This window comes from Nerophis lumbriciformis, linkage group LG36 (genome assembly GCF_033978685.3).
Source record: "Nerophis lumbriciformis linkage group LG36, RoL_Nlum_v2.1, whole genome shotgun sequence".
Taxonomy (NCBI): domain Eukaryota; kingdom Metazoa; phylum Chordata; class Actinopteri; order Syngnathiformes; family Syngnathidae; genus Nerophis; species Nerophis lumbriciformis.
This window is the reverse complement of record NC_084583.2, coordinates 21,886,604-22,030,782: the sequence shown is the minus strand read 5'-3', so window position 1 is coordinate 22,030,782 and position 144,179 is coordinate 21,886,604. Positions and strand designations below refer to the sequence as shown.

General features: G+C 41.1%; 5 protein-coding genes across 7 annotated transcripts in view; 1 reads left to right on the top strand and 4 right to left on the bottom strand.

The window, feature by feature from the left end:
- tcirg1b (T cell immune regulator 1, ATPase H+ transporting V0 subunit a3b) overlaps positions 1 to 1,550 on the bottom strand; it is a 53,538-nt gene extending 51,988 nt beyond the window's left edge. Inside the window, exon 1 of the mRNA XM_061930668.1 lies at positions 1,455 to 1,550. The gene's annotated coding sequence lies outside the window, so the exon portion shown is untranslated. The remainder of the gene's footprint in view (positions 1 to 1,454) is intronic.
- Positions 1,551 to 9,007: 7,457 nt separating this feature from the next.
- On the bottom strand, positions 9,008 to 31,378 carry prpf19 (pre-mRNA processing factor 19). The gene is made up of 16 exons (XM_061930026.2): positions 31,177 to 31,378; positions 30,854 to 31,003; positions 22,714 to 22,790; positions 21,741 to 21,882; positions 21,584 to 21,657; positions 21,425 to 21,490; positions 21,302 to 21,343; positions 20,999 to 21,073; positions 20,840 to 20,915; positions 20,650 to 20,759; positions 20,419 to 20,574; positions 14,582 to 14,651; positions 14,321 to 14,494; positions 14,110 to 14,192; positions 9,761 to 9,866; positions 9,008 to 9,671 (listed from the first exon to the last, which is right to left on the bottom strand). Exons 1-16 carry the CDS (start codon positions 31,193 to 31,195, stop codon positions 9,574 to 9,576), a joined length of 1,518 nt encoding a protein of 505 aa, XP_061786010.1. The 5' UTR covers positions 31,196 to 31,378; the 3' UTR covers positions 9,008 to 9,573.
- A 7,686-nt stretch (positions 31,379 to 39,064) lies between these two features.
- LOC133576706 (uncharacterized) lies at positions 39,065 to 68,446 on the bottom strand. Of its 2 annotated transcripts, none has more exons than XM_061930023.2 (10): positions 68,327 to 68,446; positions 67,939 to 67,999; positions 58,921 to 59,051; positions 58,715 to 58,850; positions 54,228 to 54,512; positions 53,820 to 54,152; positions 53,563 to 53,750; positions 40,494 to 40,595; positions 40,332 to 40,418; positions 39,065 to 40,255 (listed from the first exon to the last, which is right to left on the bottom strand). In XM_061930023.2, the coding sequence occupies exons 2-10, from the start codon at positions 67,994 to 67,996 to the stop codon at positions 40,037 to 40,039; spliced, it is 1,539 nt and encodes a 512-aa protein (XP_061786007.1). In that variant the 5' UTR covers positions 67,997 to 67,999; positions 68,327 to 68,446; the 3' UTR covers positions 39,065 to 40,036. The 2 variants fall into 2 exon arrangements, with proteins under 2 accessions (XP_061786007.1, XP_061786008.1); XM_061930024.2 differs by having other exon boundaries at positions 40,332 to 40,409.
- Positions 68,447 to 75,123: 6,677 nt separating this feature from the next.
- LOC133576901 (uncharacterized) lies at positions 75,124 to 111,561 on the top strand. The gene is made up of 11 exons (XM_061930294.2): positions 75,124 to 75,284; positions 75,373 to 75,412; positions 84,413 to 84,558; positions 84,630 to 84,759; positions 95,473 to 95,745; positions 98,957 to 99,229; positions 100,704 to 100,870; positions 100,940 to 101,107; positions 104,684 to 104,728; positions 109,527 to 110,913; positions 110,944 to 111,561. Exons 2-10 carry the CDS (start codon positions 75,376 to 75,378, stop codon positions 109,698 to 109,700), a joined length of 1,413 nt encoding a protein of 470 aa, XP_061786278.1. The 5' UTR covers positions 75,124 to 75,284; positions 75,373 to 75,375; the 3' UTR covers positions 109,701 to 110,913; positions 110,944 to 111,561.
- A 15,736-nt stretch (positions 111,562 to 127,297) lies between these two features.
- LOC133576962 (voltage-gated monoatomic cation channel TMEM109) lies at positions 127,298 to 143,505 on the bottom strand. 2 transcript variants are annotated; one of them, XM_061930403.1, is made up of 4 exons: positions 142,769 to 143,505; positions 142,550 to 142,609; positions 127,873 to 127,975; positions 127,298 to 127,739 (listed from the first exon to the last, which is right to left on the bottom strand). In XM_061930403.1, exons 1-4 carry the CDS (start codon positions 142,985 to 142,987, stop codon positions 127,381 to 127,383), a joined length of 741 nt encoding a protein of 246 aa, XP_061786387.1. In that variant the 5' UTR covers positions 142,988 to 143,505; the 3' UTR covers positions 127,298 to 127,380. The 2 variants fall into 2 exon arrangements, with proteins under 2 accessions (XP_061786387.1, XP_061786388.1); XM_061930404.2 differs by lacking the exon at positions 142,550 to 142,609 and having other exon boundaries at positions 142,769 to 143,504.
- Positions 143,506 to 144,179: the final 674 nt, after the last annotated feature.

Sequence of the window (144,179 nt, the reverse complement as noted above, 5' to 3'; positions counted from 1 at the left end):
CTAAAGTAGAGTCCTGGGTTATGACAATACGACTAAAGTAGAGTCCTGGGTTATGACAATAAAACTAAAGTAGAGTCCTGGGTTATGACAATAAAACTAAAGTAGAGTCCTGGGTTATGACTCACAAAACTAAAGTAGAGTCCTGGGTTATGACAATAAGACTAAAGTAGAGTCCTGGGTTATGACAATAAGACTAAAGTAGAGTCCTGGGTTATGACAATAAGACTAAAGTAGAGTCCTGGGTTATGACAATAAAACTAAAGTAGAGTCCTGGGTTATGACAATAAAACTAAAGTAGAGTCCTGGGTTATGACACTAAAACTAAAGTAGAGTCCTGGGTTATGACACTAAAACTAAAGTAGAGTCCTGGGTTATGACTCACAAAACTAAAGTAGAGTCCTGGGTTATGACAATAAAACTAAAGTAGAGTCCTGGGTTATGACTCACAAAACTAAAGTAGAGTCCTGGGTTATGACAATAAAACTAAAGTAGAGTCCTGGGTTATGACAATAAGACTAAAGTAGAGTCCTGGGTTATGACAATAAAACTAAAGTAGGGTCCTGGGTTATGACAATAAGACTAAAGTAGAGTCCTGGGTTATGACAATAAGACTAAAGTAGAGTCCTGGGTTATGACAATAAGACTAAAGTAGAGTCCTGGGTTATGACAATAAGACTAAAGTAGAGTCCTGGGTTATGACTCACAAAACTAAAGTAGAGTCCTGGGTTATGACAATAAGACTAAAGTAGAGTCCTGGGTTATGACTCACAAAACTAAAGTAGAGTCCTGGGTTATGACAATAAGACTAAAGTAGAGTCCTGGGTTATGACAATAAGACTAAAGTAGAGTCCTGGGTTATGACAATAAGACTAAAGTAGAGTCCTGGGTTATGACAATAAGACTAAAGTAGAGTCCTGGGTTATGACAATAAGACTAAAGTAGAGTCCTGGGTTATGACAATAAGACTAAAGTAGAGTCCTGGGTTATGACTCACAAAACTAAAGTAGAGTCCTGGGTTATGACAATAAGACTAAAGTAGAGTCCTGGGTTATGACTCACAAAACTAAAGTAGAGTCCTGGGTTATGACAATAAGACTAAAGTAGAGTCCTGGGTTATGACAATAAGACTAAAGTAGAGTCCTGGGTTATGACAATAAGACTAAAGTAGAGTCCTGGGTTATGACAATAAGACTAAAGTAGAGTCCTGGGTTATGACAATAAGACTAAAGTAGAGTCCTGGGTTATGACTCAGAATTCAACTGTTTTCTTAGTCACGCCGCGCCAATTGAAAGGGAATCGTAAATAAAGCCACCAGAGAAGAAGTCTCGCAGTGGTTTAGTTCAACACAAACTTGTGTTGGTGTTGTCGTGCAGTGTGGAAGGTGAAGGTTTGATTCCGTTGCTAAAGTGATGGCGGTCAGGCAGACAAACACGACTACGTGAACAACTTCTTACCTGCTTGTTGGGATGATGTCCAGGCGGGTTGGTCCTGGGTGTCTCCGTGCCTGCAGCGTGACAATTAAGCGTGTCGTGTCGTGGACAGTCAGACAGTCAGACGTCGTGTCGATGACAACTTGAGTGGTTTGACTTCCACTTCCTGTTTGGGAAAGTCACGTGACTGCAGCCTCACGTGACAGGCAGCAGACCGCCACACGAGCCCGGAAGTCTGCGCCGGTTCAATGGCGCCAAAGAGAGATTTAGTTTCAAAATAGAACATTCCGAGTGGGTTTTTGTTGAACAATATTGATGTGTATAAGGTACCGGTACTTTAAAAAATAAAAAAAATAAACGATACTGATAATAAAAACACTGATACCGATAATTTCCGATAATACATTTTAACGCATTAATCAGACATCTCTAATATTAAGGGTGTGTCGTGACGGCTCTGGTTTAAATGTAACTTAGATATTGGCTTTCACTATGTAAAGGGATTTGAGTCACTAGAGAAAAGCGCTATATAAATATAATTCCCTTCACTTCACTGTCCTTAACGTCCTCTACAACCTCTCGACACTTTTTCCCCATACAACAGCGTGCCTGCCCAGTCACATGTTGTATGCGGCTTCTGCAAGACATACTTGATCAACAGCCATACAGGTCACACTGAGGGCGGCCGTATAAACAAGTTTAACACTGTTGCAAATATGCGCCACACTGTGAACCCACACCAAACAAGAATGACAAACACATTTCGGGAGAACATCCGCACCGTAACACAACAGAACAAATACCCAGAATGCCTTCCATCCCCTAACTCTTCCGGGCTGCAATATACACCCCCGCTACCACCAGTGTGTTGTATGTAGAACACATTGCTTAGCAGAGTTGAGTGATGCAAATGCATGTCAAGTTGATGAACACATTGTATTATTCTCCAGTGCAATAACAGTACTGACATGAAGGCTAAAAGGCCATTAATGGGAGCCTTAGAAGAAAAAAAAAGTAGTTACTTTTGACAGTAAAGCATTACTTTTTGGTGTAAGTAACTGAGTTAGTAACTGAATTACTTTTGAAATAAAGTAACTAGTACCTGTAACTAGTTTTCAATAACTAACCCAACACTGGTTGTGAGTTCAAACCCCGGCCGAGTCATACCAAAGACTATAAAAATGGGAGCCATTACCTCCCTGCTTGGCATTCAGCATCAAGGGTCGGAATTGGGGGTTAAATCACCAAAAGTAATTCCCGGGTGTGGCCCATGCTGCTGCTGCTCACTGCTCCCCTCACTTCCCAGGGGGTGAACAAGGGGATGGGTCAAATGCAGAGGACAAATTTCACCACACCTAGTGTGTGTGTGTGTGTGTGACAATCATTGCTACTTTAACTTTAACTTAACTTAGTAGGACTTTGGTAAGCTATGAAGCCACACCACTTGATGGATTGTACTGTGCTTCAACATAGGAGTATTATTATGCTGTTTCCTTTGGCAATATTATACAAAAGCAACTTTTCTTACCTTCTGGTACCTGCTGATGTGTATTTGGAATCTGCATAAGTCCTGAAAATTTGCGTGTGTCCGCCTTTGTAGTCCCTGCCAACACCATAGTCTGCGCCCCAAGCTGATGTAACAGTTGGTTGAAACATAACATAGTCGATAAGCTTCTTCTTTTCCTCTATCTTGTTATGGGACATTCATCCTCCACTGTTGCCATTTCTAATATAAAGTAGTGTAAAGTTCTTACTTATATCTGTCAGTAAACTCACCATGAAAGCACTAAAACATACCGGTGTAATGAGTTTACATTATTCACCCAAGGAACTTTAGTTATTAGAAAGTTTCGGTCGGACGTTTTTTCCACGGGACACATTTCGGGCGTTGTTGTTGCACCAGTGCAGTGTTTTTCAACCTTTTGTGAGCCAAGGCACATTTATTACATTGGAAAAATGCGGAGGCACACCACAAGCAGAAAACATTTTAAAAAATGAAACTCAGCAGCCGATATTGACAGTAAAAAGTCATTCTCGCAATTGTTGGGATATAAATTCAAACCATAACACGCCATGCATCACTATAGGTCTTGTCTCAAAGTAGGTGTACTGTCACATCGCGCCCTGACTTATTTGGAGTTTTTTTGCTGTTTTCCTGTGTGTAGTGTTTCCTATTTTGGTGTTGATTGTCATGCCATGTACGGATGTACTTTGTGGACGCCGTCTGCTGCTCCACACGCTGTAAGTCTTTGCTGTCGTCCAGCATTCTGTTTTTGTTTACTTTGCAGCCAGTTCAGTTTTAGTTTCGTTCTGCATAGCCTTCCCTAAGCTTCAATGCCTTTTCTTAGCGGCACTCATCTTTTGTTTATTTTTGGTTTAAGCATTACACACCTTTTTATCTGCACGCTGTCGTCTGCATATTGTGATCACAACAAACCATGTTCCCGACATCTACAAAGCAATTAGCTACCTGCTGCCACCTACTGATATGGAAGAGTATTACACAGTTACTCTGCCAGCTGGAGAAAGCACCGACACTCAACAACGGCACATTATTTGCAGATTATAATTACTGATTTGCAAAAAAATATTTTTTAACCCAATTAGGTGAAATGACATCACCTCCCACGGCACAACAAACAATATCTCACGGTACAATAGTGTGCCGCGGCACAGTGGTTGAAAAACACTGATGTACAGTATTAATATTTTGTCCACTTTAAACTAGACAATCTACAAGATTTAAATATATATTAAAAATGTAAATCATATATTTTAGCTCCCTTAAAATTGTCATGTCTGTGTAATCATGTTTTGTTTAGTTATAGGACTCTTTAGTTTCTGTCTTTTCACTCCCTTGTCTTGTTTCCATGATTACCCCATTAGTTTCACCTGTTCCACGTTTGGACTCATTGTGCACTCTTGTTTGTCACCATAGCAACCATTAGTTTTCACCTGTCACGTCACGCACCTGTTTCACGTTTTGAGTCAGGCACCTGTTTTCGTTAATCATGTCCATAGTATTTAAGTTCATTCTTTTCAGTTTGTCGTTCTGACGACCTCACCACATTTATGCTCTGTCCATGCCTGTTACTTCTTTCCATGTCAATTCCTCAAGCAACTATTTCTGTCCAAGCCAAGTAAGTTTTTGTTCCATGTTTATAGTCTTCTTGGTTTCATAGTTTGTTCTCCGCCATTGTGCGTGTTTTTTGTTTGTATTTTTTTGCTATAGTCTTTTGGTTTCATAGTTTATTCTCCGCCTCTGTGCGCGCTTTTTGTTTATTCCTTTTTTTTTGATAAATATAAATAAATCATGTACCTTCATTCCCGTCTCGCCCGTGCCAACTTTCCGTTGCATCCCGGAAAAGCAAACACCCAGGACCAAGTCATGACAAAATTGATATCTTAAATCATTTCAATAACCACAATTTTGTTTTAAAAATATATTCCTTCGTATATAAGTCAATGAGTACAATAGTTGCTTATAACTAAATTAGATTGGCAGCAACATTGATTTCATACACTATATGCTAGTTTTATGCACTGCGTCACGACTTAAAAGAAAACCTTAATCAGTCCACAAGACTGCTGTAAATGTATCACAGTAATAATTTCATTACTTTAACTTGAAACTTACATTTAAATGATGTTGTGATTTTGCAATGCTAGTATATTTACATAACACCTCTTTATTATCAAGACAAAACGAAGCTAGTCATTTCAGTTAACATTTTTCTTACATAGTGTCTACACACACTGGGGGTCTTCAACGTTGTCTAGGCCAGAGCCCCCTACTTATATAATATGTAAAAAATGGTGTTTTGTATTAAAGCGGTCATAAAGGTACGTTGCATTGTGCAAATAAATAGTAAGAGTAGTGCTAATATCTAGCTGGCAACTGGAGCACTAACTGCTGGCTGGAAACTGACAACTGGTGCAACAATAACTAGCCGGTGTGAGAATGAGATATTTTTAAGTGTTTTTTTTAATCCATAGTCATGTTTAAAGCAGCTAGTATTTTCCCATGTAGTGTGTCTTCTCGTGGCCTCCTTGCTTTTATCTTATGTCCGCTAGTAAACTCTTTCTTTTGTCTTGAGGGCTCCTGTTTGTCGACTCACAGAGCTGTTTTGGCCAGTTCCTTATTTATTTTAAAGAAGCAGCTGTACTCCTTTCTGGGCGAGAGGGGCTGTTTTTGCTCGCTGATGCTATAGTTGCGTTGTAAGGGCTGGTCTCCTAAAGCTTTAGTAAAACTTGGCCAAGCACTATTCTGTCTCGGTGGTCTTTTTTACTCAACACATGTCATCCAAAGAACTTGGCAGTGAACAGTGTTTTATTCCCTGTAAGGTAGACTGGTCGTGCAACACTGGCAACTAGTGTGCTAATCGCTAGCTGGCAATTAGAGCAATCACCGACAGCTGCCTACTAAAACGCTAATCAATAGGTGGCAACTAAACGGTGCCTTCACAGATGTGTAAGTTACCCATGTCTTGGGCACTAATACACCCCCATACCATCACACATGCTGGCTTTTTGAACTTTGCGCCTATAACAATCCGGATGGTTCTTTTCCTCTTTCGTCCACAGTTTCCAAAAACAATTTGAAATGCGGACTCGTCAGACCACAGAACACTTTTCCACTTTGCATCAGTCCATCTTAGATGAGCTCGGGCCCAGCGAAGTTGGCAGCGTTTCTGGGTGTTGTTGATAAATGGCTTTCGCTTTACGTAGTAGTTTTAACTTGCACTTACAAATATAGCAACCAACTGGAGTTACTGACAGTGGTATTCTGAAGTGTTCCTGAGTCCATGGGGTGATATCCTTTACACAGTGATGTCGCTTTTTGATGCAGTACAGCCTGAGGGATCCAAGGTTCATAATATCATGGCTTACGTGCAGTGATTTCTCCAGATTCTCTGAACCTTTTGATATTACACAGTGTAGATGGTGAAGTACCTAAATTCCTTGCAATAGCTGGTTGAGAAATGTTGTTCTTAAAGTGTTGGACAATTTGCTCACGCATTTGTTGACAAAGTGGTGACCCTCGCCTCGTCCTTGTTTGTGAATGATTGAGCATTTCATGGAAGCTGCTTTTATACCCAATCATGGCACCCACCTGTTCCCAATTTGCCTGTTCCAAATAAGTCTTTGATGAGCATTCATCAACTTTCTCACTCTTTTTTGCCACGTGTGCCAGCTTTTTTGAAACATGTTGCAGGCATCAAATTCCAAATGAGCTCATTTTTGCAAAAAATAACGTTTCCCAGTTCGAACATGAAAAATCTTGTCTTTGCAGTCTATTCAATTGAATATAGATTGAAAAAGATTTGCAAATCATTGTATTCTCTTTTCATTTATGATTTACACAATGTGCCAACTTCATTGGTTTTGGGGTTTGTATATGAACAATTCCAATCAAGGAAATATTTTACAACTCCCCTTGCAGTACCGTCGCAGACACCCTGGGGGTCATGGACCCACTGTTGAAGACCTCTGGGGTACACCATTTAAATGAAGACATACAGGTAAAAGCCAGTAAATTAGAATATTTTGAAAAACTTGATTTATTTCAGTAATTGCATTCAAAAGGTGTAACTTGTACATTATATTTATTCATTGCACACAGACTGATGCATTCAAATGTTTATTTCATTTAATTTTGATGATTTGAAGTGGCAACAAATGAAAATCCAAAATTCCGTGTGTCACAAAATTAGAATATTACTTAAGGCTAATACAAAAAAGGGATTTTTAGAAATGTTGGCCAACTGAAAAGTATGAAAATGAAAAATATGAGCATGTACAATACTCAATACTTGGTTGGAGCTCCTTTTGCCTCAATTACTGCGTTAATGCGGCGTGGCATGGAGTCGATGAGTTTCTGGCACTGCTCAGGTGTTATGAGAGCCCAGGTTGCTCTGATAGTGGCCTTCAACTCTTCTGCGTTTTTGGGTCTGGCATTCTGCATCTTCCTTTTCACAATACCCCACAGATTTTCTATGGGGCTAAGGTCAGGGGAGTTGGCGGGCCAATTTAGAACAGAAATACCATGGTCCGTAAACCAGGCACGGGTAGATTTTGCGCTGTGTGCAGGCGCCAAGTCCTGTTGGAACTTGAAATCTCCATCTCCATAGAGCAGGTCAGCAGCAGGAAGCATGAAGTGCTCTAAAACTTGCTGGTAGACGGCTGCGTTGACCCTGGATCTCAGGAAACAGAGTGGACCGACACCAGCAGATGACATGGCACCCCAAACCATCACTGATGGTGGAAACTTTATACTAGACTTCAGGCAACGTGGATCCTGTGCCTCTCCTGTCTTCCTCCAGACTCTGGGACCTCGATTTCCTCGATTGCCTGAAGTCTAGTGTAAAGTTTCCACCATCAGTGATGGTTTGGGGTGCCATGTCATCTGCTGGTGTCGGTCCACTCTGTTTCCTGAGATCCAGGGTCAACGCAGCCGTCTACCAGCAAGTTTTAGAGCACTTCATGCTTCCTGCTGCTGACCTGCTCTATGGAGATGGAGATTTCAAGTTCCAACAGGACTTGGCGCCTGCACACAGCGCAAAATCTACCCGTGCCTGGTTTACGGACCATGGTATTTCTGTTCTAAATTGGCCCGCCAACTCCCCTGACCTTAGCCCCATAAAAAATCTGTGGGGTATTGTGAAAAGGAAGATGCAGAATGCCAGACCCAAAAACGCAGAAGAGTTGAAGGCCACTATCAGAGCAACCTGGGCTCTCATAACACCTGAGCAGTGCCAGAAACTCATCGACTCCATGCCACGCCGCATTAACGCAGTAATTGAGGCAAAAGGAGCTCCAACCAAGTATTGAGTATTGTACATGCTCATATTTTTCATTTTCATACTTTTCAGTTGGCCAACATTTCTAAAAATCCCTTTTTTGTATTAGCCTTAAGTAATATTCTAATTTTGTGACACACGGAATTTTGGATTTTCATTTGTTGCCACTTCAAATCATCAAAATTAAATGAAATAAACATTTGAATGCATCAGTCTGTGTGCAATGAATAAATATAATGTACAAGTTACACCTTTTGAATGCAATTACTGAAATAAATCAAGTTTTTCAAAATATTCTAATTTACTGGCTTTTACCTGTATATGGTTTCAGGAGCAAGGAACCCTTGTAGTAAACCGTAAAAGGTGCAACGTAACCATCTTGATGAATTAGTAAAACATTGACAACCAGTGGCCCAAAATGGATTCTGAAGGATTGCAGTATTTTTTTTGTAATGTGTTTTGTTTGGGGGAAAAGAAAAAATACTTTCAGTGGTTCTCAATTGGACATTTTTGTCACAAGGAACAATGTGTTGACATGTGTCGCTTGGCCATTTTAAGTAAATTTTGAAGAACAGATTTAACAATTATAAAATGCTAACAAAATAAATATCACTTGCTAATCTCACCTAAAATCATTAAACGCAGAAAAATATGTTAAACACGGAAAATAGTTAATGGAACAAAATGTCTTCAGGGTTTACATTTTCCATGCCTGACAGATTTTGTTCCAATGGTGTTCTAAACCTCCTGTTTTAATGGATGCTGGGATCTGAAGAATGGCATACAAAAGATATTTTATTGTAAAAGAGTAAGGTTTCAACAGGTAAAATAGCACATTTTGAGAAACACATTAGATTTGACGCCAAAAAAAAACAATGATCAGAATTCTTTATGTACGGATGAAATGATAATCCTCTACACCTGCATGCCCTCTGGCTTCTGGACTGTGTTACTAAAGTTCAACCCATCTAACCATATAAAACTGCTCTACATTAAGAGCCAGGGATTTCACTTTAGAGTAGTAACTGTCACTCAAACACACACACACACTCACGCATGCACACACGGAAAATACCACTGCTTAAGTCAGGGATTCTAGGGAAATAAAAGACGATGATGCTGCTTTTGTTTGTTATTTCACATTATGACAGAAAACAACGAGTTAAGATGCTGGGATTTGAAATAGATAGTTTTTGGTGTTCATGCATGCACATGAGAACTAACTAAAGAAGCACAGTTAGCAGTGATTTTCCTTTAACTAAAAATTATATGACTTGGCCAAGTATGTATTCACAATCTCTGACTGGGCTACCTCTTTCCTCGTGTTACCAAACGATGCTTCTCTACAAACTGTAAAACTTCAAACTTCGGTCCATTCCGGCAGATGTCAGGAAGCGAGCGTTCTCTCCAAAGGACACGCCGGTCACCAAACCTGTGTGGTCTATGCATGCACCAAAATAAAGCAATGGATCAAAACAATGTGACCTTTGGTGTGGACATCAAGCAATACACTGGCAAGTGTGCTCTCACCTGTGAAATTGAGGACCTCAGACCACTGTTTGCAGATGTAGACGCGGATGTCGGATCCTCCTACAGCCAGGTAAGTTCCACTCTGGTCGAACACGAGGGACTTCACCTGAAAGAGCAAAGTGGGGATTGATGCTCCAATCAACTAAAAGTAATTGACCAAAACCAATGTGAGACAACAGTCATCAGATTGTGTGGTATGCAGAGGTGGGTAGTAACGCGCTACATTTACTCCGTTACATCTACTTGAGTAACTTTTGGGATAAATTGTACTTCTAAGAGTAGTTTTAATGCAACTTACTTTTACTTGAGTATATTTATAGAGAAGAAACGCTACTTTTACTCCGCTACTTTTATCTACATTCAGCTCGCTACTAATTTTTATCGATCTGTTAATGCACGCTTTGTTTGTTTTGGTCTGTCAGACAGACCTTCAAAGTGCCTGCCTTACTGGTGACGTTTGACTCCGTTCCACCAATCAAATGCAGTCACTGGTGACGTTGGACCAATCAAACAGAGCCAGGTGGTCACATGACCTGACTTAAACAAGTTGAAAAACTTATTGGGGTGTTACCATTTAGTGGTCAATTGTACGGAATATGTACTGTACTGTGCAATCTACTAATACAAGTTTCAATCAATCAATTAAAAGTGTGAAGGAAAAAAGACACTTTTTTATTTCAACCGTACATCCCGTCAAAAGCCTAAAGACTGACTGCACAGTTCCTGTCTTCACAATAAAAGTGCCGCTCCATCGCGCGTGCACTTACAAAATAAGAGTCTCCGAAAGCCAGCGCAAACAAGCTAGCAAGCTACGGAATTTGCCGCCAATGTATTTCTTGTAAAGTGTATAAAAACGAATATGGAAGCTGGACAAATAAAATGCCAAAAACCAACCACTTTCATGTGGTATTAGACAGAAAGGAGGAACTTTTCTTCTCCTCCATTTGAAAACGTGGACGTTATCAGCACTACTGTCTGATTACAATCAATGCAAGTCATCAGAATCAGGTAATACACCAACTTATATTCTTGTCTTCATGAAAGAAAGGAATCCGTATGTTAAACATGCATGTATATTCATTAAAACACCTTTAACATGTAAACAAAAACAGCAAACTAAATAAATATAAATGATATACTGTATATATCAATTTATGTGTATATATATATATATATATATATATATATATATATATATATATATATATATATATGATATGTGTGTGTATGTTACTCATCAGTTACTCAGTACTTGAGTAGTTTTTTCACAACATACTTTTTACTTTTACTTAAGTAAATATTTGGGTGACTACCGTATTTTCCGCACTATAAGGCGCACCTAAAAACCACAATTTTTCTCAAAAGCTGACAGTGCGCCTTATAACCCGGTGCGCTTTATTACGATTCATTTTCATAAAGTTTCGGTCTCGCAACTTCGGTAAACAGCCGCCATCTTTTTTCCCGGTAGAACAGGAAGCGCTTCTTCTTCTACGCAAGCAACCGCCAAGGAAAGCACCCGCCCCCATAGAACAGGAAGCGCTTCACCCGCCCCCGGAAGAAGAAGAAAAAACGCGCGGATATCACCGTACGTTTCATTTCCTGTTTACATCTGTAAAGACCACAAAATGGCTCCTACTACGCGACAAGGATCCGGTTCATAAAAAGACGCAATCTCTCCATCCGCACACGGATTACTACCGTATTTCACAGCAACTGATATTCCTGTGAACCGCACTGTGGAACGGGAGCACGTACGGTGAATATTCGCACCACAGGGAATGAGAAGTCATCCTTCACTGTGGTTCTAGCTTGCCATGCTAACTTCCACCCATGGTGATATTCAAAAGGAAGACCTTGCCAAAAGAGACCTTTCCAGCCGGCGTCATCATAAAAGCTAACTCGAAGGGATGGATGGATGAAGAAAAGATGAGCGAGTGGTTAAGGGAAGTTTACGCGAAGAGGCCGGGTGGCTTTTTTCACACAGCTCCGAAGGCGAACACACCTTCACTAAGACGGGCAGATAGCGCCGGTCGACATACGCCAACATCTGCCAGTGGATCGTAAATGCCTGGGCAGATAGTTTCGGTCACAACTGTGGTCCGAGCTTTCCGGAAGGCAGGATTCACAGAACTGCTGCACAACAACAGCGACACTGAATCCGATGACTTCGACGAGGCGGAGCCGGCCATTTTTGGATCCCACGCTTGCGCAACTTTTCAATTCGGACACCGAAGACGAAGAATTCGAAGGATTTACGAATGAAGAATAACTTCAGAAGGTGAGCGCTATGTTTATTTTGTGTGTTGTGACATTAACGTTCGAGCAACATTATGTTGCTATTTATTGCTCTACACCATTTTGAATTTTACTATGTTTGTGATTGCACATTTGCGTACATTTTGGGACAGAGTTGTTAGAACGCTGGTTTTCAATATATTATTAAAGTTTGACTGAACTATCTGACTGTTTTTTTGACATTCACTTTAGCGCAGCGTTTTTTTGACATTCACTTTAGCGCAGCGTAGGCGCGGCTTATAGTCCGGGGCGGCTTATTGGTGGACAAAATTATGAAATATGTAATTCATAGAAGGTGCGGCTAATAATCCGGTGCGCCTTATAGTGCGGAAAATACGGTACTCCTTACTTTTACTTGAGTAATAAATCTCTAAAGTAACAGTACCGTATTTTCCGCACTATAAGGCGCACCGGATTATTAGCCGCACCTTCTATGAATTACATATTTCATAATTTTGTCCACCAATAAGCCGCCCCGGACTAAAAGCCGCGCCTACGCTGCGCTAAAGTGAATGTCAAAAAAACGCTGCGCTAAAGTGAATGTCAAAAAAACAGTCAGATAGTTCAGTCAAACTTTAATAATATATTGAAAACCAGCGTTCTAACAACTCTGTCCCAAAATGTACAAATGTGCAATCACAAACATAGTAAAATTCAAAATGGTGTAGAGCAATAGCAACATACCGGTAATGTTGCTCGAACGTTAATGTCACAACACACAACACACAAAATAAACATAGCGCTCACTTTCTGAAGTTATTCTTCATTCGTACCGGTAAATCCTTCGAATTCTTCGTCTTCGGTGTCCGAATTGAAAAGTTGCGCTAGCGTGGCTTCCAAAATGGCGGGCTCCGTCTCTTCGAAATCATCGGATTCAGTGTCGCTGTTGTTGTGCAGCAGTTCTGTGAATCCTGCCTTCCGGAAAGCTCGGACCACAGTTGTGACAGAAATATCTGCCCAGGCATTTACAATCCACTGGCAGATGTTGGCGTATGTTGTCCGGCGTTGTCTGCCCGTCTTAGTGAAGGTGTGTTCGCCTTCGGTCATCCATTTTTCCCACGCAGTTCGCAGTCGTGATTTGAATGCCCTGTTGACACCAATATCCAGCGGTTGGAGTTCTTTGGTTAATCCACCCGGAATGACGGCGAGTGTTGTATTTGTGTGCTTCACTTGTTTTTTGACACCATCTGTGATGTGGGCGCGCATAGAGTCATATATCAACATGGACAGAGCAGCGTGAAAAAAGACACCCGGCCGCTTCGCGTAAACTTCCCTTAACCACTCGCTCATCTTTTCTTCATCCATCCATCCCTTCGAGTTAGCTTTTATGATGACGCCGGCTGGAAAGGTCTCTTTTGGCAAGGTCTTCCTTTTGAATATCACCATGAGTGGAAGTTAGCATGGCAAGCTAGAACCACAGTGAAGGATGACTTCTCATTCCCTGTGGAGCGAATATTCACCGTACGTGCTCCCGTTCCACAGTGCGGTTCAGTTGCTGTGAAATACGGTAGTAATCCGTGTGCGGATGGAGAGATTGCGTCTTTTTATGACCCGGATCGTTTAGTAGGAGCCATTTTGTGGTCTTTACAGATGTAAACAGGAAATGAAACGTACGGTGATATCCGCGCGTTTTTTCTTCTTCTTCCGGGGGCGGGTGAAGCGCTTCCTGTTCTATGGGGGCGGGTGAAGCGCTTCCTGTTCTATGGGGGCGGGTGCTTTCCTTGGCGGTTGCTTGCGTAGAAGAAGAAGCGCTTCCTGTTCTACCGGGAAAAAAGATGGCGGCTGTTTACCGAAGTTGCGAGACCGAAACTTTATGAAAATGAATCGTAATAAAGCGCACCGGGTTATTAGGCGCACTGTCAGCTTTTGAGAAAAATTGTGGTTTTTAGGTGCGCCTTATAGTGCGGAAAATACGGTACTCTTACTTGAGTACAATTTCTGGCTACTCTACCCACCTCTGGTGGTATGTCGCATTAGCACTCCTCCTTTATGATAACAAATAAGCAATCCCCCTAAATGTTACCTTTTCATAATGACATCATATTTTTTTGTACCTCATAGTTGTTGTCGAGTGTGATTGTCTTAAAGTTCTTCAGCTTCCTCAGATCCCAAAGTTTCAGAGAACTATCCTGTGCTCCTGAAACACAACAAACAAGAAGGTCAAGTAAGTTTCTATACGAAAAGCTATAAAGTGCTTCTTTAATGTTTAACTTCCTAACTGCTCCAACAAATATTACATATGGAGTAATTGTTAATAGTGTTTACCTGTAGCCAGATAGTATCCGTTCTCAGAGAAAGCGATGGAGGTGACGGGCCCAGAGTGGCCTGGGAAGTTGGCCACGTTGGTGCGTTCTTTCAGGTCCCAGATCTTGATTTGGGAGTCGGCGGTTCCAGTACCAAAGATGAGACCATCAGGGTGAAACTGCGCACAGGTGAGGGCTGTAATAGGAAAGAGCAAATAACAGCTTTACTACCTGGACAAGAACTCTTATTGCCAGACGACTTGACAAATACTGTGAGGCTTACCACAGCCTGCACTTTCATCCGTGACTTTAGTGAGAACTCTGCCAGTCTGGATGTCAGAGAAGGCCCAGTACTGCACACATTTTAAAATAGTCAATCAAGCAGCAATACTACAACAAACAACCGTATTTTCCGCACTATAAGGCGCACCTAAAAACCTCCAATTTTGTCAAAAGCTGACAGTGCGCCTTATAATGCCTTATATATGGACCAATATTGAGCCACAACAAACCTAAACTTCATTTTCAGAAAGTTTAGGTCTCGCAACTACGGTAAACAGCCGCCAACTTCTTTTTCCCCGTAGAAGAAAAAGCGCTTCTTCTTCTTCTACGGTAAGCAGCTGCCAACTTCATTTTCCCCCATAGAAGAAGAAGTTCTTCTTCTATGGTAAGCAGCCGCCCCCGTAGAAGAAGAAGAAGCGCACGGTGCATGCTGGGATGTATGATGTTTCATTTCTATTTGTATGTTTATGTAAAGAGCCCAAAATGTCTCCTATTAAGAGACACGCTTCAACGCAGAGTTTAAAGTCAAAGCGATCAGTCACGCAGTAGAAGACGGATGACAGAAGGCGAACACACGTGACGTTCACCAAGACAGGGAGACGGTGCCGGACGAGACATACGCATACCTGCCAACTTTTGAAATCAGAAAAACCTAGTAGCCAGGGTCCAGGGGCCGCAGGCCCCGGTAGGTCCAGGACAAAGTCCTGGTGGGGGGTTCAGCTTCGCCCCCCCGACGCAAAATGATTATTAGCATTCAGACAGGTTAAAATGTTGCTAAAACCATCACTTTTCTATCAGTCACAGTGACTTTTCAAAACAAAAATATTACAGCAAAAATCATATGGGTTGATTGACATGTTTATTCTGTAAGCTAACTTCAATAGTTTGAAATTATTTTGACAGTTAATGCCAGTTATCCTGTCAACCTTTCACAAGACTTCAATTTGTTAATTGAAAGTATAAACAGTATAAACACTTTTTACAGTAAACAAATGGTAAAACAGTACTAAACAATTCCATTAAAAAAAAAATTGGTGTCATTATTAACTTTCTGTCCAAGCTTGTATAATCTACTGCCTTGTTCAATTGTAAAAAATATTCTGTGCCTAAAATTCACATTTCTATCACAATGATCATACTGTAAACATGGTAAGCTAACTTCATTAAAATTAATAGTCCTGTCAATAGCATGGAATTACAATTCAAATGTAGTTTTTTTGTACCGGTAAGCCTTTCAAAAGAATTCAAAATATGAAAAATGAATGAAAATGAATTTAAGCCATCAGACACTTGAAAAGTGGCACATCACATCTCTAATGTAATCATTTTAACTTTTCAACAGAAATAGCACTGCAAAAATATTAAGGACATACTTCTGTATTTTGGTAGTTATGCTGTCAACATTTAACAAGATTTCTTCAACTTGGACTTGAAAGCATAAATAGTATAAACACTTTTAACAGTATAACAGTACTAAACAATTCCAATAGATAACATTGGTGTCATTACCTTTTTGTGGCTAAAATCCAAATAATAACTGTCCCATGTGATCAGCCAGTGCGATTGGAAGTCCATGCTCAATTATTGCCTCCGTAAATAAAACTTCGGCATTTATCACATCCAAAGAATCTGTTTGGGCGACGAAAAACGTTGAAAGTTTTCCACTTGTATCGCTAGCAACGGCATTAGACTTGTGTTTTTTTGTCCCAACGTGGTCTTTTACATCGCTAATTCCTCCGTGTCCGATCGAAAAATCTTGTCTGCACAAGGTGCAATTCGCGTAGTTTTCACCCTTTTTGGAACGGATAATTATTCCCGGATAGGCTTTTGAATATTCTTCACGGAGTGACTGCAGTTTTCTTTTCGGTTTAAGACTCGTTTGCGATTTTTCTCCGGCTGATTCCATGATCGTTCACTCGTTTGGAAACAATGGCTACTGGTGCCTCGTGCTTGGCAGCGGTGCTATAAATAGCCTCGCGCATGGCATTCGGAATGGCTCGATAGGAAGTTACGGGAAGCAGTGTCGATTGTCATTGTTGTTACGCGATTTCGTGAATAAAACTTAAAAAAAAATTTTTTTTTTAAATTAATGAAAAACCGTATTTTTTATCACTGCAACCGTAACCCGGAATAGGTTGATGAAAACCGTACTAATTACGGGAAAACCGGAGTAGTTGGCAGGTATGCATACGCCACTATCTGCCAGTGGATGGTAAATGCCTGGGCTGATATATCAGTCTCAACTGTGGTCTGAGCTTTCAGGAAGGCGGGATTTGTCAGTGAACTGCTGGACAACAGCAGCGACACTGACTCCATTAAGGACGACTTCCACGAGACGCAGCATGTTGTTTCATTGGGACACTGAAGAGGAAGAAGATTTGGAGGGATTCGTGGATGAGGAATAAGTTCATAAAGTGAGCTTTACATGTTTATTTTGTGTGACATTAACGTTGACTTATTGATATATTGTTATTGCTCTGCACTATTTGGAGTGTTACTATAATGTGATTGCACTAACCTTTGATTTAGCGTAACACCAGTAAATCAGCTGGTTATTCATTTTGGGAGTGAACAGAGTTGTCAGAACGCTGGTTTATAATCTATTAATAAAGTTTGACTGACCTATCTGACTGTTTGGTTGACATTCCCTTTAGCGCAGCTCCATCTAATGGATGCGTAGGTGCGCCTTATAATCCGGTGCGCCTTATATGTGAGCAAAGTTTTGAAATATGCCATTCATTGAAGGTGCACCTTATAATCCGGTGCGCCTTATAGTGCGGAAAATACGGTACAGTGGAACCTAGGGCTGCACAATTATGGCCAAAACAATAATCACAATTATTTTATCAATACTGAAATCAAGATTATTCATCAATATTATTTTCTATGTTATGAAAATATTTGTATTGTCCTTTCTATTTTAAACAAACAGTATGTGAACAGGGCTTTCATCTCAAAATGAAACAAGAAAAAATAATTGATCAGTTATAAACTAAAATGTACAAAAGACAAAAGGCTAACTAAAAAGAAATATGCCATTGCAGAGTGCGATTATGAAGTGCAAACACGTGAAAAAAATAAGATTATGCACCATAGGCACATACAATGAACACACTGTACTGCTCACAGTATATACTGTATGTATAGGACATGTCTTTGCTAAATAAAACATTAAATCTGTTACTTATGTGTGTCTTTGAGAGGTGGATGATAAGGGCTCCCTAGGTGCACAGTTGATGTTATGGTAGTCTGCACGGCGGGACTTTACAACTCTATTTGGATTATTAGCTTCACGTCAAAGGCAAACAATAGTGGTTGAGGAAAGGAGGGAAGTATTTTTAATGCTTAACCAGTCGCCGCAATTTGTTTATATGTGCACACCGACGCAGCTTTGCCGTGCATCTTGTGGCGTTTGTTGGTTTACACGCACAGGAGCATTTCTGGGTTTTCGCAGGGTGCCTAGAGAACGGTGAGGCGTGCTACGGGCGTAAAATCTGGTTCATTCTACAGGAGAGAAGGGTACCGATGTAATGACGGCGTGGCGCGGTTGAGAGAGTGGCCGTGCTAGCTACCTGAGGGTTCCTGGTTCGATCCCCAGCTTCTACCAACCTAGTCACATCCGTTGTGTCCTTGAGCAAGACACTTCACCCTTGCTCCTGACGGGTAGTGGTTAGTGCCTTGCATGGCAGCTCCCGCCATCAGTTTGTGAATGGGTGAATGTGGAAATACTGTCAAAGCGCTTTGAGTACCTTGAAGGTAGAAAAAGCGCTATACAAGTACAACCCATTTACCATTTATTTTTTCCTAATATACCGTATTTTCCGCACTATAAGGCGCACCTAAAAACCACAAATTTTCTCAAAAGCTGACAGTGCGCCTTATAACCCGGTGCGCTTTATATATGGATAAATATTAAGATTCATTTTCATAAAGTTTCGGTCTCGCAACTTCGGTAAACAGCCGCCATCTTTTTTCCCGGTAGAACAGGAAGCGCTTCTTCTTCTACGCAAGCAACCGCCAAGGTAAGCACCCGCCCCCATAGAACAGGAAGCGCTTCTTCTTCTACTGTAAGCAACCACCCGCCCGCGTAGAAGAAGAAAAAGTGCGCGGATATTACCGTTTCATTTCCTTTGTGTGTTTACATCTGTAAAGACCACAAAATGGCTCCTACTAAGCGACAGGTATCCGGTTCATGAAAAGACGCAATCTCTCCATCCGCACACGGATTACTATTTCACAGCAACTGATATTCCTGTGAACCGCACTGTGGATACAACGGGAGCACGTACGGTGAATATTCGCACCACAGGGAATGAGAAGTCATCCTTCACTGTGGTTCTAGCTTGCCATGCTAATGGCCAGAAACTTCCACCAATGGTGATATTCAAAAGGAAGACCTTGCCAAAAGAGACCTTTCCAGCCGGCGTCATCATAAAAGCTAACTCGAAGGGATGGATGAAGAAAAGATGAGCGAGTGGTTAAGGTAAGTTTAAGTTTACGCGAAGAGGCCGGGTGGCTTTTTTCACGCAGCTCTGTCCATGTTGATATACGACTCCGTGCGCGCCCACATCACGCTGGTTTTAATATATTATTAAAGTTTGACTGACCTATCTGACTGTTTTTTTGACATTCCTTTAGCGCAGTTAGATGCGGCTTACAACACGGGGCGGCTTATAGGTGGACAAAGTTTTGAAATATGCCGTTCATTGAAGGCGCGGCTTATAACCCAGGGCGCCTTATGGTGCGGAAAATACGGTATTCGGGGACCGACTGATCAACTGTCCAATCACCCTCTCACTCACTCTCACATGAGTCCACTGTCTTTCAGTTGCACCCTGGTGGTTGGATGAGTGTTGCTTGTGAAAGTGCTTGAATTGATATGCAGCGGAGCCTGCGTTTTAAATGGTAATATCGCCGACGATCACCCTCATTTAATTGTAGCGGCCAAAATCGTGATCACGATTAAGATTCGACTAATTGTGGAGCCCCAGTGGAACCTCAGGTTGAATACCCCAAATCATTGGTGTCAATGTCGTTTTCATTGAGGGCCACATTGCAGTTATGGCTGCCTCCACTTGTAACTGAATAATATTTTAATATAAATGTATAAATAATAGTCTTATTATAATATTACGTACACTGTATAAACAATCTGTAGCATTTGCAGTAAAAAACTGTCAAGATCTGTTGGGATTTTACCGTAATAAGCCCCGTTTTTCATCATTGTATTTTACGGTAAAATTCTGCTGAATGAGCCGCCAGTTTTTTACCGTACAATCTATTGTTATTGTTATAATGTACATTTTGATAGTTAATATAAGTGAAGTGAATTACATTTATATAGCGCTTTTTCTCAAGTGACTCAAAGCGCTTTACATTGTGAAACCCAATATCTAAGTTACATTTAAAGCAGTGTGGGTGGCACTGGGAGCAGGTGGGTAAAGTGTCTTGCCCAAGGACACAACGGCAGTGACTAGGTTGGCGGAAGCGGGGATCGAACCTGCAACCCTCAAGTTGCTGGCACGGCCGCTCTACCGTCTATAAGTAAGTTAAATATTTATTTAGTTTTTAACATTTTGTGGAATGTAAGATAATTTGCTGCATTAGATAACCAAGTTAAACAACTGCATGCAGTACATGTATTTCTTTTGTCAAAATGGAAAGAATGAATACATTTAGAAAAAGAAAATTACCGGTAAGTACTTTATTGAGGCGCTTTTTTTCCAGGTTTTCGCAGGGCAAAAATTGTGTGGCCCCCGGGTCTTGAGTTTGACACCCATGCCCTAAAGTACTGTAGTTGCCTTTTCTTATGTATTTTAATGCAAGCTGCACACATACCTGGTCCTCAGAGGAGCTGAGTAGGTAGTCTCCAGTGGCGTGTAGGGACAGTCCAGTGACGCCTCCCTCGTGGGCACGCACCACCTGGACACAGTTGCCCCCGGTTACGGACCACACACGGATGGTGGTGTCAGGCGAAGCAGAGAAAACCACAGACTGGAAGGAAAAGAAAAATAAATCAATATTGGAGAACCATGATAGGGTAGAAAACCAGGAAGAGAAGTGTGTTACCTGAGATGGATGGTAGATGACAGAAGTGACCTTCTTGGTGTGACCCTTCAGCGTTGCAACAATCTGCTCCTCATTCTTGTCGAACACAACCACGTTCTTATCAGCCCCACCTAGATAGCACCAGACTTTCATCAGACCCCAAAATGCCTGGAAGAATAGATGTGTGTCTGCAAGCATGACGTCAACCTACCAGTGAGCACTTTGTTGGTGTCTGAAGGACACAGATCAAGAGAAAGAATACCTGGCACACTGGCACTATGAAGACCCTGAAGGCAGACGAGAACATGTGCGTTTACAACCATAGTCTTGATTTCACCAATTCCGGGTTTCATCTACAACCAACACTTACAGCATGAGAGGCCACTTGACGGTATTTGCCAAGATCCTCAGCTCTAACCAGCTCCTCTGGGACAGTTTTTCCTCTCTGGACAAAGAAGGTTGACACACCAATATAGTAATAATAATCCAAATATTATATGTGTGTGTGTGTACACACACACACGCACACACACACACACACACACACACACACACACACACACACACACACACACACACGCGCACACACACACAGTATCATGCATGCATGCATACTTATATACACACATACATACATATCTAAATAAAAGAGTGCAAACCAAAAAGCATATACCTTCTTTCTCTCTGTGGTGAGAATTGTGGCTTTGTCTTGAAGCTACAATCAGAAAATAAAACAATTAGGCACAACAACAGCACAAAAAATAAACACATGTAGTAAAACAGAATATAATAATACCTTCTGGATGATCTCTGGAGTCATGCCCACTTGTTCACTGATCTCCATAGGTTCCCCAGCGGCGCCCTGAGAGATTGTGTAAAAGACGAATGGCGTTAATGCTACACCATGACACAATCAGTCATTTATGGATCAGTATTTACAATGTTAATTACTCACCATTGCAGACGGCTGAGAGGCAGGGGCTGCCTGGGGTGCAATTAACCCAGCCTGCGGTTTGAGTGTGGCGAGGGCTGCGGAAGAGGGAAATTTGACATTTGCATTACCACATCATTAATGAATGTACATCATGCTACATAAACTGTTGTCAACCCACCTTCTCTGGCTGCAGTGACCTCTTTGGTGAGTCGAGCGATGACTCTGCATGCGGCATCGTGTTGGTAGAGTGCGTGTGACAGTTCTTGGCGAGTAGTCTGGAGCTGCTGCCTCAGGGTGAAGCTGTGAAGCATAACGGCATCCTGGAAAGGGACACAAATTGTAATTAAATGAATCTTTTGTCTTAAGACAATTACTTTGACCTCAAACTGGTTCAATATGTTACAGTCAAACTATTTTTCAGAATACTATCAATAAAATAAGTGAATTACATGTTCCCATTGACAGAAAATAACTATCATGGGAGGATATAGAATTCTCCCCCCAAAACATTTTGCATATGTTCAGCAGTGGATTTAGTCTTTCCTACTATTTTCTTTACAAGTCCCTTTACATTAAAGTAATTCAAACCTAATATCACAAAAAGATAGTGAATTGCAGTGCATCTCAATTATTTTTTGCTACGCCCCCTAGGAAGAGGAAAACATTTCCCCTCCTCCACTCTCTGCCATATCATTTGTTCATAACATTGTTATAAGTACACCTCTGCATACCATTGTATCCTTCTTAATATCAAACTATAAAAAAATACATATAGATCAACTTACAACAATGAATAACTTTATTAATATTGTTTTTTAGTCTGCAACACAAAATATATAAAGTGCATCAATTTACTTGAAACTTAAGAAAATTACCACTATTTAAACTATGAATGTTTTCTGACTGACTTCAGGCATTTGATACTGAAATTAAAAATTAAATACCGTAATAATAAATTCAAATTGACCAGCAACATTAACTCTGGAGCGCAATATATAATACATTTTAACCTAAAATCCCCAAACATGTATGAAACAATTTGTGCAGATTTATTTTTATGTGGCCCACCCCACTATATGAGAAAGTGTATTGTAAAGCACAAGGTTATGTTGGCAGTACCAGTTATGGGTGAGGGAGGTACCAACACTTACCCACTCATCTTGCAGGGACTTAAGTATGGCAGGAATGCTTGTAGCTGATGGTGCCTTTGGCCTAATAGGGTGGGAGACTGATGGAAAAAGTGGTTCACAGCATATGTTTAAAGACTCATACATCAACAATTACAGTAAAGACACCAAGAAACACACTTTTTGTTAAAACAGTAGCGTGGACGTGTGGTGTTTGCCTGAGTTATGCACATTACAATTTCATAGCAATGCAAACAGGTAAACAGTGAATGTTGCTTACAAGTAGGGCTGGGGGATATATGGAATATACTGGATATATCACAGGTTTGTCTCTGTGCGATATAGAAAATGACTATATGGTGATATTGGAGTACCGTATTTTCCGCACCATTAGCCGCACCTAAAAACCACAAATTTACTCAAAAGCTGACAGTGCGGCTTTTAACCCGGTGCGCTTTATATATGGATAAATATTAAGATTCATTTTCATAAAGTTTCGGTCTCGTAACTACGGTAAACAGCCGCCATCTTTTTTCCCGGTAGAACAGGAAGCGCTTCTTCTTCTACGCAAGCAACCGCCAAGGTAAGCACCCGCCCCCATAGAACAGGAAGCGCTTCTTCTTCTACTGTAAGCAACCACCCGCCCGCGTAGAAGAAGAAAAAGCGCGCGGATATTACCGTACGTTTCATTTCCTGTTTACATCTGTAAAGACCACAAAATGGCTCCTACTAAGCGACAAGGATCCGGTTCATGAAAAGACGCAATCTCTCCATCCTCACACGGATTACTATTTCACAGCAACTGATATTCCTGTGAACCGCACTGTGGATACTGTGGATACAACGGGAGCACGTACGGTGAATATTCGCACCACAGGGAATGAGAAGTCGTCCTTCACTGTGGTTCTAGCTTGCCATGCTAATGGCCTGAAACTTCCACCCATGGTGATATTCAAAAGGAAGACCTTGCCAAAAGAGACCTTTCCAGCCGGCGTCATCATAAAAGCTAACTCGAAGGGATGGATGGATGAAGAAAAGATGAGCGAGTGGTTAAGGGAAGTTTACGCGAAGAGGCCGGGTGGCTTTTTTCACACAGCTCCGTCCATGTTGATATACGACTCTATGCGCGCCCACATCACAGATGGTGTCAAAAAACAAGTGAGGCACACAAATACAACACTCGCCGTCATTCCGGGTGGATTAACCAAAGAACTCCAACCGCTGGATATTGGTGTCAACAGGGCATTCAAATCACGACTGCGAACGGCGTGGGAACAATGGATGACCGAAGGCGAACACACCTTCACTAAGACAGGCAGACAGCGCCGGACGACATACGCCAACATTTGCCAGTGGATCGTAAATGCCTGGGCAGATATTTCGGTCACAACTGTGGTCCGAGCTTTCCGGAAGGCAGGATTCACAGAACTGCTGAACAGTGACACTGACTCCGATGACTTCGACGAGACGGAACCGGCCATTTTGGATCCCACATTTGCCCAACTTTTCAATTCGGACACCGAAGACGAAGAATTCGAAGGATTTACGAATGAAGAATAACTTCAGAAGGTGAGCGCTATGTTTATTTTGTGTGTTGTGACATTAACGTTCGAGCAACATTATGTTGCTATTGCTCTGCACTATTTTGAATTTTACTATGTTTGTGATTGCACATTTGCGTACATTTTGGGACAGAGTTGTTAGAACGCTGGTTTTTAATATATTATTAAAGTTTGACTGACCTATCTGACTGTTTTTTTGACATTCCCTTTAGCGCAGCGTAGGCGCGGCTTATAGTCCGGGGCGGCTTATAGGTGGACAAAGTTTTGAAATATGCCATTCATTGAAGGTGCGGCTAATAATCCGGTGCGCCTTATAGTGCGGAAAATACGGTATACGTTCTCACGCAGTTGCTTTTAGCTGCGGGCATTACACTACAGGCGTTTCTCACTCTTTCTTGTCTCTCCTTTTTCAGAGACATAAAATAAGCGCACCTTCTTACATACGTCACATACTGTCACGCGTGCAACGTCATACGCCCTCGAGGAGCAGAGAGGTAGCGTTAGCTGTGGTGTTAGCAGAGTGGTGCGAGTGGTAATACGGGAGAAAGAAGGTGCGAATCTGGTCAAATGAAGGAAGAATTAATTCCCAAGAAAAACAGCATGGGCTCCATCATCTGGCGGTGGTTTGGCTTCAAGCGGGAAGATGTTGAACAAGTCTGCGGTAAAAGCGTTGCTACAAAAAGTAGCATTACTGCTAATTTGTAGCATCAATTGAAAAGTCACCCGCTACAGAACAAAGAGTGCTTGAAACTCCGCATGTCAACATCTCCGTTCGGTGCCACACCCACAATATGCCCAAGCAACCATTTCCAGATCAACACCGTATGAAAAAAATAGTCAACAACAGAAGGAGATAACGTCCGCAGGAACCTACCACATAGTGAAGGACATACACTATTTGATTTCCTATTATGCAGCTCATTTTAATTTGACACTTATTGAAATATCTTGTGTGACATCATGCACAAAAGTGCACTTTATTTGTTTTAAACTATTGTAGTGGCGTTCTGTACAAAAAGTGCACTTTAATTTAATGTTGTTTTGATATGTCATCATAGTGACATCATGCACAAAAGTGCACTCATGGCTTGTTTTAAAATGTCTCTGACAATCTTGCACTTTCTGTTTTGAAATGACATGAATGTTTGTGCCACTTCATAATAACTGTTTAATAAATACAGTTTTTATGAATTGACTTAGTTGTGGTTTCTCTCTCTGCATGCAAGTATAAAAGTAGCATATATTAATGCAGTATGAACAAGAATGTCTTAATGTAGACACAGAATCATCATACTGCTGTGATTATACGCATCAAGTGTTCATTCAAGGCTAAGGCATCAGTTTGTGAATGTGTGTGTGAATGTGGAAATAGTGTCAAAGCGCTTTGAGTACCTTGAAGGTACAAAAGCGCTATACAAGTATAACCCATTTACCATTTTTCCCCCTAATATTTTCGGGGCCGACTGATCACCCTCTCACTCACATGAGTCCACTGTCTTTTGGTCGCACCCTGGTGTTTGGATGAGTGTTGGTTGTGAAAGTGCTTGAATTAATATGCAGCGGAGCAACTGCGTGAATATCACAATATAGTCATAGGTGTGGTGTCCCTCTCTGCATGAAAGTTTAAAATGAGCATATATGAATGCAGTATGAAGAAGGTTTTAATGTAGACACATACAGGACTGTCTCAGAAAATTAGAATATTGTGATGCAATTAAAAAAACAAAAATGTCATACATTCTGGATTCATTACACATCAACTGAAATATTGCAAGCCTTTTATTATTATGATATTGCTGATTATGGCATACAGCTTAAGAAAACTCAAAAATCCTATCTCAAAAAATAAGAATATTTCGTCAGACCAAGTAAAAAAATAAAGATTTATAACAGCAAAACAAAATCAAATATTTGAAAATGTCAATTAATGCACTCAGTACTTGGTTGGGAATCCTTTTGCACGGATTACTGCATGGAGGCAATCAGCCTGTGGCATTGCTGAGGTGTTATGGATGCCCAGGATGATTCAATAGCGGCCCTTAGAGATGGAAGCATGTAGTGCTCTAAAATCTCTCGATACACAGCTGCATTGACTCTGGACTTGATGAAACACAGTGGACCAACACCAGCAGCTGACATGGCTCCCCAAACCATTGCTGACTGTGGGAACTTCACACTGGATTTCAAGCAACTTGGATTTTGCCTTCCTCCAGACTCTAGCGCCTTGACTTCCAAATGAAATACAAAACTTGTTTTTGTCAGAAAACAGGACTCTGGACCACTCTGCAACTGTCCAGTGCTTCTTTTCCATAGCCCAAGTCAGACGCTTCTAGAGATTTTAGAGCAGTACATGCTTCCATCTGTTGAAAAGCTCTATGGAGATGATGATTTCCTTTTCCAGCATGATCTGGGCCCTGCCCACAGTGCCAAAACCACCAGTAACTGGTGTACTGACCATGGCATTAAAGTCCTCGATTGGCCTGCCAACTCCCCTGACCTGAACCCCATAGAGAATTTGTGGGGTATTGTGAAGAAGAAGCTGAAAGACACCAGACCCAATAATGCAAATGAGCTAAAGGCAGCTATTGAAGCATCCTGGGCATCCATAACACCTCAGCAATGCCACAGGCTGATTGCCTCCATGCAGTAATCCGTGCAAAAGGATTCCCAACCAAGTACTGAGTACATTAATTGACATTTTCAAATGTTTGATTTTGTTTTGCTGTTATAAATCTTTTTTTTTTTTTTACTAGGTCTAGGGAAATATTCACATTTTTTGATAGGATTTTTGAGTTTTCTTAAGCTGTATGCCATAATCAGCAATATTAAAATAATAAAAGGCTTGCAATATTTCAGTTGATGTGTAATGAATCCAGAATGTATGACATTTTTGTTTTTTTAATTGCATTACAGAAAATAAAGAACTATCACAATATTCAAATTTTCTGAGACAGTCCTGTAGGATCATCATACTGCTGTGATTGTATGCATCAAGTGTTCATTCAAGGCTTAGGCAAAATATAGAGAGATATATACCGTATATTACCAAATAAACGCCCTTGTGCAAATAACTGCCCATGTCCTAATAGCCGCCCAGGGTCTGACCCCATTTTGTGAAATAAACGCCTCTTCCTAATAAACGCCTATGTCCAAATAGCCGCCCATGGGCTGTTATTTGCATAATTTAGATTAAAATCATATTGACTTCATTAAACCCAATTTATAAGCTAAAAGGAAAAGCAAAGGTGCAATAATTCTGGTCATTACGTTAAGACTATTAAAAATGGGACCCATTACCTCCCTGCTTGGCACTCAGCATCAAGGGTTGGAATTGGGGGTTAAATCACCAAAATGATTCCCGGGCGCGGCCACTGCTGCTGCCCACTGCTCCCCTCACCTCCCAGGGGGTGATCAAGGGTGATGGGTCAAATGCAGAGAATAATTTCGCTACACCTAGTGTGTATGTGACAATCATTGGTACTTTAACTTTAACTTTAACAGCAGACGTTACGTGGGGATTCTGGGTAATCAACATATTGCAATGGGTCACCGCATATAGCGTAACACACACTCAACGACAACAACAAACCCACGAGGAAAAGTTTCAACATGGCAAGCAACAGCAGCAGTGAGTTGAATGAACAGGATACCGGTACACCACAACTGATGGACGGGAATACTTTAAGGGGGAAGAAGAACAGAAAGTTTGACTTGAAGTTCAAGCTAGCGGTTGTGAAGTATGCGGAGCAGAATTCTGGTTTGGCAGCGGCCAGGCAGTTTAACGTTGACCCAAAACGTGTACGAGAATGGAAACAAAAAAAGGGAGAACTACAATCTCAGTCGGCAATCGATGGAAAACGGGCTCGCTTATCTGGTGGAGGTAGGAAGAAAGTGAGCGACGAGCTTGATGCTAATTTGTGTCAGTGGATACATCACGTTCGTGGACTGAACCACCGTGTGTCCCGCAAAATGATCCGCATTAAGGCAAAGGAGTTGTATGCCACCGCGAGTGACAAGAGAGACACCGGGGTGGTGTTTGGTGCAACGAGTGTACTTGGTACCATAATTTTATTTTTCCTGTATGCTGCTTTATTTGAAACTTGGAGTACTGTAGCCTTTATTTTATTTAAGTGACAGTATTATTGTTCTGTTTTGATGGTGGGTTTTATACTTGAGTACTTGGTACCATAATTTTATTTTTCCCGGTAGGCTGCTTTATTTAAAAAGTTTATTTATTTTTAGTATTTGTATTCTATGTGACAATTGTTGCACTACTGTCATGTTGAGGCCTTGTTGATCTCTTGTCTTTTGATAGTCTTGTTTTTTTGTTTGTATGTTTACATTAGCTTTTACATTTACCGTATTTTCCGCACTATAAGGCGCACCTAAAAACCACAAATTTTCTCAAAAGCTGACAGTGCGCCTTATAACCCGGTGCGCTTTATATATGGATAAATATTAAGATTCATTTTCATAAAGTTTCAGTCTCGTAACTACGGTAAACAGCCGCCATCTTTTTTCCCGGTAGAACAGGAAGCGCTTCTTCTTCTACGCAAGCAACCGCCAAGGTAAGCACCCGCCCCCATAGAACAGGAAGCGCTTCTTCTTCTACTGTAAGCAACCACCCGCCTGCGTAGAAGAAGAAAAAGCGCACGGATATTACCGTACTTCATTTCCTTTGTGTGTTTACATCTGTAAAGACCACAAAATGGCTCCTACTAAACGACAGGGATCCGGTTCATGAAAAGACGCAATCTCTCCATCCGCACACGGATTACTATTTCACAGCAACTGATATTCCTGTGAACCGCACTGTGGATACAACGGGAGCACGTACGGTGAATATTCGCACCACAGGGAATGAGAAGTCATCCTTCACTGTGGTTCTAGCTTGCCATGCTAATGGCCAGAAACTTCCACCCATGGTGATATTCAAAAGGAAGACCTTGCCAAAAGAGACCTTTCCAGCCGGCGTCATCATAAAAGCTAACTCGAAGGGATGGATGAAGAAAAGATGAGCGAGTGGTTAAGGTAAGTTTAAGTTTACGCGAAGAGGCCGGGTGGCTTTTTTCACGCAGCTTCGTCCATGTTGATATACGATTCCATTCGCGCCCACATCACGCTGGTTTTAATATATTATTAAAGTTTGACTGACCTATTTGACTGTTTTTTTGACATTCCTTTAGCGCAGTTAGATGCGGCTTACAACACCGGGCGGCTTATAGGTGGACAAAGTTTTGAAATATGCCGTTCATTGAAGGCGCGGCTTATAACCCAGGGCGCCTTATGGTGCGGAAAATACGGTAAAGTTTTTAGTACAAAAAAAAATACTGGACACTAACCATTGTAACCAAATAATGGCCTGGTGCAGGCTGGTGCAAAAATAAATAAAAGCCTTGTGCAAATAACCGCCCATGTCCTAATAGCCGCCCGGGGTCTGACCCCATTTTGTGAAATAAACGCCCGGGCTACTATTTGGTAATATACAGGTAAAAGCCAGTAAATTAGATTATTTTGAAAAACTTGACACCAGCAGATGACATGGCACCCCAAACCATCACTGATGGTGGAAACTTTACACTAGACTTCAGGCAACGTGGATCCTGTGCCTCTCCTGTCTTCCTCCAGACTCTGGGACCTCGATTTCCAAAGGAAATGCAAAATTTGCATGGTTGGGTGATGGTTTGGGGTGCTATGTCATCTGCTGGTGTCGGTCCACTCTGTTTCCTGAGATCCAGGGTCAACGCAGCCGTCTACCAGCAAGTTTTAGAGCACTTCATACTTCCTGCTGCTGACCTGCTCTATGGAGATGGAGATTTCAAGTTCCAACAGGACTTGGCGCCTGCACACAGCGCAAAATCTACCCGTGCCTGGTTTACGGACCATGGTATTTCTGTTCTAAATTGGCCCGCCAACTCCCCTGACCTTAGCCCCATAGAAAATCTGTGGGGTATTGTGAAAAGGAAGATGCAGAATGCCAGACCCAAAAACGCAGAAGAGTTGAAGGCCACTATCAGAGCAACCTGGGCTCTCATAACACCTGAGCAGTGCCAGAAACTCATCGACTCCATGCCACGCCGCATTAACGCAGTAATTGAGGCAAAAGGAGCTCCAACCAAGTATTGAGTATTGTACATGCTCATATTTTTCATTTTCATACTTTTCAGTTGGCCAACATTTCTAAAAATCCCTTTTTTGTATTAGCCTTACACAATATTCTAATTTTGTGACACACGGAATTTTGGATTTTCATTTGTTGCCACTTCAAATCATCAAAATTAAATGAAATAAACATTTGAATGCATCAGTCTGTGTGCAATGAATAAATATAATGTACAAGTTACACCTTTTGAATGCAATTACTGAAATAAATCAAGTTTTTCAAAATATTCTAATTTACTGGCTTTTACCTGTACAGTACCGGTATATGGTGCATCGTGACATGGTCTAAACAAATAGAGTTATTAATATAAAGGCCATTTCGCCCAGCCCTACTTACAAGATAAATACTTTTTAACCGATTTCAATCGTTATCTTTCAATTCCTTGAGTTTTATGAAGTGTGATAGAAAAAGACATGACATTAACAATACAAGTCGTCACCTTTGATATCTACAAGTTGTTCCTCGGACAGAAGTTGTCCATTCATCGGGTCCGTCCCATTCTCTGCAATGTACTTCTCTATTAGCCGGCGCTCAAACACCTGGTTGGACACCGGAGAGACGCACGGGTGCTCCGGCACCTCGTTGGAGACTGTAAAAAAAGGGCACAAAGTGACTTTTAAATCCGCCGCGGCATTTTAATACCGCGAGTGTGTCGACACTGCATGGCCGCTAACGTTAGCTACATTAGCTCCTAGCATTAGCGCGGCACCTAAGCTAGCGTTACATGCCAACTCTTCGTATTCATGAATGAAGGTCACCTACTTGCACAGACCAAAGACATCTTCCCGGTGAAGACTTGCAAGTCACTTCTGATGTTGCTATTGATAATAGAATAGGGTATATTGTAGTTAATGTTCCCTTTATAATATTCTGCTCAACTTGGAAGTGGCACGCTCTCCTTTCATTGCCGCTACAACCGGAAGTCTTCTTCGCGCCGTCCCGTGTTGACGTCATTCAGGCTCTTCGTGCTGCACTGCCACCTAGTGTTCACTTGTCCTGCAGCGCGACAATGGTACTCAGGGCCGGCCCGTGGCGTAGGCCGTATAGGCAAATGCTAAGGGCGCCGTCCATCAGGGGGCGCCACGCCAGTGCCACAAATGGAGGAAAAAAAAAAAAAAAAAAAAAAGTTGGTATTATTATTTCTAAATACAAAAAATAATCCCACGTTAATTAAAATGCAAAGTAAAGCCTATTTAATAGAAATATTATTTGTTACAACATTATGCCCCCCCCCCCTCTCCCCCGCACGGTGCGCCCCCTCCCTTCCCGTATCATGACTCTTTTTGGACGTCACCACATCAAAAAATCAACACAAGATGTCAAAACGGCCAAAACTGTCAGGTGCCCAGGGAAGAAAAAAGAGAAAAGAAGAGGAGGAGAAACGAGAAAAGACAGAGGTAGCAGGTAGGTAACGTTAGTGTTACGATCCGCTGCACGGATCATAGTTTGTTTATGTTTCTCGTCACATATGTTTTCAGCACATTTGATTTTGTTTGTGTTCAGTTGCCATGTCAGCTGATTACTTTCACCTGCCTCTGGTTAGTGTTCGGGACGCGCACCTGTTGCCCGGGCACTAATCAGAGGGCTATTTAGTCTTTGCTCTGGCCTCACTCTGTCTGGCTTCGTAGTTTGTTCCCATACAACTGATAACGACAACTTAGATTCCCGCTAGCTTTTCACGCTATGCCATTTTGCCTGCTAGCTCCCACGCTAGTCCTTTTGTTTTTGCCTTTTGCTATTTGCACGTCTTTTGTTTGATCCCCGTACGATTTATATTTTCAATAAATCATTTTCCTACCTGCAAGCTGTGTCCGAAGCCGTCTGCATCCTTGGGAGAACCACACCCGCATCATAATGCGACCACGTCGTTTCAGTTAGCCTACATGAAATGATTTGTCTGTTACAGAATGTGATAGTAACCTGGCTTTTTAGCATTAAGCTAATGTTACATGATTCGGCAATTGCTAATCAATAAATAGCTAGTTCTGTTTTAACGTCGGGTTAATATTGTGGAGGGGGCTAAATTGTTATGGAAAATAATAATGTAACGTTAGGTAATTACAGTACTCCCACCTTACATTCCTCAGGGACATTTGTATTAGATCTTTTAAGCAGGTGTTTTTTGTTTACATTGTTATTGCCTTCTGGTTAGCTAATGTTTGCCCTGCAGGTAATAGTCACTTTTCCACCCCTTTATATATTAGGTATAGTTGTAAGTAAAAAAAAAAAAAGGTCAAAGACAAAGCTATTCGGTTTCTTGTGAGTATATACACTTCACTGCCGATGTGGGGGGGCGCCACCTAAAATCTTGCCTAGGGCGCCAGATTGGTTAGGGCCGGGCCTGATGGTACTGATTCATTGATTGATTGAAACTTTTATTAGTAGACTGCACAGTGAAGTACATATTCCGTACAATTGACCACTAAATGGAAACATCCCAATAAGTTTTTACACTTCTTTAAGTCGGGATCCATTCAGATATATATACTATCAGATATACAAACGTTTGTATACTATCATCATAATACAGTCATCACACAAGTTAATCATCAGAGTATATACATTGAATCTTTTACATTATGTACAATCCAGGGTGTGGGATATGGAGGGGAAGGCGGGGGGGTTAGGTTTGGTTGGTATCAGCACTTCAGTCATCAACAATTGCATCATCAGAGAAATGCAGTGACGTGCGGTGAGGTTCATGACTGGTGAGGCACTGACTTCATCACAGTCAGATTTACAAACATATGAACCCTAAAGAGTATCTTATTCACCATTTGATTGGCAGCAGTTAACGGGTTATGTTTAAAAGCTCATACCAGCATTCTTCCCTGTTTGGCACTCAGCATCAAGGGTTGGAATTGGGGGTTAAATCACCAAAAATGATTCCCGGGCGCGGCGCCGCTGCTGCCCACTGCTCCCCTCACCTCCCAGGGGGTGATCAAGGGGATGGGTCAAATGCAGAGGACAAATTTCATTACACCTAGTGTGTGTGTGACAATCATTGCTACTTTAACTTAACTTTAACTTTACACATACAAACTGTAGCACACAAAAAAGCACATTTAATTAAAAAAAAACCTTATTATGGTCTTACCTTTACTTAGAAATTAAGTCCATGCACCGCAACTAAAGCCCTCACTTAAACTTTCCACGTGCAAGATTGAATCTATTTAAAAAAGTGTAACCGAGGGTTTATAAATGTCGCCTATACTATATGAAACTACAAAATAACAAACACGGAGGCTCCAGTTTACACGAGGACCACTTTATTTACCTTCTTTCAAAAACCTCCGCAACGTGACATCACTTCCGCTCTTAGCGCCTTCAAAATAAGAGCTCAAGGCATATACTGTATAACAGCGCATAACAGGAACTTAACATCACAAAGAGGAAAGCCCATGAAAATAGGTTACAAAAGTTATTTAATAAGAAGCCAAAAAGTGCAAAAACAATAATGTTCGTGTTGGAGGAGTTGTGAATTAGGTACACCTGCAGTCTGCAGGTGTATCTGCACAGCAGGCCAGCAGTTAGCCGAGTCATTGCGCAATTCCATGATGGCAGGTGAGGCCCCTGCCTCTAGTGACTGCACGTCACTGGAGAAATGGATATTGAAACAGTGTAGGTCTGACTTGGTAGGATATGTACAGCAAGTAGTGGACACAGAGAGAGAGATCAGAAAGTATAAGAAAAAGTAAAAGTGTCTACATTTGATTATTTACAATCCGGGGAGGTGGGATGTGGAAGGGAGGGTGTTAGTTTAGGGTTGAAGTTGCCTGGAGGTGTTCTTTTATTGCGGTTTTGAAGGAGGATAGAGATGCCTTTTCTTTTACACCTGTTGGGAGTGCATTCCATATTGATGTGGCATAGAAAGAGAATGAGTTAAGATCTTTGTTAGATGGGAATCTGGGTTTAACGTGGTTAGTGGAGCTCCCCCTGGTGTTGTGGTTATGGCGGTCATTTACGTTAAGGAAGTAGTTTGACATGTACTTCGGTATCAGGGAGGTGTAGCGGATTTTATAGACCAGGCTCAGTGCAAGTTGTTTTACTCTGTCCTCCACCCTGAGCCAGCCCACTTTGGAGAAGTGGGTAGGAGTGAGGTGGGATCTGGGGTGGAGGTCTAGAAGTAATCTGACTAGCTTGTTCTGGGATGTTTGGAGTCTAGATTTGAGGGTTTTGGAGGTGCTAGGGTACCAGGAGGTGCATGCGTAATCGAAAAAGGGTTGAACGAGAGTTCCCGCTAGAATCTTCATGGTCCTTTTGTTGACCAGAGAGGAGATTCTATAGAGAAATCTCATTCGTTGGTTGACCTTTTTGATGACCTTGGTTGCCATTTTATCACAGGAAAGATTAGCCTCTAGAATGGAACCTAGGTAGGTGACCTCATCTTTCCTGGTGATAACAATGTCACCCACTTTTATAGTGAAGTCATTGACTTTCTTAAGGTTGATGTGGGACCCAAACAGGATGGATTCCGTTTTACCTAAGTGTATGGATAGCTTGTTGTCAGCGAGCTTGTTGTCTGTGGCTAAGACTCAGTGGTTCTTAACCTTGTTGGAGGTACCGATATCCAACCAGTTTCATATGCGCATTCACCGAACCCTTCTTTAGTGAAAAATAAAATGGTTTTTTTTTCAAATTCAAGACAAAGTCATATGTGTTTTTACTGGTGCACAAAATGAACTATGCATGAACATCACCTTGTTCAAAGAACACAACCAACACAGTGTATGAACTCACAACAAATGACACACCTGAAAACCAGTGCGACTTCTGCTGTAGCCGTATCCATAATACGCCAATAGGGAGAAGTTTTTATTTACACAATGATTCGGGTGTGTCTTGACCTTCGCAATGGAGGCTCCGCCGAACCCCTGAGACCGATTCACCGAACCCCTAGGGTTCATCGAACCCAGGTTAAGAACCACTGTGTTAGGGTAGAGTTCAAGGGTGGACCCCGGGATGCAGAGAATGGAGGCAAGGGAAGCGATAACAAATGAAAATATTTAATAAGTCCAAAATGGTAACTAAGGGTGATGGGGCAAAAGTGCACACCATGGGAAATATAACAAAAGTAGTCTCTTTCAGAGGTTGGCGGAGCAAAGGTCAGGACGCACACAGCGTGGTAAAAACTAGTCCTCTCAAAACAAGGTGGCTAGGAAAACAAAAACACAACGAGGTCAATATAACAGAAATATGTGAAGGCAACATACCATGGAAGCAGAATCAAGGTAGCACATGTCAGAGCGGAGTTCAAGAACAATAACCGGCGGGGACCAGCTGGTGGAGACGCGCTTAAATGCTACCAGGAAGTGATTAGCAGCAGGTGTGCCTCGTTGGGGACAAAATACTGTAAAAGAAACTGAAAAAACCAATAGAGAAGGCAGGGAGAAGACAACATACATAACACACTGGGCTAAGTGGAGACTCATTTTTGTCAATACAATTTGCCTTTTCCCTATCAAAATATGACCCAAATATATTGCTCATATAAACACATTCGTCTCTTTGCTTTGGCTACCAAAGAAGTTCGGATTTGAGTTGTTTGTATTCCTATGCCAATGATGGATTCACAGGGAAAGGCGTGTTGTTAAACACCAATGTTAGTTTTGTTCTTGTTAATTTACACACATTGCTTTTTATTTTTATTAAATCAACATAAAAAACACAAGATACACTTACAATTAGTGCACCAACCCAATAAACCTCCCTCCCTCATTCACACAAAAGGGTTGTTTCTTTCTGTTTTTTATATTTTGTTTCCTACAATATAGAACAATGCAGTCTGCAAGGGATACAGTCCGTGAAACACACATGATTGTGTGTCCACTAACATTTTCATTAATTACCATTTTTTATGTAATTGTTTTTATATTGTTTTACTTTCTTCTTTATTCAAGAAAGTTGCACATTGCTTTTAACATAGACATGACAATATACTTGCAAATGTGGACTATAGCTCTGCTTTCAATACAATAATCCCGGACAGACTCTGCAATAAACTGGACACTCTTGGCCTCCCCCCCTCTCACAAACGCCTGGATAAGGGACTTCCTAACGGACCGACCCCAGAATGTGAGACTTGGCCCGCACCTCTCATCCTCCCGCACGCTGAGCATCGGCTCCCCACAGGGCTGTGTGCTGAGCCCCCTCCTCTACTGCCTTTACACCCATGACTGCAGTCCGGCCCACAGTGACAACCTTACCGTCAAGTTCGCCGACGATACCACAGTGGTCGGGCTCATCTCCAGGGGTGACGAGGCTGCCTACAGAGAGGAGGTCCTGAAGCTGACGGCCTGGTCTTCGGAGAACAACCTCGCTCTCAACACCAGCGAGACCAGAGAGATCATCGTCGACTTCAGGAGGAGCAGCACCGACCCTGCCCCCCTCTACATCAACGGCGTGCGTGTAGAGAGGGTCCACACCTTCAGGTACCTTGGAGTCCACATCTCTAATGACTTCTCCTGGACAGTCAACACCACATCAATCATCAAGAAGGCTCAGCAGAGGCTACACTTCCTTAGAGTCCTCGGGAAGTACAACCTGAAGCCTGACCTGCTGCTGACCTTCTACCGCTCGTCCATCGAGAGCCTGCTGACCTACTGTATTACGGTATGGTACGGCAGCTGCACTGCAGCAGACAGGGAGAGGCTGCAAAGAGTGGTCAAGACGGCTCAGAAGATCATCGGCCGCCCTCTCCCCTCTCTGACGGACATCTACACCTCCCGCTGCCTCAACAGAGCCAGTGCCATCATCAAGGACAGCACCCACCCTGGCTCTGACCTGTTCCACCTGCTGCCCTCTGGGAAGCGCTACTGGTGCATTAAAACCAAAACAAACAGGCTAAAGAACAGCTTCTTCCCCAGGGCCATAACCATCCTGAACGGACTGCCCCATTGTCCCTCATAACTGCCTTCTCTTCGGTGCAATAACCCATTCCACCAACCACCCTGTTTTTTGTTGTTGTTGGTTTTTTTCATGTATATATTCATTTCACACCATATTCATTGCACTTCTACATTTTTTATATTTTTATATATTTGCACATTGTTTTTCTAGCATGCACACATCGCACTGTATGGAATGGCCTCAATCTCGCTACCTTGCGTAATGACAATAAAGCTGATTCTGATTCTGATGTGAGATCTGCATCTGTTGAGATACACTTTTATTTTAAAATCAACAATATACATATGGTACAAAAATAAAATGTGTCATTATCATCAAATGGAAAGATTTGGTGATACAGTACAATGTTCAATGTGGCGTGTTATACTGCATATTACAGTACCAACAGGGTTATCGTAGTAAGATAACTATACTACAGCACATTTAACATTGTAAATATTCACAGTTAATGACTACACTTATATCACCTAGGAGTCCACTTGAACAGCAGACTGGACTGGAAGGACAACTGCAAAGCTGTTTACAAGAAGGGCATGAGCAGACTCTTTTTCCTGAGGAAGCTTAGGTCCTTTAATGTGTGTTGGAGATCTTGTATCAGTCTGTTGTGGCCAGTGCCCTGTACTTTGCAGTGCTTTGTTGGGGGAGCAGCACCAGCAAAAGGGACTCAAACCGGATTGATAAACTGATCCGAAAACTATTGGCACGCAGTTGGAGGCGTTTGTGTGAGTGAGGGACAGGAGGACAAAGTAAAGTGTTTGTGTGAGTGAGGGACAGGAGGACACTGGACAAAGTGCTGGCCATCATGGACAATCCTGCCCACCCACTCCACCTGACAATTGAGGGACAGCGGAGTTCATACTCCAACAGGCTCCTTCAGCTTCCTTCCCGCACTGTGCGATTCAAGAACTCCTTCATTCCATCCAGCTGTATAATCACTGGCCATACAGCAATAGATGACATCTGTCTATTACCTGACACCTGGCATGTTAGCTACTTCTTTTTGTTTTTAACGTCTATTTTCTATTTTCTGCTGGATCTACTCTCTATTTTATGCTGCTGCTGTCACATATACTGTAATATTGTACATGGTCATTGGTATATATGTTATAGACTGTATATATAATATACTGTACACCTATTATGTATATATTCATATATATGTGATATTTTAGATGTGCACATGTGCTACATGTGCTTTGTGGACTTGGAGAAGGCATTCGACCGTGTCCCTCGGGAAGTCCTGTGGGGAGTGCTCAGAGAGTATGGGGTTTCGGACTGTCTGATTGTGGCGGTCCGCTCCCTGTATGATCAGTGTCAGAGCTTGGTTCGCATTGCCGGCAGTAAGTCGGACACGTTTCCGGTGAGGGTTGGACTCCGCCAAGGCTGCCCTTTGTCACCGATTCTGTTCATAACTTTTATGGACAGAATTTCTAGGCGCAGTCAAGGCGTTGAGGGGATCCGGTTTGGTGGCTGCAGGATTAGGTCTCTGCTTTTTGCAGATGATTTGGTCCTGATGGCTTCATCTGGCCAGGATCTTCAGCTCTCACTGGATCGGTTCGCAGCCGAGTGTGAAGCGACTGGGATGAGAATCAGCACCTCCAAGTCCGAGTCCATGGTTCTCGCCCGGAAAAGGGTGGAGTGCCATCTCCGGGTTGGGGAGGAGATCTTGCCCCAAGTGGAGGAGTTCAAGTACCTCGGAGTCTTGTTCACGAGTGAGGGAAGAGTGGATGGTGAGATCGACAGGCGGATCGGTGCGGCGTCTTCAGTAATACGGACGCTGTATCGATCCGTTGTGGTGAAGAAGGAGCTGAGCAGGAAGGCAAAGCTCTCAATTTACCGGTCGATCTACGTTCCCATCCTCACCTATGGTCATGAGCTTTGGGTTATGACCGAAAGGACAAGATCACGGGTACAAGCGGCCGAAATGAGTTTCCTCCGCCGGGTGGCGGGGCTCTCCCTTAGAGATAGGGTGAGAAGCTCTGCCATCCGGGAGGAGCTCAAAGTAAAGCCGCTGCTCCTCCACATGGAGAGGAGCCAGATGAGGTGGTTCGGGCATCTGGTCAGGATGCCACCCGAGCGCCTCCCTAAGGAGGTGTTTAGGGCATGTCCGACCGGTAGGAGGCCACGAGGAAGACCCAGGACACGTTGGGAAGACTATGTCTCCCGGCTGGCCTGGGAACGCCTCGGGATCCCCCGGGAGGAACTGGACGAAGTGGCTGGGGAGAGGGAAGTCTGGGCTTCCCTGCTTAGGCTGCTGCCCCCGCGACCCGACCTCGGATAAGCGGAAGAAGATGGATGGATGGATGGATGGATTTTAGATTGCTATATTTAGTCTATTATTGTCCTTTCTGTCATTGTAACTGAGCTACTGTGTTGAACAATTTCCCTTGTGGATCATTAAAGTTTGTCTAAGTCTATCACAAAGGTTCAGCAAATATATACTGTGCAGATCTGGGTGGTCCTGAGGGTCTGGAGGTAGGTAACATTAGAGGATGGGAGACTTTTGAAGCCCCATCAGAGTAAATAAATGACAAGTATGAAGCAGGAAAGGCTAATACTCTTATCATGCTGCAGGAAAATACCATTACACTTGGAATAATGGCATGCAATGTGGATACGAATTGATTTAAAATACTGTATAGGCTCGATTGCAAAAAGGCACGAGTGAGTCTTTGCCTTTTTCTGTAACTTTTTTCACAAGCTCCTCCGTGCACTACAAGACGTTGAGCTTCTTGGAAGTGTAAACGCTGCAGGTTTCAGATGTATCCGTGTCTAGTGGCAGCATAGAAAAATACTCGTTTGTTTTACTCCATCTTTCTTGAACCGACTTCTTTTTGATCTGAAATTGAACGCAGTCTTCAGAGGTGTGGAGGCAATCTGACGCCCCCGACAACGGGAAGGAAATGTTCCCCTCGTCCTCATTAGTTGTTTCCTGGTAAATGAAGCACAAATATGGCTAACACATGTTGACATCTGGAGTATTACCTCGGCAGATGAATTGAACTCACGGGAGTCAGGTTCTGCGCTGCCTGGTTCTCTGCTTTTGCACAAACAGGAGTGGTTGCTCCCATCACAGCAGTATAACCCTGGAAAGACTGAGACCATGAACATAAATCCAGTGTGTGCGACCAGTGCATGCGGAAATTAGCCGTGAGGTACGTAACACATACGCTATGAACTGGACTGGCAACCGGGGTCCATTTCCTTGGTGTTCCAGGCTGCTGGACATGATTGTAGTAGCCAGGAGCCTGAGGGCTTGGATCACTGTAGTTCTGTATGCAACATAAACAAGAGTACACTTGCTTTGCAAACTTCGATACATGGCAAGCAGTAGAAGTAGAGTGCCACCTCAACTTACAAGCACAATTTATTCCATGACTGAGCTTGTAACTCAAAGCAGCCCCGCCCATAGAAAATAATTGAAATCAATTAAATCCATGCTTGTGCTTTCCAAAACACCGCAATTTTTTTCACGCATTTTAAAGAGAAAAACGAATTACTTATTAAAAATCAATACAACAACTACAGTAGTTTTATGTAACTAGACGAGGCTATTCCTGAAGGAATTGCGTGTGAATGCTCCAATGCTGAAGTTGAAATGAAATCCTGGATTTTTTTTTTTACAATTGTCGAAGTAGAGCGCACGATTCCCAAACAGGCTGAATATTTTGAAGTTGGAAAAATGTGGGAGTTGTAGAACTGTGAAGAATGTTCCATTGATTTCAATGGGCATGTCCAAAAATTTGGGAATTTCGGGAAAAACAGGAATTTTTGGGAAAATGGTAAAAAAAAAAAATTGCATTTTTTTGAATGAATTGAAATGGTTGGTGTTGGAATTTCTCAAATTGGTTGAGAAATGTTCATAACTTTTATGGACAGAATTTCTAGGCGCAGTCAAGGCGTTGAGGGGATCTGGTTTGGTGGCTGCAGGATTAGGTCTCTGCTTTTTGCAGATGATGTGGTCCTGATGGCTTCATCTGGCCAGGATCTTCAGCTCTCACTGGATCGGTTCGCAGCTGAGTGTGAAGCGACTGGGATGAGAATCAGCACCTCCAAGTCCGAGTCCATGGTTCTCGCCCGGAAAAGGGTGGAGTGCCATCTCCGGGTTGGGGAGGAGATCTTGCCCCAAGTGGAGGAGTTCAAGTACCTCAGAGTCTTGTTCACGAGTGAGGGAAGAGTGGATGGTGAGATCGACAGGCGGATCGGTGCGGCGTCTTCAGTAATGCGGACGCTGTATCGATCCGTTGTGGTGAAGAAGGAGCTGAGCCGGAAGGCAAAGCTCTCAATTTACCGGTCGATCTACGTTGCCATCCTCACCTATGGTCATGAGCTTTGGGTTATGACCGAAAGGACAAGATCACGGGTACAAGCGGCCGAAATGAGTTTCCTCCGCCGGGTGGCGGGTCTCTCCCTTAGAGATAGGGTGAGAAGCTCTGTCATCCGGGAGGAGCTCAAAGTAAAACCGCTGCTCCTCCACATCGAGAAGAGCCAGATGAGGTGGTTCGGGCATCTGGTCAGGATGCCACCCGAACGCCTCCCTAGGGAGGTGTTTAGGGCACGTCCGACCGGTAGGAGGCCGCGGGGAAGACCCAGGACACGTTGGGAAGACTATGTCTCCCGGCTGGCCTGGGAACGCCTCGGGGTCCCACAGGAAGAGCTGGATGAAGTGGCTGGGGAGAGGGAAGTCTGGGCTTCCCTGCTTAGGCTGCTGCCCCCATGACCCGACCTCGGATAAGCGGAAGAAGATGGATGGATGGATGGATGGTTGAGAAATGTTGAAGTAGTAACATGTTGAATTGAGAAATGGTATTATGGAATTCTTGGAATTTCAACCGCTGAACGGTTGAAATGCGTTGAAAAATGTGGAAGGAGTAGTCGCCACAAAAAAGGGTGGAAAATCCTGGAATTTTTTTGAACTTGGAAAAAAAGGTAGTTTGAATTTCCAGGATGGCGGAATGTGTTGAAGGTGGAAGGTTTGAATCGGTTGAAAAATGTGGAAATGGTGGAAGTTTGAAAAATGGCCAATTCCTTTTGAATGGGAAAAAACGTCCCGGAAAACCTGGTGTGATGGGAAATCTGGCAATGTTTGGAATTTGTCAAAGGAAAGCCTGCCATTCCCGAATAGGCTGAACAGTTTGAATCGGGTGAAAAATGTGGAAGGAATATCGCGGTAAAATCTGGAGAAGAAGAAGAAAAAGACGTTGAATAAATAGATGAATTTTGGTGTAGCAAACCATGTGTGTGAATGTTATGGAGCATTCACACAATAATGTCATGATATTGCACAGCATTCACCTTGGGGACTAATTCAGTGTCTCCTTCGGGCTGCTTCTCCGTCAAGTGTTGCCAAGTCTGCGTATTATCTCCTTCGTATAAAAGTTATTTTCATAGAGCTGGTTGTTTCCCCGGTGACATCTGGCAACACTGTCTCCGTTGTGTGACAATAGGAACAAGGAAGTAGTTGTTTATGTTGCACACAGACAGATTTGAGGAGTCAGAGCTGACAACAAAGGATGTGTGTGTGTGTACCAAAGGTAATGCATGGCCGTCAAGCTTGTTGAGTTAAGACTAGACAGAACTAGGTCAAATACACAGTCTGCAGCTTCTCAATATTTTATGGGTAAATGTTTGTCATGTAGCTGCATGCTGTGGATACTGGCTGTGGTCTTTGTGATGCGGACTGATGCTGCTAATTGGTAGGACATATTTTTAAGGTTTTTCGTTTGTTCTTATGCTTCTTCCCTTCGCACATACTTTCTTGGTTGCGGTGGTTCGGGGGCATGATTGTGTCGATCTCTGAGTGGCGCTCAAACCAGCACGTCAACTGTTTAATCACGCCAACACAATATTAACTATTGCTCAAACAGTTGTGTTTCTTGTATAAACAAAGCAGGAACAGCAACGTTTAACCATTTATTAAAAGGGCTGTTGTCAATATTAGGCACCAACTTTCCGATGTATTCTACACAGTCTATCCCGCCCTCTTACAGCTTCTCGTCTGTATGACCTAATTACATACCTAGCTAGTTGTCACACCGCGGTGAGGGATGTCTTGTCTTGGTTTTTTCTGTCTTGTGATGTGCATGTTTTAGTTGGAAAAGTAACTCTCCTCTCGTTTCAGGTCACTTGCCCTTCCTTTTGTGTCATCAGTCTGACGTCATCCCGATTCCCTAATTGTTTCCACCTGTTCCCTAGTGATGGGTTGATGAGAAGCGTTTCGACACATTGCAAAACTGTATTGATACTGTGTCGATACTGTGTCACTAAATACTGACATCTGCTGGACATTAAAAATCCCTACAGGCAACCTATGGACCGACTCAACTGACACTGATTTGATGCCCTAGTACAGGGGTCACCAACCTTTTTGAAACCAAAAACTACTTCTTGGGGACTGATTAATGCGAAGGGCTACCAGTTTGATACACACTTAAATAAATAAATATATTGTCATTTGTAAGTTACACGTCAGTGTGATTTAAACAAGAATAGCTAAATAAATACATTTATATATATAAAAAAATGGGTATTTCTGTCTGTCATTCCGTCGTACATTTTTTTTTTCCTTTTACGGAAGGTTTTTTGTAGAGAATAAATGATGAAAAAAACACTTAATTGAACGGTTTAAAAGAGGAGAAAACAAGAAAAAATTTAAAATAACATTTTGAAACATAGCTTTTCTTCAATTTCGACTCTTTATAATTCAAAATTCAACCGACAAAAAGAAGAGAAAAACTAGCTTATTTGAATCTTTTTGAAAAAATTAAAAAAAGAATTTATGGAACATCATTAGTATTTTTTCCTGATTAAGATACATTTTAGAATTTTGATGACATGTTTTAAATTGGTTAAAATCCAATCTGCACTTTGTTAGAATATTTAACAAATTGGACCAAGCTATATTTCTAACAAAGACAAATCAGTATTTCTTCTAGATTTTCCAGAACAAAAATTTTAAAAGAAATTCAAAATACTTTGAAATAAGATTTAAATTTGATTCTACAGATTTTCTAGATTTGCCAGAATAATGTTTTTGAATTTTAATCATAGTAAGTTTGAAGAAATATTTCACAAATATTCTTCGTCGAAAAACCAGAAGCTAAAATATTTATTATTCTTTACAATAAAAAATAAATAAATTTACTTGAACATTGATTTAAATTGTCAGGAAAGAAGAGGAAGAAATTTAAAAGGTAAAAAGGTATATTTGTTTAAAAATCCTAAAATCATTTTTAAGGTTGTATTTTTTCTCTAAAATTGTATTTCTAAAAGTAATAAGAAGCAAAGTAAAAAAATAAATGAATTTATTTAAACAAGTGAAGACCCATCCATCCATCCATTTTCTACCGCTTATTCCAAGTGAAGACCAAGTCTTTAAAATATTTTCTTGGATTTTCAAATTCTATTTGAGTTTTGTCTCTTTTAGAATTAAAAATGTCGATCAAAGCGAGACCAGCTTGCTAGTAAATGAATAACATTTAAAAAATAGAGGCAGCTCACTGGTAAGTGCTGCTCTTTGAGCTATTTTTAGAACAGGCCAGCGGGCGACTGATCTGGTCCTTACGGGCTACCTGGTGACCGCGGGCACCGCGTTGGTGACCCCTGCCCTAGTATATACAATAATATAAACCAAGTCATTGTATTTCATTTAGGATTATTTCATATCTTCATTTAAATAAAAATATATTTTTATCTTTTTTAGATACAGTCAATAAATAATGTGAACATGTATCATAACATGGAAATCTAAGAGAACGTGTTGTGGATGATTGTGGACTGGGAATTTTTTTAATTTAATTTTTTTACACATTTTTATAAAAAAAAAAAAAAAAAAAAAAGTTTTTCTGACGTACATTTTAGACGATTTCTCTTCTTAGTTATTATTTCTCCGGCTGTAGAAAAGAGCCGCTCACAGGGCACAGAGGAGGCGACACAGTTGGCGTATCGGTCACGTGACCAAAACAGCTCATGATGGGTCACGTGACTTTCTAAAAGCGGTACGCGCACCGACACAGGGTTTTGCTCTATGAGCTCGACGCATGCGCCGATGCATCGGTGTTGCCGGACCCATCACTATTATTTAGTATATTCAGCCGAAGTGGTGAGTTTCAGTTATTTTTTCATTCTATCCTCAATTTTTGAGTGACTATTTTTGTTAATACTTTATTAGATTAGTGAGTGTAGAAATGTTCATAGCTATTTGTTTTTTCCTCCTGTTGGAGCGTTTTCTGTTTATACATTTTATAACATATACGGCGCCAATTATAGTTTGTCTTTGCATTTGTGTTTTCCTCCGTTTGGAGTGATTTTTGGTTGTTCCTATTCTTTCTTGGAACCTTTTTGCCGATTAGTTTTTGGTTAAAGATAGATATTGTAATCCTTGACTTGGGAGGTGAAAGGAAGTTTTCAAAATAAAAGCCTGTCCAAATTCCCTACTCTGCATCTGAGTCCTATCCTTTTACCAAGCCTGACACTAGTAAACATTTCAATTACGGTACATAAACTTTGTAAATGTAAAAGTTATAGACAATTGTCAGACATATGTGTTCTGTTAAACCACTAATGGTAACATAAGCTAGCCGGCGGTGTTCTTATTATGTTTTTTGCTTTGCAGGCAGCACGGTGGAAGAGGGGTTAGTGTGTCTGCCTCACAATACGAAGGTCCTGAGTAGTCCTGAGTTCAATCCCGGCCTCGGGATCTTTCTGTGTGGAGTTTGCATGTTCTCCCCGTGACTGCGTGGGTTCTACTCCGGCTTCCTCCCACCTCCAAAGACATGCACCTGGGGATAGGTTGATTGGCAACACTAAATGGTCCCTAGTGTGTGAATGTGAGTGTGAATGTTGTCTGTCTATCTGTGTTGGCCCTGGGATGAGGTGGCGACTTGTCTAATCTTCCATACATTTCCAAAATATTAGAGAAGGTTGTCTACAGTCAGTTGTTGCCCTTCTTAGAGGATAATGGTATCACTGAGCTGTTCCAGACCGGTTTTAAAGCCCTCCACAGCACAGAGTCAGCGCTTTTAAAAGTTTTTAACGATATCCTCCTGTCAACTGATTCTGGTAAATATGTTGTCCTGGTGCTTTTAGATCTGTCTGCTGCGTTCGACACCGTCGACCACGCCACCTTAATCACTCGTCTTGAGAACTGTGTGGGCATTAAGGGCGCCGCCCTCAACTGGTTCCGGTCGTACCTAACCGACAGGAGTTTTTGTGTAAAAGTAGACAGTTTTATGTCTTCCACAGCTCCTTTACCACATGGGGTCCCCCAGGGCTCAATCCTTGCCCCAATTTTATTTGCGCTTTACCTTCTCCCCCTTGGTTCTATTTTTAGGAAGTACAGTATTGCATTTCATTTTTATGCCGATGATTGCCAGATTTATTTTCCCATGGCACAAAATAACACGGTTCAACGTCTTATTGACTGCCTGCACGACATCAAAGTCTGGCTTTCAGCTAACTTCCTGAGCCTAAATGAAGATAAAACAGAAGTTATGTTGTTCGGTCCAAGTCGCTCTCCCTCCCCCAACGTTGACCTCGGCACTCTGACCCCGTATCTCAGCGACTGTGTCACAAACCTGGGGGTAAAGTTTGACTCAGATTTTAAATTCGAAAAACAAATCAGCAGTGTCGTTCAAAAAAGCTTTTATCAATTACGCCAAATAGCGAAAGTGAAACCGCTTCTATCAGGACATGATCTTGAGAAATTAATCCACGCTTTTATCTCGACTCGTCTTGACTACTGTAATGCCCTGTATGTAGGCATTAGCCAGGCCTGCAGCTCGTGCAGAACTCTGCTGCTCGTCTGCTAACACAGACCCGCAGACGTGAGCACATCACCCCTATTTTAGCGTCCCTTCACTGGCTCCCTGTGCGTTATCGAATACATTTTAAACTCCTTTTATTTGTTTTTAAATGTCTAAACAACCTCGCGCCAACCTATCTCTCCGACCTCCTTCAGCCTTACTGCCCCACCCGATCCTTAAGATCAGCCGATCAGCTGCTGTTGACGGTCCCTGACACAAGGCTGAAGCTTAGAGGTGACAGAGCTTTCGCCGTTGCTGCTCCCAAGCTCTGGAACGACCTACCCCTGAGTGTTAGACAAGCCTGCTGTCTTCCTGTTTTTAAATCTCTCTTAAAAACATACTTTTATTCCATGGCTTTTAACACTGAGTGATCTCCATCCTGCAATGGCGCCCCATAATACACCTGCTGTCAACCTGTTTTTATGTTTTTATGTTTTTATTTATTCTATTTTATTTTTTTTATCGTGTTCTGTTTGTGTTGTGTTGTGTTTGCTCGGTACTCGTATTCAAGGCTGCAGCTAACGATTATTTTTCTATCGATTAATCTATAAATTATTTTTTTCGATTAATCGGTTAATCTATAGATTATTTTTTCGATTAATCTATAGATTATTTTTCCTTTTACCGATTATTTTTTTTATTTAAAATGAAGATGAAAAAATAAATGTTGGCCAGTTTTTTCAAAAGGCATGACTTTTATATACAAAAAAAAAAGTATGGCCACTCAGTCAACATTGACAACAACATGACAAAATATTCTGTAACAATGTAAACATTTAAAACTTTTAACATTTAACAAAATTAAAAGTAGCTTATTTGCTTTTTAATGTGCAAATATAAAAGTAAACATCCAGTGCAAATCTTAATATTCTGCAATATTATAAGCATTTCTAAAGTAAAAGTATTGCTTATTTTGCTTTAAAATGTGCAAAAATAAAGATAAACATCCAATACAAAAAAGTGCAAAACAAAATATTCTGTAACAGTGTAAACATTTCAACAAAAGTAAAAGTATTGCTTATTTTGCTTAATAACACAACAATGATAGTATGATTAAAGTGAAAGTTAATTGTTGGTTTGTACATAGTATATGTAACTGTTAATGTTGTAAAAGGTATTTGCACAACTAATTAACGTTAGCGTTAAAGAGGAGCGCGTCTTTGTAAACACTGAACAGGCACGCCAAACGCGCCTCTCAGAGCGAAACAGTGTTTTAGTTTATGAATTTACAACGCAGATACAAATGACACATTCATGATTTTGTGTAATGATGACAACGTATACTCACGCGGACGATTGACTAGTTGATGGTGATGGCAAGAACGCTGTCGGGTGTTTTCTTTTCAAATGTTCCTTCATATCCGTTGTGCTGCTATGATAGGCCATTTCCGCTCGACACAGTGTGCACACAACAACTGTCAAGTGTTTTGCTTTTTTCGCTGTGCTTATCCCACACTTGAAGGGATGTACCAATGCTGAATGTGGCTTCTGGATTTCACTCAAAAGACCAGACCGTAGTTACTTTTTCCTTTTATTTTCCTTTAGTTTGCAACAGTTTTTCCAACCAAGAAACAGCTTCTTTTTTCTTCTTTAGTCTTTTTAGCAGTCTTTAGCAGTGTTAATAGACTTTAGTTTCTTTAGCTGTCATTAGCTGTCTTTAGTAGCCTTTAGCTTCTTTAGTAGGTGAAAAACCTTTAAGGACAAAACACCACAAGAATAACATGCTGTAAAAAATCAATCAATTATCAATCCCATAATTTACAACTATTAATTAGGCTATCAAACTCTTAACCATTAAACAAGTGCAAGAAAATGGACACATCTTTTCCCTTTAAGTTAAAACAGATTTTAAATAAATTGTCTCAACATAAATGCACCAAGATACATATAAAATACATTTAACACCAGAAACACAATAGATAAATGCAGCAGAAAACCCAATATGCAAATACATAAATACCTAACCAATTAACCACCTATTTAGATACATATTTAAAATCCATATTCAATATAAATATATTATTAATTTAGCAGTGAAACACTCAATCTTAAACGCTGTCTACTGGTAGAAAAATGCCCCTTTTTCTACGCCCTCACCAACACAGTTAAATCCAACACTTTAAATTGAGCGACTTCACCCTCCTGATGAAGCGAACTGCTCCAACATTTATCAAACTAAGCAAAGAATATCAACACTAAACAACAGTTACATAACACACTGTGTGTATTTAGCCTCCAGACTAAAGCACGCTACATGCACACAACCCCCCCCCCCCATCTCACCAGCGCAACAGGTGCGCCACACCCACGAAGAGAAATATTAAATCTTACATACTTTTGGCACAACTCTGGGTTATCTGTAATGAACTAAACCTTTTTCCACTCTGCGCTGGCGTCTTTTGTACTCCTTGATTTGACACAGCGGTCTAATTACCGGGCTCGCGCACCAGCAGATGAGACAGGCGCGCGCCGCGTTATACCTGCGCGCGAACGTAAACTGATCGGCTCTGATTTTATAAGCCGACTGGCCGAAATAATGCCGAATTATATACATTTCCCGGGGTTGCCTAGGTGAATAGGGATGCGGATGTGCTCTAAGATAAAATATAATTTTATTAAGTGGGGTTTGGCTGGTTGCTAAACAGCCACAGTTGCGAGCTCGCGCTTCAGCTGACGAGACAGCTGTTCACCGCTACAACATTATTAGGCCAAACCTAACCCCCCCTCCACATCCCACACCCAGGATTGTAAATAATGTAAATAATTCAATGTATATACTCTGATGATTATCTTGTGTGATGACTGTATTATGATGATAGTATATATCTGTATCATGAATCAATTTAAGTGGACCCCGACTTAAACAAGTTGAAAAACTTATTGGGGTGTTACAGAGGTGGGTAGTAACGCGCTACATTTACTCCGTTACATCTACTTGAGTAACTTTTGGGATAAATTGTACTTCTAAGAGTAGTTTTAATGCAACTTACTTTTACTTTTACTTGAGAATATTTATAGAGAAGAAACGCTACTTTTACTCCGCTACTTTTATCTACATTCAGCTCGCTACTCGCTACTAATTTTTATCGATCTGTTAATGCACGCTTTGTTTGTTTTGGTCTGTCAGACAGACCTTCAAAGTGCCTGCCTTACTGGTGACGTTTCACTCCGTTCCACCAATCAAATGCAGTCACTAGTGACGTATGACTCCGTTCCACCAATCAGATGCAGTCACTGGTGACGTTGGACCAATCAACCAGAGCCAGGCGGTCACATGACCTGACTTAAACAAGTTGAAAAACTTATTGGGGTGTTACCATTTAGTGGTCAATTGTACGGAATATGTACTGTACTGTGCAATCTACTAATACAAGTTTCAATCAATCAATCAAAAGTGTGAAGGAAAAAAGACACTTTTTTATTTCAACCGTACATCCCGTCACAAGCCTAAAGACTGACTGCACAGTTCCTGTCTTCGTTTATTGAAATACTCCCACACTTTTGACGACTTTTGGCGTGCTTTTTTTCCCTCGCTCGCACCGCTCGCATCATCTGCTTTGCGCTCCGCCATGACGGCAGTGTGACGTAAATATGCGACGCGTCGAAGCATAAAAACGACGTCGACGTATTTACGTAACCGATGACGTCGACTACGTCGACGCGTCGTTTCAGCCTTACTCGTATTATCTTTTAATCTGCCCATTGTACAGCACTTTGGCTACCCCTGTGGTAAATTTTAAATGTGCTTTATAAATAAAGTTGATTTGATTTGATTTGATTTGTCCAGGGTGTACCCCGCCTTCCGCCCGATTGTAGCTGAGATAGGCTCCAGCGCCCCCCGCAACCCAGAAGGGAATAAGCGGTAGAAAATGGATGGATGGATGGGGCTTTGAAAAATGTTACTGTGAGCAAAATGCAAAGAGCACCTTTAAGAATGTTTTGCCCAAACCGCACAAGCCTGTGATAAATATTACTTCAACAGACGGCGGGTGGGGCTCGTAACTCAAATTATGCTCGCAACTTAAGGCATAACAAAAAGCCGAGCGGTAGCTCGTATCTCAAATTACTCGTAAATTGAGGTACCACTGTGTAACAACACATCGCCGGCGTATGCCTGAAATTTGCCAGATGTTTGTATGAATCACTCCACAAAATGAAGAAAACAATACAAATGTGAAACTGGATCCACACGATCACATTTAGTCAGAACTGAAGATATTATGATATAACGTAAATTATTCGATTAACCAATGATTCTTCTATAATCTGCAAGGGTTATTTGAAAACAGCAAATAACTGCCTGGGTAAAAAACTACACAAAAGTGTGGCTGTAGGCAACCTCTTGGTGTAGTTCTTATTGACATACAAGGTTAAGGCTGATGAATATGTACCAGACTGAACCATACTGTTTAGTAGAAACTAAGGTTGTCCCAATACCAATATTTTGGTACCGGTACCAAAATGTATTTTGATACTTTTCGGTACTTTTCTAAATAAAGGGGACCACAAAAAATAGCATTATTGGCTTTATTTTAACCAAAAAAATCTTACATTTACATGAAAAATATGTTTCTTATTGCAAGTTTGTCCTTAAATAAAATAGTGAACATAACAGACAACTTGTCTTTTAGTATTAAGTAAACAAACAAAGACTCCTAATTCATACTTGCCAACCCTCCCGGATTTTCAGCGCCTCTCCCAAAAACCTCCCGGGACAAATTTTCTCCCGAAAAACTCCCGAAATTCAGGCGGACCTGAGTGACGTGTTGACAACACACAACAACAGTGTCTACCGTAAAGCAGTTGGTCTGCCGTAAACAGCAATGTTGTGACACTTTTAAACAGGACAATACTGCCATCTACTGTACATGCATATGTGACCCACCCATAATGTGTCACATTTTTGTGTTGATTTATTTATTTTACTTTGTGGTTTGAATTCGTTTTTGGAGCTGTCATTACACATTTATCAGTATTCACATTGGTCAGTAGGGGGCAGTAGGGCGTTTCTTCCCAATTGAATGCTATCACCTGCAGACCGGAAGTGTCTTGTCATTCTGATGAGCACGACCAGTCTGTGAACAATTGAAACGTCCTGTGTGCTTTTTCCTCCTGTATAACAGGTTAGTTTTGGTGAATCAACTCACTGAATAATATGTGACCTTTATAAGTTTAAGTACACATTCTGATGGTGGAGCCTAACTCTAAAGTGTTTGTGAGTTGTAGTTTGTAATTGAACACTGAAATTCAAGTATTTATTTTATTTATATATATATATATATATATATATATATATATATATATATATATATATATATAGCTAGAATTCACTGAAAGTCAAGTATTTCTTATATATATATATATATCTTAACCACGCCCCCAACCCCGCCCCCGCCCCACCCCCGACCACGCCCCCGTCCCCACCACCCACCTCCCGAAATCGAAGGTCTCAAGGTTGGCAAGTATGTCCTAATTTGTCTACTGACGTATGCAGTAACATATTGTGTCCTTTTCCATTCTATTATTTTGTCAAAATTATTAAGGACAAGTGGTAGAAAATGAATTATTAATCTACTTGTTCATTTACTGTTAATATCTGCTTATTTTCTGTTTTAACATGTTCTATCTACACTTCTGTTAAAATGTAATAATCACTTATTCTTCTCTTCTTTGATACTTTACATTAGTTTTGGATGATACCACACATTTAGGCATGGATCTGATACCAAGTAGTTACAGGATCATACATTGGTCATATTCAAAGTCCTCATGTGTCCAGGGACATATTTACTGACTTTATAAACATTATATGAATTAAAAAAAAAACAAAAGAAGATTTTGTGATGCTAAAAAAATCGATGTAATCATAGTAGTATCGACTAGATACGCTCCTGTACTTGGTATCATTACAGTAGATGTTAGTTATAGATCCACCCATGGTGTTTGTTTACATTGTGACGCCGGTGAGCTACGGTGTGTAGTGAAGCATGTTTAGCTATTCCTCGTCCTGCAGTGATAATGCTACTTGTAAGAAACTTATTTGTCGCCATGGAGGCCAGGATTAGTGATTTAGAAGTAGCTAAAACACTGCTGACTGCGGAGGGACTTTAGCCGCTAGCTAGCACCTCTTCCAGTGTTATAACTTCACCTTTATGTTTAGTTTTTAAGCCAAAATGCATCCGTTCTCCCTTTTCTGTCTACACACTGTGTCTGCTTGTAAGTACTCTGTGATTGTGCGCTGCCAAACATGCTTGACTGCTCGTAAACCAGCAATGACACGACGTGACGACGACACAGGGGCGGGGGACCGGTACTTTTTAGAGGTGGTATAGTACCGAATAAGATTCATTAGTATCGCAGTACTATACTAATACCGGTGAACCGTACAACCCTAGTAGAAACAGGGCAGCCGTTTTGGTTTTCTCAAACTGCTCACCTGGATGTTGACCATCTGGGGCTGTGCTTGCGGCGTGCGCTTTTTCCTGAACCACGCGAGAATCTTGAACGGGTTACAGGCGGGCCAAGGGTAGCGCTTCAAGAACAGCATTACCCCCGTCAGAGACAGAAACAAGCTACAAGGGACAGTGATGGACTTGAAAAGGGCTCGCAACTTGTCCACCTTTTCTGGAGCAATTGAGAGGGATGAGACCGTTAGAAAAGTGTTTAAAATGACACAGTATGTGCGCCACTCACCTATCACATGCAACGAGGTGGACGACACCAGGTTCCCATCCCTGTCTCTGATTTCATAGACCCCATCGTGACTTGGGGTTAGCCTCGCTATGACGACCACGTTAGTGGAGCCGTTCCAGCCTATGGAGACGAGACCCCTGAACCGAGGGTCTTGGTTGGTTATTTGGCCCTCGTGGACCAGCTGCGAAGGACCACGACGGGGGTCTGAAGGATCCAGCGAGGATTCGTCAGGGCGTCGGACGGCGGTAAACATGAGGTACGCTTGTGGTACGGGGAGAAAGAGAGGTAGGGCCAGAGACCCTTTGCTATTGCGAGTCACATTGAAAATGTGTCCTGTAAGAAAGAAAAGGAGGACAAAATGAGGTTGTTGACGTTTTGTAAAGCACATTCTCTTGAGTTGTTTCTCACCGCCGACGATGAGGGTGATGTGGGACACCACCGTGCCTTCGGCGTCCCGCACCGTGTAGTTGCCCTGGTCGGCCTGCGTCACTCTCTCAGCCAGCCAGACCTTCCCGTCTCGCAGCAGCCGTCCCCGACCCGCAACACTGGTGTCATGGTTGGTAAGGTTCCACAGAACTATCAGCATCGCCTCGGACGGAGAACCTCGGGGAGCAAACTCCAGGACGGAGCCATTGTTGGGGATGTTGTACTCAAAGTTTTGTCCATATTTTCTGTAGTTGGACTTGACGCATTCTAAAGCAGGTTGAAGTGGGCAGAAACATTAGCGTCTTTTACACAACCATACCGCAAGAAAGCTGCATGATGTATGCTGGTTGCAGTGGAGCAGGTGGGTCCAAACTTTTTGACTTGGGGCCCGCATTGGGCTAAAAACATATGGCCGGGAACCAAAAGCCCACTGCATGTACACACACACATATATAGCCTGTATATACACATATTGATGTGTACATACACACACACACACACACACACACACACACACACACACACACCAGTGACGTGCAGTCACTAGAGGCTCCTTTTTTCTTTCCATGATGGCAGGTGAGGCGGGGCCTCACCTGCCATCATGGAAAGAAAAAAAATGTAAAAATAAAAACAATTAATTAAATTGTTAAATGTATCCAGTGATTATACTATAAAGTTATTTTCCATTTAACTTCACCAGTTTTAGATTATTTTTATTCAAAATCGCTGAATTTTCACATTTGCCGTTCAAATACTGAGAAGAGACGGTGCGGTGAACAGCAGCCAGTTGAGGCACGTCACTCAGTGCCTCAACATGGATTCCGGACTCGGCTAACTGCTGGCCTGCTGTGCAGTGAGACTGTATTGCTATATGAATTATATTATACATTTCCATAGTTTAGTTAGCTGAGGTATATTATGTACAGTGTATTTTGTCAACAACTGTATGTGTGTAACGTATTTCTTGTGCTGAGCGATCATAAAACGGCTGCAAAAGACGCACTGGCTGAGGCTCCAGTAACCCCGCCTCCTGCACCCCCGCCGTAGAATTGTTATATCAACTAAAGCCCACACTTAAACTTTCCACGTGCAAGATTGAATCTATTTAAAAAAGTTATTTCATAAGAAGCCAAAAAGTGCAAAAACAATAATGTTCGTGTTGGAGGAGTTGTGAATGACTGCAGGGACACAACATTAGGTACACCAGCAGACTGCAGGTGTACCTAATTCACAACTCCTCCAACACGAACATTATTGTTTTTGCACTTTTTGGCTTCTTATTAAATAACTTTTGTAACCTATTTTCATGGGCTTTCCTCTTTGTGATGTTAAGTTCCTGTTATGCGCTGTTATACAGTATATGCCTTGAGCTCTTATTTTGAAGGCGCTAAGAGCGGAAGTGATGACACGTTGGAGTGGAGCGGAGGTTGTTGAAAGAAGGTAAATAAAGTGGTCCTCGTGTAAACTGGAGCCTCCGTGTTTGTTATTTTGTAGTTTCATACAGTATAGGCGACATTTATAAACCCTCGGTTACACTTTTTTAAATAGATTCAATCTTGCACGTGGAAAGTTTAAGTGAGGGCTTTAGTTGCGGCGCATGGACTTAATTTATAAGTAAAGGTAAGACCATAATAAAATTTTTTTTTATTAAATGTGCTTTTTTGTGTGCTACAGTTTGTATGTGTAAAGTTAAAGTTAAGGTAAAGTACCAATGATTGTCACACACACACTAGGTGTAATGAAATTTGTCCTCTGCATTTGACCCATCCCCTTGATCACCCCCTGGGAGGTGAGGGGAGCAGTGGGCAGCAGCGGTGCCGCGCCCGGGAATCATTTTTGGTGATTTAACCCCCAATTCCAAGCCTTGATGCTGAGTGCCAAGCAGGGAAGAATGCTGGTATGAGCTTTTAAACATAACCCGTTAACTGCTGCCAATCAAATGGTGAATAAGATACTCTTTAGGGTTCATATGTTTGTAAATCTGACTGTGATGAAGTCAGTGCCTCACCAGTCATGAACCGTGATGGCTCTGCCTTTAGCGTCCTCTACAACCTGTCGACGCGTCCGCTTTTTCCCCATACAAACAGCGTGCCGGCCCAGTTACATGTTGTATGCGGCTTCTGCATACACACGAGAGTGACTGCAAGACATACTTGATCAACAACCATACAGGTCACACTGAGGGTGGCCGTATAAACAACTTTAACACTGTTACAAATATGCGCCGCACTGTGAACCCACACCAAACAAGAATGACAAACACATTTCGGGAGAACATCCGCACCGTAACACAACAGAACAAATACCCAGAATCCCTTGCATCCCTAACTCTTCTGGGCTACAATACACACCCCCGCTACCACCAAACCCCGCCCCAATCTCCCAAATTCGAAGGTCTCAAGGTTGGCGAGTATGTTCACAGGTGTGCTTGAAGCAGAGGTGGGACCAAGTCATTGTTTTGCAAGTCACAAGTAAGTCTCAAGTCTTTGCCCTCAAGTCCGAGTCAAGTCCCGAGTCAAGACAGGCAAGCCCCGAGTCAAGTCCAAAGTCAAGACTGGAAAGTCTCAAGTCAAGTCCTAAGTCCTGCATTTTGAGTTTCGAGTCCTTTCAAGTCCTTTTAACCACAGACTAATATATTAACACAGATTGTGTATGCTTTTCAAACGCTGTATTTATTTATTAAAACAAGTGCATTTTAAATTGCAGGAAAGAAAATTGTGCTGACATTGCACTTTATAATAGCACTATTAACCAGTCATTTTAAACATTAACTCATTCCTTTACAGAACAAATACATTGAAAAATAAAGTGCAAATGTACTTATTTGTACAAAAGTGTTAACATTGAAAAAACATGACATATACGTGAACATAACAAAAAAGTTGTACTTTTTATATGTCAGGGCCCTATGCTGCATTGCATTTGCAAAAGACCAAATTAGCCAAGAGTCTGTCAGTCATTTGTGCACGATGGGGGCGTAGTATGATGCCACCATGGCTGAAAACTCGCTCCACTGGAGCACTGGAGGCAGGCACTGCCAAGACTCTCATGGCCACTCGGAACAGTGAAGGAAGAGTCTTCATGTTCAATGCCCAGAACAAAAGGGGGGGAGAGTTTTTTTGGGTTGGTGCACTACTTGTAAGTGTATCTTGTGTTTTTTATGTTGATTTAATTTAAAAAAAATAATAAAATAAAATAAAAAATTCTTGTGCGGCCCGATACCAATCGATCCACGGACCAGTACCGGGCCGCGGCCCGGTGGTTGGGGACCACTGAGGTAAACAACCAACAGTATGTCAGAAAGCTAGCTAAAACGGTACACATATTCATAATATAGTATACATTTTAACTGACCTTTATTTGACTATTTTTGTCTTTTTTTTAGGTGGCTAAAATACGTGGTGCTGCTGACCGCCGTCTAACGTTACGTGTGATATATTGACTAACTTAACCCTGCTTAAAAAAAATCACTGAACAAAAAGTATGAATAAGGTAGTGAACTGCAACAGATTCCCGTGTTTGCAATAACGTTATAACGTTAGCAGTGAGTTTACAGCCTCACTGATTTAACTACACAGCAAATAAAAGTCACGTTACTTAGCCAATAAACGTTATCTTACATTCAAAACTTACCGTTCTTTGTGCAACTTCAAATGCCAGACAAAGTTGGAAGTTGTTGCCTCTCCATCAGTAATTTTCGAACCGCATGTGTTGCATACTGCAAACCGTTTTGTGTTGACCACCTCGTAATTTTTATACCCAAACGAAATTATTTTAGGCATCATTTTTTGTTCACTGGCGTGTGGTTTGGACATGTCTTCTTCGTTGGTTGTCCTGCAATTTGATTGGATGAATGCTGTGTGATGAAAACAAAGTAGATCTAATTTGATTGGCTGTTGTACTGAGACCACACCAGCTGACACACGCAACGCTGATAGAAAAAGTACACAATGAAAAATACGGAGCGCTCCCGAATAACTTTTTCATCTTTGGGTTTTGGGGAAAGTAGCAAGTCATGTCAAGTCATGTCAATTCAAAAGGCTCAAGTCCAAGTGAAGTCACAAGTCATTGATGTTAAAGTCTAAGTCGAGTTGCAAGTCTTTTTACATTTTGTCAAGTCGAGTCTAAAGTCATCAAATTCATGACTCGAGTCTGACTCGAGTCCAAGTCATGTGACTCGAGTCCACACCTCTGGCTTGAAGCTCATCGAGAGAATGCCAAGAGTGTGCATAAAATTTTGGTTGTGCTTACCTACCTCGAAGGCTATTCAATCTTGCTAAAAACGCTGTTAAACTGACTGAAAACCATCATCAAGGTTAGATTTTGGTTCCCACACTTTCAATACACTCTTGTGGGACCTCTGAGACTTATTAAAGTTGATTGAAAAATAGTATAACATGAGACCTATAAGTCATTACAACAAGGCGACACCATTTTTAATTGGTGGTAATTAGACAAAAACATCCAACCTGAAACAGTCAGACGAACTGTCTCGTAGGTGAATCCAGAACCCAGTTTGATGGAATAAAGTCCTTGGTCCGCATGAGTCACTTCCTTCAGCACCAACATCTTATCTTTGGTCCATTTGAATCGAGGGTCTCTTACCTAAATAAAAACAAATCTGGTTTGTAATGTGTGTGTAAAAGAAAATAAACTGAAAGCAAAAGACACTGACAAAGGTCTTCTCAAGGAGGACGCGCCTTGATCCTGCAGGGTTTGGTGTGAAAGTGACGGTTCTTGATGTCGAGTAAACGGGTAAATGGAATTCCTTCCCGGCACAAACCATCTGGACTTCTTCTCGGTCACCTGTCAAAGTGGAAAAGGAAGTAAGTATTTTTTATCCATGTGTAAGATGAAAAGAAGAACATGATGAAATATTTGTGCTGGCTCATCCAATACGAGCAAACCTGTGAAGCCAAAGCACATTTTTTGCTGGCACACCACCAGCAGAAATCATTAAAAAAACTAAACTCAGTTGACAGTAAAAAGTCGTTGTCGCAATTGTTGGATATGACTTTAAAGCATAACCAAGCATGCATCACCATAGCTCTTGTCTCAAAGGAGGTGTACTGTCACCACCTGTCACATCACACCATTTGTTGCTGTTTTCCTGTGTGTAGTGCTTTGGTTCTTGTCTTGCGCTCCTATTTTGGTGACTTTTTCTCTTTTTTTGGTATTTTCCTGTAGCAGTTTCATGTCTGACATCGGGGGCAGTACCTCTGGATTGGCAGACCGGGGTGGTGGTTCCTCTCTTTAAAAAGGGGAACCGGAGGGTGTGTTCTAACTATCGTGGGATCACACTCCTCAGCCTTCCCGGTAAGGTCTATTCAGGTGTACTGGAGAGGAGGCTACGCCAGGTAGTCGAACCTCGGATTCAGGAGGAACAGTGTGGTTTTTGTCCTGGTCGTGGAACTGTGGACCAGCTCTATACTCTCAGCAGGGTCCTTGAGGGTGCATGGGAGTTTGCCCAACCAGTCTACATGTGCTTTGTGGACTTGGAGAAGGCATTCGACCGTGTCCCTCGGGAAGTCCTGTGGGGAGTGCTCAGAGAGTATGGGGTTTCGGACTGTCTGATTGTGGCGGTCCGCTCCCTGTATGATCAGTGTCAGAGCTTGGTTCGCATTGCCGGCAGTAAGTCGGACACGTTTCCGGTGATGGTTGGACTCCGCCAAGGCTGCCCTTTGTCACCCATTCTGTTCATAACCTTTATGGACAGAATTTCTAGGCGCAGTCAAGGCGTTGAGGGGATCCGGTTTGGTGGCTGCAGGATTAGGTCTCTGCTTTTTGCAGATGATGTGGTCCTGATGGCTTCATCTGGCCAGGATCTTCAGCTCTCACTGGATCGGTTCGCAGCCGAGTGTGAAGCGACTGGGATGGGAATCAGCACCTCCAAGTCCGAGTCCATGGTTCTCTCCCGGAAAAGGGTGGAGTGCCATCTCCGGGTTGGAGAGGAGATCTTGCCCCAAGTGGAGGAGTTCAAGTACCTGGGAGTCTTGTTCACGAGTGAGGGAAGAGTGGATCGTGAGATCGACAGGTGGATCGGTGCGGCGTCTTCAGTAATGTGGACGCTGTATCGATCCGTTGTGGTGAAGAAGGAGCTGAGCCGGAAAGCAAAGCTCTCAATTTAGCGGTCGATCTACGTTCCCATCCTCACCTATGGTCATGAGCTTTGGGTTATGACCGAAAGGACAAGATCACGGGTACAAGCGGCCGAAATGAGTTTCCTCCGCCGGGTGGCGGGTCTCTCCCTTAGAGATAGGGTGAGAAGCTCTGCCATCCGGGGGGAGCTCAAAGTAAAGCCGCTGCTCCTCCACATGGAGAGGAGCCAGATGAGGTGGTTCGGGCATCTGGTCAGGATGCCACCCGAGCGCCTCCCTAGGGAGGTGTTTAGGGCACGTCCGACTGGTAGGAGGCCACGAGGAAGACCCAGGACACGTTGGGAAGACTATGTGTCCCGGCTGGCCTGGGAACGCCTCGGGATCCCCCGGGAGGAGCTGGACAAAGTGGCTGGGGAGAGGGAAGTCTGGGCTTCCCTGCTTAGGCTGCTGCCCCCGCGACCCGACCTCGGATAAGCGGAAGAAGATGGATGGATGGATGGATGGAGTTTCATGTCTTCCTTTGAGCGATATTTCCCACATCTACTTTGTTTTAGCAATCAAGAATATTTCAGTTGTTTTTATCCTTCTCTGTGGGGACATTGTTGATTGTCATGCCATGTTCGGATGGTGCACTAATTGTAAGTGTATCTTGTGTTTTTTATGTTGATTTAATAAAAATAAAAAAATAAAATAAATATATATATTTTTTAATTTCTTGTGCGGCCCAGTACCAATCGATCCACGGATGACTCGGCCCTGCTGGTATCAGACAAGGACAAGTCACAGGTGGAGAAAATCCTCAGTGCTGAACTCTGTAGAACTTGCACCTGGCTCGCTATCCATACACTTGGGTAAAACGGAATCCATCCTGTTTGGGTCCCACATCAACCTTAAGAAAGTCAGTGACTTCACTATAAAAGTGGGTGACATTGTTATCACCAGGAAAGATGAGGTCACCTACCTAGGTTCCATTCTAGAAGCTAATCTTTCCTGTGATGAAATGGCAACCAAGGTCATCAAAAAGGTCAACCAACGAACGAGATTTCTCTACAGAATCTCCTCTCTGGTCAACAAAAGCACCATGAAGATTCTGGCGGGAACTCTCGTTCAACCCTTTTTCCATTACGCATGCACCTCCTGGTACCCTAGCACCTCCAAAACCCCTCAAATCTAGACTCCAAACATCCCAGAACAAGCTAGTCAGATTACTTCTAGACCTCCACCCCAGATCCCACCTCACTCCTACCCACTTCTCCAAAGTGGGCTGGCTCAGGGTGGAGGACAGAGTAAAACAACTTGCACTGAGCCTGGTCTATAAAATCCGCTACACCTCCCTGATACCGAGGTACATGTCAAACTACTTCCTTAACGCAAATGACTGCCATAACCACAACACCAGGGGGAGCTCCACTAACCACGTTAAACCCAGATTCCCATCTAACAGATGTCTTAACTCATTCTCTTTCTATGCCACATCATAATGGAATGCACTCCCAACAGGTGTAAAAGAAAGGGCATCTCTATCCTCCTTCAAAACCGCAATAAAAGTACACCTCCAGGCAACTTCAACCCTAAACTAACACCCTCCCCGGATTGTTGTTAATAATCAAATGCAAATAATCAAATGTAGATCCTTTTTCTTAAGCTTTCTGGTCTCTCTCTCTCTCTCTCTGTGTCCACTACTTGCTGTACATATCCTACCAAGTCAGACCTACACTGTTTCAATGTCCATTTCTCTGATGATGCAATTGTTGATGACTGAAGTGATGATAACAACCAAACCTACCCCCCCCCCCCCCCCTCCACATCCCACACCCAGGATTGTAAATAATGTAAATAATTCAATGTATATACTCTGATGATTAACTTGTGTGATGACTGTATTATGATGATAGTATATATCTGTATCATGAATCAATTTAAGTGGACCCCGACTTAAACAAGTTGAAAAACTTATTGGGGTGTTACAGAGGTGGGTAGTAACGCGCTACATTTACTCCGTTACATCTACTTGAGTAACTTTTGGGATAAATTGTACTTCTAAGAGTAGTTTTAATGCAACTTACTTTTACTTTTACTTGAGTATATTTATAGAGAAGAAACGCTACTTTTACTCCGCTACTTTTATCTACATTCAGCTCGCTACTCGCTACTAATTTTTATCCATCTGTTAATGCACGCTTTGTTTGTTTTGGTCTGTCAGACAGACCTTCAAAGTGCCTGCCTTACTGGTGACGTTTCACTCCGTTCCACCAATAAAATGCAGTCACTAGTGACGTATGACTCCGTTCCACCAATCAGATGCAGTCACTGGTGACGTTGGACCAATCAACCAGAGCCAGGCGGTCACATGACCTGACTTAAACAAGTTGAAAAACTTATTGGGGTGTTACCATTTAGTGGTCAATTGTACGGAATATGTACTGTACTGTGCAATCTACTAATACAAGTTTCAATCAATCAATCAAAAGTGTGAAGGAAAAAAGACACTTTTTTATTTCAACCGTACATCCCGTCACAAGCCTAAAGACTGACTGCACAGTTCCTGTCTTCACAATAAAAGTGCCGCTCCATCGCGCCTGCGCTTTCAAAATAAGAGTCTCCGAAAGCCAGCGCAAACAAGCTAGCAAGCTACGGAATTTGCCGCCAATGTATTTCTTGTAAAGTGTATAAAAAGGAGTATGGAAGCTGGACAAATAAGATACCAAAAACCAACCACTTTCATGTGGTATTAGACAGAAAGGAGGAACTTTTTTTCTCCTGCATTTGAAAACGTGGACGTTAAGCACTGCTGTCTGATTACAATCAATGCAAGTCATCAGAATCAGGTAATACACCGACTTATATTCTTGCCTTCATGAAAGAAATGAATCTATATGTGTTAAACATGCATGTATATTCATTAAAACACCTTTAACATGTAAACAAAAACGGCAAAATAAATAAATATAAATGATATACTGTATATATCAATGTATGTGTATATATATATATATGTATATATATATATATATATATATATATATATATATATATATATATATATATATATATATATATATATATATATGATATGTGTGTGCAGGGCCGGCCCGTGGCATAGGCCGTATAGGCAAATGCTAAGGGCGCCGTCCATCAGGGGGCGCCACGCCAGTGCCACAAATGTTGGAGAAAAAAAAAAGTTGTTACTATTATTTCTAAATACAAAAAATAATCCCACGTTAATTAAAATGCAAAGTAAAGCCTATTTAATAGAAATATTATTTGTTACAACATTACGCCCCCCCCCTCCTCCCTTCCCGTATCATGACTCTTTTTGGACGTCACCACATCAAAAAATCAACACAACATGCCAAAACTGTCAGGTGCCCAGGGAAGAAAAAAGAGAAAAGAAGAGGAGGAGAAACGAGAAAATACAGAGGTAGCAGGTAGGTAACGTTAGCCTACATGAAATTATTTGTCTGTTACAGAATGTGATAGTAACCTGGCTTTTTAGCATTAAGCTAATGTTACATGATTCGGCAATTGCTAATCAATAAATAGCTAGTTCTGTTTTAACGTCGGGTTAATATTGTGGAGGGGGCTCAATTGTTATGGAAAATAATAATGTAACGTTAGGTAATTACAGTACTCCCGCCTTACATTCCTCAGGGACATTTCTTTCTTTCTTTAGTTTATTTGGAACATGAACACACTTACATCATAATACATCACACAATTTCATATCATTTCATTTTACATCATGCCCGAAAAGGAGTAGGAAGAAGCAAAGCTTATTTAATCCTACCCCTTTCCCACTTCAAAGCGTTTACAAATATATAGAATCATTTACTGACCTTTTTATATAATAAAATAACATCTATGAATTAGTATACAACAGCTTTGTAATATGTAATTAATTAATTAATTCAGTCATTATTAACATACTGAGATGAAGAATATCTTATTTTCAATAAGGTTGAAAGTATTTCTCATAATTCTTCTTCTTTGTACTCTGTAAGCACTATTATTTTGAACAACCCTCTTAAACTGGATCATATCACTACAATTTTTAACTTCTTTACTTAATCCATTCCATAATTTAATTCCACATACTGATATGCTAAAAGTTCTAAGTGTTGTACGTGCATATAAATGTTTGTATTAGATCTTTTAAGCAGGTGTTTTTTGTTTACATTGTTATTGCCTTCTGGTTAGCTAATGTTTGCCCTGCAGGTAATCGTCACTTTTCCACCCCTTTATATATTAGGTATAGTTGTAAGTAAAAAAAAAAAAGGTCAAAGACAAAGCTATTCGGGTTCTTGTGAGTATATACACTTCACTGCCGATGTGGGGGGGCGCCACCTAAAATCTTGCCTAGGGCGCCAGATTGGTTAGGGCCGGGCCTGTGTGTGTGTGTATGTTACTCATCAGTTACTCAGTACTTGAGTAGTTTTTTCACAACATACTTTTTACTTTTACTCAAGTAAATATTTGGGTGACTACTCATTACTTGAGTAATAAATCTCTAAAGTAACAGTACTCTTACTTGAGTACAATTTCTGGCTACTCTACACACCTCTGGGGTGTTACCATTTAGTGGTCAATTGTACGGAATATGAACTGTACTGTGCAATCTACTAATACTCCCACCTTACATTCCTCAGGGACATTTCTTTCTTTCTTTAGTTTATTTGGAACATGAACACACTTACATCATAATACATCACACAATTTCATATCATTTCATTTTACATCATGCCCGAAAAGGAGTAGGAAGAAGCAAAGCTTATTTAATCCTACCCCTTTCCCACTTCAAAGCGTTTACAAATATATAGAATCATTTACTGACCTTTTTATATAATAAAATAACATCTATGAATTAGTATACAACAGTTTTGTAATATGTAATTAATTAATTAATTCAGTCATAATGTGAGTGTGAATGTTGTCTGTCTATCTGTGTTGGCCCTGCGATGAGGTGGCGACTTGTCCAGGGTGTACCCCGCCTTCCGCCCGATTGTAGCTGAGATAGGCTCCAGCGCCCCCCGCGACCCCAAAGGGAATAAGCGGTAGAAAATGGATGGATGGATTATTAACATACTGAGATGAAGAATATCTTATTTTCAATAAGGTTGAAAGTATTTCTCATAATTCTTCTTCTTTGTACTCTGTAAGCACTATTATTTTGAACAACCTCTTAAACTGGATCATATCAGTACAATTTTGAACTTCTTTACTTAATCCATTCCATCATTTAATTCCACATACTGATATGCTAAAAGTTCTAAGTGTTGTACGTGCATATAAATGTTTGTATTAGATCTTTTAAGCAGGTGTTTTTTGTTTACATTGTTATTGCCTTCTGGTTAGCTAATGTTTGCCCTGCAGGTAATCGTCACTTTTCCACCCCTTTATATATTAGGTATAGTTGTAAGTAAAAAAAAAAAGGTCAAAGACAAAGCTATTCGGGTTCTTGTGAGTATATACACTTCACTGCCGATGTGGGGGGGGGCGCCACCTAAAATCTTGCCTAGGGCGCCAGATTGGTTAGGGCCGGGCCTGTGTGTGTGTATTACTCATCAGTTACTCAGTACTTGAGTAGTTTTTTCACAACATACTTTTTACTTTTACTCAAGTAAATATTTGGGTGACTACTCATTACTTGAGTAATAAATCTCTAAAGTAACAGTACTCTTACTTGAGTACAATTTCTGGCTACTCTACACACCTCTGGGGTGTTACCATTTAGTGGTCAATTGTACGGAATATGAACTGTACTGTGCAATCTACCAGAGGTGGGACCAAGTCATTGTTTTGCAAGTCACAAGTAAGTCTCAAGTCTTTGCCCTCAAGTCCGAGTCAAGTCCCGAGTCAAGACAGGCAAGCCCCGAGTCAAGTCCAAAGTCAAGACTGGAAAGTCTCAAGTCAAGTCCTAAGTCCTGCATTTTGAGTTTCGAGTCCTTTCAAGTCCTTTTAACCACAGACTAATATATTAACACAGATTGTGTATGCTTTTCAAACGCTGTATTTATTTATTAAAACAAGTGCATTTTAAATTGCAGGAAAGAAAATTGTGCTGACATTGCACTTTATAATAGCACTATTAACCAGTCATTTTAAACATTAACTCATTCCTTTACAGAACAAACACATTGAAAAATAAAGTGCAAATGTACTTATTTGTACAAAAGTGTTAACATTGAAAAAACATGACATATACGTGAACATAACAAAAAAGTTGTACTTTTTATATGTCAGGGCCCTATGCTGCATTGCATTTGCAAAAGACCAAATTAGCCAAGAGTCTGTCAGTCATTTGTGCACGATGGGGGCGTAGTATGATGCCACCATGGCTGAAAACTCGCTCCACTGGAGCACTGGAGGCAGGCACTGCCAAGACTCTCATGGCCACTCGGAACAGTGAAGGAAGAGTCTTCATGTTCAATGCCCAGAACAAAAGGGGGGAGAGAGTTGTTTTGGGTTGGTGCACTACTTGTAAGTGTATCTTGTGTTTTTTATGTTGATTTAATTAAAAAAAGAAAAGAAAAAAAAATTATTTCTTGTGCGGCCCGATACCAATCGATCCACGGACCAGTACCGGGCCGCGGCCCGGTGGTTGGGGACCACTGAGGTAAACAACCAACAGTATGTCAGAAAGCTAGCTAAAACGGTACACATATTCATGATATAGTATACATTTTAACTGACCTTTATTTGACTATTTTTGTCTTTTTTTAGGTGGCTAAAATACGCGGTGCTGCTGACCGCCGTCTAACGTTACGTGTGATATATTGACTAACGTAACCCTGCTTGAAAAAAATCACTGAACAAAAAGTATGAATAAGGTAGTGAACTGCAACAGATTCCCGTGTTTGCAATAACGTTATAACGTTAGCAGTGAGTTTACAGCCTCACTTATTTAACTACACAGCAAATAAAAGTCACGTTACTTAGCCAATAAACGTTATCTTACATTCAAAACTTACCGTTCTTTGTGCAACTTCAAATGCCGGACGAAGTTGGAAGTTGTTGCCTCTCCATCAGTCATTTTCGAACCGCATGTGTTGCATACTGCAAACCGTTTTGTGTTGACCACCTCGTAATTTTTATACCCAAACAAAGTTATTTTAGGTATCATTTTTTGTTCACTGGCGTGTGGTTTGGACATGTCTTCTTCGTTGGTTGTCCTGCAATTTGATTGGATGAATGCTGTGTGATGAAAACAAAGTAGATCTAATTTGATTGGCTGTTGTACTGAGACCACACCAGCTGACACACGCAACGCTGATAGACAAGTACACAATGAAAAATACGGAGCGCTCCCGAATAACTTTTTCATCTTTGGGTTTTGGGGAAAGTAGCAAGTCATGTCAAGTCATGTCAATTCAAAAGGCTCAAGTCCAAGTGAAGTCACAAGTCATTGATGTTAAAGTCTAAGTCGAGTTGCAAGTCTTTTTACATTTTGTCAAGTCGAGTCTAAAGTCATCAAATTCATGACTCGAGTCTGACTCGAGTCCAAGTCATGTGACTCGAGTCCACACCTCTGCAATCTACTAATAAAAGTCTCAATCAATCAATCAAAAAAGGTGGTTGGGCACCACTGATGTACTCACCCACAGTAAGAGAGAGCTGCAGGCTGCACAGGACAGCCAGTAGGACACGCAGGGACATCTCCTATTAAAGCAGAGAACATCATTATTGTACACACCGCGCTGAAATGAACACGCGCTTCCAGTGTCATCAATAATGTCTTCTGTTTTCGAATGGTAGCATATAAGCGCTATTTACAGGCTAGCGTTTGTAATACGCGCTGTTTAAATGTGGACATTTCCTGACGTTTGCAGAATAAAACCGTTTCCTCGTGGAATATGGCAAGCCCGCACCGAGTGACGTAACAGCCTTACGCCATAATAACCCACTCAGGTAAATCATGGCCAATAACGGTCATTTATTGCTGATAATCTGTTATATTCATCACAAGCCAAACCCGCCCCGACTCACCTGTAGAATGCGAGGTAAGAAGCCTCACGGGAAGATGTTGGGAAATATTTACACGGCTGGAGATTTTTAATGTGTATATAAACGTTGGTGCATGCGCAGTAGCTTCTCCCTGGCATTCACGGCGATGTGTCAGTTGTATTCCGGACCACTTTTACGCTACATGCGTGCCAGGCCTCCGACGGTGTGGTCGGCGCCCGCGAAGGCGTACGCTCTTTGCGCAAGAGATGTACGAAAAGTAGGCTCGCCCTGCAGGGTTTTGCGCCAAGATTGATTGGCGGGAAAGTCACCCTGATAGATAAGTCACATCTCACACAATTAGCATCAGTTAGCTGCGCATGGTAACACCACCATTGTATATGTATTGTTATATTTAATAATCATATTTAGCTGTTAAGTTTGTAGCGTTGCCTTTTTTATGACTTATTTGAATACATTTGTATTAGTTTTCTATAGGTAACATCAGTCAGGGCCGGCCCGTGGCATAGGCCGTATAGGCAAATGCTAAGGGCGCCGTCCATCAGGGGGCGCCACGCCAGTGCCACAAATGTTGGAGAAAAAAGAAAAGAAAAAAAAAGTTGTTACTATTATTTCTAAATAAAAAAAATAATCTCACGTTAATTAAAATGCAAAGTAAAGCCTATTTAATAGAAATATTATTTGTTACAACATTACGCCCCCCCCTCCTCCCCACGCACGGTGCGCCCCCTCCCTTCCCGTATCATGACTCTTTTTGGACGTCACCACATCAAAAAATCAACACAAGATGTCAAAACGGCCAAAACTGTCAGGTGCCCAGGGAAGAAAAAGAGAAAAGAAGAGGAGAAACGAGAGAAGACAGAGGTAGCAGGTAGGTAACGCTAGCCTACATGAAATTATTTGTCTGTTACAGAATGTGATAGTACCTGGCTTTTTAGCATTAAGCTAATGTTACATGATTCGGCAATTGCTAATCAATAAATAGCTAGTTCTGTTTTAACGTCGTGTTAATATTGTGGAGGGGGCTAAATTGTTATGGAAAATAATAATGTAACGTTAGGTAATTACAGTACTCCCACCTTACATTCCTCAGGGACATTTGTATTAGATCTTTTAAGCAGGTGTTTTTTGTTTACATTATTGCCTTCTGGTTAGCTAATGTTTGCCCTGCAGGTAATAGTCACTTTTCCACCCCTTTATATATTAGGTATAGTTGTAAGTAAAAAAAAAAGGTCAAAGACAAAGCTATTCGGGTTCTTGTGAGTATATACACTTCACTGCCGATGTGGGGGGGCGCCACCTAAAATCTTGCCTAGGGCGCCAGATTGATTAGGGCCGGGCCTGACATCAGTAGTCAATAAAATAGCAATTGTAGTATTGCTGTTGTTATAATTATCAACTAATAAACCGGCGATTTATGGATAATAATGTTAGATTCATTCTCTAGGTGAAATACTACAGATTGTTGATGTCATATGCACATCGTTTAGGTCTGTACAGTAAATCAATTTGCATTTAATTGTATTTGTGCCTCCTTGTAACACTACTATTACTATACTACTACTACTAATAGAAAATGTATGTTTGCAGGTCTCAAAGTCATAATCTGTATAATTGCAATTAACAGTGCAATACATTTTCATAACATGGTCACTACTGCATAGTTTCTCTTGTTATATTCTTATTTTTACTATTATATTTGTATTCATATTGTTGCTTTTTATTTTTATTCTTATTGTTATATGTTTTATTTTATTTCCATTTATACCCCCATTATTTACTGTTTACTTTTTAAATTCGATCTCAATTCTGCACACTGCTGCTGGAATTTTAATTTTCCTGAGGGAACTCTCCTGAAGGAATCAATAAGGTAATATCTATACATCTATCTACCTAATTTATATGTACAGTAATTGGAATTTAATTATTTGTTTTTAAATATATAGTACAGGCCAAAAGTTTGGACATACCTTCTAATTTCAATTTGTTTTCTTTATTTTCAAGATTATTAGATTGTCACTGAATGCATCAAAACTATGACACCTGTGAAGTGAAAACCATATCAGGTGACTACCTCTTGAAGCTCTTGGAGAGAATGCCAAAAGTGTGCAAAGCAGTAATCAGAGCAAAGGGTGGCTATTTTGAAGAAACTAGAATATAAAACATGTTTTCAGTTATTTCACCTTTTTTTTGTTAAGTACATAACTCCACATGTGTTCATTCCTAGTTTTGATGTGACAATCTACAATGTAAATAGTCATGAAAATAAAGAAAACACATTGAATGAGAAGGTGTGTCCAAACTTTTGGCCTGTACTGTACAGTATGTGTAGGATCACATGTTCACACAGCTGATAAATTCTTAAGAAACTATTAGTATTATTTTTTTAGTGGTAGAAAGAGTTGTAGAAATACTATTTTATACAACACTATAAACTACAACCATAATGATAAAGATATTGCCTTAACATCACTTTCTGATAGTGTCAATCAAAGCTCATCAATACTACTATAACTACGACTACTAATCTGTTATTAGTTATAGTTATACGATAGTGGATGGCTGCATATCATGTCAGATGTTAGTGCCTATGTATTTAGAATTTAACCTGGAAAAACATATTAATCATCATGATCAAAATCAAGTCATAATAATAATACTATTAGTAATAAAACATTATCATTATTATTATTTTACTACGAGCAATAATGGTAGAAGAAGCAGTTGTAGTAGCTCGTCATGTATTACATGGTACAACGTAAAATAAACGTTTCATAATAAGACTAATACACATTCTAATACTAATAGTGGCATTAACAACAACATCATTAATACAAATTAAATAAAAATCCATCCATTTCCTACCGCTTGTCCCTTTCAGGGTCACGGGGGGGGGGGGTGCTGGAGCCTATCTCAGCTGCATTCGGGCGGAAAGCGAAGTCTACCCTGGACAAGTCGCCACCTCATCGCAGGGCCAACACAGATAGACAAAATAAATAACAATAATAATCATCATCATCATAAATGGTTAAATGTATATACAACATGGGCCAAAAGTTTGGACACACCTTCTCATTCAATGCGTTTTCTTTATTTTCATGACTATTTACATTGTAGATTGTCACTGAAGGCATCACAACTAAGAATGAACACATGTGGAGTTATGTACTTAACAAAAAAGGTGAATTAACTTACAACATGTTTGAGATTCTAGTTTCATCGAAATAGCCACCCTTTGCTCTGATTACTGCTTTGCACACTCTTGGCATTCTCTCGATGAACTTCAAGAGGTAGTCACCTGAAATGGTTTTCACTTCACAGGTGTTTTGATGCCTTCAGTGACAATCTACGATGTAAATAGTCATGAAAATAAAGAAAACGCATTGAAATGAGAGGGTATGTCCAAACTTTGGCCTGTAGTATATATATATATATATATATATATATATATATATATATATATATATATATATATATATATATATATATATACGGTATATATATATATATATATATATATATATACGGTATATATATAAATATATATATATATATATATATATATATATATATATATATATATATATATATATATATATATATATATATATATATACGGTATATATATATATATATATATACGGTATATATATATATATATATATATATATATATATATATATATATATATATATGTATCAATCAATCAATAAATGTTTATCTATATAGCCCTAAATCACAAGTGTCTCAAAGGGCCGTGCCGTGACATATATATATATATATATATATATATATATATATATATATATGTATGTATATATATATATATATATATATATATATATATATATATATATATATATATATATATATATATATATATATACAATACATATACATATATATTAGGGCTGCAAATCTTTGGGTGTCCCAGGATTCCATTCAATATCGATTCTTGGGGGTCACGATTCCATTCAAAATCGATTTTTTTCGATTCAACGTGATTCTCGATTCAAAAACGACTCTCTAAAAATAAAAAATCGATTTTTAAAGAATGAGAATCAATTCTGAATCGCGATTCGAATTTGAATCGATTTTTCCCCACACCCCTAATATATATATATATATATACATACATATATAAATATATATATATATATATATATATATATATATATATATACATATATAAATATATATATATATATATATATACATATATATACATATATATATATATACATATATATATATATATATATATATACATATATATATATATATATATATATATATATATATATATATATATATATATATATATATATATATATATATATGTATATATATATATATATATATATATATATATATATATATATATATATATATATATATATATACACCAGTGACGTGCAGTCAGGGGAGGCAGGTGAGGCAGGGCCTCACCTGCATCCATCATGGAAAGAAAAAAAAATGTATCCATCATGGAAAGAAAAAAAAATGTAAAAAGAAAAACAATTAATTAAATTGTTATATGTATCCAGTGATTATACTATAAAGTTATTTTCCATTTAACTTCACCAGTTATAGATTATTTTTATTCAAAATCGCTGAATTTTCACATTTGCCGTTCATTTACTGAGAAGAGACTTGCAGTGAGTCAGCAGCCAGTTGAGCCTCACCATGGATTGCGCAATGACTCGGCTAACTGCTGGCCTGCTGTGCAGTGAGACTGTATTGCTATATGAATTATATTATACATTTCCATAGTTTAGTTAGCTGAGGTATATAATGTACAGTGTATTTTGTCAACAACTGTATGTGTGTAACGTATTTCTTGTGCTGAGCAATCATAAAACTGCTGCGAAGACGCACTGTGTGAGGCTCGCAGCAATCCCGCCTCATGGTGGTAGAGGGTGCTATAGTGATCCCAGAGATACTTTTTGCGACTACTCGGCTGCAGAAGAAGTGACAACAAGCAGCAACAGTTAGCGATCATTTATGTTTTCCTCTCGCCTGGACTATTAACATGGAGGATTACATATCTAAAATAAAACAGTTTTCTAAACTGGACTTTCAATGGAAGCAGGAGGTAATACTTAAAGGAAGATCTCCATCGAGACAGAGAGACTTTTAAAACTGAAGAAAGATAAGGAAGACTTCTATAAACAAGTTATTGATGCTTTTGTTCAAAAGGAGCTGCGCATGGACTTCATTTATAAGTAAAGGTAAGACCATAATAACGTTTTTTTTTTTATTAGATGTGCTTTTTTGTGTGCTACAGTTTGTATGTGTAAAGTTAAAGTTAAGTTAAAGTACCAATGATTGTCACACACACACTAGGTGTAGTGAAATCTGTCCTCTGCATTTGACCCATCCCCTTGTTCACCAAAAATACACTTAAAAGGTCTGCGTACTGACAAAAGCACCGCTGCTGTACCCACCCGAAGCGAGACGTATACCCCGATTCTTAGTTGAGTACTTGATCCCAAAGTATCTCTGGGATCACTATAGCACCCCGGGAGGTGAGGGGAGCAGTGGGCAGCAGCGGCACCGCGCCCGGGAATAATTTTTGGTGATTTAACCCCCAATTCCAAGCCTTGATGCTGAGTGCCAAGCAGGGAAGAATGCTGGTATGAGCTTTTAAACATAACCCGTTAACTGCTGCCAATCAAATGGTGAATAAGATACTCTTTAGGGTTCATATGTTTGTAAATCTGACTGTGATGAAGTCAGTGCCTCACCTCACCAGCCATCAACCTCACCGCACGTCACTGACATATACACACACACACAGGGCCGGCCCGTGGCATAGGCCGTATAGGCAAATGCTAAGGGCGCCGTCCATCAGGGGGCGCCACGCCAGTGCCACAAATGTTGGAGAAAAAAAAAAAAAAGTTGGTACTATTATTTCTAAATACAAAAAATAATCCCACGTTAATTAAAATGCAAAGTAAAGCCTATATAATAGAAATATTATTTGTTACAACATTACGCCCCCCCCGCACGGTGCCCCCCTACCTTCCCGTATCATGACTCTTTTTGGACGTCACGCGTACCACATCAAAAAATCAACACAAGATGTCAAAACGGCCAAAACTGTCAGGTGCCCAGGGAAGAAAAAAGAGAAAAGAAGAGGAGGAGAAACGAGAAAAAGACAGAGGTAGCAGGTAGGTAACGTTAGCCTACATGAAATTATTTGTCTGTTACAGAATGTGATAGTAACCTGGCTTTTTAGCATTAAGCTAATGCTACATGATTCGGCAATTGCTAATCAATAAATAGCTAGTTCTGTTTTAACGTCGGGTTAATATTGTGGAGGGGGCTAAATTGTTATGGAAAATAATAATGTAACGTTAGGTAATTACAGTACTCCCACCTTACATTCCTCAGGGACATTTGTATTAGATCTTTTAAGCAGGTGTTTTTTGTTTACATTGTTATTGCCTTCTGGTTAGCTAATGTTTGCCCTGCAGGTAATAGTCACTTTTCCACCCCTTTATATATTAGGTATAGTTGTAAGCCTAGTTGTTAAAGTGCACATCATTAATGTTAATTAAGCAATATGTATGTAAAAAATATTGTATTTCATATATTCATTTTTTATTTTTTGCATTCATTTATTTATTCATATTTGTTTTTATCTTGTTAACTATTCTGATTGTTAATTTGCTTTCTTTAAGTAAAAAAAAAGGTCAAAGACAAAGCTATTCGGTTTCTTGTGAGTATATACACTTCACTGCCGATGTGGGGGGGGCGCCACCTAAAATCTTGCCTAGGGCGCCAGATTGGTTAGGGCCGGGCCTGCACACACACCTTTTGCAAGTGTACCTAATGTTATGGCCAGCGACGAGCCTGCGCAAATGTTGCGCAGTAATGACGTGTACGCGCAGAGGAAGCCTCGCCCAGTTTGTTCGAGTGTCCTTTCGCTTTACAGTAAACTAGCCTTCTTCTGCAAACAAAACACGTTCATCAGCGCGTAAGTACAGTTTGTTGTTGAAATATCAAATGTTAAAAGTTGAAGTGGTGTCGTGTGTGGACTGAAGTGTCGTGTTGTTCCTCCACAGGTCATGTTGCTCGCATTCCTTCTCGCCTCTTTGGTGTGTGGTGAGTACAGTCTTTTAGCGCGCTAAACATAGCAACAACACACCTTTTATTTCGAACCTTCACGTTTACTATTCCTCCATATTTTGCTCTTTTCAAGGAGGCTGCGCTTATTTACTTAATTAAATTAAGTCGGCTGCTGGAGCCGAGCAAACATAAACAGATCAATCTACTCCCATCCTCCATGTTCTAACCCTGCAACGGTTTTTTTATTTTTATTTGATTATTATTGGAAATTAGACTATTCAAATAAAAGTAGCAACCATTTAAGAGCAGTAATACAAAGTGCGTTATCATATTATAATTAAATGTCATTATTTTTGTTTAACTTTTTTATTATATTTTATTTTATATTATTCTATATACTTTTAGCCCAAGCTAAATAAACCTATAATGTGTTGATAAAAAAAAAAAAAAAAATCAGGTTTCCCATTTTGTGTGTTACCCATCCATCCATCCATCTTCTTCCGCTTATCCGAGGTCGGGTCGCGGGGGCAGCAGCCTAAGCAGGGAAGCCCAGACTTCCCTCTCCCCAGCCACTTCATCCAGCTCCTCCCGGGGGACTCCGAGGCGTTCCCAGGCCAGCCGGGAGACATAGTCTTCCCAACGTGTCCTGGGTCTTCCCCGCGGCCTCCTACCGGTCGGACGTGCCCTAAACACCTCCCTAGGGAGGCGTTCGGGTGGCATCCTGACCAGATGACCGAACCACCTCATCTGGCTCCTCTCCATGTGGAGGAGCAGCGGCTTTACTTTGAGCTCCTCCCGGATGGCAGAGCTTCTCACCCTATCTCTAAGGGAGAGCCCCGCCACCCGGCGGAGGAAACTCATTTCGGCCGCTTGTACCCGTGATCTTGTCCTTTCGGTCATAACCCAAAGCTCATGACCATAGGTGAGGATGGGAACGTAGATCGACCGGTAAATTGAGAGCTTTGCCTTCCGGCTCAGCTCCTTCTTCACCACAACGGACCGATACAGCGTCCGCATTACTGAAGACGCCGCACCGATCCGCCTGTCGATCTCACGATTCACTCTTCCCTCACTCGTGAACAAGACTCCGAGGTACTTGAACTCCTCTACTTGGGGCAAGATCTCCTCCCCAACCCGGAGATGGCACTCCACCCTTTTCCGGGCGAGAACCATGGACTCGGACTTGGAGGTGCTGATTCTCATCCCAGTCGCTTCACACTCAGCTGCGAACCGATCCAGTGAGAGCTGAAGATCCTGGCCAGATGAAGCCATCAGGACCACATCATCTGCAAAAAGCAGAGACCTAATCCTGCAGCCACCAAACCAGATCCCCTCAACGCCTTGACTGCGCCTAGAAATTCTGTCCATAAAAGTTATGAACAGAATTGGTGACAAAGGGCAGCCTTGGCGGAGTCCAACCCTCACTGGAAACGTGTCCGACTTACTACCGGCAATGCGGACCAAGCTCTGGCACTGACCATACAGGGAGCGGACTGCCACAATCAGACAGTCCGATACCCCATACTCTCTGAGCACTCCCCACAGGACTTCCCGAGGGACACGGTCGAATGCCTTCTCCAAGTCCACCTGTTACCATGGTGACAGCGAAATTTTTGGTGTGTACCGATTAAATATGTTCTTGTAGACATGCTATAAAATGATGACATAAAGTAGTGTACCGGCCCAAATACAAGGAAACAGTCTGAAAAAGTCGACACAATTAAAATAACAAAAGGTGTCATTTTAATTTTAATTTACCATATTTTCCGGACCATCGGGTGCACCGGATTATAAGGCGCACTGCCCACGAATGGTCCGTTTTCGATATTTTTTCATTTGTAAGGCGAGTATTATAAGGCGTATTCTTTCTTTCTTTAGTTTATTTGGAACATGAACACACTTACATCATAATACATCACACAATTTCATATCATTTCATTTTACATCATGCCCGAAAAGGAGTAGGAAGAAGCAAAGCTTATTTAATTTAATCCTACCCCTTTCCCACTTCAAAGCGTTTACAAATATATAGAATCATTTACTGACCTTTTTATATAATAAAATAACATCTATGAATTAGTATACAACAGTTTTGTAATATGTAATTAATTAATTAATTCAGTCATTATTAACATACTGAGATGAAGAATATCTTATTTTCAATAAGGTTGAAAGTATTTCTCATAATTCTTCTTTTTTTGTACTCTGTAAGCACTATTATTTTGAACAACCTCTTAAACTGGATCATATCAGTACAATTTTTAACTTCTTTACTTCATCCATTCCATCATTTAATTCCACATACTGATGTGCTAAAAGTTCTAAGTGTTGTACGTGCATATAAATGTTTTAAATTATTTTTTCCTCTAAGGTTATATTTCTCCTCTTTAGTTGAGAAGAATTGTTGTACATTCTTTGCTAGCAGGTTATAGTTTGCTTTGTACATCATTTTAGCTGTTTGCAATTTGACCAAATCACCAAACTTTAATATTTCTGACTTAATAAATAAAGGGTTTGTGTGTTCTCTATATCCAACATTATGTATTATTCTAACTGATCTTTTTTGTAACACGGTTAGCGAATGTAGCGCACATTTGTAGTTATTTCCCCATATTTCTGCACAATAATTCAGATATAGTAACACTAGCGAGCAGTAGAGAATATGTAGTGATTTTTGGCCCAGGACATATTTTGCTTTATTCATTATTGAAATGTTTTTTGCCACCTTATGTTGTATGTTTTGTATATGAGATTTCCAGTTCATTTGATCATCTATTAATACTCCCAAAAATCTAGTTTCTTTTACCCTTTCTATGTCTACTCCGTCTATTTGTATTTGTGTATGATGCTCTTTTCTACTATTACCAAATAGCATTAGTTTAGTTTTACTGAGATTCAAAGATAGTCTGTTTTTGTCTTTTAATTTGTTCATTTCTTCTGTTATTATTTGTATTATCTTCTGTGTGCTCTCTCCTGAACAGAAAGCAGTTGTGTCGTCTGCAAATAAAACCAACTTTAAGTCCTTCGTAACCTTACAAATGTCGTTTATATAAAGATTGAACAATCTTGGTCCCAGTATTGACCCCTGGGGTACACCACAGGATATATCTAGCCGTGTTGACATATTTTCACCCATCTTTACATATTGCTTCCTGTTGGTTAAATAACTTCTTACCCAATTCAATACCAAACCTCTGATGCCATATCGTTCTAATTTTCGTATTAAAATATCATGATTAATTGTGTCAAATGCTTTTGTTAAGTCCATGAATACTGCGGCCGCACATTCTTTACCATCTATTGCATTGGTAATTTCCTCTGTTATTTTGGTTAGTGCTATTGATGTTGAGATATTTGCTCGGAATCCATATTGGTTCTCCACAAGCGTCCCACTTTTGTTAATAAATAAATCTAATCGACTATTGAATAATTTTTCCAAGATTTTGGAGAATTGTGGAAGTAATGAAACTGGTCTGTAGTTAGTAAACTGGTGTACGTCTCCATTCTTATAAATTGGTACGACTTTTGCAATTTTCATTATATCAGGGAATTTACTGGTTAAAAATGATACATTGGTGATATACGGTATGTCAGAGGTTCTGAAATGTCTTGTATAACCTTTTTTATCGTTACCATATCTATTCCATGACAGTCGGTTGAGGTCTTGGATTTACAATTTTTTACAATTTTGATTATTTCTTCTTTTGTTACACTTTTAAGAAACATGTAATTGGGATTTCTGTCTATGAGCTCACTCAAGGCCTCAACTGACCCATCATCTGCATTTGGAATTCTTTGATCCAGATTTTTTCCGATATTAACAAAATAATCATTGAAACGTTCAGCTATTTGGTTCATATTGTCATTTTTTGTATTTCCATCTAGAAAGTACTGGGGGTAATCTTTCTTAGCACCATTTTTAATGATGCTATTTAGGATGCCCCATGTTGCTCTCATGTTGTTTTTGTTCTTGTTTAATAACAATTGAAGGAGTCATATTATTTAAATTTTTTTTCTAAATGTAAAAGACTTCCTTGTGGTCTACATAACATGTGATGGTGGTTCTTTGCTCAAAATGTTGCATGGATGATGTTTTACACATCATCTTCAAGCAGCTTTCCGGAAGCGCCGTTTTGTGGGCGGGTCTTATTTACGTGGCTCACCTTCGACAGCGTCTTCTCCCCGTCATCTTTGTTGTAGCGGTGTAGCGTGCAAGGATGGGAGTGGAAGAAGTGTCAAAAGATGGAGCTAACTGTTTTAATGACATTCACACTTTACTTCAATCAACAACGGAGCAGCATCTCCTCATCCGGAAACAACAACAACGCCGGAAATGTGTCCCGTGAAAAACCGTCTGACTGGAACTCTCTAATAACTAAAGTTTCTTGGGTGAATAATGTAAACTCACTACACCGGTACGTTTTAGCGCTTTCATGGCGAGTTTACTGACAGATATAAGTAAGAACTTTACACTACTTTATATTAGAAATGGCAACAGCGGAGGATGAATGTCACATAACAAGAAGGTAGAGAAAAAGAAGAAGCTTATCGACTACGGCTTCAGCGCGGACTATAAAGGCAGATGCGCGCAATTATTCAGGATTTATGCAGATCCCAAATACAGATCAGCAGGTACCAGAAGGTAAGAAAAGTTGCTTTTGCATAATATTGCAAAACAAAACGCCAGATAATGTCTTACCTTATACACACAGCATAATAATACTCCTATGTTGAAGCACAGTACAATTCATCAAGCGGTGTGGCTTCATACCTTACCAAAGTCCTACTAAAACATTTTGATAGATTTTTGAGCGCCGTGTGTAATTCTTCTATATTTTCAATGGAACATACAGTATAAAATGTTGGTGTTGTTTACTTGAGTCATATTGCCATCATATTGCAGTCTACACGTATCTCTTATGTTTGACTGCCATCTACTGGTCACACTTACCATTTCACCATGTACCAAATAAAATTGCTTTGAGGTCTGTAAGCTAAACCAGAATTATTTCGTACATTAGGCGCACCGGGTTATGAGGCGCACTGTCGAGTTTTGAGAAAATAAAAGGATTTTAAGTGTGCCTTATAGTCCGGAAAATACGGTAAGTGTTTTGTGGGTGCACTCTTTAAAAGTACATTTTATGAGCTGTTTGTACAATCTGAGCTCATATAAATAGCAGTACAAAAATACCTGACAAACAAACAGCATTTTGTTTGGGAACATTTGAATTTAGTTACGTAATGAGTGGTGGGGTAATTAAGTAAGGAGGTTGCTGTGCGGTTCATTTTCAAGTAAAAGAAATTGCTAAACTAAAACTGAGCTTTTGTGGATTTGAAAACAGCTTTTGTGATTTCCAAAATGAAACAAACAAATGCAAACGGTTAGGAGGTAAGTGTTCAATAAATACAATTCTCTGATCAGCATTTTAAACACACACCTGTATTTCCACCACCCCTTCCTCAATGCAGATCACGCGCTGTTCGTAGGGCCATTGGGGGGCCCCGTTCTGCGTGAATAAGTGCATGGAAAATGTCAATAAATGAATGACAGAGGGTGATTCATTCGAGTGTTACTGCAAACAGATCCCTAGCACCTTCCTGCTCCGTCACTGACAAGAGTGTAATGGCGTACTTACTCTCGTACTCGCATTGTCCCCCGTGGCGCACAGTGTAAGTGCCGGGATCGAACCCCTGTCAATGATGCACCAGGAACATAAGCAACCTCATGCTTAAATTATGTTAAATTTGTTCTTTAGCACTAAAGGTTTGTTCGTTTGCACTAAACAATTGTAACTTGCGTCTTAGTTGTTGTTTTCATTACCAAATTCGTAGCTGTCGAAAACGCCATGTAAATCGCTAATCAGTAGCATGTCTACAGTAGAGCCAATGTAAATTAGCATCAAGCTAGCGCATTTTGGAAAAGTGGAGCCTTACTGTACGTTTGAGCGTTTTATGAGACATACTTGCTTTGTTGGCGTGGAAAATTGCAACATTACTTAGAGCAGACCTGGGCAAATTAAGGCCCAGGGGCCGCATGCGGCCCGTTAAGCTTTTCAATCTGGCCCGCCGGACATTACAAATCATTTTTTTAGATCTTTAAACCTCTAAAGGCTTAGTGGCCACATGCGTGGACAGCACCTTTTTAGCTCTTATTTCCAAAATTGTGTACACTACTGAATTGGGGTCTTATGGCCGCTTATGTGGACACTTATACTTCCATCTGGTGGTGTCAGAAGAGTATAACATACAATGGAATTTGGAGAAAAAAAAAGTGTACGGTAATAATAAGAATGAGCATGTCACTAAACATGAAGTACACATCATATTGATTGATTGATTGATTGAGACTTTTATTAGTAGATTTATTAGAGACTTCACCCTAACCAGGAAGACGCCATCATCATGCCTTGAAACATAGATTTCTGTTTGAGTCACACTTTGATTTTGATTGATTGATTGAAACTTTTATTAGTAGATTGCACAGTGAAGTACATATTCCGTACAATTGACCACTAAATGGTAACACCCCAATAAGTTTTTCAACTTGTTTAAGATGATTCTTAGTTTTTATTCTAATTAGGGTCCAATAAACCCAAATAGCAAAGAGAAATAAAAAAAGCATGTAAACAAACAGCTTGGGCCTTAAGAGGTTTGGAAAGTGTAGCTGCCATTATGATGTGCAGTGATGTTTTCAAATGACCGCAAGTCTTAAACTATACAAAGTATTTCAAAGGTTGGAATCTTCACTTTTGCATGATAATCTAGTTACTATGGTAATCTAATTAGTTACTATGGTAATGTAAGTCACAGCAGCTCAGACGAGGCACCAAGCAGTGTGGGTGGGGAGCGTTTCCACAGAGTGTTTCCAGAGCCTGAAATGTGGGTGTCAGGGACAGACGCGGAAGGGAATTATTTACAACAAAGTTCTAAAGTTTGTGATATATCACATATATCAGATTGTAGGTGGGTTTATTTTTTACCCTTCGCGTTCATATTTCGCTGTGTTTGTTGCATTTTTGTTGCGTTTCGCTTGATTGTAAAATATGTGGATGGAGAAGGGGTGTGACGTTCATATGTTGTCAATATTCAGTGTTTTATCCTCCATAGTCCATCCATCCATCTTCTTCCGCTTATCCGAGGTCGGGTCGCGGGGGCAGCAGCCTAAGCAGGGAAGCCCAGACTTCCCTCTCCCCAGCCACTTGGTCCAGCTCCTCCCGGGGGATTCCGAGGCGTTCCCAGGCCAGCCGGGAGACATAGTCTTCCCAACGTGTCCTGGGTCTTCCTCGTGGCCTCCTACCGGTCGGACGTGCCCTAAACACCTCTCTAGGGAGGCGCTCGGGTGGCATCCTGACCAGATGCCCGAACCACCTCATCTGGCTCCTCTCGATGTGGAGGAGTAGCGGCTTTACTTTGAGCTCCCCCCTGGATGGCAGAGCTTCTCACCCTATCTCTAAGGGAGAGCCCCGCCACCCGGCGGAGGAAACTCATTTCGGCCGCTTGTACCCGTGATCTTGTCCTTTCGGTCATAACCCAAAGCTCATGACCATAGGTGAGGATGGGAACGTAGATCGACCGGTAAATTGAGAGCTTTGCCTTCCGGCTCAGCTCCTTCTTCACCACAACGGATCGATACAGCGTCCACATTACTGAAGACGCCGCACCGATCCGCCTGTCGATCTCACGATTCACTCTTCCCTCACTCGTGAACAAGACTCCGAGGTACTTGAACTCCTCCACTTGGGGCAAGATCTCCTCCCCAACCCGGAGATGGCACTCCACCCTTTTCCGGGCGAGAACCATGGACTCGGACTTGGAGGTGCTGATTCTCATCCCAGTCGCTTCACACTCAGCTGCGAACCGATCCAGTGAGAGCTGAAGATCCTGGCCAGATGAAGCCATCAGGACCACATCATCTGCAAAAAGCAGAGACCTAATCCTGCAGCCACCAAACCGAATCCCCTCAACGCCTTGACTGCGCCTAGAAATTCTGTCCATAAAAGTTATGAACAGAATGTGTGACAAAGCGCAGCCTTGGTGGAGTCCAACCCTCACTGGAAACGTGCTTGACTTACTGCCGGCAATGCGGACCAAGCTCTGACACTGATCATACAGGGAGTGGACCGCCACAATCAGACAGTCCGAAACCCCATATTCTCTGAGCACTCCCCACAGGACTTCCAGAGGGACACGGTCGAATGCCTTCTCCAAGTCCACAAAACACATGTAGACTGGTTGGGCAAACTCCCATGCACCCTCAAGGACCCTGCCCAGAGTATAGAGCTGGTCCACAGTTCCACGACCAGGACGAAAACCACACTGTTCCTCCTGAATCCGAGGTTCGACTATCCGGCGTAGCCTCCTCTCCAGTACACCTGAATAGACCTTACCGGGAAGGCTGAGGAGTGTGATCCCACGATAGTTAGAACACACCCTCCGGTTCCCCTTTTTAAAATACCTTTGGATTGGCAGACCGGGGTGGTGGTTCCTCTCCTCCATAGTTAATATTGTAAATCCCACATTCTTTATTTTCATGTACATTCTGCGTGTCTCATTCAGTAAAACATTTTTTTTATTACATTCTGTTTTTTAAGGCGGTCTGTCATAATGTTTTTTTAGCATTCAATCAGACATTATTGTGAGGTTTTGTATTAGTGTTCCTACAAATAGATATACTGGCCCCCAGACACTTTTTTTCTCTAAATTTGGCCCCCCGAGTCAAAATAATTGCTGACTTAGAGGCAGTTTGGCTGAGTCCTGCTTGTTTCCTCGCCAAGGGTTGGAGGACAACCCATGCAACAAAGGTACCGAAATATGGCACAGTTTGATTTTACGTAAGTTGATACCGACGGAATTGGTCCGGTACCTATAAAAGTACCGAATTGGGAACCCAATGAAACTGTGACCTCATTAACTAATAACGTCGAGCAGCAAAGAAATACGGTGAATGAAATGTAATGTAACTGATATTCAAAAGGAGGCGTGATCTCTAATATTTGCGCCAAAAATGCACATTTTTCCCTTTGCGTCTTTTTCCAGGTTCCTACGGAATAACGCAAGAAGAGTTGTGCTTCGGCCAAACGTATCGCTTCCCTTTCCAATACACGCCGCCTTTATTTACCGGGAAGATATACTTCACTCCGAAGGACTCAGGAAGCAGAAGGCTACTGGTTGACAATGGCGAGGTGAGCTCCTTGAAGTGCGATGATGATGATGATGATGATGCAATAAGGTATGAAAACGGTTGTCTTCCCAGGTGAAGGACCCGCGTGTCAAAGTGAAGTTCTCTTCAATGTCCCTGCAAGACTTGACAACACAAGATGAGGGAATTTTCTCAGTCCAAAATAATGATTCCCCCAGCAATATTGTCTCTCTGAAAATATTAGGTAAGAGCTTTTTTACATTTATTTATACAGACTTTATGTCCTTCACAAGTGTATGTATAGATACAGTCATGGTCAAAAGTGTACGTACACTTGTAAAGAACATCATGTCATGGCTGTCAATCATTTCTACAACTCTTATTTTTTTGTGATAGAGTGATTGGAGCACATACTTGTTGGTCACAAAAAACTTTCATGAAGTTTGCTTCTTTTATGAATTTATTATGGCTCTACTGAAAATGTGAGGGTCAAAAGTATACATACAGCAATGTTAATATTTGCTTACATGTCCCTTGGCAAGTTTACCTGCAATAAGGCACTTTTGGTAGCCATCCACAAGCTTCTGCTTGACCACTTGACCACTCCTCTTGACAAAATTGGTACAGTTCAGCTAAATGTGTTGCTTTTCTGACATAATAATAATAGATTGTATTTGTAAAAAGCACTTTACATTGAGCAAACAACCTCAAAGTGCTACAGTGTATTACAAATATAATAAAAATAAAAACTAGAACAGCCTAATAGCTAGAACTAGTATGCATATATCTAAAAAAAGTTTTTTTTTAAAAAAGAAGGGTTTTTAAGCCTTTTTTAAAAGCATCGCCAGTCTGTGGTGCCCTCAGGTGGTCAGGGAGAGCGTTCCCACAGACAGGGAGCGGCGACAATGCTGTTTCTTCAGCATTGTCCACATGTTCTTGATGGGGTTTAAGACAGGACTTTGGGAAGGCCATTCTAAAACCTTCATTCTAGCCTGGTTTAGCCATTCCTTTACCACTTTTGACGTGTGTTTGGGGTCATTGTCCAGTTGGAACACCCAACTGCGCCCAAGACCCAACCTCTGGGCTGTTGATTTTAGGTTGGCCTGAAGAATGTTGAGGTAATCCTCCTTTTTCATTGTTCCATTTAAAGCAGCAGTTCCATTGGCAGCAAAACAGGCCCAGAGCACAATACTACCACCACCATGCTTGATGGTAGAATGGTGTTCCTGGGATTAAAGGCCTCACCTTTTTCTCCTCCAAACACATTGCTGGGTATTGTGGCCAAACAGCAACATTTTTGTGTCATCTGACCACAGAACTTTCCTCTAGAAGGTCTTATATTTGTCCATGTGATCAGCAGCAAACTTTAGAGGAGCCTTAAGGTGTGGCGTCTGGAGCACGGGCTTCCTTCTTGCATGCTAGCCTCTCAGTCCATTGCGAAACAAAACACGCTTGACTGTGGACACTGACACCTGTGTTCCAGCAGCTTCCAATTCATTGCAGACCTGCTTTTTGCTGGTTCTCGGTTGGTCATCCTGACCAATTTTCTCTCAGCAGCAGGTGATAGCTTGCGTTTTCTTCCTGATCGTGGCAGTGACAAAACTGTGCCATGCACTTTATGCTTACCAACAATTGTCTGCACAGTTGCTCTTGGGACCTTTGAAATGGCTCCAAGCGACTTTCCTGACTTGTTTAAGTCATTGATTAGTTTTTTTCAGATCTGTGCTGAGTTCCTTTGACTTTCCCATTGTCGCGTTTGTAACCGAGTCTAATGACTGCATCACATGAGTCCTATTTAAATGGGCTCAGAGAAGTCAACAGCTGTCGTCAATCATGATCACTCACATGACCCATTACCTCCCTGCTTGACACTCAGCATCAAGGATTGGAATTGGGGGTTAAATCACTAAAAATGATTCCAGGGCGCGGCCACCGCTGCTGCCCACTGCTCCCCTGACCTCCCAGGGGGTGATCAAGGGTGATGAGTCAAATGGAGAGAATAATTTCGCCACACCTAGTGTGTGTGTGACAATCATTGCTACTTTAACTTGAACTTTTAATGAAGTTAAGAGGCCATGCCATGAAGCTCATTTGATTTGATTGTAACTTTTCTACATCATCAAATTGATAATGTATGTTGCTGTATGTATACTTTTGACCCAGCAGATGTACTCACATTTTCAGTCGAGCCATAATAAATTCATAAAAGAACCACACTTCATGAATGTTTTTTGTGACAAACAACTATGTGCTCCAATCACTCTATCACAAAAAATAAAAGTTGTAGAAATGATTGGAAACTCAAGAAAGCCATGACTTTGTCCTTCACAAGTGTATGTAAACTTTTGACCACGACTGTGTGTATATATGTATATATATATATATATATATATATATATATATATATATTAGCAGTGTTTGGACCAGAGGTGGGTAGTAACGCGCTACATTTACTCCGTTACATCTACTTGAGTAACTTTTGGGATAAATTGTACTTCTAAGAGTAGTTTTAATGCAACATACTTTTACTTTTACTTGAGTATATTTATAGAGAAGAAACGCTACTTTTACTCCGCTACTTTTATCTACATTCAGCTCGCTACTCGCTACTAATTTTTATCCATCTGTTAATGCACGCTTTGTTTGTTTTGGTCTGTCAGACAGACCTTCATAGTGCCTGCGTTTCAACAAATACAGTCACTGGTGACGTTCACTCCATTCCACCAATCAGATGAAGTCACTGGTGACGTTGGACCAATCAAACAGAGCCAGGGGTCACATGACCTGACTTAAACAAGTGTAAAAAACTTATTGGGGTGTTACCATTTAGTGGTCAATTGTACGGAATATGTACTGTACTGTGTAATCTACTAATACAAGTTCCAATCAATCAATCAAAAGTGTGAAGGAAAAAAGACAATTTTTTATTTCAACCGTACACTCCGTCAAAAGCCTAAAGACTGACTGCACAGTTCCTGTCTTCACAATAAAAGTGCCGCTCCATTGCGCCTGCGCTTTCAAAATAAGAGTCTCCGAAAGCCTGCGCAAACAAGCTAGCAAGCTACGGAGTTTGCCGCCAATGTATTTCTTGTAAAGTGTATAAAAAACGAATATGGAAGCTGGACATATAAGATGCCAAAAACCAACCACTTTCATGTGGTATTAGACAGAAAGGAGGAACTTTTTTTCTCCTCCATTTGAAAACGTGGACGTTTGTCATCACTACTGTCTGATTACAATCAATGCAAGTCATCAGAATCAGGTAATACACCAACTTATATTCTTGTCTTCATGAAAGAAAGGAATCTATATGTGTTAAACATGCATGTATATTCATTAAAACACTATTAACATGTAAACAAAAACGGCAAAAAAAAAAATATAAATTATATACTGCATATATCAATGTATGTATATATATATATATATATATATATATATATATATATATATATGTGTGTGTGTATATATATATATATATATATATGTGTGTGTGTGTGTACCGGTATGTATATATATATATATATATATATATATATATATATATATATATACATATACGGTATATATATATATGATATGTGTGTGTATGTTACTCATCAGTTACTCAGTACTTGAGTAGTTTTTTTACAACATACTTTTTACTTTTACTCAAGTAAATATTTGGGTGACTACTCCTTACTTTTACTTGAGTAATAAATCTCTAAAGTAACAGTACTCTTACTTGAGTACAATTTCTGGCTACTCTACCCACCTCTGGTTGGGACTAACGGCGTTACTGTAACGCCGTTAGTTTCGGTGGTAACTAGTAATCTAACGTGTTATTTTTTATATTCAGTAACTCAGTTACCGTTACTACATGATGCGTTACTGCGTTATTTTACCTTATTTTTTAATGTAGTATCGGCTAGAAACAGAAGAAGTGTCGTCCTTCTGTCTCACAAGGAAAAGAAAAGGCGTGCTTTCCTCGACCGAGGAGCGGAGCGCAGGGGAGACGTTCCTCCAGGGCCTATGTACTTTGGGGCTAACACCCTTCACTTTACCCGGCAGTGGGTCTTTACAGCTCCGGACTCGAGGGTGAATGACGAGGCCGGCGGTTTGTTGCAACTTTGCGACTTTATTGGTGTCTTACACGCAGCCATCCACCAAGCTAGAACACCTGCACGCGCTCACTGTTGCGCTCCCTCACCTCTCTCGCCCACTCACTCACTGATATCACTCACCTCACATGCTGTCATATCTTAAAGGGCCACACACACATACGCTACTCTCATAACAACTAACAAGACATCATGGTGAAGCCAGAAGTCGAGTTTCTTAACATGGAGACATTCTCAATACTTTTCTTTTGTCGAGCACAAAGAAAAGAACATTTTAGTTAAATGTAAGTTGTGTCTTGGATCAAAGATCCTATCTACTTAAAGTTAAAGTGCCAATGATTGTCACACACACACACACTAGGTGTGGTGAAATTATTCTCTGCATTTGACCCATCCCCCTTGATCACCCCCTGGGAAGTGAGGGGAGCAGTGAGCAGCAGCAGTGACCGCGCCCGGGAATACTGGCCAAAACAGCAATTCAAGTCTGCTGAAACAGCTACATAAATGGTAAATGGGTTATACTTGTATAGCTTTTCTACCTTTTTAAGGAACTCAAAGCGCTTTGACACTATTTCCACATTCACACACTGATGGAGGGAGCTGCCATGTAAGGCACTAACCAGGACCCATCAGGAGCAAGGGTGAAGTGTCTTGGTCAAGGACACAACGGACGTGACTAGGATGGTAGAAGGTGGGGATTGAACCAGTAACCCTCAGATTGCTGGCACGGCCACTCTACCAACTTCGCACATAAGCAACATGCTTCAACGAAGCTAGTAAAGAGAGACACAGACTCCGATGCCACTTCACCTCCACCTAAGGATTTTAACGGAGGGACTGCTAGCCAGGACAACATTGTTAGAGCCATTGCAGCGTATGTGCTAGAAGACATGCAGGCTATTTCTACAGTGGAGTCAACCGTTTTCAGGCAGCTAATTAGCATGATAGCGGCGTCAAACAACAAATGGCACAGAAAACATGTTTCAAGTACCTGGACAGTGAGTACATAAACATGGAAAGCGAGCTAAAGAAAACACTCCAAACTCTGCCTCTACTCTTTCATTCTAGACTTCTAGAGTGTTTGATTATCACATCACTCTAAATGTATAGACTATAAAGTTCACAAACATAAAGAGGGATGCTAGTGGGCCAGGCCAATCTTTCCTTATCTCTAAACTCAAACTGGGGAAATGTGTAGAGTGTTCTGGGCTTCACTACAGTGTTGATCTCCTGAATACATGATTTTATTTCACAATTCCTTGAGAGAGAAAAATGCCTGGTTAGGCTTTGTGTATGTCACGTGTGCCTTCCTTGGGTGAAGCCAGCTTTACAGCTATGTTGTTATTATGCGGTTTGTTACTTATGTATGTTATGTTGCAGCTATTTAAAATAGTTTTGTCAATTTGTTCTGGCCTGAAATAATTTGGCCCTTTGAAACATATCTTTGTCTTTGTGTGTTGTATGTAGACCACATTGTTTGTGTGTTGTATGTAGAGCACATTGTTTGTGTGTTGTATGTAGAGCACATTGTTTGTGTGTTGTATGTAGAGCACATTGTTTGTGTGTTGTATGTAGAGCACATTGCTTAGCAGAGTTGAGTGATGCAAATGCATGTCAAGTTGATGAACACATTGTATTATTCTCCAGTGCAATAACAGTACTGACATGAAGGCTAAAAGGGCATTAATGGGAGCCTTAAAAAAAAAAAGGAGAAAAAAAGAAATAACTAAATAGTTACTTTTCACAGTAACACATTACTTTTTGGTGTAAGTAACTGAGTTAGTAACTCAGTTACTTTTGAAATAAAGTAACTAGTAACTGTAACTAGCTACTGGTTTTCAGTAACTAACCCAACACTGTATATTAGAGATGTCCGATAATGGCTTTTTTGCCGATATCCGATATTCCGATATTGTCCAACTCTTAATTACCGATTTCGATATCAACCGATACCGATATATACAGCCGTGGAATGAACACATTATTATGCCTAATATTGTTGGGATGCCCCGCTGGATGCATTGAACAATGTAACAAGGTTTTCCAAAATAAATCAATTCAAGTAAAGGAAAAAAGTGCCAACATGGCACTGCCATATTTATTATTGAAGTCACAAAGTGCATAATTTTTTTTAACATGCCTCAAAACAGCAGCTTGGAATTTGGGACATGCTCTCCCTGAGAGAGCATGGGGAGGTTGGGGGAGGCGTATATTGTAGTGTCCCGGAAGAGTTAGTGCTGCAAGGGGTTCTGGGTATTTGTTCTGTTGTGTTTATGTTGTGTTACGGTGCGGATGTTCTCCCGAAATGTGTTTGTCATTCTTGTTTGGTGTGGGTTCACAGTGTGGTGCATATTTGTAACAGTGTTCAACTTGTTTATACGGCCACCCTCAGTGTGACCTGTATGGCTTGAGTGTGTGAACAGCCGTAGATATTATGTGATTAGGCCGGCACGCAAAGGCAGTGCCTTTTAAGGTTTATTGGTGCTCTGTACTTCTCCCTACGTTTAAAAAGGCATACATTTTACTTTTTGAAAGCGATACCGATAATTTTCGATATTACATTCTAAAGCATTTATCGGCTGATAATATTGGCAGTCCAATATTATCGGACATCTGTAATATATATATACAGGTAAAAGCCAGTAAATTAGAATATTTTGAAAAACTTGATTTATTTCAGTAATTGCATTCAAAAGGTGTAACTTGTACATTATATTTATTCATTGCACACAGACTGATGCATTCAAATGTTTATTTCATTTAATTTTGATGATTTGAAGTGGCAACAAATGAAAATCCAAAATTCCGTGTGTCACAAAATTAGAATATTACTTAAGGCTAATACAAAAAAGGGATTTTTAGAAATGTTGGCCAACTGAAAAGTATGAAAATGAAAAATATGAGCATGTACAATACTCAATACTTGGTTGGAGCTCCTTTTGCCTCAATTACTGCGTTAATGCGGCGTGGCATGGAGTCGATGAGTTTCTGGCACTGCTCAGGTGTTATGAGAGCCCAGGTTGCTCTGATAGTGGCCTTCAACTCTTCTGCGTTTTTGGGTCTGGCATTCTGCATCTTCCTTTTCACAATACCCCACAGATTTTCTATGGGGCTAAGGTCAGGGGAGTTGGCGGGCCAATTTAGAACAGAAATACCATGGTCCGTAAACCAGGCACGGGTAGATTTTGCGCTGTGTGCAGGCGCCAAGTCCTGTTGGAACTTGAAATCTCCATCTCCATAGAGCAGGTCAGCAGCAGGAAGCATGAAGTGCTCTAAAACTTGCTGGTAGACGGCTGCGTTGACCCTGGATCTCAGGAAACAGAGTGGACCGACACCAGCAGATGACATGGCACCCCAAACCATCACTGATGGTGGAAACTTTACACTAGACTTCAGGCAACGTGGATCCTGTGCCTCTCCTGTCTTCCTCCAGACTCTGGGACCTCGATTTCCAAAGGAAATGCAAAATCTGCATGGTTAGGTGATGGTTTGGGGTGCCATGTCATCTGCTGGTGTCGGTCCACTCTGTTTCCTGAGATCCAGGGTCAACGCAGCCGTCTACCAGCAAGTTTTAGAGCACTTCATGCTTCCTGCTGCTGACCTGCTCTATGGAGATGGAGATTTCAAGTTCCAACAGGACTTGGCGCCTGCACACAGCGCAAAATCTACCCGTGCCTGGTTTACGGACCATGGTATTTCTGTTTTAAATTGGCCCGCCAACTCCCCTGACCTTAGCCCCATAGAAAATCTGTGGGGTATTGTGAAAAGGAAGATGCAGAATGCCAGACCCAAAAACGCAGAAGAGTTGAAGGCCACTATCAGAGCAACCTGGGCTCTCATAACACCTGAGCAGTGCCAGAAACTCATCGACTCCATGCCACGCCGCATTAACGCAGTAATTGAGGCAAAAGGAGCTCCAACCAAGTATTGAGTATTGTACATGCTCATATTTTTCATTTTCATATTTTTCAGTTGGCCAACATTTCTAAAAATCCCTTTTTTGTATTAGCCTTAAGTAATATTCTAATTTTGTGACACACGGAATTTTGGATTTTCATTTGTTGCCACTTCAAATCATCAAAATTAAATGAAATAAACATTTGAATGCATCAGTCTGTGTGCAATGAATAAATATAATGTACAAGTTACACCTTTTGAATGCAATTACTGAAATAAATCAAGTTTTTCAAAATATTCTAATTTACTGGCTTTTACCTGTATATACACACACACACACACACATATATATATATATATATATATATATATATATATATATATATATATATATATATATATATATATATATATATATATATATATGTGTATATATATATATATATGTATATATATATATATATATATATATATATATATAATTTACAGTAGATCATTTTGTGTGTGTGTGTGTGTGTGTGTGTGTATAGAATAGGATAGACTTTTATTTATCCCACAATGGGGAAATTAAATTGTTGCAGTGCAGGTTCTCACATACAGTAACATAATTCAAACGTAAAGAAAAACAAAAGATAGTGATGAATACTACATATTGCACACTAATATGTATAGATAATAAATACCATAAAACAAAAAACACTAACATTCGTATTGCGCACCAAGAAAAATGATCACAGTAATCACATAAGTGCGTTGCAAAGGTTGTCAAAATTATCGAGTTAACTCATTTGATCTATGAAAAACAAATGATCAAAGACGTTACATTTTCAATTATTAATTACGGTAGATTAAAGTATCCTATAGATTTTTATCGTACACGGTCTTTTACCTTAACTGCTATACGGTCAGTAATCATCAGATCATTGCATTACAAAATGAGTACACATGTTGGTGTCTTTTCTTAAGCAAATATTCACTATACAAGCAATCACCTTTGATTTATCATGATTGATACATACAGTACAGGCCAAAAGATTGGACACACCTTCTCATTCAATGCGTTTTCTTGATTTTTAATGCCTATTTACATTGTAGATTGTCACATCAAAACTATGAATGAACACATGTGGAGTTATGTACTTAACAAAAAAAGGTGAATTAAAACTGAAAACATGTCTTTTATTCTAGTTTCTTCAAAATAGCTACCCTTTGCTCTGATTACTGCTTTGCACACTCTTGGCATTCTCTCCATGAGCTTCAAGCGCACCTGTGAAGTGGAAACCATTAACTCTTGAAGTTCATAATCATGAAAATAAAGAAAACGCATTGAATGAGAAGGTGTATCCAAAGTTTTGGCCTGTACTGTATATGCATATGTATATATATATATATACAGTATATATATATATATTAGAGATGCGCGGATAGGCAATTATTTCATCCGCAACCGCATCAGAAAGTCGTCAACCATCCGCCATCCACCCGATGTAACATTTGATCAGAACCGCACCCGCCCGCACCCGCCCGTTGTTATATATCTAATATAGACGATGCAAGGCATTAGTGAGGTTATAAAGCTTTTGCCTGTTAAAGAAAGGAGACTGATCCAATGCAGCACAGACATTCGCGTGCCACGCTGTCACGACCCAGACGCACACCAGTGCGCAATCATATGGGAGCCGCGCTGAGCGCACCTCCAAGCGCGTCTCGCTGCCGGCGACGGCCGGGTATGGGCCCGACGCTCCAGCGCCATCCATTTTCAGGGCTAGTTGATTCGGCAGGTGGGTTGTTACACACTCCTTAGCGGGTTCCGACTTCCATGGCCACCGTCCTGCTGTCTATATCAACCAGGGTGAGCCCCACCCCTTTCGTGAGCGCACTGCGCGCGGAGTGACCCCTGTTACGAGCCCCCGGCCACGGGGGTGGCGGGCGGGTAAGCTGCTTACCTGCTGCGCGTGACGCCGGCCGCGGCGAAGGCGGATGAGGCGGGGTGTCGGTGCGGTGGTGACCCTGGACGTGCGTCGGGCCCTTCTCGCGGATCGCCTCAGCTACGGCTCCCGGTGGGGCCCTCTCGGGGGAAGGGGCCTCGGTCCCGGACCCCGGCGAGGCGTCCCTTCTCCGCTCCGTAAAAGTGTCCATCTCTTCTTTTTTTTTTTTCTTCTGTTGTGGCATATGCTGCAGGTGCCTGCTCGTTTTTCGTATGTGGGTAACAACATTTAACTATGTATATATATTTCCCAATTGGTTTAACTGCCACCCGCCTGAATCTATTTAAAATCTAATTTTTTTTTATTTCATCCGCCCGATCATCCGCGGACTCCGCGGTTGTGCCCGCAAACCGCTCATCTCTAATATATATATATATATATATATATATATATATATATATATATATATATATATATATATATATATATATATATATATATATATATATATATACATAGATTTGATGTATTCTTTCATTTATATTTTGACGAAGTTGCAGTATTTATTGCCTCACAACTGTAACTTTAGGTTTAATTTGAGATGATTTTATGATCAGGACTTGATTTATATGGGGAACAAATTTGATGGCATATTCAATATCTGACATCTCCCATTTCAGCTACCATTTTGTTTAATCTTCTCAACGGTCAATACTATACAAATTAAAGTATGGTATATTTTAGAGTAGTCTGAGTTCAGCTTGCAAAGTGGTATAGAATTACCATCTGAAAATAAGTCAATATTGTTCTCTAAACATTGGGCAATGCAAGTAAGTATACCGCATGTCCAAATTGTGTCGGAAATGTCAGTATTTAAAGTAAACACCATGCTATTTTTTATAGTATTGTATACTGTAATTAAAATAGGTTCAAGTTTACTGCATTAGAAACAATAAAGGATTCACTAAACTGCTACCTAATTATGTCATCCTATGTATTCAAAATAAAGTCAACCTTATTTTCTGTCTTTAGACTGTGCTGACAAGGTGGAAAGATATTACCATGGGATGTACCGCATCGAACTTCTTAGTAGTGTGCACACTCTGGAATTCACTCCGATTGGCAAGCCGGACCAAACAACGATCCTGTGGAACCGCACCGACCCTCAAGGCCGTCAGGCAGGCAGGGGCCAGTTCAAGAACGATTATTGGGAGATTTCAGATCTCACACAGGACGATAACGGCTACTACAACTTGAGGCGAAAGAGCCACGCGTTGTTGTCCAGGAAAATGCTGACAGTCACAGGTGACTATTGCTAGAAAATACTTTTTCTTTAAACTGTCCTTTTTGTATTGTACTGCTAGAGCACTAGGATGTTGTTGCATTAAGTCCTTAAACAAGAATTGCATTTAATTTCCAACACAACAATATAATCAAAACACAATAGCACAGCTCAAAACAGTCGTCTGAAAAATAAATAAACACATTGAAAAAAACCGAGGAATGTGTCCGAAAAGGAGCAGGAAGAAGCTTATGGTGTCATGGCTTTTTCTTAAACCCAGATACATTCATGAAATTATTTGTACGTATAACCTTACTAATAAATACAATCATACATTGCATAATCACCTGATACACAACAATTTACAATATGGAGCTAGAGCAGGGTGTCAAACAAGGTTACACGGAGGGCCACATTGCAGATAAGAGGGCCGCTTGTAACCCTATATAATTTATGAATATACATGTATAAGAATTCACCTCATGATATTATAAAATTAATTGCTGTGCATTTGATTATTGTATTCGTACACTGTAAAAAAAAAATAGTAAAACAAAAACAAAAAACCTCTGGGTGTTGTTGATAAATGGCTTTTGCTTTGCATAGTAGAGTTTTAACTTGCACTGACAGATGTAGTGACAAACTGTAGTTACTGACAGTGGTTTTCTGAAGTGTTCCTGAGTCCATGTGGTGATATCCTTTACACACTGATGTCGGTTTTTTGATGCAGTACCGCCCGAGGGATCCAAGGTCACGGGCATTCAATGTTACGTGCAGTGATTTCTCCAGATTCTCTGAACCTTTTGATGGTATTGCAGACCTTAGATGGTAAAATTCCCTAAATTCCTTGCAATAGCTTGTTGAGAAAAGTTGGCAGCTGAGTCGCCACAATTTCACCGTAAAATTTACGATGGTTTTTACAGCATATTACTGTAAATGGAAAAACGGTACTATAGTTTTTTTTTTTACTGTAAAATCTATTGTCATTTCTATAACTTGCTTTGATATAACTCAAGCAGCTATTTTATTATGTTTTACTTTTAAAAAGTTTGAAATTAATGATAGTACCCCAAAAGGGACAAGCGGTAGAAAAATGGATGGATGGATTATATTTGTTGCATTATTAGATAATAAAGTTTAAAATATACTCAATAGCATGCAATAAATGTATTTCTGTCTGTCACAATGAAAAGATAACATTTAGTAAATGATAAAATGCTTCGTTGACTCATATTATTTCAGGGCTTTCGCGGGCCGCATTAAATGATGTGGCGGGCCAAATCTGGCCCCCGGGCCTTGAGTTTGACACCTGTGAGCTAGAGGATACATAATAATAATACACCATTACATCCTCACATTATATTGTAAATACATGACACCCTCAAAACATTTTCCACAGTGCCGCCCCAGGTTGAATTGGGAGCCCTAAGCAGAAATCATACCTGCCAACTACTCCGGTTTTCCCGTAATTAGTACGGTTTTCATCAACCTATTCCGGGTTACGGTTGCAGTGATAAAAAATACGGTTTTTCATTCATTAAAAAAAATTATTTAAAAAAAAAAAGTTTTATTCACGAAATCGCGTAACAACAATGACAATCGACACTGCTTCCCGTAACTTCCTATCGAGCCATTCCGAATGCCATGCGCGAGGCTATTTATAGCACCGCTGACAAGCACCAGGCACCAGTTGCCATTGTTTCCAAACGAGCGAACGATCATGGAATCAGCCGGAGAAAAATCGCAAACGAGTCTTAAACCGAAAAGAAAACTGCAGTCATTCCGTGAAGAATATTCAAAAGCCTATCCGGGAATAATTATCCCTTCCAAAAAGGGTGAAAACTACGCGAATTGCACCTTGTGCAGACAAGGAATTAGCGATGTAAAAGACCACGTTGGGACAAAAAAACACAAGTCTAATGCCGTTACTAAATTTGGATTTTAGCCACAAAAAGGTAATAACACCAATGTTATCTATTGGAATTGTTTAGTACTGTTATACTGTTAAAAGTGTTTATACTATTTATGCTTTCAAGTCCAAGTTGAAGAAATCTTGTTAAATGTTGACAGCATAACTACCAAAATACAGAAGTATGTCCTTAATATTTTTGCAGTGCTATTTCTGTTGAAAAGTTAAAATGATTACATTAGAGATGTGATGTGCCACTTTTCAAGTGTCTGATGGCTTAAATTCATTTTCATGAATTTTTCATATTTTGAATTCTTTTGAAAGGCTTACAAAAAAACTACATTTGAATTGTAATTCCATGCTATTGACAGGACTATTAATTTTAATGAAGTTAGCTTACCATGTTTACAGTATGATAATTGTGATAGAAATGTGAATTTTAGGCACAGAATATTTTTTTACAATTGAACAAGGCAGTAGATTATACAAGCTTGGACAGAAAGTTAATAATGACACCAATTTTTTTTTTAATGGAATTGTTTAGTACTGTTTTACCATTTGTTTACTGTAAAAAGTGTTTATACTGTTTATACTTTCAATTAACAAATTGAAGTCTTGTGAAAGGTTGACAGGATAACTGGCATTAACTGTCGAAATCATTTCAAACTATTGAAGTTAGCTTACAGAATAAACATGTCAATCAACCCATATGATTTTTGCTGTAATATTTTTGTTTTGAAAAGTCACTGTGACTGATAGAAAAGTGATGGTTTTAGCAACATTTTAACCTGTCTGAATGCTAATAATCATTTTGCGTCGGGGGGGGGGCGAAGCCTGAACCCCCCACCAGAACTTTGTCCTGGACCTACCAGGGCCTGCGGCCCCTGGACCCTGGCTACTAGGTTTTTCTGATTTCAAAAGTTGGCAGGTATGAGAAATGTATGTGGAGCCTGGCCCCCTGCCTATTACAAAAAATGTTCACACTTTTATTTGTGAAACTATTTTTATACTTTTTTTAATTAAACTTGAATTCAATTCTGTTCAAATAGATAGTTTGATAATATTACAACATCATTAAAACATACATGTTTACACCTACGAGGGCTCTTAAGCTTTTTCACCGCGGGGGCCCAACTTTACCACTCAAATAGTAACACGGAATTAGTCATTTTTAATCATCTTCGATCAATATATCTCACCTACTTAGTTTACAACCTTGTCAAAAGACATGAAAGCATGTGTTGATCATTATTTATCTACCTTGCTCCCTTTGTCCAACCACACATTCTGACACAAAAAACATGTCTTATCCAATCCCACAACAGAGCAGAGCAGAAGCCATGAACCCAAGGAGGGTGCGACTTGTTTCATACAATACCCTTCTTCCTTCGTTCCATGGGACGTCACCTTCACTCCGAGTCGGGAGGGGGATCACAAAGATCTGATGAGGGCTGGAAATTGGGATTTTAAGCACCGACTCCACCCGGACAGTTACGGCCTAGAAATCTTTCCTGTGGAAAGCAAAGACTCTGGCCTCTACGAGTTCCGGGACAAAGATGGCCACTTGGGGTTATTGGCCAGTGTGGACGTGGAAGAGGGTGAGACTATTGGAGGAATATTCTAGGGCTGCAGCTAACGATTATTTTTCTATCGATTAATCTATAGATTATTTTTTTCGATTAATCGGTTAATCTATAGATTATTTGTTCGATTAATCTATAGATTATTTTTCCTTTTACCGATTTTTTTTTTTAATTTAAAATGAAGAGGAAAAAATAAATGTAGGCCAGTTTTTTCAAAAGGCATGGCTTTTATTTACCAAAAAAAAAGTATGGCCACTCAGTCAACATTGACAACAACATGACAAAATATTCTGTAACAATGTAAACATTTAAAACTTTTAACATTTAACAAAATTAAAAGTAGCTTATTTGCTTTTTAATGTGCAAATATAAAAGTAAACATCCAGTGCAAATCTTAATATTCTGGAATAGTATAAGCATTTCAAAAGTAAAAGTATTGCTTATTTTGCTTAAAAATGTGCAAAAATAAAGATAAACATCCAATACAAAAAAAGTGCAAAACGGAAATATTCTGTAACAAGTGTAAACATTTCAACAAAAGTAAAAGTATTGCTTATTTGCTAAAATGTGCAAAAATAAAGCTAAACATCCAATACACAAAAGTGTACAGTGTAAACATTTCAACAAAAGTAAAAGTATTGCTTATTTTGCTTAATAACACAACAATGATAGTATGATTAAAGTGAAAGTTAATTGTTGGTTTGTACATAGTATATGTAACTGTTAATGTTGTAAAAGGTATTTGCACAACTAATTAACGTTAGCGTTTGTGACACGTCTTGTGCCGTGGGGTTCTTTCAGGACCGACAGACTGAACGCCAGACGGCTTTGCCAGGTTTACAATCTTTTAATTTTACACAAAGTCTTTTCTCTTCCAACTGCGCGGATCGCGCACCTGGGCACGATTGCGGCGTCGCTCCCGGCGCGCCCCGCCTCGCCGCTCGCTCGCCGCCGCCGCCTCTCCACAGCGTTAAAGAGGAGCGCGTCTTTGTAAACACTGAACAGGCACGCCAAACGCGCCTCTCAGAGCGAAACGGTGCTTTAGTTTATGAATTTACAACGCAGATAGAAATGACACATTCATGTTTTTGTGTAATAATGACAACGTATACGCACGCGGACGATTGACTTGTTGATGGTGATGGCAAGAACGCTGTCGGGGGTTTTCTTTTCAAATGTTCGTTCATAGGCCATTTCCGCTCGACACAGTGTGCATACAACAACATTATTAGGCCGTTTATTGAAATACTCCCACACTTTTGACGACTTTTGGCGTGCTTTTTTCCCCTCGCTCGCATCGTCTGCTTTGCGCTCCGCCATGACAGTAAAGTAGAGTGACGTAAATATGCGACGCGCCGACGCACAAAAACGGCGTCGACGTATTTACGTAACCGATGACGTCGACTACGTCGACGCGTCGTTTCAGCCTTAGAATATTCTAATTATGCTGTCATGATTTTACGCCTCAATTATGTCTCTTCTTCTACAGCTCACACTCCTGCATATGTTTACGTCATCTTGTTTGTCGTCTTCGTTGCGGGGGTGGCGATCTGCTGTTGCTGCGTCAGAAGATGCTGCTGTAAAAAGAAAGCCTCCAAAACAAACACTCCTCAGTTAACATCAAATACGCCAATAACGCCTGCTGTGTATTACCACGTAAGCACCCACTCAAGAAGCCTTCACCCTGGCAAACTTTACACCAAAACACCTTTCTTCTAATTGCAGGGCCCAACTCAACCCAAAGGAACAAGTTACTCTGTGGCGCCACCTGCTGCAGCTTTCTCATATCAGCCGAGTCCTGCTCATGCAGCAGTTCCAGCGCCTGCAGCCCTTCCCGCCTATCAACCCTACACGCCGGTCAGCGCTACGGAACCTCCTGCAACAGGACCACCTGTAATGTCTTTTTCTCTTTTTTTACATCTAACAAGCCGTTTCTAATACAAACCCTGGGAAATTGTGTTAGATGTAAATATAAACAATGATTTGCAAATAATTTTCAACCCATATTCAGTTGAATATGCTACAAAGACAACATATTTGATGTTCAAACTGATTAACATTTTTTTTGTGCAAATAATCATTAACTTTAGAATTTGATGCCAGCAACACTCAATCAATCAATCAATCAATCAATCAATCAATCAATGTTTATTTATATAGCCCTAAATCACAAGTGTCTCAAAGGGCTGCACAAGCCACAACGACATCCTCGGTACAAAGCCCACATAAGGGCAAGGAAAAACTCACCCCAGTGGGACGTCGATGTGAATGACTATGAGAAACCTTGGAGAGGACCGCATATGTGGGTAACCCCCCCCAAACCCCCCCCACCCTCTAGGGGAGACCGAAAGCAATGGATGTCGAGTGGGTCTGACATAATATTGTAAGAGTCCAGTCCATAGTGGATCTAACATAATAGTGAGAGTCCAGTCCATAGTGGATCTAACATAATAGTGAGAGTCCAGTCCATAGTGGATCTAACATAATAGTAAGAGTCCAGTCCATAGTGGGGCCAGCAGGACACCATCCCGAGCGGAGACGGGTCAGCAGCGCAGAGATGTTCCCAGCCGATGCACAGGCGAGCGGTCCACCCCGGGTCCCGACTCTGGACAGCCAGCACTTCATCCATGGCCACCGGACCTGTGGCCCTCCCCCCCCCCTCCACAAGGAATAGGGGAGCAGAGGAGAAAAGAAAAGAAACGGCAGATCAACTGGTCTAACAGGGGGGCTATTTAAAGGCTGGAGTATACAAATGAGTTTTAAGATGGGACTTAAATGCTTCTACTGAGGTAGCATCTCTAATTGTTACCGGGAGGGCATTCCATAGTACTGGAGCCCCAATAGAAAACGCTCTATAGCCCGCAGACTTTTTTTGGGCTCTGGGAATCACTAATAAGCCGGAGTACTTTGAAGGCAGATTTCTTGCCGGGACATATGGTACAATGCAATCGACAAGATAGGACGGAGCTAGACCGTGTAGTATTTTATATGTAAGTAGTAAAACCTTAAAGTCGTTTATTATACGTAGTGCACTTTAAATAGTTTCGACCATATCTCGGAATTGATACGACGGGAATTTTCAGATCGTTTGCTTGATGCTGCGATCGACTGAACGCATCATGATTTGCCACCTCAGTAGAATGCATATCTACCCCTGACACATTCACAACAGAAAACACATTATGTGAGTTGTGTGTTATTCTAAGAAAATTGCTATGCGTACAGGAATTATCCAGCCTGGCGCTGGCTAGGTCTAGCTTAACTGACTCCTCACCCGGACTAGCAGGCTCTGTAATTGCCTGTGACTGGGCTTGCTCTAGTGTAGTTAGTCAAATGTGACTTAAACAGTAGTCTATGTTTTTAGACAGGATGATGGTGCCTTCCTGGTTAGGGTGAACACGTGACAAAGAAGTTGGGAAAGGTGGCAATAAATACTGATAAAGTTGAGGAATGCCCATCAAACATTTATTTGGAACATCTCACAGTTTCCGGATTGTTAAAGTGTAAAAGCCAGCATGTGTGATGGTATGGAGGTGTATTAGTGGCCAAGACATGGGTAACTTACACATCTGTGAAGGCACCATTAATGCTGAAAGGTACATACAGCTTTTGGAGCAACACAAGCAACGTTACCATGGACGCCCCTGCTTATTCCAGCAAGACAATGCCAAGCCACGTGTTACATCAACGTGGCTTCATAGTAAAAGAGTGCGGGTACTAGACTGGCCTGCCTGTAGTCCAGACCTGTCTCCCATTGAAAATGTGTGGCGCATTATGAAGCCTAAAATAGCACAACGGAGACCCCCGGACTGTTGAACAACTTAAGCTGTACATCAAGCAAGAATGGGAAAGAATTCCACCTGAGAAGCTTCAAAAATGTGTCTCCTCAGTTCCCAAAACTTTACTGAGTGTTGTTAAAAGGAAAGGCCATGTAACACAGTGGTGAACATGCCCTTTCCCAACTACTTTGGCACGTGTTGCAGCCATGAAATTCTAAGTTAATTATTATTTGCAAAAAAAAAATAAAGTTTATGAGTTTGAACATCAAATATCTTGTCTTTGTAGCATATTCAACTGAATATGGCTTGAAAAGGATTTGCAAATCATTGTATTCCGTTTATATTTACATCTAACACAATTTCCCAACTCATATGGAAACGGGGTTTGTATTTTAACGACAAAATATTAATAACGATGTCTGTTTACGGATGCGAGCTAGTGTGGCTGCAACCACTAAATTCTGGGCCTTCATCCCACCCTAAACCCAAGGTCGCCGCGCCATACACAAACTCTTGATATGTTTGCGTACACTAAAAAAACCTAATTATTGCATGAATGTGGTTACAAACAGCTTTTTTAAAAACACCGGTCTAGAACAGAGTCGGTGACCCCTAAGGAGGGGGGCTGCAGAGGTACTGCATGGGGTTTGATACATTTTTGGTTGATTAGACTTTAAAAATTTTTTTTTTTTTAATCTTTACATCCCCAAGCAATTTTTCCACAAATTTAAATAACAAGCTACATGTAGCAACACTAAATGGGCCCGAGTGTGTGAATGTGAGTGTGAATGTTGTCTGTCTATCTGTGTTGGCCCTGCGATGAGGTGGCGACTTGTCCAGGGTGTACGCCGCCTTCCGCCCGATTGCAGCTGAGATAGGCTCCAGCACCCCCCGTGCCCCTGAACGGGACAAGCGGTAGAAAATGGATGGATGTAGCTAAAATATGTAGCTTAATTAAAACCTCTAAAGGCTTAGTGGCCACATGCGTGGACAGCTCCTTTTAGCTCTTATTTCCAAAATGGTGTACACTACTGAATTGGGGTCTTATGGCCACTTATGTGGACACTTATACTGCCATCTGGTGGTGTCAGAAGAGTATAACATACAATGGAATTTGGAAAAAAAAAAGGGTAAAAATAAGAATTAGCATGTCACTACACATGAAGTACACAGTTGTGTACTTATGGACTTAAGTACATCATATCAAAAGATGATTCTTAGTTTGTATTCTAATTACGGTCCAATAAGCCCAAATAGCAAAGCGAAATAAAAAAAGCATGTAAACAAACAGCTTGGGCCTTAAGAGGTTAAAAAAAAAAATCTTTACATCCCCAAGCAATTTTTCCACACATTTAAATAACAAGCTACATGTAGCAACACTAAATAGTCCTGAGTGTGTGAATGTGAGTGTGAATGTTTTCTGTCCATCTGTGTTGGCCCTGCGATGAGGTGGTAACTTGTCCAGGGTGTACGCCGCCTATATATATATATATATACTGTATATATGTGTGTGTATGTATATATGTATATATATATATATATGTATATATGTATATATATATATATATATATATATATATATATATATATATATACATATAACCAGAGTACCCAATGTTTTGTCTGGCGACTGCATATCGTCTTTATTCACGGAGATGCGCACTGTAACATTCTATTGTTTCACCAACAGATGTTCAACACAGTGGTCGTCCATCCCAGCCCAGGGCAGCTTGAGGTACACACACACACACACACACACACACACACACACATACACACACACATACTACGCAATTTCTTTTCTAACCTAAATCCACTGTTGTGTTTTCCATTGTTGGCGAAAAGACAGCATTCTAGGGATCAGGGTTTTATGTTGCCGATTCCGATATCGATCATCCATGAGTGAGATCGGCCGATACCAATACAGATCACGTGCACATTTTGACACTGTAAAATTTTCCCTTTTATTTATATGATAATTGTGATTGACAGTGCAACAATATCAACACAATCTTCAAACTCGTTGATTATTCTCTTTCATTACATACAATTGTTTGAGGAAAACAAAGTCAATAGTACACAATTATTACACAAAAGCAAAAACTATCTACTACTTTTGGAAATGTTCCCTGAGTTTGTAAACGTTAACAAAAACGACAGAAAATAATTTGAGGAAAATAAAAATATTGATTTGTACTGATACTACCCTTGGTGTCGACACCACCAATTTATGGATTGATCTGCCGTCCTTTTATGTGTCGTGTGCTGACTGTGACAATGTTGACACACCAACGGTTGTTGTTACATCATCCTCTCTCTAGGCCAGTGTTTTTCAACCACTGTGCCGCGGCACACTAATGTGCCGTGAGATACAGTCTGGTGTGCCGTGGGAGATGATCTAATTTCACCTATTTGGGTTAATATTTTTTGCAAAGCAGTAATTATAGTCTGCAAATGATGTGTTGTTGTTGAGTGTCGGTGCTGTCTAGAGCTCGGCAGAGTAACCGTGTAATACTCTTCCATATCAGTAGGTGGCAGCAGGCAGCTAATTGCTTTGTAGATGTCAGGAACAGCAGGAGGCAGTGTGCAGGTAAAAAGGTGTCTTATGCTTAAACCAAAAATTAACAAAAGGTGAGTGCCCCTAAGAAAAGGCATTGAAGCTTAGGGAAGGCAATGCAGAACGAAAGTAAAACTGAACTGGCTACAAAGTAAACAAAAACAGAATGCTGGACGACAGCAAAGACTTACTGTGGAGCAAAGACGGCGTCCACAAAGTACATCCCAACATGACGTGACAATCAACAATGTCCCCACAAAGAAAGAATAAAACAACTGATATATTCTTGATTGCTAAAACAAAGCAGATGCGAGAAATATTGCTCAAAGGAAGACAAGACAATACCAAAAATAAAGAAAAAGCCACCAAAATAGGAAGTAAAACACTACACACAGGAAAACAGCAAAAAACTCAACAAGTCAGGGTGTGATGTGACAGGTGGTGACAGTACACTAGAGATGCGCGGTTTGCGGGCACAACCGCGGAGTCCGCGGATCGGGCGGATGAAATTTAAAAAAATTAGATTTTATCCGCGGGTCGGGTCGGGTCGGGTCGGGTCGGGCGGTTGAAATAAAAAAAAATTAGATTTTAAATAGATTCAGGCGGGTGGCAGTTAAACCAATTGGGAAATATATATACATAGTTAAATGTTGTTACCCACATACGAAAAACGAGCAGGCACCTGCTGCATATGCCACAACAGAAGAAAAGAAAAGAAAAGAGATGGACACTTTTACGGAGCGGAGAAGGGACGCCTCGCCGGGGTCCGGGACCGAGGCCCCTTCCCCTGAGAGGGCCCCACCGGGAACCGTAGCTGAGGCGATCCGCGAGAAGGGCCCGACGCACGTCCAGGGTCACTACCGCGCCCACCGCACCGACACCCCGCCTCGTCCGCCTTCGCCGCGGCCGGCGTCACGCGCAGCAGGTAAGCAGCTTACCTGCCCGCCACCCCCGTGGCCGGGGGCTCGTAACAGGGGTCACTCCGCGCGCTCCGCCCGTGCAGCTTACCTGCCCGCCACCCCTGTTGCCGGGGGCGCGTAACAGGGGTCACTCCGCGCGCAATGCGCTCATGAAAGGGGTGGGGCTCACCCTGGTTGATATAGACAGCAGGACGGTGGCCATGGAAGTCGGAACCCGCTAAGGAGTGTGTAACAACCCACCTGCCGAATCAACTAGCCCTGAAAATGGATGGCGCTGGAGCGTCGGGCCCATACCCGGCCGTCGCCGGCAGCGAGACGCGCTTGGAGGTGCGCTCAGCGCGACTTCCATATGATTGCGCACTGGTGTGCGTCTGGGTCGTGACAGCGTGGCACGCGAATGTCTGTGCTGCATTGGATCAGTCTCCTTTCTTTAACAGGCAAAAGCTTTATAACCTCACCATACCTGCCAACTTTTGAAATCAGAAAAACCTAGTAGCCAGGGTCCAGGGGCCGCAGGCCCCGGTAGGTCCAGGACAAAGTCCTGGTGGAGGGTTCAGGGCTTCGCCCCCCGACGCAAAATGATTATTAGCATTCAGAAAGGTAAAATGTTGCTAAAACCATCACTTTTCTATCAGTCACAGTGACTTTTCAAAACAAAAATATTACAGCAAAAATCATATGGGTTGATTGACATGTTTATTCTGTAAGCTAACTTCAATAGTTTGAAATTATTTTGACAGTTAATGCCAGTTATCCTGTCAACCTTTCACAAGACTTCAATTTGTTAATTGAAAGTATAAACAGTATAAACACTTTTTACAGTAAACAAATGGTAAAACAGTACTAAACAATTCCATTAAAAAAAAATTGGTGTCATTATTAACTTTCTGTCCAAGCTTGTATAATCTACTGCCTTGTTCAATTGTAAAAAATATTCTGTGCCTAAAATTCACATTTCTATCACAATGATCATACTGTAAACATGGTAAGCTAACTTCATTAAAATTAATAGTCCTGTCAATAGCATGGAATTACAATTCAAATGTAGTTTTTTCGTAAACCTTTCAAAAGAATTCAAAATATGAAAAATGAATGAAAATGAATTTAAGCCATCAGACACTTGAAAAGTGGCACATCACATCTCTAATGTAATCATTTTAACTTTTCAACAGAAATAGCACTGCAAAAATATTAAGGACATACTTCTGTATTTTGGTAGTTATGCTGTCAACATTTAACAAGATTTCTTCAACTTGGACTTGAAAGCATAAATAGTATAAACACTTTTAACAGTATGTCGTGCTGTGAAATACAGCCGACAGGATTGCGCACCAAACACGAAGCAAGGCCAAAGCGCATGCATGGTGCAGGAGAACAAAGGACTTCTTTCATTTAAGGTTTGTGATAAACCATCAAACTCATTCGTTAAAAGGACTCTATAGTAATATAAAGCGAATTTTTCTGGACATTATCATGCAAGAAAAGTTTATTTTTGGGACCGCGATCACCGCGTAATGATTTTTAAAGGTTGCATTACAAACATTTAACTGTCCCATGTGATCAGCCAATGCGATTGGAAGTCCATGCTCAATTATTGCCTCCGTAAATAAAACTTCGGCATTTATCACATCCAAAGAATCTGTTTGGGCGACGAAAAACGTTGAAAGTTTTCCACTTGTATCGCTAGCAACGGCATTAGACTTGTGTTTTTTTTGTCCCAACGTGGTCTTTTACATCGCTAATTCCTCCGTGTCCGATCGAAAAATCTTGTCTGCACAAGGTGCAATTAGCGTAGTTTTCACCCTTTTTTTTTTTTTTTAATTAATGAAAAACCGTATTTTTTATCACTGCAACCGTAACCCGGAATAGGTTGATGAAAACCGTACGAATTACGGGAAAACCGGAGTAGTTGGCAGGTATGCCTCACTAATGCCTTGCATCGTCTATATTAGATATATACCTCGGAGTCTTGTTCACGAGTGAGGGAAGAGTGGATCGTGAGATCGACAGGCGGATCGGTGCGGCGTCTTCAGTAATGCGGACGCTGTATCGATCCGTTGTGGTGAAGAAGGAGCTGAGCCGGAAGGCAAAGCTCTCAATTTACCGGTCGATCTACGTTCCCATCCTCACCTATGGTCATGAGCTTTGGGTTATGACCGAAAGGACAAGATCACGGGTACAAGCGGCCGAAATGAGTTTCCTCCGCCGGGTGGCGGGGCTCTCCCTTAGAGATAGGGTGAGAAGCTCTGTCATCCGGGGGGAGCTCAAAGTAGAGCCGCTGCTCCTCCACATTGAGAGGAGCCAGATGAGGTTTGTTTGGGCATCTGGTCAGGATGCCACCCGAGCGCCTCCCTAAGGAGGTGTTTAGGGCATGTCCGACCGGTAGGAGGCCACGAGGAAGACCCAGGACACGTTGGGAAGACTATGTCTCCCGGCTGGCCTGGGAACGCCTCGGGATCCCTCGGGAGGAGCTGGACGAAGTGGCTGGGGAGAGGGAAGTCTGGGCTTCCCTGCTTAGGCTGCTGCCCCCGCGACCCGACCTCGGATAAGCGGAAGAAGATGGATGGATGGATGGACAACGGGCGGGTGCGGGCGGATGGCGGGCGGGTGCAGTTCTGATCAAACGTTACATCGGGTGGGTGGCGGATGGTTGACGACTTTCTGATGCGGTTGCGGATGAAATAATTGCCTATCCGCGCATCTCTACAGTACACCTACTTTGAGACAAGAGCTATAGTGATGCATGCTTGTTATGCTTTCAAGTCATATCCAACAATTGTGACTTTTTACTGTCAACTGAGTTTGGTTTTTTAATGATGTCTGCTGCTGATGTGCCTCCGCATTTTTTCAATGCAAAAAATGTGCCTTGGCTCCAAAAAGGTTGAAAAACACTCTTCTAACATTCCACACTAGAAAATATTCAAAGTATGTATGATTCCTGCTGATCAATATAAGCATCGGTCAATACTCAAGGTTCCAATAACGGGACTTTGAAGTCAAAACTTGTACTGTACCTCCAAGTAGTAACAAGCGCATCCTTTGGCTCCGCCCCCCAGACTGTTGTTTCAGGCGGGCAGGACTCCGCCCCAGCCCCGACCTTTGGATCCGGTTTCCTATCGTCGGACCCCGGGCCCAGGTTTGAACTCAAAGGGATGAACTTTTCCTCCGCCCTCAGCTCGGACGCCGACGTCGCCAACGTTTACACCTCCAGCAAGCTCAGCTTCAAGTGAGGGGCCCAGAATGTCGGGTGGGGGAGGAGCCGCACGCTGCCAGGTGTATCCTTCAAAAACATGTGTGGCTTTCTTCCTGCATGAACATACGTCGTCGTCCTCAGTGTTTCTTGTTTTTGTCCTGCTTTCAATGGACACTAAGATACAACTCAGTGGCGTTTTCACCGTGCATACAGTGGGACACTTACCCACACACTGCATACAGTGGGACACTTACCCACTGCATACAGTGGGACACTTACCCACTGCATACAGTGCATACAGTGGGAGACTTAGCCTCACAGTGCATACAGTGGGACACTTACCCACACACTGCATACAGTGGGACACTTACCCACACACTGCATACAGTGGGAGACTTACCCACTGCATACAGTGGAAGGCTTCATGCCTCGTTCTTCCACAGCAAAGTCATTGAAAAGGGATGTTTTTATTATGTACCGCTTTGGATTCTCTGTCCGTCATGGCTGAAATATCCTTTTATTCACCCCTTCGAAGAATGACAAACACAATATGTCTGCATATAAATATACAGAGTGAGGCAATTTTACAGTCGTCCCTTGTTTGTCACCGTTAATTGGTTCCGGACACGACGGTGATGAATGAATTCCGCAAAGTAGGAATGATTAATGGAATCTTTTATAGCTAGGGCCTAAAAAAACATTTAAATGCGTTTTTCAACATTATGACATCCCTCCAGACATGAAATAACACTTCAAAAAAAGAGTTGACAAAATGTAGGATTTTATTTAGGAAAATAAATAATAAAAACTAGTGACATTATCTGTCCATGCAGCTAAGTTAATTTTACTTGATAAGACATCCTAGATTAAAATGTGTATGTATAGAAATTAGCGGGAGATATAAATGCTCAGTGGGCCTAGTGGTTAGCGTGTCCGCCCTGAGATGGGTAGGTTGTGAGTTCAAACCCCGGCCGAGTCATACCAAAGACTATAAAAATGGGACACATACCTCCCTGCTTGGCACTCAGCATCAAGGCTTGGAATTGGGGGTTAAATCACCAAAAAATGATTCCTGGGCGCAGCCACTGTTGCTGCCCACTGCTCCCCTCACCTCCCAGGGGGTGAACAAGGGTGATGGGTCAAATGCAGAGGGTAATTTCACCACACCTAGTGTGTGTGTGACAATCATTGCTACTTTAACTTTAATAGGTGTTTTTTTCCGGATTACAAGCATTATTAGGGCCCGCATGGCCCATTGCAAAAGTGCAATGGGACATAAGGACCTATTGAATTTCTAAGGTTTTATTAGGGCCCGCATGGCCCATTGCAAAAGGACTCCTGAAGGGAGTCCTTATGCAATGGGACATAAGGCCCTATTGAATTTCTAAGGTTTTATTCTTTATTATTATTATACCGGCCGCCTCTTTGAGCTGTAATTTGACCCACTTAACATGCTTCAAAACTCACCATATTTGACGCACACGTCAGGGCTGGCGAAAATTGCCGTTTGATAAAAAAACCAAACCCCAAAAATCAAAATTGCGCTCTAGCGCCCCCTAGGAAAAAAAAAAATTGACTGCCTGTAACTCCCACTAGGAAGGTCGGAGAGACATGAAACAAAAACCTCTATGTAGGTCTGACTCAGACCTAAATTTTATTAACGGTACATTCTCGGGCAAAAATCAACAGGAAGTTGGCAATTCCCCCTTTAAGACAAAAAAGTACTAAAAACAAGTAAATTTTGCCTCTTTGAGCTGTATTTTCACCCTCTTAACATGCTTCAAAACTCACCAAACTGAACACACCCATTAGGACTGGCAAAAATTGCGATCTAATAAAAAAACCTAACCCCAAATCTCAAAATTGCGCTCTAGCGCAATTTTTGAATAAAACGCAGAAAAAACAGCTCCTCGGAAGAAAAAAAATACAAAACTGCCTGTAACTCCCCATGGGAAGGTCGGAGAGACATGAAACAAAAACCTCTATGTAGGTCTCACTTGGACCTACATTTCATAAATTGACAACCCCCAGCAAAAATCAACAGGAAGTTTGCTATTCCCCCTTCAAAACAACATTTTTGTAAAAACCGGTCACCTTTCTTCAAAATCTATCTCCTCTGAGCGCGTTTGTCGTTTCGCCTTCAAACTAACACAGGTGAGAGATAAAACCCTTGTGATTAAAAGTATAGATGGGATTTTTAATACCTGCTCCGGTTTTGATTTTATGACCCTTCAAAGACCCGCTGCGCTGATGCTGCTGCGGTGCTGTTTTTTTAAGATGGCTGCTCAAAAGCAGGAATAACCAACATGCCCACACAATGCAGACAAGGTAGGTACACTAGACAAAAGTATTGGGACACTTCAAACTAAAAGTAGACAAAAGTATTGGGACACTTAGGACTAGCACCTGCCAAATACGCGGGCCCGTCCAACGCTGCTTGCAGCTTTAATCAACATTGTATCCATGTCTTGTGCCTGATGGGATGTAGGCCATCAAAACAATTGGAGGCCTTGCCAAAAACATGACTATCTGATGCTCTGTATCAAGTATAATTGTGCCCTGATAATGCACGGTAAGAACGCCACTGATCATGTGCAGAAGTAGAAAATCCCTCAATCGTGGAGTTACACATGTCAGCCACTAGGGGGCTTTATGTCCATATATGTAATCAGCTAAATGTGTGTTTTATTATGGACTTATGAAATAGCTATAAATGATATACAGTATAAATATATATAGAGAGAGAGCATACACATGTGTTGCTGTTGTTAGGATGTATACAATTAACTTTTCTGCTTCCTCAGGTGACATCTACACCAGTGTTCCTCAACCTTTTTTCCACCAGGGACCGGTTTAATGTATGCATTATTTTCACGTGTAAATTAGCCTTTGCCTACGATCTGGCACGTTAAAATGTTCTATATATATATCCATTGATGTGCATTGTTCCATTACAACTACAATGGAGTTGGAGGATACTCTACATCATACTTGCCAACCCTCCCGAATTTTTGCGGGAGACTCCCGAAATTCAGCGCCTCTCCCGAAAACCTCCCGGGACAAATATTCTCTTGAAAATCTCCCGATTTTCAGCCGGAGCTGGAGGGGGCGTGGCCTCCAGCTCCTGAGTGAGGACAGCCTTTTTTCACAACAGGGTGACAAGAACTAAATCATCCAGACTAGAGATACATTGTATTATTATGTTTATCTTACCTAAAAATAAATATATTTATCAATTAAAAAAAAAATAAAAAAAATTTAATATATTTTGCTAAAAACATCAACATTTATTGTATTTTTATTTGCATTTTTTCTGACTCCTTATTACATCCAGCCATAGAATTATACATTAAAATAAACATATTTGAAATAATTCATTTTAAATGATCATAATAATTCATTTAAAATGACCATATTTAATTATTAAAATAATTGCTTGTTTATCAACAACTTTAGCATTTTATTCATTATATTTTGAAGCTCTCAGAAGCCAAGTTTTGTTATATTCCTTAATATTTATTTATGCAAGTTTGAAGTATCAATTATCTAAACACAGTTTGCTTGCATATTTTCAGGATATATATATATATATATATATGAAATTTTTGACTTGGTGAATTCTAGTTGTCAATGTACTCCTCCCCTCTTAACCACGCCCCCAACCACGCCCTGCCCCACCCCCGACCACGCCCCCACCCCCCACCCCCCGAAATCGGAGGTCTCAAGGTTGGCAAGTATGCTCTACATCAGTGCTTCTTAACCTTGTTGGAGGTAGTGAACTCCAGCGGTTTCATTCACCCTAACCCTTCTTTAGTGAAAAATACAATGTTTTGGGTTTTTTTTCAAATTCGAGACAAAGTTATATGTTTTTTTTTTACTGGTGCACAAAATGAAGCGTGCATGAACATCACCTTGTTCAAAGAACAAAAGCAACATGAGCTCACAAGAAATGACACACCTGCAAATCAGATGGGAGATTGGAGGGAACATTCTTTGGGGGTATCCATAATGTCATCGGCGGTCACTTGAACAAATATGACGATCCTCCTGGTAGGGGTGTATCCCTTTATGGAGGATGACTTAGTTTAACGTGGGGAGACTGGTGCACAGACAGTCACCACCCGATCAGGGTCCAGTGGCATGGAGTCCAAGACGACTGGGGACCCTTTTCTGCTGCAGCCTTCTTCCGCCATCGCAGCCGTAGTGGTAGTTCTTAAATCTACCGTCTTCCGGTACTAGGCCTTTGCCAAGGGCCACCTGGGGTAACAGTAGTAAAGGGGTTAACCTCCTAGTGCCCCAAGACCCCATAGAGGACCCCAATCAATCTGGCGCCCTAGGCAAGATTTTAGGTGGCACCCCCCCACATCGGCAATGAAGTGTATATACTCACAAGAACCCGAATAGCTTTGTCTTTGACCTTTTTTTTTTTTTACTTACAACTATACCTAATATATAAAGGGGTGGAAAAGTGACTATTACCTGCAGGGCAAACATTAGCTAACCAGAAGGCAATAACAATGTAAACAAAAAACACCTGCTTAAAAGATCTAATACAAATGTCCCTGAGGAATGTAAGGTGGGAGTACTGTAATTACCTAACGTTACATTATTATTTTCCATAACAATTTAGCCCCCTCCACAATATTAACCCGACGTTAAAACAGAACTAGCTATTTATTGATTAGCAATTGCCGAATCATGTAACATTAGCTTAATGCTAAAAAGCCAGGTTACTATCACATTCTGTAACAGACAAATAATTTCATGTAGGCTAACGTGTAGGCTCTTTTCTCTTTTTTCTTCCCTGGGCACCTGACAGTTTTGGCCTTTTTGACATCTTGTGTTGATTTTTTTGATGTGGTGACGTCCAAAAAGAGTCATGATACAGGAAGGGATGGGGCGCACCGTGCGGGGGGGGCGTAATGTTGTAACAAATAATATTTCTATTAAATAGGCTTTACTTTGCATTTTAATTAACGTGAGATTATTTTTTTTATTTAGAAATAATAGTAACAACTTTTTTTTTCTTTTTTCTCCAACATTTGTGGCACTGGCGTGGCGCCCCCTGATGGACGGCGCCCTTAGCATTTGCCTATACGGCCTATGCCACGGGCCGGCCCTGGAGGAGCCTCCACTGCTGGATGCACTTTAACGTCATGCGCAGGACTCAAATATCCCATAATACGCTGAGAGGGAGAAGTTTTTATTTACACGATGAGTCGGGTGTGTCTTGACCTCCGCCGAACCCCTGAGGCCAACTCACGGAACCCTTAGTGTTCCATGGAAGCCAGGTTAAGAACCACTGCTGTACATCTAATAACGGGCTTATTGGTGTGTTTAGTGGGGCAAGCAAAAGTTAAGTCTGAGAAAATGTGGTCGTTTATAAATGAATTAATGTTTCTGTGCGGCCCGGTAGCAAATGCGTCACGGTCCGGTCCCGGTCCCTGGACTGGTGGTTGGGGACCACTGATCTACACTACACAACTTTGCTTTCATTGTGCCTTTTACGGAATTGTGTTACATGTCTAAAAAAAAAAAAAAAAAAAAAATGATGCATGTTTTTTTTTTTTTTAAATAAAATCCTGTGTGCTGTCGGTGATAACATTTGAAACATTCGTAAAGTCTTTTAAAGCTCATTTTTTGTCATCGTGGAACCAAATGTACTTTTACTTTGTCCAAGCTGCAGTCCTCACACGCACAGGACCAAAAAGTGTTTCCTCCCACCAAATCAACACGACCGGTGCCTACTTTTACCACAGACTTTTCTATTTCCTTCAGAACTAAGAAGTTAAATAGCGCATGCAAAGCCTTACACACAGGAAACGGTGAAAAGGACTCAAACACACACACACGCCCTAAGTGGAGGGTAAAACTACTACCTCATGTTTGTTTTCCTTTTATTCCAGGTCCAAAACACAATTGATGTGGTTTGTTACACAACATGCACTTGTATTTGGGATTCTACTTGGTTCTCTACCAGGGGTGTCCAAACATTTCCACTAACATTTTTAAAGAATGTTTTGATATATTTTCTACATGGAATATGCCGCCTAAAACGGACCTTAGTCTTTGTCTTATACAGTGGGGCAAAAAAGTATTTAGTCAGCCACGATTGTGCAAGTTCTCCCACTTAAAATGATGACAGAGGTCTGTAATTATCATCATAGGTACACTTCAACTGTGAGAGACAGAATGTGAAAAAAAAATCCAGGAATTCATATTGTAGGATTTTTAAAGAATTTATTTGTAAATTATGGTGGAAAATAAGTATTTGGTCAATAACAAAAATTCTACTCAATACTTTGTAATATAACCTTTGTTGGCAATAACAGAGGTCAAACGATTACTATAGGTCTTTACCAGGTTTGCGCACACAGTAGCTGGTATTTTGGCCCATTCCTCCATGCAGATCTTCTCGAGAGCAGTGATGTTTTGGGGCTCTCGCCGGGCAACACGGACTTTCAAAAAATCCAGGAATTCACATTGTAGGAATTTTAAAGAATTTATTTGTAAATTATAGTGGAAAATAAGTATTTGGTCACTTCAAACAAGGAAGATCTCTGGCTCTCACAGACCTGTAACTTCTTCAAGAAGCTCTTCTGTCCTCCACTCGTTGCCTGTATGAATGGCACCTGTTTGAACTGGTTATCTGTATAAAAGACACCTGTCCACAGCCTCAAACAGTCAGACTCCAAACTCCACTATGGCCAAGACCAAAGAGCTGTCGAAGGACACCAGGAAAATAATTGTAGACCTGCACCAGACTGTGAAGAGTGAATCTACAATAGGCAAAAAATCAACTGTGGGAGCAATTATCAGAAAATGGAAGACATACAAGACCACTGATAATCTCCCTCGATCTGGGGCTCCACGCAAGATCTCATCCCGTGGGGTCAAAATGATCATGAGAACGGTGAGCAAAAATCCCAGAACCACACGGGGGGACCTGGTCAATGACCTACAGAGAGCTGGGACCAAAGTAACAAAGGTTACCATCAGTAACACACTACGCCGACAGGGAATCAAATCCTGCAGTGCCAGACGTGTCCCCCTGCTTAAGCCAGTGCATGTCCAGGCCCGTCTGAAGTTTGCCAGAGAGCACATGGATGATACAACAGAGGATTGGGAGAATGTCATGTGGTCAGATGAAACCAAAATAGAACTTTTTGGTATAAACTCAACTCGTCGTGTTTGGAGGAAGAAGAATACTGAGTTGCATCCCAAGAACACCATACCTACTGTGAAGCATGGGGGGTGGAAACATCATGTTTTGGGGTTGTTTTTCTGCCAAGGGGACAGGCCGACTGATCCGTGTTAAGGAAAGAATGAATGGAGCCATGTATCGTGAGATTTTGAGCCAAAACCTCCTTCCATCAGTGAGAGCTTTGAAGATGAAACGTGGCTGGGTCTTCCAGCATGACAATGATCCCAAACACACCGCCCAGGCAACGAAGGAGTGGCTCCGTAAGAAGCATTTGAAAGTCCTGGAGTGGCCAAGCCAGTCTCCAGACTTCAACCCCATAGAAAATCTGTGGAGGGAGTTGAAAGTCCGTGTTGCCCGGTGAGAGCCCCAAAACATCACTGCTCTCGAGAAGATCTGCATGGAGGAATGGGCCAAAATACCAGCTACTGTGTGCGCAAACCTGGTAAAGACCTATAGTAATCGTTTGACCTCTGTTATTGCCAACAAAGGTTATATTACAAAGTATTGAGTAGAATTTTTGTTATTGACCAAATACTTATTTTCCACCATAATTTACAAATAAATTCTTTAAAAATCCTACAATGTGAATTCCTGGATTTTTTTTTCACATTCTGTCTCTCACAGTTGAAGTGTACCTATGATGAAAATCACAGACCTCTGACATCATTTTAAGTGGGAGAAGTTGCACAATCGTGGCTGACTAAATACTTTTTTGCCCCACTGTATGTGACAATTAAAGCAAATAGTTGTGTTGTATCTAATATACCTCATGCATAACGCCTTCATTGAATTTTTAGAATATGTGGAGGGCCAATAAAAAAAACCCTGGGCCCTTTGGACACCCCTGTCTTATACTGTGGTGCCGATAAATAAGCTGTGAACTGTCACACTGATGCTTGGCTTCTTTTCACTTTATTCTCCTGCAACTAACACCTTTCGGTATGCAACAATGTATAATTATCTAACAAAGTGAGCATTAAAGCTGTTAACACCCTCCTGTTGTCTTAACTGTCTTATTTGCATACTTAAATACTGCCGTCCCTCGGCACGTTGCGCTTCAAAGGTTGTTTGGATTTAAAACATGTTTTTAAACATATTGTATTGCTTAAATTGGGCATTTTCAAGCCTAAACACGGCATAATTAACGACAAATATCAATACAACAGTCGTACTGAGTATTCATTATAACAAGGCAGAGGTTTTATTTAACACATATTTTTGGCCACTAACATACACAGTTTGAACAGTAACACTGTTTGAATAGAGGAAAATAAAACACACACATGAATATATATACACAGGTAAAAGTCAGTAAATTAGAATATTTTGAAAAACTTGATTTATTTCAGTAATTGCATTCAAAAGGTGTAACTTGTACATTATATTTATTCATTGCACACAGACTGATGCATTCAAATGTTTATTTCATTTAATTTTGATGATTTGAAGTGGCAACAAATGAAAATCCAAAATTCCGTGTGTCACAAAATTAGAATATTACTTAAGGCTAATACAAAAAAGGGATTTTTAGAAATGTTGGCCAACTGAAAAGTATGAAAATGAAAAATATGAGCATGTACAATACTCAATACTTGGTTGGAGCTCCTTTTGCCTCAATTACTGCGTTAATGCGGCGTGGCATGGAGTCGATGAGTTTCTGGCACTGCTCAGGTGTTATGAGAGCCCAGGTTGCTCTGATAGTGGCCTTCAACTCTTCTGCGTTTTTGGGTCTGGCATTCTGCATCTTCCTTTTCACAATACCCCACAGATTTTCTATGGGGCTAAGGTCAGGGGAGTTGGCGGGCCAATTTAGAACAGAAATACCATGGTCCGTAAACCAGGCACGGGTAGATTTTGCGCTGTGTGCAGGCGCCAAGTCCTGTTGGAACTTGAAATCTCCATCTCCATAGAGCAGGTCAGCAGCAGGAAGCATGAAGTGCTCTAAAACTTGCTGGTAGACGGCTGCGTTGACCCTGGATCTCAGGAAACAGAGTGGACCGACACCAGCAGATGACATGGCACCCCAAACCATCACTGATGGTGGAAACTTTACACTAGACTTCAGGCAACGTGGATCCTGTGCCTCTCCTGTCTTCCTCCAGACTCTGGGACCTCGATTTCCAAAGGAAATGCAAAATTTGCATGGTTGGGTGATGGATGACGGATGGCGGGCGGGTGCAGTTCTGATCAAACGTTACATCGGGTGGATGGCAGATGGTTGACGACTTTCTGACGCGGTTGCGGATTAAATAAATTGCCTATCCGCGCATCTCTAATATATATATATATATATATATACACACACACATATATGTACAGTACAGGCCAAAAGTTTGGACACACCTCATTCAATGTCCATCCATCCATTTTCTACCGCTTATTCCCTTCGGGGTCGCGGCGGGCGCTGGAGCCTATCTCAGCTACAATCGGGCGGAAGGCGGGGTACACCCTGGACAAGTCGCCACCTCATCGCAGGGCCAACACAGATAGACAGACAACATTCACACTCACATTCACACACTAGGGACCATTTAGTGTTGCCAATCAACCTATCCCCAGGTGCATGTCTTTAGAGGTGGGAGGGGCCTATCCCCAGGTGCATGTCTTTGGAGGTGGGAGGAAGCCGGAGTACCCGGAGGGAACCCACGCAGTCACGGGGAGGACATGCAAACTCCACACAGAAAGATCCCGAGGCCGGGATTGAACTCACGACTACTCAGGACCTTCGTATTGTGAGGCAGACGCACTAACCCCTTTACCACCGTGCTGCCCCTCATTCAATGTGTTTTCTTTATGTTCATGACTATTTACATTGTAGATTGTCACATCAAAACTATGAATGAACACATGTGGAGTTATGTACTTAACAAAAAAGGTGAATTAAAACGGAAAACATTTTTTATATTCTAGTTTCTTCAAAATAGCCACCCTTTGCTCCGATTACAGTTTTGCACACTCTTGGCATTCTCTCCATGAGAATGCCAAGAGTGCCAATAATTACACTGGTAATCACAGTGTTAAAAATAACGTTCAAAATATAATCCTCATGCATTTTAATCCATCCATCCGTTTTCTACCGCACCTGTTCAAGAAGTCGCATTAATGGTAAGAAGTATTTTATTTACCGGTATTATTGGTTAGCTTCGGAATAACAATGTTATTAAAAATAATAAAATACTTATTATACTCTAAATATGCTGGTCTTACTTAAAAATGCACGCATTTAGTTGTATTCAGTGTTAAAAAATATATCAATCAATCAATGTTTATTTATATAGCCCTAAATCACAAGTGTCTCAAAGGGCTGCACAAGCCACAACCACATCCTCGGTACAGAGCCCACATAAGGGCAAGGAAAAACTCACCCCAGTGGGACGTCGATGTGAATGACTATGAGAAACCTTGGAGAGGACCGCATATGTGGGTAACCCCCCCCCCCCCTCTAGGGGAGCCCGAAAGCAATGGATGTCGAGTGGGTCTGACATAATATTGTGAGAGTCCAGTCCATAGTGGATCTAACATAATAGTAAGAGTCCAGTCCATAGTGGATCCAACATAATAGTGAGAGTCCAGTCCATAGTGGATCTAACATAATAGTGTGAGAGTCCAGTCCATAGTGGATCTAACATAATAGTGTGAGAGTCCAGTCCATAGTGGATCTAACATAATAGTAAGAGTCCAGTCCATAGTGGATCCAACATAATAGTGAGAGTCCAGTCCATAGTGGATCTAACATAATAGTGAGAGTCCAGTCCATAGTGGATCTAACATAATAGTGAGAGTCCAGTCCATAGTGGATCTAACATAATAGTGAGAGTCCAGTCCATAGTGGATCCAACATAATAGTGAGAGTCCAGTTCCATAGTGGATCTAACATAATAGTGAGAGTCCAGTCCATAGTGGATCCAACATAATAGTGAGAGTCCAGTCCATAGTGGATCAAACATAATAGTGAGAGTCCAGTCCATAGTGGATCTAACATAATAGTGAGAGTCCAGTCCATAGTGGATCTAACATAACAGTAAGAGTCCAGTCCATAGTGGATCTAACATAATAGTGAGAGTCCAGTCCATAGTGGATCCAACATAACAGTAAGAGTCCAGTCCATAGTGGATCTAACATAACAGTAAGAGTCCAGTCCATAGTGGATCTAACATAACAGTAAGAGTCCAGTCCATAGTGGATCTAACATAACAGTAAGAGTCCAGTCCATAGTGGATCTAACATAACAGTAAGAGTCCAGTCCATAGTGGATCTAACATAATAGTGAGAGTCCAGTCCATAGTGGATCCAACATAATAGTGAGAGTCCAGTCCATAGTGGATCTAACATAATAGTGTGAGAGTCCAGTCCATAGTGGATCTAACATAATAGTGAAAGTCCAGTCCATAGTGGAACTAACATAATAGTGTGAGAGTCCAGTCCACAGTGGATCTAACATAATAGTGTGAGAGTCCAGTCCATAGTGGATCTAACATAATAGTGTGAGTCCAGTCCATAGTGGATCCAACATAATAGTGAGAGTCCAGTTCCATAGTGGATCTAACATAATAGTGAGAGTCCAGTCCATAGTGGATCTAACATAATAGTGTGAGTCCAGTCCATAGTGGATCCAACATAATAGTGAGAGTCCAGTTCCATAGTGGATCTAACATAATAGTGAGAGTCCAGTCCATAGTGGATCTAACATAATAGTGAGAGTCCAGTCCATAGTGGATCTAACATAATAGTGTGAGAGTCCAGTCCATAGTGGATCTAACATAATAGTGAGAGTCCAGTCCATAGTGGAACTAACATAATAGTGTGAGAGTCCAGTCCATAGTGGATCTAACATAATAATAGTGAGAGTCCAGTCCATAGTGGATCCAACATAATAGTGAGAGTCCAGTCCATAGTGGATCTAACATAATAATAGTGAGAGTCCAGTCCATAGTGGATCCAACATAATAGTGAGAGTCCAGTCCATAGTGGATCTAACATAATAGTAAGAGTCCAGTCCATAGTGGATCTAACATAATAGTGTGAGAGTACAGTCCATAGTGGATCTAACATAATAGTGTGAGAGTCCAGTCCATAGTGGATCTAACATAATAGTGTGAGAGTCCAGTCCATAGTGGATCTAAAATAATAGCGTGAGAGTCCAGTCCATAGTGGATCTAACATAATAGTAAGAGTCCAGTCCATAGTGGATCTAACATAATAGTGTGAGAGTCCAGTCCATAGTGGATCTAACATAATAGTGAGAGTCCAGTCCATAGTGGATCTAACATAATAGTGAGAGTCCAGTCCATAGTGGATCTAACATAATAGTGAGAGTCCAGTCCATAGTGGATCTAACATAATAGTGTGAGAGTCCAGTCCATAGTGGATCTAACATAATAGTGAGAGTCCAGTCCATAGTGGAACTAACATAATAGTGTGAGAGTCCAGTCCATAGTGGATCTAACATAATAGTGAGAGTCCAGTCCATAGTGGATCTAACATAATAGTGTGAGAGTCCAGTCCATAGTGGATCTAACATAATAGTGTGAGAGTCCAGTCCATAGTGGATCTAACATAATAGTGTGAGAGTCCAGTCCATAGTGGATCTAACATAATAGTGTGAGAGTCCAGTCCATAGTGGATCTAACATAATAGTGTGAGAGTCCAGTCCATAGTGGATCTAACATAATAGTGTGAGAGTCCAGTCCATAGTGGATCTAACATAATAGCGTGAGAGTCCAGTCCATAGTGGATCTAACATAATAGTGAGAGTCCAGTCCATAGTGGATCTAATATAATAGTGAGAGTCCAGTCCATAGTGAATCCAACATAATAGTGAGAGTCCAGTCCATAGTGGATCTAACATAATAGTGAGTCCAGTCCATAGTGGATCTAACATAATAGTGAGAGTCCAGTCCATAGTGGATCTAACATAATAGTAAGAGTCCAGTCCATAGTGGGGCCAGCAGGAAACCATCCCGAGCGGAGACGGGTCAGCAGCGCAGAGATGTTCCCAACCGATGCACAGGCGAGCGGTCCACCCCGGGTCCCGACCCCGGACAGCCAGCACTTCATCCATGGCCACCGGACCTGTGTGTCTCCCCCTCCACAAGGGACAGGGGGAGCAGAGGAGAAAATAAAATAAACGGCAGATCAACTGGTCTAAAAGGGGGTCTATTTAAAGGCTAGAGTATACAAATGAGTTTTAAGATGGGACTTAAATGCTTCTACTGAGGTATGGCTCTCACGGAAATACATTTTAAAACTTTCAGGGCTCTCTCAGCCAAAAAGGTTTTCGACCCCTGCTCTACACATTTCCCCAGTTTTAGTTTAGAGATAAGGAAAGATTGGCCTGGCCCACTAGCATCCCTCTTTATGTTTGTGAACTTTATAGTCTATACATTTAGAGTGATGTGATAATCAAACACTCTAGGAGTGTAGAATGAAAGAGTATATAAGAGAATTGACAGAGTGTGTACCTTCAGTGTGCAGTGCCTCCTTCAAATCCAGCCACTGTTGCTTAGGAGCTGAAGTGTGTCTCTTTACTGGCTTCCTCCAAGCATGTTGCTTTTGTAGCTGTTTCAGCAGATTTGAATTGCTAGGATAGAATCTTTCATCCAAGACACAACTTACATTCAACTAAAATGTTCTTTTCTTTGTGCTCGACCTGATGTGCCTGTGACATGTGATCTAAGTGGGAGGATGATGATAGTGACATGTGATCTAAGTGGGAGGATGATGATAGTGACGTGTGATCTAAGTGGGAGGATGATGATAGTGACATGTGATCTAAGTGGGAGGATGATGATAGTGACATGTGATCTAAGTGGGAGGATGATGATAGTGACATGTGATCTAAGTGGGAGGATGATGATAGTGACATGTGATCTAAGCATTGTAGAAATACAATTAACAATCAAAACAGCAAAAATATGCAATATGAAGGGAAAAAGGTGAAATGTTGCTGATAAAACAAAGCTGATTGTCTCTTTTTAAGTATCTAAAATGAACATGCATGGAAACTCACCAATGTTTGCAGGCACATCAGGTCTGGCCAAATTTTTTTAATCTTTTGGGGCCCAAAGTCCCGAACATGAAATAGTAGTAGCCCACTTAAAATTTGAAAAAACTAGCCCCATCTACCAGATTCTCGTATCATCACGAAAATTGATGGCAACATCGATCACAAAAGAACGCATGTAAACGTCTCAAGAAGCCATAATTGAAAATAAAACAGGAAGTCAGCCATCTTGGTTTCCACCAGTCAGTTTTAGGCTAAAAACAGAAGTCCTATTTTAACAAACTCCTCCAAAGGACTTTGGATCAGTTTTATGTGGACACTCTTGTCCATTTAGGGAAGCAAGTCCATATCTGGATTGTTTTCTGTCAGAATAATTGTATCTAAGTTATCACAAAACTTTGTGTTTCCATGAGTTCCCGGCGAGCAGACAAAAGCTGTCTTTGATCTTACCAATCAAAAGGCTTGTAAAACTCCACTGTGTAGGATGGGAAGAGACATGAAGGTGTCGGTTTCTTTGATCTACTGTGATCTTGGTAAGCAGCTCCAAGTTCCTGGGGGTGCAGATAACTGACAATATAACCTGGTCCCTACACACCGGAGCTCTTGTAAAAAGAGCTCAGCAGCACATGCACTTTTTGCGTGGGATGAAAAGAGCACAGCTCTCTCAGAACATTCTACAGAAGCACTATAGAGAGCCTGCTGACCAACAGCATCTCTGTCTGGACTGGAGCCTGCAATGCCTCAGACTGGAAGTCTCTCCAGAGAGTGGTGAGGACGGCGGAAAAGATCATCAGGACTCCTCTTCCTCCTATCCAGGAGATGGCAAAAAGCCGCTGCCTGACCAGGGCTCAGAAAATCTGCAAAGACTCCTCCCACCCCCACCAAGGACTGTTTTCACTGCTGGACTCTAGAAAGAGGTTCCGCAGCCTCCGAAGCAGAACCTCCAGGTTCTGTAACAGCTTCTTCCCCCAGGCAGTAAAGACTCTTGAACGCATCATAATTAAATTATCCCCTCAATTCCCCCCAAATTGGATTAACTCGCTGGAATAAAAAAGACAATATAACATACATCCATAAACGTGGACGCATGTGGAAAAGTGCAATATATTTATCTGTATTTATTTATATATGCACCTTATTGCTTTTTTTTTAATCCTGCACTACCATGAGCTAATGTAACAAAATATTGTTCTTATCTGTGCTGTAAAGTTCACATTTGAATGACAATAAAAAGGAAGTCTCTAAGTCTCTTATGGGAAGCGACATGAAGGTGTCAGTTTCTTTGATCTACTGTTAGGGCGGTATAGCTCGGTTGGTAGAGCGGCCGTGCCAGCAACTTGAGAGTTGCAAGTTCGATCCCCGCTTCTGCCATCCTAGTCACTGCCGTTGTGTCCTTGGGCAAGACACTTTACCCACCTGCTTAAATGTAACTTAGATACTGGGTTTCAATATGTAAAGTGCTTTGAGTCACTAGAGAAAAGTGCTGTATAAATATAATTCACTTCACTTCGATCCACAGGAAGAGTTGGTCTTGACCCGAGATCTACAAAGCGGAGAGGAAGTAGGACCTGACCCCCTTCCAGGCACCTTTTCTTTGAAGTGTTTTGTAACCGAGGGCAACGGCTGTTTACGACCCCCTTCCTTTAGAAACAGCTGTTGCCATGTAATCAGGGAAAGTCCAAATAAAAGAGGAGGCGTGCAACCTTTCGTCAGAGCGTGGGACGACACTGCACAAGGGTACAGGTCTACGCGTTTGTCCTCGTTGAGCCAAATTGAATCCTGTCTCTGTTTAATTCCTTGCTTCTTGTCTGTTTAATAGATGTCATCAGTGTTTGAACCCGACATCTTCTGTCCCACTTTCCACTCCTTGACAAGGGGTGGAAAGGACTAAGGCTGAAACAACGCGTCGACGTAGTCGACGTCATCGGTTACGTAAATACGTCGACGCCGTTTTTGTGCGTCGGCGCGTCGCATACTTACGTCACACTACTTTACTGTCATGGCGGAGCGCAAAGCAGACGATGCGAGCGAGGGGAAAAAAGCACGCCAAAAGTCGTCAAAAGTGTGGGAGTATTTCAATAAACGGCCTAATAATGTTGTTGTATGCACACTGTCGAGCGGAAATGGCCTATCATAGCAGCACAACGGCTATGAACGAACATTTGAAAAGAAAACCCCCGACAGCGTTCTTGCCATCACCATCAACAAGTCAATCGTCCGCGTGCGTATACGTTGTCATTATTACACAAAAACATGAATGTGTCATTTGTATCTGCGTTGTAAATTCATAAACTAAAGCACCGTTTCGCTCTGAGAGGCGCGTTTGGCGTGCCTGTTCAGTGTTTACAAAGACGCGCTCCTCTTTAACGCTGTGGAGAGGCGGCGGCGGCGAGGGAGCGACGAGGCGGGGCGCGCCGGGAGCGACGCCGCAATCGTGCCCAGGTGCGCGATCCGCGCAGTTGGAAGAGAAAAGACTTTGTGTAAAATTAAAAGATTGTAAACCCGGCAAAGCCGTCTGGCGTTCAGTCTGTCGGTCCTGAAAGAACCCCACGGCACAAGACGTGTCACAAACGCTAACGTTAATTAGTTGTGCAAATACCTTTTACAACATTAACAGTTACATATACTATGTACAAACCAACAATTAACTTTCACTTTAATCATACTATCATTGTTGTGTTATTAAGCAAAATAAGCAATACTTTTACTTTTGTTGAAATGTTTACACTGTACACTTTTTTGTATTGGATGTTTAGCTTTATTTTTGCACATTTTAGCAAATAAGCAATACTTTTACTTTTGTTGAAATGTTTACACTTGTTACAGAATATTTCCGTTTTGCACTTTTTTGTATTGGATGTTTATCTTTATTTTTGCACATTTTAAAGCAAAATAAGCAATACTTTTACTTTTGAAATGCTTATACTATTCCAGAATATTAAGATTTGCACTGGATGTTTACTTTTATATTTGCACATTAAAAAGCAAATAAGCTACTTTTAATTTTGTTAAATGTTAAAAGTTTTAAATGTTTACATTGTTACAGAATATTTTGTCATGTTGTTGTCAATGTTGACTGAGTGGCCATACTTTTTTTTTTGTAAATAAAAGCCATGCCTTTTGAAAAGACTGGCCTACATTTATTTTTTCCTCTTCATTTAAAAAAAAAAAAAAAAAAAATCGGTAAAAGGAAAAATAATCTATAGATTAATCGAAAAAATAATCTGTAGATTAACCGATTAATCGAAAAAATAATCTATAGATTAATCGATAGAAAAATAATCGTTAGCTGCAGCCCTAGAAAGGACTTGAGAGGGAACCGGAGAGGAAGTGTGACTGAAGAAGATAAAGCTGACAGCAATAAGAAACGCAGAAAGCTTCAACATGCTCAGTAAGTCCCCACTGAGGCAACATGACATTCACACCATTTTACTTTCTCATTAAAAAGCCATTTTATTATCAATAGTAGTTTGACACCCATACAAACTATCCCCTTTGTCCAATGTTTCCTCAATTGTTACCTTTCTTCTTCTCCACCGCCTTCACTCGGCCCTCAAGGCTTCTCAGGCGATGCTCCAGAACGCCCGTCTGGTCCGAGCCGGAGGTCAGCAGGCTCAACAGGATGTACGCCAGCACCAGGCCGCCCAGGCGCACCGCTGTGGTATCCCCGCTGGCGCTCTTGTCGCTCACGATCATGGCAAAGAGCCACAGCACCACCGCCATCTTCACCAACCAGAAGACCTGCCGCAGAGTGCCGACCACCAGGCGGAGGAGGATGGTCAGCCCCCAGTAGCCCATGAGAGCCAGGACGCCCCACTGGGCCACTGTGATCACACCCTCTGGGGTGAAGCGAGGCAGCGTGAAGGTAGCTGGGATGAGAACAATCAATTACCTTCTTTTTTTTTTTTAAGTCGTAGCAGCCTGAGGAAGAGGCACTCCCTCATATTTCCTACTTTCAGTGCCAACAACTGGGAGTAAACAAGCCTCACACCAAACACCCACCATCAAATCCTGTGACTCGGAGGATCTCCGTGACGTACACGGCGATGACATTGAGGCCGCTGGACGCTCCTTCGGCCACGCAGCGGATCACCATTTGCAAAAACTGTTTGGGTGTCCAGAGAAGACAAGTTTTAGCTCGTTGCAGCACTTTCTGAATCACATTCAGTACACATGAAAACTGATCCTTTACTCTTTTTTTTAAGTCATAGTGTCTTGCATTCAGGGCCGGCCCGTGGCATAGGCCGTATAGGCAAATGCTAAGGGCGCCGTCCATCAGGGGGCGCCATGCCAGTGCCACAAATGTTGGAGGAGAAAAAAAAGAAAAAAAAAAGTTGTTACTATTATTTCTAAATAAAAAAAATAATCTCACGTTAATTAAAATACAAAGTAAAGCCTATTTAATAGAAATATTATTTGTTACAACATTACGCCCCCCCTCCTCCCCACGCACGGTGCGCCCCCTCCCTTCCCGTATCATGACTCTTTTTGGACGTCACCACATCAAAAAATCAACACAAGATGTCAAAACGGCCAAAACTGTCAGGTGCCCAGGGAAGAAAAAAGAGAAAAGAAGAGGAGAAACGAGAAAAAGACAGAGGTAGCAGGTAGGTAACGTTAGCCTACATGAAATTATTTGTCTGTTACAGAATGTGATAGTAACCTGGCTTTTTAGCATTAAGCTAATGTTACATGATTCGGCAATTGCTAATCAATAAATAGCTAGTTCTGTTTTAACGTCGGGTTAATATTGTGGAGGGGGCTAAATTGTTATGGAAAATAATAATGTAACGTTAGGTAATTACAGTACTCCCACCTTACATTCCTCAGGGACATTTGTATTAGATCTTTTAAGCAGGTGTTTTTTGTTTACATTATTGCCTTCTGGTTAGCTAATGTTTGCCCTGCAGGTAATAGTCACTTTTCCACCCCTTTATATATTAGGTATAGTTGTACGGTAAGTAAAAAAAAAAGGTTAAAGACAAAGCTATTCGGGTTCTTGTGAGTATATACACTTCACTGCCGATGTGGGGGGGCGCCACCTAAAATCTTGCCTAGGGCGCCAGATTGATTAGGGCCGGGCCTGCTTGCATTGACATTATATACAGTACAGGCCAAGACTTTGGACACACCTTCTCCTCATTCAATGAGTTTTCTTTATGTTCATGACTATTTACATTGTACATTGTCACATCAAAACTATGAATGAACACATGTGGAGAGTAATGTACTTAACATAAAAAGGTGAAATAATTGAAAACATGTTTTATATTCTAGCTTCTTCAAAATAGCCACCCTTTGCTCTGATTACTGCTTTGCACACTCTTGGCATTCTCTCCATGAGCTTCAAGCACACCTGGGAAGTGAAAACCATTTCAGGTGACTACCTCTTAAAGCTCATGGAGAGAATGCCAAGAGTGTGCAAAAAAGTAATCACAGCAAAGGGTGGCTATTTTGAAGGAACCAGAATATAAAACATGTTTTCAGTTATTTCACCTTTTTATGTTAAAGTACCGTATCTTTCTGACTATAAGGCCACTTAAAATAATTCCCCCCCCTCAAAACTCGACAGTGCACCTTATAACCCGGTGCGCCTAATGTAAGGAATAAGTTTGGTTGAGTTTACCCACCTTGAAGCAATTTTATTTGGTACATGATGTAATAAGTGTGACCAGTAGATGGCAGTCAAACATAAGAGATAAGTATAGGCTGCACCGTTTGATGTGCTTCAACATCCGAGTATTATGGTGTGTGTATAAGGTAAGACATATTCCCTGGGGTTTTTATACGCAATATTACGCAAAAGTAACTTTTCTTACCTTCTGGTACCTGCTGATCTGTACTTGGGATCTGCATAAATCCTGAAAAATTGCGCAAATCCGAATTTTTGGTCCGTGTAGACGCCGTAGTCTATAAGCTTCTTCTTTTTCCTCTATCTTCTTATGTGGAATTCATCCTCCACTGTTGCCATTTCTAATATAAAGTAGTGTAAAGTTCTTACTTATATCTGTCAGTAAACTCGCCATGAAAGCACTAAAACATACCGGTGTAGTGACTTTACATAATACACTTTAGTTATTAGAGTTCCAGTCGGACAGTTTTTCACGGGACACATTTCCGGTGTTGTTGTTTCCGGATGAGGAGATGCTGCTCCGTTATTGATTGAAGTAAAGTGTGAATGTCATTAAAACAGTTAGCTCCATCTTTTGACACTTCTTCCACTTCCGTCCTTGCACGCTACAACAAAGATGACGGGGAGAAGACGCTGTCCAAGGTGAGCCACGTAAATAAGACCGCCCACAAAGTGAAGTGAAGTGAATTATATTTATATAGCCCTTTTCTTTAGTGACTCAAAGCACTTTACATAGTGAAACCAAATATGTAAGTTACATTTAAACCAATGTGGGTGGCACTGGGAGCAGGTGGGCAAAGTGTCTTGCCCAAGGACACAGCGGCAGTGACTAGGTTGGCAGAAGCGGGAAAACGGCGCATCCAGTATTTTTTTAACTTTAGAAAGTTTTATGGTTGAAACCGATAATGACGCCAAAAAACATTAAAAAAAAGATGGAAAGTCCTAAAATGCTTATTTTGAAAATGTAATTTTGTTTGAAAATGTAGTTCTGTTTATAGATTATATGCAATCTGTTATTTCCTAATTTGAGTGTACCGTATTTTTCGGACTATAAGTCGCAGTTTTTTTTATAGTTTGGCCGGGCTCCAGTGCGACTTATATATGTTTTTTTCCTTCTTTATTATGCATTTTCGGCAGGTGCGACTTATACTCCGTTGCGACTTATACTCCGAAAAATATGGTACATAAATAAAGGTGTGTGTTGCTGAGTCCGACCTGGACATAATCTGGACTGTACATAAATGCTTATTTTGAAAATGTACTTTTGTTTATAGATTAAATGCAATCTGTTGTTGTTCCCTAATTTGAGTGTACATACCGGACAGGGTGGGGTGATTTTTTTTTTTTGTCATAAAAAAATACAATCATGTGTGCTTACGGACTGTATCCCTGCAGACTGTATTGATATATAATGTAGGAACCACAATATTAATAACAGAAAGAAACAACCCTTTTGTGTGAATGGGGGAAGGGAGATTTTTTGGGTTGGTGCACTAATTGTGAGTGTATCTTGTGTTTTTTATGGTGATTTAATTTAAGAAAAAACAAAAAACAAAACAAACAAACAAACAAATAAAAAATATATATACCGTATTTTCCGCACTATAAGGCGCACCTAAAAACCACAAATTTTCTCAAAAGCTGACAGTGCGCCTTATAACCCGGTGCGCTTTATATATGGATTAATATTAAGATTCATTTTCATAAAGTTTCGGTATCGCAACTACGGTAAACAGCCGCCATCTTTTTTCCCCGTAGAAGAGGAAGTGCTTCTTCTTCTACGCAAGCAACCGCCAAGGTAAGCACCCGCCCCCATAGAACAGGAAGCGCTTCTTCTTCTACTGTAAGCAACCACCCGCCCGCGTAGAAGAAGAAGAAGAAGCGCGCGGATATTACGTTTCATTTCCTTTGTGTGTTTACATCTGTAAAGACCACAAAATGGCTCCTACTAAGCGACAGGGATCCGGTTCATGAAAAGACGCAATCTCTCCATCCGCACACGGATTACTATTTCACAGCAACTGCCTAAAGACTTTCAAGAAAAGCTGGCTACTTTCCGTGCATATTGTAAAAACAAGACAGCTGAAAAAAAGATCCGGCCAGAGAACATTATCAACATGGACGAGGTTCCACTGACTTTTGATATTCCTGTGAACCGCACTGTGGATACAACGGGAGCACGTACGGTGAATATTCGCACCACAGGGAATGAGAAGTCATCCTTCACTGTGGTTCTAGCTTGCCATGCTATAATGGCCAGAAACTTCCACCCATGGTGATATTCAAAAGGAAGACCTTGCCTAAAGAGACCTTTCCAGCCGGCGTCATCATAAAAGCTAACTCGAAGGGATGGATGAAGAAAAGATGAGCGAGTGGTTAAGGTAAGTTTACGCGAATAGGCCGGGTGGCTTTTTTCACGCAGCTCCGTCCATGTTGATATACGACTCCATGCGCGCCCACATCACGCTGGTTTTTAATATATTATTAAAGTTTGACTGACCTATCTGACTGTTTTTTTGACATTCCTTTAGCGCAGTTAGATGCGGCTTATAACACGGGGCGTCTTATAGGTGGACAAAGTTTTGAAATATGCCGTTCATTGAAGGCGCGGCTTATAACCCAGGGCGCCTTATGGTGCGGAAAACACGGTATATATATTTTTTTTAATTCTTGTGCAGCCCGGGAACCAATCGATCCACGGACCGGTAGACAAGGAAATGTTTTACATTTATAATTTTTTTTTAAAGAAGACTCCTTTAATGCACCCTATAATCCGGTGCGCTTTATACATGAAAAAAGATCAAAAATAGACCGTTCATCGGCAGTGCGCCTTATAATCCGGTGCGCCCTATGGTCCGGAAAATACAGTACATAACTCCACATGTGTTCATTCCTAGTTTTGATGCCTTCGGTGACAATCCACAATGTAAATAGTCATGAAAATAAAGAAAACCCATTGAATGAGAAGGTATGTTTTAAACTTTTGGCCTGTACTGTACATTACAATAGTGAAGGGAGATAACTTCTTGAACATAATTTAATTGCTGCTGTACTGTGGACTTGAGCAAACAGCTGTGTGTGAGTGGCAACAGCTGCCCTCCTCTATTTTTGTATACCATGCACACACACACACAAACACACACACATACGCTGAGGAATCGTCCTTCAAGGTCAGGGGAAGCCCTGCAAAGTCGCGTATCTGCACCTGTTGCACGACAGCAACTTACAAAGTGAGGACTGTTCAGCATGACTCCAGCATCTGTCACCTCACGGTGCTGTCTATGTACGCCTTGTTAGACAATTGATATAGCAATGTGCATATTCATCAATTTAATAACTGGTGTAATTCTGTGGAAGTGATTGATTGTTCACATTTTGAAGTCATTGTGACCAAATAGTCTGCAGCCAGCCGATGTGTTGATTTAGTCTCAACTAGTAAGAAGAGAAGCTACGGCCAGTTGAGTGACTACTAATGCAAACACCTCCTCCTGAGAGATTACAAAAAAGGTTACAAGCAGGAATGGAAACTAGAACCCTCGAGTTGCTGGCACGGCCGCTCTACCAACCGAGCCAGATTACTAAAATAAATTGGTAGCTGCAGCCCTGATAAACATGTATTTTCAGTGACGAACTAGAAGGGAAAAAAAATCTGTAGTGAAAAGTAAAGGAAGTGGTTTAAGGTCGCCTGTGGAAATGATTAGTATGAGTCAGAAAGTATGAGAATGAGTCAGTCTGCACAACAAGTTACAGACAAAAGTAGTAGAACAAGATAAAGTCAAAACACAGGTTTGAAAAGTCACAGAAATGTGACTGCACTGGTCCTACTTCTTTAAATAATAGTCAATATTCTGATCCTCGACATTGGCAAAAATAAATGACAATTTACCTTTAAAAGATGAGGTGAAACTGAACCATTAAATTGAACATATTGTTTTCTTACTGGATATACTTTTCAGTTTCTTCTAGTCAAACAAGATTTAGGTATAGTAAATTTTATGTACAGTACAGGCCAAACGTTTGGACACACCTTCTCATTCAATGCGTTGTCTTTATTTTCATGACTATTTACATTGTAGATTGTCACTGAAGGCATCAAAACTATGAATGAACACATGTGGAGTTGTGTACCGTATTTTCCGGATTATAAGGCGCATTAAAAGGAGTCATATTATATGTTTCTGAATGTAAAACACTTCCTTGTGGTCTACATCAGTGGTCCCCAACCTTTTTGTAACTGCGGACCGGTCAACGCTTGAATATTTGTCCCACGGACCGGGTATTTTATTTGTTTTGTCATAAAGAAATACAATCATGTGTGCTTACGGACTGTATCCCTTGCAGACTGTATTGATATATATTGATATATAATGTAGGAACCACAATATTAATAACAGAAAGAAACAACCCTTTTGTGTGAATAAGTGTGAATGGGAAAGGGAGGTTTTTTGGGTTGGTGCACTAATTGTAAGTGTATCTTGTGTTTTTTATGTTGATTTAATAAAAAATAAAAAATAAAATATTTTTTTAATGTATTTCTTGTGCGGCCCAGTACCAATCGATCCAAGGACCGGTACCTGGCCGCGGCCTGGTGGTTGGGGACCACTGGTCTACATAACATGTAATGGTGGTTATTTTGGTTGAATGAACACATGTGGAGTTATGTACTTATCAATAAAAAAGGTGAAATAACTGAAAACATGTTTTATATTTGAGTTTCTTCAAAATAGCCACCGTTTGCTCGGATTACTTTTTCGCACACTCTTGGCATTCTCTCGATGAGCATCAAGAGGTAGTCACCTGCAATGGTTTTCACTTCACAGGTGTGCTCGAAACTCATGGAGAGAATGCCAAGAGTGTGCAAAGCAGTGATCAGAGCAAAGGGTGGCTATTTTGAAGAAACTCGAATATAAAACATGCTTCAGTTATTTCACCTTTTTTTTGGTGAAGTAATTAACTCCACATGTGTTAATTTATAGTTTTGATGCCTTCAGTGACAATCTACAATGTAAATAGTCATGAAAATAAAGAAAACGCATTGAATGAGAAGGTGTGTCCCAACGTTTGGCCTGTACTGTACATTTTTTTATAAAATGTTGTAGACTGAACTTCTTCGACCTGACACCCAAGTCCTAACTGGACACATAATCTAATAGAACCGCTAGATTAAAGTTCTATTTCAGTTTCTGATCCAACTAATTCTGCATCCCTTTTGCACTAAACCGGATAGAGGAGCGCAGCAGCAGCACCATACATGAATTCCTCACCTCACATGCATGGAATATTTGTTTTAATTTGAACAAGCTTCTCTCAGGAAGATGCATTACTACTAGGGCTGCAACAAGTAATCGATTAAATCGATTCAAATTAGGGATGTCCGATAATGGCTTTTTGCCGATATCCAATATTCTGATATTGTCCAACTCTTTAATTACCGATACCGATATCAACCGATATATACAGTCGTGGAATTAACACATTATTATGCCTAATTTGGACAACCAAGTATGGTGAAGATGTCCGTTTTTTTCAAAATTAATAAAATAAAATAATCCATCCATCCATCCATCCATCTTCTTCCGCTTATCCGAGGTCGGGTCGCGGGGGCATCAGCTTAAGCAGGGAAGCCCAGACTTCCCTCTCCCCAGCCACTTCGTCCAGCTCCTCCCGGGGGATCCCGAGGCGTTCCCAGGCCAGCCGGGAGAGATAGTCTTCCCAGCGTGTCCTGGGTCTTCCCCGTGGCCTCCTACCGGTCGGACGTGCTCGAAACACCTTCCTAGGGAGGCGTTCGGGTGGCATCCTGACCAGATGCCCGAACCACCTCATCTGGCTCCTCTCGATGTGGAGGAGCAGCGGCTTTACTTTGAGCTCCCCCGAATGACAGAGCTTCTCACCCTATCTCTAAGGCAGAGCCCCGCCACTCGGCGGAGGAAACTCATTTCGGCCGCTTGTACCCGTGATCTTGTCCTTTCGGTCATGACCCAAAGCTCATGACCATAGGTGAGGATGGGAACGTAGATCGACCGGTAAATCGAGAGCTTTGCCTTCCGGCTCAGCTCCTTCTTCACCACAACGGATCGATACAGCGTCCGCATTACTGAAGACGCTGCACCGATCCGCCTGTCGATCTCACGATCCACTCCTCCCTCACTCGTGAACAAGACTCCGAGGTACTTGAACTCCTCCACTTGGGGCAAAATCTCCTCCCCAACCCGGAGATGGCCCTCCACCCTTTTCCGGGCGAGAACCATGGACTCGGACTTGGAGGTGCTGATTCCCATCCCAGTCGCTTCACACTCGGCTGCGAACCGATCCAGTGAGAGCTGAAGATCTTGGCCGGAGGAAGCCATCAGGACCACATCATCTGCAAATAGCAGAGACCTAATCCTGCAGCCACCAAACCAGATACCCTCAACGCCTTGACTGCGCCTAGAAATTCTGTCCATAAAGGTTATGAACAGAATCGGTGACAAAGGGCAGCCTTGGCGGAGTCCAACCCTCACTGGAAACGTGTCCGACTTACTGCCGGCAATGCGGACCAAGCTCTGACACTGATTATACAGAGAGCGAACTGCCACTATAAGGCAGTCCGTTAAAATAAAATAAGATAAATAAATTAAAAACATTTTCTTGAATAAAAAAGAAAGTAAAACAATATAAAAACAGTTACATAGAAACTAGTAATGAATGAAAATGAGCAAAATGAACTGTTAAAGATTAGTACTATTAGTGGAGCAGCAGCACGCACAATCATGTGTGCTTACGGACTGTATCCCTTGCAGACTGTATTGATATATATTGATATATAATGTAGGAACCACAATATTATTAAGAGAAAGAAACAACCCTTTTGTGTGAATGAGGGAGGGAGGTTTTTTGGGTTGGTGCACTAATTGTTAGTGATGGGTCCGGCAACACCGATGCATCGGCGCATGCGTCGAGCTCATAGAGCGAAACCCTGTGTCGGTGCGCGTACCGCTTTTAGAAAGTCACGTGACCGATCATGAGCTGTTTTGGTCACGTGACCGATACGCGAACTGTGTCGCACTGACGCTGACTCTGTGCCCTGTGAGCGGCTCTTTTCTACAGCCGGAGAAATAATAACTAAGAAGAGAAAGCGTCTAAAATTGAATAAGTTGGAAAAACTGTTTTGTTTTTTTAATAAAAATGTGTAAAAAAAAAAAATAATAATAATTTCCAGGTCCACAAGCATCCTCATTCACAACACGTTCTCTTAGATTTCCATGTTATGATACATGTTCACATTATTTATTGACTGTATCTAAAAAAGACAAAAAATATATTTTTATTTAAATGAAGTCATGAAATAATCCTAAATGAAATACAATGACTTGGTTTATATTATTGTATATACTAGGTCAGTGGTTCTCAACCTTTTTTCAGCAATGTACCCCCTGTGAACTTTTTTTAATTCAAGTACCCCCTAATCAGAGCAAAGCATTTTTGGTTGAAAAAAAAAATACAGCACTATGTCTTCAGTTTCTGATTTATTAAATTGTATAACAGTGCAAAATATTGCTCATTTGTAGTGGTCTTTCTTGAACTATTTGGAAAAAAAGATATAAAAATAACTAAAAACTTGTTGAAAAATAAACAAGTGATTCAATTATAAATAAAGATTTCTACACATAGAAGTAATAATCAACTTAAAGTGCCCTCTTTGGGTATTGTATCTGGATTCATCAACTTAATTCTAAACATTTATTCACAAAAAAAAAATCTTTAACATCAATATTTATGGAACATGTCCACAAAAAATCTAGCTGTCAACACTGAATATTGCATTGTTGCATTTCTTTTCACACTTCTTTTTGACATACATTTTAGTGACAAACCTGAGCTTGTGCTTCACTGAGTTTATGAACGAACTTACATTCATATTTTGTTGAAGTATTATTAAATAAATATATTTATAAAGGATTTTTGAATTGTTGCTATTTTTAGAATATTTTTTAAAAATCTCACGTACCCCTTGGCATACCTTCAAGTACCCCCAGGGGTACGCTTACCCCCATTTGAGAACCATTGTACTAGGCTCCAGCGCCCCCCGCGACCCCAAAAGGGAATAAGCGGTAGAAAATGGATGGATGGATGTACTAGGTCATAAAATCAGTGTCAGTTGAGTCGGTCCATAGGTTGCCTGTAGGGATTTTTAATGTCCAGCAGATGTCAGTATTTAGTGACACAGTATCGACACAGTATCAATACGTATGTATGTGGGCTTTGTACCGAGGGTGTCGTTGTGGCTTGTGCAGCCCTTTGAGACACTTGTGATTTAGGGCTATATAAATAAAGATTGATTGATTGATTGATTGAATACAGTTTTGCAATGTGTCGAAACGCTTCATGACGCCTCATCAACCCATCACTAATTTGCACTGGATGTTTACTTTTATATTTGCACATTAAAAGCAAATAAGCTACTTTTAATTTTCTTGCCATCACCATCAACTAGTCAATCGTCCGCGTGAGAATATGTTGTCCTCATTACACAAAAACATGAATGTGTCATTTGTATCTGCGTTGTAAATTCATAAACTAAAGCACCGTTTCGCTCTGTGAGGAGCGTTTGGCGTGCCTGTTCAGTGTTTACAAAGACGCGCTCCTCTTTAACGCTAACGTTAATTAGTTGTGCAAATACCTTTTACAACATTAACAATTACGTATACTATGTACAAACGAACAATTAACTTTCACTTTAATCATACTATCATTGTTGTGTTATTAAGCAAAATAAGCAAAAGTTTTACTTTTGTTGAAATGTTTACACTGTTACAGAATATTTCGTTTTGCACTTTTTTGTATTGGATGTTTATCTTTATTTTTGCACATTTTAGCAAATAAGCAATACTTTTACTTTTGTTGAAATGTTTACACTGTTACAGAATATTTCCGTTTTGCACTTTTTTGAATTGGATGTTTATCTTTATTTTTGCACATTTTAAAGCAAAATAAGCAATACTTTTACTTTTGAAATGCTTATACTATTGCAGAATATTAAGATTTGCACTGGATGTTTACTTTTATATTTGCACATTAAAAGCAAATAAGCTACTTTTAATTTTGTTAAATGTTTACATTGTTACAGAATATTGTGTCATGTTGTTGTCAATGTTGACTGAGTGGCCATACTTTTTTTTTTGTAAATAAAAGCCATGCCTTTTGAAAAAACTGGCCTACATTTATTTTTTCATCTTCATTTTTTCATAAAAAACACAAGATACACTTACAATTAGTAATTGTAAGTGTATCTTGTGTTTTTTATGGTGATTTAAAAAAAATAAAAAAATTAAAAACGATACCGATAATTTCCAATATTAAATTTTAAAGCATTTATCGGACATCTCTAATTAAAATTGATTATAAAAATAGTTGGCGTTTAATTTAGTCATCGATTTGTTGGATCTATACTATGTGCATGCGCAGAGGCTACTTTTTTTTTTTTTAAATAAATTGTACCAACAGCTGAGAAACCATAATCAAAATAAGTATGGTGCCAGTATGCTGTTTTTTTTCCAATAAAATATTGTAAAGGATAGAAATGTAGTTTGTCTCTTTTATCCGATTATTAATTGAAGTATAATAATAATCCAGCTCTCACTGGATCGGTTCGCAGCTGAGTGTGAAGCGACTGGGATGAGAATCAGCACCTCCAAGTCCGAGTCCATGGTTCTCGCCCGGAAAAGGGTGGAGTGCCATCTCCGGGTTGGGGAGGAGATCTTGCCCCAAGTGGAGGAGTTCAAGTACCTCGGAGTCTTGTTCACGAGTGGGGGAGGAGTGGATCGTGAGATCGACAGGCGGATCGGTGCGGCGTCTTCAGTAATGCGGACGCTGTATCGATCCGTTGTGGTGAAGAAGGAGCTGAGCCGGAAGGCAAAGCTCTCAATTTACCGGTCGATCTACGTTCCCATCCTCACCTATGGTCATGAGCTTTGGGTTATGACCGAAAGGACAAGATCACGGGTACAAGCGGCCGAAATGAGTTTCCTCCGCCGGGTGGCGGGGCTCTCCCTTAGAGATAGGGTGAGAAGCTCTGTCATCCGGGAGGAGCTCAAAGTAAAGCCGCTGCTCCTCCACATCGAGAGGAGCCAGATGAGGTGGTTCGGGCATCTGGTCAGGATGCCACCCGAACGCCTCCCTAGGGAGGTGTTTAGGGCACGTCCCACCGGTAGGAGGCCGCGGGGAAGACCCAGGACACGTTGGGAAGACTACCGTATTTTCCGCACTATAAGCCGCCCCGGGTTATTAGCCGCACCTTCAATGAATGGCATATTTCAAAACTTTGTCCACCTATAAGCCGCCCCGGACTATAAGCCGCGCCTACGCTGCGCTAAAGGGAATGTCAAAAAAACAGTCAGATAGGTCAGTCAAACTTTAATAATATATTAAAAACCAGCGTTCTAACAACTCTGTCCCAAAATGTACGCAAATGTGCAATCACAAACATAGTAAAATTCAAAATAGTGCAGAGCAATAGCAATAACTTAATGTTGCTCGAACGTTAATGTCACAACACACAAAATAAACATAGCGCTCACTTTCTGAAGTTATTCTTCATTCGTAAATCCTTCGAATTCTTCGTCTTCGGTGTCCGAATTGAAAAGTGTGTGTATAAGGTAAGACATATTATCTGGCACTTTGTTTCGCAATATTATGCAAACACAACTTTTCTTACCTTCTGGTACCTGCTGATCTGTATTTGGGATCTCTATAAATCCTGAAAAATTGTGCGAGTCCGCCTTTGTAGTCCGTGACGACACCGTAGTCTATAGCCGTCTTTTCATGAACCGGAAACACCAAGAAGCACCACCTTTAAAATCATCCAGGTGGAGTTCGCTTGCTAGCGTTGTTGCCTTCATTCGAATAGTGATGGTGCTGACACTTCTGCTTGCTGCTCTCTGCTCAACAACCCACTGTTCGAGTTTGTCCTCCAACAGTTGCCATCTTGCTTTGTTCCCTCGGAAACTCTGTTTTGTCTTCTTTACCTGGCGCAGGTCATCTTCTTGCTTCCTCCACCTACGCACCATTGATTCATTTATGTTATATTCTCTTGCTGCTGCTCTATTTCCGTGTTCTTCGGCATGACTTATTGCCTTAAGTTTAAATTCTGCGTTATACGCGTGTCGCTTAGTAGGAGCCATTTTGTGGTCTGGTCTTTACAGATGTAAACACACAAAGGAAATGAAACGAAATATCTGCGCGCTTCTTCTTCTTCTTCCGGGGGCAGGTGGTTGCTTACAGTAGAAGAAGAAGCGCTTCCTGTTCTACCGGGAAAAAAGATGGCGGCTGTTTACCGAAGTTGCGAGACCTAAACTTTATGAAAATGAATCTTAATATTTATCCATATATAAAGCGCACCGGGTTAAAAGCCGCACTGTCAGCTTTTGAGTACCGTATTTTCCGCACTATAAGGCGCACCTAAAAACCACAAATTTTCTCAAAAGCTAACAGTGCGCCTTATAACCCGGTGCGCTTTATTACGATTCATTTTCATAAAGTTTAGGTCTCGCAACTACGGTAAACAGCCGCCATCTTTTTTCCCCGTAGAAGAAGCGCGCGGTGCATGCTGGGATATGTGACGTTTCATTTCCATTTGTGTGTTTATGTAAAGACCCCAAATGGCTCCTATTAAGTGTGTTGTCTGTCTAATTATAAATAATGCAGACGAGGCGTGTTAACTGAGTTCTCAACGTTTTCTCACAGCGTGCTCATAACCATATTCGAACTCCCAGCATACAACATCGCTTCTCAGGGCTACTGCGCATGCTCGTAACTATCGTTGCATGCTGGGTAGTGTAGTTGTTATATTTGCTAGCTCATAACAGCACATTGAGAGACACGCTGACACGCTTAATTCAATACTCGCCGTCATTCCGGGTGGATTGACAAAAGACCTCCAGCCGCTAGATATTGGTGTCAACAGGGCATTCGAAGCTAGACTGCTAACTGCGTGGGAACTTCTCAGGGCTACCGCGCATGCTTGTAACTATCGTTGCATGCTGGGTAGTGTAGTTGTTATATTTGCTAGCTCATAACAGCACATTGAGAGACACGCTGACACGCTTAATTCAATACTCGCCGTCATTCCGGGTGGATTGACAAAAGACCTCCAGCCGCTAGATATTGGTGTCAACAGGGCATTCGAAGCTAGACTGCTAACTGCGTGGGAACAATGGAAGACAGAAGGCGAACACACCTTCACTAAGACGAGGAGGCAGCGCCAGACGACGCCAACATCTGCCAGTGGATCGTAAATTTGCCCAACTTTTCACTTCGGACACCGAAGACGAAGGATTTACGAATGAAGAATAACTTCAGAAAGTAAGCGCTATGTTTATTTTGTGTGTTGTGACATTAACGTTCGAGCAACATTATGTTGCTATTGCGCTGCACTATTTTGAATTTTACTATGTTTGTGATTGCACATTTGCGTACATTTTGGGAGTGAACAGAGTTGTTAGAACGCTGGTTTTTAATATATTATTAAAGTTTGACTGACCTATCTGACTGTTTTTTTGACATTCCCTTTAGCGCAGCGTAGGCGCGGCTTATAGTCCGGGGCGGCTTATTGGTGGACAAAATTATGAAATATGTAATTCATAGAAGGTGCGGCTAATAATCCGGTGCGCCTTATAGTGCGGAAAATACGGTAAATTTGTGGTTTTTAGGTGCGGCTAATGGTGCGGAAAATACGGTATGTCTCCCGGCTGGCCTGGGAACGCCTCGGGGTCCCACGGGAAGAGCTGGACGAAGTGGCTGGGGAGAGGGAAGTCTGGGCTTCCCTGCTTGAGCTGCTGCCCCCGCGACCCGACCTCGGATAAGCGGAAGAAGATGGATGGATGGATGCATAATCGACAGATTAACTGATTATCAAAAGAGTTGTTAGTTGCAGCCCTAACTACTACTACTGCAAACAATAACATACATACTATTGGATGGGACCTAATGTGTCCTGTGCAACTTTGGCCTAAAATCATGTCATGCTACTGGAGGGGCAGGTTAGAAGAAAGTCCCAGGAGGTTTTCTTACCATGGCCACTGAATAGACGTTCTCCTGCCCGAGCAGTGACTCTAGAAACAAGAGTGCACTCTAGGAGAGCAGAAGAGCGAAGTGACAAGAGGTGAGGAGGGGGAGCATTAATAGTTGTGGTTGGATGGAGACAGAGTGAACGAGTGATTAATGAAGCTTTGATCAGGGATAATTAGTCGCGTTAGGAAGAGTTAGGAGTAAAAACTTTTTTTTTTTTACCTCAACCGCTGATCGGATGACACCAGTTCCCAGCAGAGACTCCGCGTACTGATGGAGCTCCTGGCTGGTTCCACGGAACAAGCTGCGCAGGGTGACCGTCGGCGGGCTCTCTTTCTCGGTGGCGTGGCGTGCTTGCTCGGCCTCAGCATGGAGCACCGTGGAAGTCAGCAGGAGCAGCAAAATGCGAGCCGCGGCGCTCAAACCGACATTAAAAGCCATCGTAAGAGCACAGTTTTGTTCAAGGACGGGATAAGAAAAGAATCTTTAAACGACAAAAGGGTGTAATTATAAAGTTTGTCTAGGCGGCAATGATCCACTCTTGCTCACGCTGCGGTATTAACTAGCTATATTTGGCAGCTAACACTTTCAGAAGATTTAAACGCAAACAGTCCGCCGGATATCCAACATGCGTCCAGTTGCAAGTTATAATAAAAAACAATTCCGTGCACTAATGTTCCAAAAGTATAATGGGAACAACGAAACGTTGTGGCTTTGAGCGGAACACGAGCTGGTGAAGCTTCTTATTTGAGCGCCGAGTCATACAAAAGTCACGTGCGATAGCCCTTTGTCTCCAAATGTATGTTAAGTTCGGATATTTTCTTATTTTGGAAGTAAAATGGCTCGTGTCGCTGCTTTAAAAAAAAAAAAAAAAAGATACTCCTTTCCCCGCCGCGTTTGACGACGTCTTCTGACGACGAGCAGCATAGACGTGGGGCTCTTGAAGAGGCTACGAAGTGCATTCTGGGAAATGTAGTCTTTTACTCCCATGGGCGAGGGCGGACCTACGTCACTTCCGCCCTCCAATCCCCTAGCAACGCGGTCGCCATATTGAATTCGTTGAAAACAAACCAGCTCACAGCGAACACAGCATTGACAGAAAAGGCATTTAACGAGGTTTCACGGCATTTTAAACTGTTCTAAATGGCGTATGATTATGTAAATAGTCTTTCCAGTGAGGCTAGGTTAAGATACGAGTTAAAATGTTCTGTAGTTGGATTAAACGACTGCCCTTACCGCCTTCCAGCAGATGATAATCCTACACAATGGCCGGACATGGAATTTGGAAATCTTTATGTCTACCTCACAAGCGCACCAGGTCGGTTGTTAGCTTCGGTTGTTATATAACGAATAAATCACATAAAAATTGTTAAATCACCCAAAGGTATGTTGATAAATGATAATAAGGATGACACGGTGGCTACCAGTATCTGTATATTTATTATATCTGTAGAGAGCTCATTCAAATTCAGTTCAGTATTATGATTTATTATTTGCTGAATTACTGGAAATAGCCTTTATACCGTATGTTATTGTTGTGCAACAACAACAACTTCAGCTGTCAAACGTTATTCAGTAAAAATTCAACGGGTTCAACATTAGCATGGACGGTATAGCCAAGTTGTGGTTAAGA

What these genes read in the sequence shown, in the direction of transcription:
- LOC133576901 (XM_061930294.2), top strand. Translation starts at nt 75,376, where the DNA reads ATGTTGCTCGCATTCCTTCTCGCCTCTTTGGTGTGTG. An exon ending in GAAAATGCTGACAGTCACAG is followed by an intron (nt 95,746 to 98,956) that starts GTGACTATTGCT and finishes ATCCCACAACAG; the next exon opens with AGCAGAGCAGAAGCCATGAA. An exon ending in CCAGCCCAGGGCAGCTTGAG is followed by an intron (nt 104,729 to 109,526) that starts GTACACACACAC and finishes TCCGCCCCCCAG; the next exon opens with ACTGTTGTTTCAGGCGGGCA.
- LOC133576962 (XM_061930403.1), bottom strand. Translation starts at nt 142,987, where the DNA reads ATGGCTTTTAATGTCGGTTTGAGCGCCGCGGCTCGCATTTTGCTGCTC. An exon ending in TCATCCGATCAGCGGTTGAG is followed by an intron (nt 142,610 to 142,768) that starts GTAAAAAAAAAA and finishes CTGCTCTCCTAG; the next exon opens with AGTGCACTCTTGTTTCTAGA. An exon ending in ACGTCTATTCAGTGGCCATG is followed by an intron (nt 127,976 to 142,549) that starts GTAAGAAAACCT and finishes ACACCCAAACAG; the next exon opens with TTTTTGCAAATGGTGATCCG.
- prpf19 (XM_061930026.2), bottom strand. An exon ending in ACAACTTGTAGATATCAAAG is followed by an intron (nt 22,791 to 30,853) that starts GTGACGACTTGT and finishes TTTTTCCATCAG; the next exon opens with TCTCCCACCCTATTAGGCCA. An exon ending in TCACCACAGAGAGAAAGAAG is followed by an intron (nt 21,074 to 21,301) that starts GTATATGCTTTT and finishes TTCTTTGTCCAG; the next exon opens with AGAGGAAAAACTGTCCCAGA.
- LOC133576706 (XM_061930023.2), bottom strand. Translation starts at nt 67,996, where the DNA reads ATGTCCCTGCGTGTCCTACTGGCTGTCCTGTGCAGCCTGCAGCTCTCT. An exon ending in CACCTCGTTGCATGTGATAG is followed by an intron (nt 53,751 to 53,819) that starts GTGAGTGGCGCA and finishes CAATTGCTCCAG; the next exon opens with AAAAGGTGGACAAGTTGCGA. An exon ending in TTGCCAGTCCAGTTCATAGC is followed by an intron (nt 40,419 to 40,493) that starts GTATGTGTTACG and finishes TCATGGTCTCAG; the next exon opens with TCTTTCCAGGGTTATACTGC.